Below are 142,138 nucleotides of genomic sequence, written 5' to 3'. Positions count from 1 at the left end.
GCTAGCTGTTCACTGCAGAGCATTAATGTCTTTGGCCCCAGGGACTGGGTCACTGACCTGCTGTGCCATCTCCCAGAGGTGAAAACCTGTTGTGGGGCTCCGTGACATCGCAGGAGGACACAGCGTGTGCTGCTGAGGACACGTGTTGACAGCATCACCACCTCCCACACTTTCAAGTCACACATCGGCTTCAGGATCACACCCAAATGATCTCAACCTTTATTTCTGATGTTCCTCAGAGTCCTGCCTGTTTCCCTCTTACTGACTGGATGATCTTGTTAGCTGTAAAGCAGGTATCTTATCTACAATTACTGACTTTTCAACAGTAAGTAATTCTTTGAGGCAATTTAATAGAAAACAAGAATGCTATACTCATAAACAGAAATTAATCAGTGAGTAATTACATCTTGGTTGTTGCCGGTTGATGTTAGGCTCGAGTGCCCTAAAAATCAGTATCGCTGTCCTCACACAGAAGTCAGCTTCACAGACTCATCGACTCCTTTCACAAAGTTTTACAGCCTCCTGCAGAGTAAATAGACGTGGACAGCTGAGGTAAACAATGGACTGACCACAACACTTGATACAGATAAACAGCGGCCAAAGATGTTTGTCCTGCAGAGGCCACCATAGGCAAAATTACACACCTGAATTGGGAGAATTCAGATATGAGAGAAAACAGAATTCAGTTAACACAATATGCAACCTACTCATATCTAGTGTGAGATTTAACATACTATAGCTATAAATAGCAGTCTAAAGTTGTTGTTTTTTTATCACATAGGAGGAACTAAAACTGCTTCTTTTAAATCCCAAAAACCTGTCTGTTCATCCCGATGTAGCGTTTTCAGTGGGAGAAATGCTTCGTCACTCTTCCAAGTGACTTCTTCGGTCTCAGCTGATTGCAGGTTTCCCCAGTCTTATAAACAGTACCTTTGCACATTGACTGAAACCAGCCCACTGAATGAGCAATGGGCTGTGAGGTCAGTTCCTTGATCTTAAATATACAAATATATTTTTTTGAAGCATGAATCATGATGAGCCAGTCTAGTTTAATCCAAGAATAAAGATATCCATCCATCAGCGTCCCATTGGGTGCTAGAGCCTTTCCCTGGTGTTATAGAGTGAATGAAGCTAAAAATGATCAGTGCCTTTTTAATATTCTAGCAGTGCACGGCTGCTAATTTTAGGTCTTAAGTGCAACATATACATGTTACTTTTAAACCACGACTTCCAGCTTGCTGTTCATATCTGCTTGCTTGATAGCTGGTTCTCTGCACACGTTAGGCCTAGTCCAGTCTACAGATTCAAATTCATGCTGGTCTTAACGACCATACTTAAGCTTAGTCTTTCCTACCCTGGTCATATTGATGGACTTGTACTTAAATAATGCTTTTCTCCTCATTTTCTTACTACAAGTCATTCACCTACTCACACATACATTCAAACAATGTTTACATCCATAAAGTGCTTTTTTATCCTTTGCCTAAGCAGTGGATCCATCGGGGGAATATCAGGGTTCAGTATCTTGTCCATGGATACTTTCACCCACAGCCTGAAGGAATCAGGGGTCAAGCCATGACCTTCCAGTTGGTAGATGACCTGCCTTTCCTCCCGAGCCACAGCTGAATAATTTGCCATTTTTCCTTTGCATTAACTGCGGTGAATCAAGACCGAATAAGAGGAGATTATATCAACACTGAAATAAAACGAAGCACTCTTTTATGGAATTATTAGTTGCAAAAAGTTTTTGCAGAGAAAGACTTCATTAGATAAGAAAATAATTAATGGTTCACACACCGCTGCAGCCATTCTTCTCCAAAAAATGTCAGTATCTGCTGACTGCTAAGTAATGCCTCAGCTTCTGCTTTGCACAGATCTCACACAAAAGACAAAATTCCCAGTAAAATCCTTATCACTGTTTTGGTGTCTTCCATCTAAAATTGTTAAACTTGTCGTACAGTCGATATGTATGGATAACTTTTCCATAACGGTATAAGCTAGGATGCATTTTTACTACGGAAACATCCAAGATTTTGACTTTGACTTTACGACTTTATTTGACTATTAGCTCAGACCTATATGACTAACCGAACTGGCAAATGGCTCACGGAACAGGAATTTTTCCATCTGCACGAGGAATCTCCATCTGGGAATACTTGCTGTCCGATCACCTTGCGTATTCGTTTGCACATGCTGTCAGGCTGTTTATGTGGTCAACACACTCTTTGGGTTTCTGATTAGCTGTGGGTCTAGTTTCCTCACCAGCTCAGCTTCTTTGATCTTTACCTGAATAAATCAGCGTTTTCATTTCAGTACTCCTGGTATCTCAGGTGAAACATATTCCCAAAATTCCAGTGCATCCACTGTGTTATGTTGTGTTTTGCTCTCTAAATGTTTTTCCATCAAAACTTGCAAACTTGCAGTTTTTCCAATTTTGAATGACAGTGCAACCGCAGAGCTATTAGAGCGAGGCAATGTGAGACATCATCTGACAGCAGGTTTTTCACTGTAGACCTTTGGTTCATTTAGAAGTGCTTTATATGACACATCCTACAGGAAGCATGCTGAGGAATTTAAACTTATGTAAAAAAAATATTAAACACCCCTATTCTGAAACAGTTTTTGCAAAACCTGCTGTAAGAACTGCACAAAAGTGTTATTTATTAATTAAAATGAGGCAAATGATCTCAGTGTGTGCGACAGACTGACAAACGCAGCTGTCCCCTCGCCTTACCCAGGGTGCTGTTTTCAATAAGTTGGGGGGGGGGGGGGACAGAGTTGACGTCACTGAAACAGCTCGCTGATATCAAAAACATGATTCACGTTGTCTGCATGCACAGTTAACGACACACAGCAGTGGCCAAGTGGAAAAAGTTGCCCTTGTTTTCCAGATAGAAATAGGAAATCAACTCGCGACCTTTAACAGCGGAGGGAAAGAAAATAAAGACGTGGAGAAGAGGAGCAACACAAATAAACAAAGCAACAACTGTAGTAACAGTAACATGTGATCTCCATGGTGTTACAAAATCACTACAGAGGGTCTGCGTCTATCAGAGGAGCTCGCTCGATTCGCTTTGAGTGTTTAATAGGTGCATGTGGCTCCACTCCAACTTCTAGCTTAACGGTGTAGAGTGAATGAAAACAGCGCTGTGGTAGGGAATATTTTGGCTTTTATTTTGAAAGTTAAATAATAGTCCGAGAATAGCTCGGGCCTATAACACTTTGAGTGTATTTGTCTCCATTTGTCATCCTAATACGCTGTAATGGAGATAATTAGCGGAAAGAAAAGCAAAGGCAGCAGGTTTGATGTGGAAATTGTTTCAATACCAGAGACTGAGTCCTTCACTTTGTTTGAGGAGGAGTTGTTATTTAAATAGAGGATTGAAGATGATGGTATTTGCCGTACAGGCTTTAAAGCACCTTGAGAAGAACTTGTGGTTTGAGCTGTTGGCCTGTAAATCAAACTGATTTGACTTTAAAATCCAAAACAGGTTATTTGATGCTGGTGAATTCAAGATGACACAAACTCTTCCAATACTGGCGGGACCAGAGTCATCGTTGTTTATTCACTGGAGGTCAAAGACCAGGCTCTATCTGTTATTAAAAACCAATCCGCTGGCATTTTTACAAAGGTTTCAGCCCATGGTACATTAACTTAAGACGTTGGCTGGTGGAGTGGATGTGGCATTTGTAGTGCTTCATTTCTGTTTTGTTAAACTTGGCTGATCTGCCGCGGAGAACTTAAATTACAGCTTTGATTAGGCAGAAGCAAATATGTGAACGCTGGCTGAAACATTTCAAATGTCACACTGGATTTTTGGTAACAGAGACACAAAGACTGGTGAGGATTTAAAAAGGAAAAAATCTCTGGCCCAAGTCATTAAACTGTGATATTTGAAACAAAGTTGCCATGGACTGTCATGTTCCTGGGTCTGTTGACCCAGCGTTTTAAGTTTTAGTTTATTTGGATGTTGTTTATGTTTAAGTTCATTAGATTAGCGAAGTTCATTTGGTTATTAGACTCCTTGTGTTTTCTTCCCCTGTATTTAAGTTTCCCTTTGTGTTTCATGCTGCGTGTCTTATGTTATCAAGTTTGTATTATCATGTCTGTCTCATGTTTCCTGTTTTATTTTGAAGGAGTCGTGTGTTCTTTGTTCATTGTATTTAGTTTCACTTCCCTTGTCCTGTCATTAGGCTCATGTCAGTCAGCTGTTCCTCCATGTGTTCCCACTTCCCCTAATCACCTCCTGTGTATTTAAGTCCTCTGTTTTCAGCGTGTCATTGTCAGGTCGTCTGTTGTCCACGCCATGTTTCCCATGCCATGCTTCCAAGTTTCTTGTCTAGGTTTTTCTTATTGTTTGTTTAGATTTCCCAGTTTAGGTTTGTGTTAATTTTGCTTCAGTTTGCCTTGCCCTTTGTTTGTACCTTTTTTTAGTGATGGTGAGATGAAGCCTCATGATGAACTGAAGCTTTCCACCCAATTGGTCGACTCATGGTTCGAAGCATTGTGATGATTCATTTGCTCTACTGCGCCATCAAGTGGACAATTCAAGTGAAGCGGGCTCTCTGATTATAATGATGTGTAAACCTCTAAACTGAATAAATAAATTGTTTTCTTGGTTATTTATCCCGAATATTGTCTCAGTATGTGTGATACAAAAGAGAAAGTGGAAACTATCAGGACAGAGTTTTGGTATGATTGTGTAACTGTTAGCCTCAGACAGTCAGTCAATAGTATAATTCAGATCATAGATCAGTACATTTGCATATTTTTATAACTATAAAAAGAAAGCTGACACTTTCGAGACTTTATCTAATGTGTAAGCATCACAGCAGATGCCTTAGATTAGAATCAGTGAGCTGTCGGCTTTCAGCCCCGACCGTGTCCGTGCTGTCTGGAGAGAAAGGCGACATCTCACTGATTCTGATGCGTCGGCGCTTTGTGTTTACGTCTTTGTGCAGAATCGGTGTACCTGCTCTCATTTACTGTTTTAGCTGTTTGGTGGTGGTTGAAATGTAGTAATATTTATATTAATAATCGATTCAGGATTTTAATGAATCGATATCACGTTATCCAAGCTAGAATCGATTTTAATCGATAATCAAAACCCGCTAGTACCTGTGTAATCATGCTTATGTACATCTGGATAATGACACAAACTAGTATTTGGCGCTTCACTTTTTAATAAACTAAAAGACAGAAATCAGATTATAGGATCTGTAGTGTTGTTTATTTATATTATGGTGCTTATCATTTGTGATATTTATTACTGTGTGCATACTTTATTAGGAGAGATAAAATAAAATAAAAAATCTCTTCCTTCCTGGTTCCATCGAAGAAGAAATGCTCAAGTAACTATGTAACACGTACGTAATCCAATTCCACAACACAGTGTGATGGGAAATCAGCTGTGTTTTTCTGCCCATTTTATTTCGAATCTGGCGCGAACCGGTGAACCAGTCCCTGAATCAGTCACGTGGTACGGACTGCCCGCGAGGCCTCGAACGTCACTGCATACGTAATCAAAGCAAGCCTCGATACGCGCTTCACAGACACGCCCCCGAGATTACCCGACACACGATTCGACGCTTCGACACACAGGACACATCACTACCTTTTTTACCAGCCATATTAAACGGCTTGCCTTTTGTTAACATTTCAAGTTCTGTTCCCTGTTCCTTGGAGTCTGCGTTTTGGGTCCTTTTGTCAACCCCTACAGTTTGCCCTCGCCAGACTGTGACATGGACACATTTAAAGGAAGCAGGTTGGGTATTAGGTTTGATGTAAAGGTGCTTAAAGTCAATGCATTTCATTAAGACTGGAATCAGTCCAGTGCATAACAGGATACATGAAAGTCTGATCGATAAAATAATTTGTTAAATTTCAGTCTGTACCTGAACTTGTTGGCCCATACGAGGTCAGGCTGGACAGTTTGTTTAGTCCAAGAGGAAATAACATTTTGAAAGAGTACAGAAAGCAAAGTGTTAACTGTTCTTACTTAAAGGGGACATGAAAGGCTACACCACTCATAACCTGACATAAATGTAACTCTGTCTGTGAGGCTGGATTTAAAAAATAAGTGCTTAATATTAAAGTTTTAATAACATGTTTAGTGGCGTCTTCTGTCAGTACGAAACGTGACGTCATTTATGTTCGTGAACTAGTGACAGAATCCATAACTAATTCAATTCAATTCAATTTTATTTATATATCGCCAAATCACAACAAAAGTCGCCTCAAGGCGCTTCATAGATACAGAGAAAAACCCAACAATCATATGACCCCCTATGAGCAGCACTTTGGCGACAGTGGGAAGGAAAAACTCCCTTTTAACAGGAAGAAACCTCCAGCAGAACCAGGCTCAGGGAGGGGCGGGGCCATCTGCTGTGATTGGTTGGGGCGAGAGAAGAAAAACAGGATAAAGACATGCTGTGGAAGAGAGACAGAGGTTAATAACAGATATGATCCAATGCACAGAGGTCTGTTAACACATAGTGAGTGAGAAAGGTGACTGGAAAGGAAAAACTCAATGCATCATGGGAATCCCCCGGCAGCCTACATCTATTGCAGCATAACTAAGGGAGGATTCAGGGTCACCTGGTCCAGCCCTAACTATATGCTTTAGCAAAAAGGAAAGTTTGAAGCCTAATCTTGAAAGTAGAGATAGTGTCTGTCTCCCGAATCCAAACTGGAAGCTGGTTCCACAGAAGAGGGGCCTGAAAACTGAAGGCTCTGCCTCCCATTCTACTTTTAAATACTCTAGGAACAACAAGTAGGCCTGCAGAGCGGGAGCGAAGTGCTCTAATAGGGTGATATGGTACTACAAGGTCATTAAGATAAGATGGGGCCTGATTATTTAAGACCTTGTATGTGAGCAGCAGGATTTTGAATTCTGGATTTAACAGGAAGCCAAAACAGGAGAAATATGCTCTCTCTTTCTAGTCCCTGTCAGTACTCTTGCTGCAGCATTTTGGATTAACTGAAGGCTTTTCAGCAAGTTTTTAGAACTTCCTGATAATAATGAATTACAGTCGTCCAGCCTGGAAGTAATAAATGCATGAACTAGTTTTAGAGGAAAATAACGACACTTAAACTAAAAATCAGTTTAAGGGGATCACTCTAGTGCTGCAACAATGAATTTATGTTAAACTAAGGGTTTACTGAGCCAGTTATAGTCAACAAAGCCACAGTTACACTATGTTCTCTGGACATGTCTGTGAAGGTTCTTAGTCTCCAGGTCATTGTAGTCTAAGGAGCAGGGACTTGTTTAACCTCCTAGGACCTGGCGTCCACATATGTGGACATCACATTTTGGGTTGTTTAGACCAAAATACTAAATTTTGCTCTACAAGGGCCTGATATCCACTTACGAGGACATTATACAGCCACTGTTCTATTGAAATTTAAAACAAATGTCCTCTTATGTGGCTCTCATTTTTCTCAGAAACAAAAATGGGGTAAAAAAATTAATTAGGTAATTCTTTTTTTTTACATTCATCAGGTCCCAATCAGCCCAAATAGCAAAGAGAAATTGAAAATGCCATGAATGAGTTTGCGTCTTAGGAGGTTAAGTTGCGTTTCACCTCTCATCCGTGAAGCTTCTTCAGTTGTAACTTCAAGCAACTTAAAGAAGTCCAGACGCTTTTCTTTCCAAGCTCCTTAGACTATGTTCTCTGGAATATTGTAAATATATGTATGAATATTCATAATGCAATGAATACAACTGAATCATTTTTCTCATTCTTGCGTTGACAATATAAATAATTCTTGTTTTTTTAGCATTTTATATGAAAATGACTGTATGTATGACTGTATGACTTATTTTTGGATGATTTATTGCGCAGTTCAAATAAGACTAAAGCTTGACTTTATAAAATTATTTAGCAAATCAGCTTGCAGTGTGTTTCTGAAGAATCACAATAAAAAACTGTTTTATTTCCTCCAGCCAATTAGCAATAACAGAGCTAGTTATAGAGTTGATTCTGGAAAGCTTAAGCTAGTGCCAGCTTCAGTAGCAACGTGTAGTCATAATTCACTTAATCATATTAATTAGAGTACTAGAGTACTCCAGTTAATAAAGATTGCAAAAAAACGGGGGCGGGGGGAATGGGTTAAAATAAAATTTTAGTACATGAAGAAGATGAACAGTCAGCTATTAATTTACTACAATATGTTTGCTTCTGCAAGTTGGATCACACACTTTTTTAAGACTTCCAGTTCAGGAAGTGAACTTCACATTCATTTCCTCCATCGATGTTAGCAGCTACAAGGTGACTGATGATGAAAACATTTGATCTGGATTAAAACAAAAAGCAAAAAAAGGAAAGGGGGAATAATTGCAACATTGCAAGACTGTGGACATAATTACAATGAAGGGATATTCATTCCATATTGCACCACATTATTTCCCCAGAAAATAACTTTTTTCTTTGAAAATATTTTGCGGTTCGTGTTGTGTGTGTGTAGTAATGTATTGTTATCAATGCTGCGCAGTGCTTTGTTCGTGACTGCAGTCACCGCTCTAGCGGTTTGTGAATTTTCTCGCTGAGCTACCTGACACATGCAGCGCCAAACATTTCAATGGTAACACCGACCTCCAACAATCTGTTTCAGTTTAGGATTGTGAGTACAGCACTTCTTTTCCACAATTCTGCAAATAAAACATGTTTTTGTTAAGACGAGGTTGGTGTCATACGGCCTTGTGGTTTCTACAGGGGCGTACCATCATTTCACAATGCCATAGTGCGCAGTGGGTCTAGTTTGGATGGTTAAAACATTATGGTTCGTAATCAAAATCCCAGTGGAGAATACGAGTGGGACTTTTATTTCTGGAGCCGTACTGCTGAGTTTTATAAAGGCTCGATGTAGCCACTGTGATGTCACCCACTGATTTGGGAGTGTGCATTTTGAAGCGTCAACATTTGGCTTGTGTTTTTGGGTTTGTTTTTTCTTGACGGAAGTTACCTTGTATGGAGTCAACGATGGCATGCTAATTTATCACTGAATGTTGTTTGGTTAGCTGGGTTAGCAAACTGCATCCACCAGGACTGGACTGGCCACACAGATTTGATACAAAGTGTCGGAATTTCAGGAGCTGGACCACGCCTCCAAACATGCTCCTTCCGGTTCTCATCTATATATGTTCCCCCACTTCTACAAGCTGTTTGTTCTCATTTACGCACTCCATCCCCCTTTCAATTCTTTAACTTCTTCACTTCTATTTAGTACATGGAGATCTGCCAGGCCTTTGAGGTACCACGTGTCCCCTTTGAGGCCTTCCTCAAACAGCAGCTCAATTCATGTCCAATTATTCAACTTTACCTACTAAAACGCTGTCAAACCTCAAAGGACGTGGGCCCAGTGAGTGAAATGGCTAATAAGTTCTTTAAAAAATAATCAGATACTATCAATTTGTTCATCAAAACAGAATATGTCTGTGAAGGTTCTCAGTCATCCAGGTCATCGTAGTCAAAGGAGCTTGCAAAGAAAAGCGTCTGGACTTCTTTAAGTTGCTTGAAGACGTTTCACCTTCATCCGAGAAGCTTCTTCAGTTCTAAGGTCAAATGGTGGAGAGTCCCAGATATAAACCTAGAGGGAGTTTCCCCCCACAGAGGGACAAAAGGACCCCCTGATGATCCTCTAATCGCCTGAGCCAAGGTGTGAAACTGGGTGTGGGTCCCAATCAGCCAGAAGGACAAACTTCTTAAATGGTCTGTATCAGAAAGTAAGCCATATTAATATTATTATTAAGTAGTTGTGGCTGGATCAGGTGATCCTGAATCCTCCCTTAGTCATGCTGCAATAGGTCTAGGCTGCTGAGTGGTTTCCATGGTGCAATGAGTGCTTTACTCACCTTTTTTTTTTTTTTTGACTCGCTCTGGAAATGGCCAGCCTTCCTGAACTGGTTTTGCTGGACATTTGTTCCTGTTAGAAGGACGCTTTTTCTTCCCACTGTCACCAAAGTGCTTGCTCATAGGGGGCTCACCTGATTGTTGGGGTTTTCTCTGTGTTGTTGTAGGGTCTTTACCTTAGAATATAAGGGGCCTTCAGGCAACTGTTTCTGCTTTTGTGATTTGGCACCATATGGATATAACTGAGATGAACTAAATTGAATTATTAGTCAACTTAAATGTTCCAACAGCATAAACACCAGTTCAGTGTCTCCAGTTAATGGAGGTGACCCCAATAGACACCAGTCAACTCCACTGGCCTCTGTCAATCAAAGCATTACTTTTCCATTATATCCATCCATCCATCAATCAGTCACCTGGGTATTTTAATACAGGACTGACTCACTTTGGTGCGGCCTGTGACCAATAGAGGAAGTGCAGTTTTTGTTTTTCAGTCCCAGAGTTTGTGTTTCTGATGTAACTGACCATGGCTCTCTTCCACAGTGTGTCTTTTGTCCTGTCTCCATCCGATCACCCCCAACCTGTTGTGGTACATGTTGGCTCCTCCCTGAGTCTGGTGTTGCCAGAGGTTTCTTCCTGTTAAAATGAAGTTTATCCTTCCCACTGTCACCAAGCGCTTGCTCAAAATGGGTCGTTGAAGTTTTCGGTTTTCTCTGTGTTACTGTAGGTCTTAGAATGATATGGGTCTCTACCTTAAAAAATAAAGCTCCTTGAGGTGACTGCTGTTGTGATTTAGCACAAACTGAATTGACTGGAAATGAACACTGGAAGAAAAGGGTAAATAATATCACACCTATGTTGTGGTCAAGCACCCTTTGAATGTCTGTTTTGTCTTTCACATTGGAAAGATCTCTGGGTCCGCACAGAGTTACAGCAGCCAGATCACATATTAGATTTATTTAATGATGGGATCAGGATGTGAGGAGACATGATGACTTTTACTCCCAGTAGCTTTGACTCCACATGTTGTTTGGACCTCAAGCTGCAGTCCATGTGGAGCCAGATGTACTTTTGAATCACTGCCATAGTTTTTTAAACGTTTGTCATCAAAACATTTTTCCACTCTCATTGTGGGCACCAGGGTAGCTTTTTTTTTTTTTTTTTTTTTTAATGGTGTATATTTGCTTAGAAATTGTGTTAAATTCTTCACTATAACAGCAGGAATGTGCTTGGACTCTGATCTGATTCAAACTGATTTATTGGAAGTTAGCAATGACTCAGATTTTCCTTCATGTGTGAGAGATCTACAGTGCTTCCTCTGCTGTGGGGTGGTCTTGTGTGTTGTGCAAATCTGTGTGATTGGTGAGAAGGTTCCATGGCATCTGCCCAGATAAACTTGGAATTGGTCCTTTATTTCAACATAATTATGATGATGTAAAGTCCGCTCAGTGGCAACAATGCAAACTGTCAGTGTCCTCAAAATCTCCGGGGATATTCCCCACAACTGATTTGCTCACATGTAAGGGACGCTTCTAGGAAAACATTCAGGGGTGCGAATAAGCGGCAGGTAAATAATTGTCATCCATTTGGAGAAATGCAGATTAGAAGGATGTGACCAGCAGGGCTGTGACTTGACTCGGAGCTCAGCTGTGAGGACAGCGGTCTGTTCAGTCTGGGGAGTGGAGAGAAAAGAAGGTCAGTGCTACGGGCCGAATCCATTTCTCCGGCCCCTCTCTTCAGGGACTGTTGTCAAGCCTCAGGGTAGGCAACTGTATCAACACAGTCTGTGGTCTCATCCAGCCGAACCCCTCTAAACAGTCACCAGAGCTGACCGTGCACGTTGTAAAAACACGGGGAAAAACAGCAGAAGATGAATAACTATCGCCCGCGGGGGTGAAGAATTTATCCGGATGGGGACGGAGTTCAGTATTGACTGGAAAGAATGTTTCAAGGTTGCATAGACACACACAAAAACACACACGTGCAGACCTTGGTGTATGTTGGCAATGGTATAACTACAGACAAAGATAATTAACAGATAATATTGACATACTTGTCAAATTGTTATCATGCAGCTTGTCTCTCAGAGGAAACTGATGGAGAAAATTAGGCTGTGAAACTAAGACACAAAAATGTGACTATAAACAAGGACATTGCAGGTTGTGATGATGCAGAGTCCTTCTAGTAGCTTTTTTGTATTAGTGAGATTGTTGGAAAGAACATAACCCATGCTGTAAGTTGTTATTGGCTAGTATTTTCATGTTTTTTTTTTACTACATATGTTGTCTCGTTTCAGGATTTCCTGAATGCAATGACTAAATTTGTCATCATAGTAATGCAGAATAGCAAAATGTTGCATTTCTTATCCAAACATCAGTTTTCTACTGCTTATCTGGGTCACGGATGTGAGTAGCCAGCCCGTTCTCACTCCCGAAGCGTAACATGCCGACGTTTTGTCACGTCCCGCGGCGTTCCTGAGGAACTGTCAGGGTTCCTGGGTCGGTGACCCAGTGTTTTCAGTTTTGCCACATCAATGTTTTCGCTTCCTGTTTTTTCCCCGTGTCAGCTTGTCTCTCGTGCCATTAGTCAGATTATGTTCAGCTCTGTACTCACCTGTTTCCAATCATTGTCATCATTCAACCTGTGTATTTAAGTTCCTCGGTTTCACCAGTTCTTGGTCGTGTCATTAATGTTGATGTTCGTGTGATGTTGTCCTTCCCGTGTGTTCTCTCAGTTCAGTCAGCCATTCAGTGATCCAGCCAGTCAGTGTCCGTTCACCCTCTGTTCATCCACTCCTTATAATAAACCTTCACCAGTCTTCACCTACCTGTGAGTCCTGCGTTTGGGTTCCTTCTTCCTCGCCTCCACACAACGCCTGACAGGAACGCGAAAGGAGACCTTCGGCGTTCTTATGGTACGTGGCAGGTTATGGCTGAAATCCAGTGCAATAATGGTAATAGACGTTCCAGCCCTGTATTCCAGCCCTAAACCTAACCTTATCCCTAGCCCTAACCATAACCTTTTTCCTGACGTTAACCATGACTTTAATGATGTTAAATAGCGTGTTTCTAAGCGATTTGAAGAAAAAGAGCGAACATGTGTAGATTGAGTCCATACGGTTCTCATATTTCCTCATTTTTTCCGAGGTCGTCATTTAGGAACGTGGTGGGTAGCTGAAAACGTAATATGTTGACGATTTGTCACCTAGCGTAAAATGTTAGCTTTGGGAGTGAGAACGTGTTGGAGTAGCAGTTTCTCAGGTTCCTCTTCGGTGGAACCAGCTCCCATTCACTTTGTTTCCTCCTTAAAGGGAATTTTTTCCTTCCCCATTGTCACCAAGGACTTAGTCATACAGGGTCGTCTGATCGTTCGGGTTTTCTCTGTATTATTGTAGAGTCTTTACACTTGAGGCACTTTAAGGCGACTGTTGTTGGGATTTTGTGCTCTTTAAATAAAGCTTTAATTGGATGCACTTCACATTCATGTCCAATTTAGAATAATCAGTTAACCTAACATGAACTATGTCCTCAGACAGTGGAGGAAGCCAGAGTATTTGGAAGAAACCCACATAGGCATGGGGAACACGGGCCAACTCCAAACAAAAAGGCTACTGTGCTAACCATTCCTCCTTAAATGGGAGTTTCAACCAATGAATTTGAATGAAGATGCCTAAAATTCACACAAAGCAGCAGGAGGAAGTGGCTTGCATCCACTGCATTACATCCACATCCATAAGCCTGCGAAGACACAGATCAAGTCAAAGATGTTTTGACCCCTGAGCAGATGTATTTTCTTTGGAAATATTCCAAAGTATGGTTTTCAAGGAACAAAGAAAGTGTGAGTGTGCTCTTTGTTAAAATCCCGTTCATGTTTTTAATGTCGTTTACACAACACCAGCAGGAGCGGGTTGTTTCTATTCTAAGCCCTTCTGTTGTAGCTCTTTTCTTTCAGAGGAAAGATGCTATGGACAGGATGTTTAAAGATATAGCATGCTGGCCTGTGCTGATATATACACAAAGCGCCCCCCTGTGTTATGGCAACACACACAGATTAACATGCAGCAGTGTTCACCTTGCTTTGCTCTTTTATTTTGGTAACCTTTATTTGATGACTTAAGTTCATGTACAGAGTAGTGCACTCTGGAACGCTTGTGTAAAGCTTGGTTAGTGCAGTTGACGCTCAGCAAGAAGGTCTTTCCACAGTCCCAGAACATGTTAAATGGTAAATGGCCTGTATTTGTATAGCGCTTTACTTAGTCCCTAAGGATCGCAAAGCTTTACACTACATTCAGTCAGCCACCCATTCACACACTGGTGATGGCAGCAACATTGTAGTCACAGCTGCCCTGGTGCACACTGACAGAGGCGAGGCTGCCGGACACTGGCGCCACCAGGCCCTCTAACCACCACCAGTAGGCAACGGGTGAAGTGTCTTGCCCAAGGACACAACGACCGAAACTGGTAATGACAGGGCTCGAACCGGCAACCTTCCGATTACAAGACAAACTGCCAACTCTTGAGCCACGATCACCCCGGGTTAAGTACTTTAGTTTAACTTTTAGGTTAAGTTAATTGGTGATTTTAAATTAGCCATAGGTGTGAATGTGTGTGTGCGTGTGTGTGAATGGTTGTTTATGTGTTAGTGAGAGATTGGTGTGTCCTGTAGCAGCTGGGAGAGACTCCAGCCCCCTGCAACCCTGAATTGGATAAGCAGAAGAAGATGGATGGATGGATGGAGCTAAAGAATGGAATGGATGGAATTTTATTTTTTAAAAGTCAATTTTGCTCCAAGTATACTTAAAAAAGGGGCCTATAAACATAAAACTGGGAGGCTTAAAATGTCACAAAACTATCTGATCCTAATATCCAGCATTGTTCCAATTCAGTGTTTACAAATATTTAAGAAATATGAAATATTCAGTTAAACGTACTGTGTCCATCCTTAACATACAGTCTGTGGTTACATGTTACAACCTACACTGAAAGCTCTGAAAAATTATACATACACATATACATACATGTATATGTATGTGTATATATATATGTGTGTATGTATGTACATATATATATATATATATATATATATATATATATATATATATATATATATATATATATATATATATATATATATATATATATATATATATATATATATACGTGTATATATATATATATATATATATATATATATATATATATATATATACGTGTATATATATATATATATATATATATATATATATACGTGTATATATATATATATATATATATATATATATATATATATATATATATATATATGTATATATATATATATATATATATATATATATATATATATATACGTGTATATATATATATATATATATATATACGTGTATATATATATATATATATATATATATATATATATATATATATATACGTGTATATATATATATATATATATATATATATATATATATATATATATATATATATATATATATATATATATATATATATATATATATATATATATATATATATACGTGTATATATATATATATATATATATATATATATACGTGTATATATATATATATATATATATATATATATACGTGTATATATATATATATATATATATACGTGTATATGTGACTTCCAGACTCTTGTTTGTTGTTTTAGGATTTTACCAGGTCATGTTTTTCTCGGGATGTTTTAGCTTTCAAGTCTAAGGTTATGTAAGTCTGAGTAGTAGTGTCCACGGCAGTAAAGTCTGTGTGTCCAGCTCTCGAGTCCTACAGCTCCACCTCACAGGCTTGGCTGACCTTGGTGTGAGAGTGCTGTTGACTTCCTACTATTCAGACGTCAGGTCACGAATCGGCAGCCGTGATCTTTTCCAGCCTCGGGGATCTGTCATCAGCAGCAGCACTTTTGTAAGAGTGTCTCATGTAAGTCTCAGACCTCCGATGGATCCGCGCCCGTAGGCCTGCCGTGACCCCAGGATGTACAGCAGGACTTGCAGCGGAGGTTTTGGCAGGGCCTCTGGTTCCCGTGCAACTGTTTGCTAATGACCTACACAGCTGTGAGATCAGGAGGACATGTGTTTAATAACGGAGCATGGCAGGCCAAAGACCCAAAACATTTCTCTTCTAAGTATTTTATGTTTTTATGATCTCATTGTCAGACTGAGACTCTTTTTGCCCTTTCAAAGCCTTTCTACATGTAATACATCATCTTCTGTGCTTATTTTATGACTTCCCATTGCCTGTCTTGGACATGACAAGAACCTGGCCAAAAGTCAGCCCTTTTATTTGGCAGCTGTGCACAGACATAACATTTACATGGACTGTAATATTTCCAGTATTAATTTCATTAAAGGCAACACCCTGAATAAGAAACTCATGCAAACAGCATTTTCTGATTATATCGACCTGACAAAGGTTATAACCGAATTAAGGCTTGGAGTATTTCAGCTTTCACATCAATGAGCGGCGGATTAGAAACACAAACACTCTTTAATAAAGCGCTTATGATCTTAATAGCTTTCTGGATCACATAAAGACAAACCACCTGTTGCCAGATTGGTCAATTCACTGAAGAAAAACACAAACAGCGGTATTAGATGAATATCGTGCTGCTTTTATCTGCATTTTGCCATCAGACTGTTTCTCGCATGTACTGTATACGAAGCGGTTTGATCGACTATTTTTATTTTTTTCCATCACAGGGGGAGTTTTAGGACAGGAAACCAAACTGTGAGAAGTGCTGCGGGTCTGCTCTCACGTGAGAGGTCAAACCACAGCGAGCATCACGCTAGCAAAACAGCCTGGAACAAAATACAAATTAAAAATAAAAAGGGCTTTAAGAGGATCAATGGAACATTTTTATATTTTCATGGGGGCTGCACTGCAAAAGCAAGCAAGTTACAGTTCATGTACACAGTATGTGTCGTCTCCATCTAATTGTCTATATTTGCAGGAGTGCTTTCTGGTGCCGTCACTCTTGTATTCTGTGCAACTGGCAACCTCTGGGCTAGGGATGGGTATCGTTTAGGTTTTATCCAATACCGGTGCCAAACCGGTACTTTTGAAACGGTGCCGGTGCTCAAACCGGTGCTTAAAGAATGGAGAACACAAAAACCTCTCATGTTCAGCTGTTGTTTTTTTTTTAAAGATAACAATGTTAGCCTTTTCTGCAGCTATAGGGCATATATGGTATCACTCTGGGCTGGAAGCAGCTTAAACAATGGAAAAAACACAAACTTTGTCCAAAAACCTCTCATGTTTAACTGTTTTCCACTTTTTCTTTGGTCATTTTAGCCTTTTTGGCCAGGGTGAAGGGAGCATCTGCCATCAAACAAGAAGACAGCCGCATGTAGCTATGATGGTGTTTGCTAGTTCACCTTACATGCATTAATGTAATAACGTGGTTAGCCTACTCAACGTAAATTACACACGAACAACATTAAGCTACTCACGCAGAGAAGAACGGCTGCTGCTGCATCATCATCCTCATCATTTCTGCTACACTGGCAGGGCTAGGGGCCAGGACTCTCCTCTTCGGGTTTTTGGGGGATGTTGCAAACTCCGGGTCGATAACAGGCACCACACCCGCAGTAGATGTGCTCGGTGTGAGGTCTCGCAGCAAGCTATCAAATACGGCGCATTTTCCGGCTTTAAAAAAAAACGCTATGCGTCGCCAGGTGTTTCATCAGATTTGAGGTGTTACCTCCTTTGACAGTATCACAGTATCAGCTTAAAGCACTTGTTGCAGCTGCTGAGTTTGCATCTTTTGCTGTGAAGTACAGCCAGATTTTTGACCGCTTCGCCTTGGGCATTTTTAATCTGTAGCTCTGCTCTAAAAGAACGTACGTACCTGGACCCGCCTACTATCCCCGGAAACGTAAAATGATTGGCTAGAATTCAAAGTGTATCACATCTCAGGAAAAAAAAGCACAGAAATGTGCGCTGCTTTTCGGTCTGGTTACTACCGTTTATGTCAGAACCGGTGCCATCATGGCACCAGATACCGGTACCCATCCCTACTCTGGACTAAACGTTAGGCCGGTGTCAGTCACTTGAAGCTGGCCCATTAAAAGTTTAGAACCTGGCACAAAAATACTTTAGTCTCTCTGGATAATTTCCCCCTTTGTAAAAACTGCATTGTGTGTCTGTGCGTGTTATAACTCACCTGTTTGAATTTATTTGTTTATTTACCTGCTTTGAGTCCTGTAAGCTGACACTGGCCGCTGTAGCTAATCGCTGTCTGCTGAGCTGCAGTCCCTGGAATAAACAGACACCTTGACCATGTTTGCAGTGTTGCGTTCAGTTTGTATCACTTGCTATGTGGTCACTTGTAGCTCTGAAAAACCAGTATGCTGGTGGCCAAAATGTAGAGATAAGAGGCCAACAGGTGACATCACACTGGCTACATCTGTCTTTTATATAGTAGTGCAGTTTAAAAATTAAATTATCAGAAGTTTAACAAACAAGGAGCAACAGGTATGGCTGGCATCCTCGAGAGGATCGTCAAGAAAGCTTTCATCATATGAGATGCACAAGTACAATCTGTGGATTTGAGTGACAAAGCATCAAGTTGCCTGCTCCTCTTTTCTCCTGTGAGATCAGTGTTTTTGTGCAGGGCACCGACAAACAAGGAATAAAACTAAGCTAGGAGGAAGAGATCATACGTCACTTTCATCTGTTCCCATCAAGTCTCCAAAGCTGGAAAGCAGCACAATTAAACTCTTTCTAGAAGCAGCTATGCCCTTTGGTTAGTTATTGTGAAGGTCCTGTCTAAGTGAATGCTGAGAATTTATTTCAGCGGTCAAAGGGCATTAACAAGTGAAAAGAAATCTAAAACAATAAACTGTTTTTAAAATTGCTGATTTATGTAGAAAAAAACAATGTTAAGAAGCACGTTCCCCAGGATTGATACTTCTGTCATGCATGTGCACAGTTACATGATATGATGATGTCATCCAACAGCTCCATCCAGCATCTCTGTTCATGTCACCATCTCACTGAAGCCGTCGTCCATAATTCACACCGTCACAGGCTGTTAATTGAATTCTCCCACTTCTCTCTCTTATAACATCTCTCCTGAGATCCAGAAACAGCCCTGTGGTCACATATTTGTAGAGTCGCTCAACAGTCAGATGATAACGTTTATGAAGCAATTTGAGCTGTTGTGCAGAATGTTTTTATTTTGAATGTTTTGTATGTTTATTTCTATATTTGTATGTTTTTATTTATCCCGCTGAACGGATCACTCGGAGAGTAAAAGATGGATCTGAAAGGAATTCTAGCAGCTCTTTATTCCCAGTACGTGATAAATATCTGCAGTCATTCCCAAAAGAAAACAGGCATGAGGAAACCCCTTTTTAACACTTTGTGACTGTTTGTTTCTTGCACCGTGTCAGAGCGCAGACACAGGCTGACTTTTGGTCCTCAGCTTTACACACGATGTCTTTGGATTGTCATGAAATCATTTGAATGCACTTACTAAAAATAAATCAGTTGACTGAAATAAAACCAGGGCAGCACGGTGGTGCTGTGGTTACTGCCGTTGCCTCACAGCTGAGGCCTCTCTGTGTCGAGCCTGCATGTTCTCCCTGTACCTTGATGGCTTCTCTCTGGGTACTTCAGCTTCCTCCCACATGGGTTAATGTAACATGTAACCCATGCATGTAGGTGTGAATGTGAGCGTAAATGGTTTTGACCTCGCTCCAGCCACCTGTGACCCTGAACTGGATTGAAAAGTAGGTAAAATGTTTGGAATGATGAAGTAAAACTAAAACACAAAAACTGATATTGAACACCTACAGTAAAAACATCCTGTTAGTTCCCCCAGGTTTGGCTCGCTGATCTAGTTTGAGGTGGCTTTGGTGCTGCGATGTCAAATATGTGACCCAGGGGCCAAAAGCAGCCTCCCAGAGGATACAGTTGGGCCCTCGTGATGACAAAATAAAAATCTGACACATACTGGCTGAATATCAAAATTGAGCTGTTCTCTTATTTTATATATACAGTTTTATATATAAGGCGATACTTGGGTTGCTGCCTTCTTATCTATGTTCCCTGCTTGTAATGAAACATGCTGGTCGGTATTCTCTTCGTCCGCATGGTTACTTATTGCTTTCTGTTCCATTTGCCCGAACTGAACTTGGTAAAAGAGCTTTTGTCCATTTAGCACCGTCGGCTTGGAACAAACTGCAGAAGGAAAATGACTGAATTTATTTTATTAAGTGCTTTTAAATCTAAACTACAAATCCTTGAGGCCAAGTCCATAACATGCAACTGTTTCAATTAGATTGATTGTTATTTTAACTGATTTTTTTATTTTTATTTGAATTTTATTGAATTTTATTTTATTTTATTTGTATTCTTTCACTTATTGTTGCATGTGTGTTGTTGCTGCCTGTGTTTGAGTAATTTCTGTAACTGTGAGACACCTGCTGCCTCGGCCAGGTCTCCCTTGAAAAAGAGGTTTTTAATCTCAATGGGATTTTCCTGGTTAAATAAAGGTTAATAAATAAATAAATAAAAATATTTATTTTATATTTTGTTTTTATGCAATAACTTTACTGGTCTGACCTGTCTGAGATCCAACTGAGATCTTTCCCCTGGCAAATACCACCAATGCTCAAATAACAATTAACTGAAATAACAACATCAAAAACCTGAAATGTTTTTAAACCATAAAAGCTAAAAAGAGAAATCAAAAAGTAATGAAGAAATTTTTTTAACTAATTGTGGCACGGGGAGTCACAAATGAAAAAATTATGAAAGTCCAGTCTGCAGTCACAAATCTGGCTCTGCTTTTGAAACCGGGGAAAACTACAGGTGTGTGTTTGTGTGTGTTCTGCTTGTGTCACTTTGTCTTCTGTTTTGAGGCTCTTATAAAGGCAGACACTACAGGAGCACACATGATGCTTTGAGGTCAGGCGGCCCTGAAACAGTTAGAGGCATCATTCATCAGCTGGAGCTCCGCTTTTAAGTGCTTTCACATATCTCTCTTTCTCTCTGTGCTCACTCGTGAATCTCCTCTCTGCAGCGATTGCATCTTTAAGGAAGGGAAACCGACCGCCTCACCGTAGGAAGGACATTAAACGCAACAGGAAGACAAAAGGACAACATGGGGTCAGACTGAGATTAGGGCCCAAACCAGGTGTATTACTGCGCTGTTTACTAAACAGTGAGATCTAATCTCTCGGCCCTCACGTTCCGCTGTCTGTTTGAGGGTAAACACCACCATGTGGCTCTACATGGATACAGAAATGACTGAATCAGGACTACTGTAACAACAAACCAACATTAGAGCGCTCATTGGTCGATATGTCCTCACTGGGTCAATCTATCATCGCAGGTCATTATGGAGCAATCCAAACAGTCAGTACCCGATGTTTGGGTGTTTTTACACCACCAATCTTGGACTCACAGATGTGTATGCGCCGAGTTCCCTGGTTGCATGCAAAATGACATAACATCGACAGCACATGCTCTTGTATTGCGCTCGTGTGTTTTTCACTGAAGTCGATTACGCTCATTTTCCATGCTGCTCATCCCTGTGATGTTTTATCCACCTAATTTGCCTGATTATGAAGGCTTGTTTAATGTATTTAATCAGTGACTTAAAATAAGTCTGATTCCACTTTGGGACACTCGTTTGGTAGCTTTGAAGTGAAAAGCTTCTTTCTTTCCTGAGTGCACCTTACCGAACAAGTGCCAGTGGGCAGCGTATTAGAGACATTAGAGAACAAACATGACATAAACACATAATAATGCTCCAAGTGATTTACTGCACCTAGGAAAGAGTGTGCATTTCATTAGGGCTGTTTGCTCATTGCGCTGCTTAAATTTTCCTTTGGTCAAATAGAAAGGGGGTCGTGTGTGGAGTGGCATTAGGATCCTGGACTCCTCTCTGTTGTAACTTTGCTTGGAGGAAAAAATATACTCAGAGCCTCCAGGTGGACAAACATGAGTACAATCTCTTTGTGAAACAGCAGGACCAAGCAGCAGGGTTGGAAAAGGAGGCTCCCGTTTTACCTGACCACCTTGTCGGAATGATTAGCTCTGGAAAGGAAAAAACGGAAAAATGCTGCAATGGAAATTTAAAAAATGTATCTTCTCACAAAGGTTGTTTGTGAAAAGGACAGTGATTGAGCTGCCGTTCGGTTGGGGATGTGCAGCTGGAACATTGTTGTCTTCGTTCAAAAGCTGGGCTTAATTTAGCTGCCGTAACTCGGCTTTATGAGCCGACATTGATGTGAATCCCCGTGCTGGAGTCAGATTAGGATTTCACCGGCATGTGTGCAAACATGGACAATTTACAACTGGGAGAGGAGCAGAAAGCTGTGAGCACAGAACAGAGCAGGCATGAGTGACTACAGATATGACATTTATCAACACCAGTGTTGGTCAAGTTACTTCCCCAAAAAAGTAATCCCGTTACTTTACTGGTTACTTATTTTCAAAAGTAATTAATTACTTAGTTACTTAGTTACTTAGTTACTTTTTAAAAACACGATTTACAGCCTGAATAGGTGATAAAATGATAGATCTTTCAGCCCAATTCTACTTTTTCTACATAATCCATCATACAAAATGTAATCAAATGGAAAAGTCTCTTTTTAAAACTTGTTTTATTAGTTTTAATCTTTTAACTTTATGCATCAAGCAAAAATATAATTATCTGCAACATTCTCTGACTGGAAGAAATTAGTTTAACATTTAAAACTATTTTCTGCACATTCCAGCACATAAAATAAAATATTTTTTTTGTGTTTACACTCAGTCTTTCAAATAGATGCAAGTAAAACACAGCAGAAAATAAATAAAGTCAAAGACTAGCGGTCCTGTTGCTCTATTTTCACCTGTAAAGCAGGAGTGGGGTAGGCGGAGGTTTACCCTGGTGCAGGTGTGCAGCGGTCAGTGGAAGAATCCGCGAGTTTCTCTGTGAGTTTCCCATTACGTCGTAGCTACTCGGTGCTTGCTCGGAAGTTTAGGGGTGTTTTTCGCTGTAAAAAGAAGTTTTCTTCCCACGCACAACGGACACTAATGTTTTTGTCACTTTTTATGGAATCAAACTCAAAGTAAGGTCAGTACTTCCACGCTTTAAACGCTGCACGCTCATACTCTCTCTGCACTCGATATATGATCCATTGTTGATCTGCACACAGCTGTTGTCACGAACGTCGCACTCGCTTACGTCACTGTCATGAGACATTCTCGCAAAAAAATCACGGTTTTAGTAACGCAGTAACGCAGCGTTCCTACAGGAAAGTAACGGTAATCTAATTACTGTTTTTACAATAGTAATCCCTTACTTTACTCGTTACTTGAAAAAAGTAATCAGATTACAGTAATCCCATCTCTGATCAGCACAGAAACAGCAAGAAGAGAAGCGCTGGGGTTGCAAAGTGGCTTCAAAGACCTTTTATTTCTAGGAACATCTGTTCTAAAGTGAAGACTCTCAATATTTGAGAGGAACCAATGATCTCAAATCAATCCATCATCTTCCACTTCTCCAAAGTTGGGTCATAGTGGCAGCTGGCTAAGCAGGGCACTCCAGATGTATTTTTCCCAATCAACATGTTCCAGTTTCTTCTGCGGATTGCAAAAGCCAAACATGGTATAAAATGTTGCTGGAAAACGTCTGAACTTGTTGAAATTCATCGAGCGATAGATCTTTATCAAATCTTTTTAAATATAAACCTTCATGTTAAAAGGCAGATTATAAGCAGGTTCATCAGGTGATAATTAAGAATGAGTAACTTCATCCCAATACTCGTGCTACTGTACGGCTAAAAATCATATTCAAAAATAAAAAATGAAGTTTTAATAAAAGAAATTACAAAAATAAAAAATGTTACCATTAATTTCAAAATGTGATTTTGTCAAACACCATTTACACTTATTCTAAATTAAGAATTATCCAAGTGTTACAGAAATTCATGTCCGGTCTGCTTCTTTAAAGAGCACTTTCTCTTTCCTGTCCCCTATGCCCTGTCTGTTTTCCCTCCACATGTAGGAAATCATGGTGAACAGGTTCTGCAGCAGACTAAGCACAATTAGGGGGGCTTGCATTCCTCTCGTTTTTCTATAAATACCCTGCACATTTCCTCTCTGTGATTCTCATTAAACCAGTGGAAAATCTGCCTGCTTCGCGTGGTACTGAGAGCCTCTTTTAGCTCTCGTGGCCTCTGAAACGGGACATACGGAGTGGCAGTGCCGGTGGGGGCACGCAGCCATGTGGGGAGGATAATTGAGTCCTTATAGGGAGAATTGGAGCTAGTGGAGTGTAAAAGAAAATATAGCTATGTGTTTGACCTGCTGCGTGTGGGCTTTTCACATCAAATAATGATGCTGAATGGCCGGGCTTCGACTTCTGAGTTCACTGAGTCCATGAGCACTGGAAGAGTGTGAAACCAGGGTCCTCTAAAGGCCAGGCCATGTTCGTCAAGTCAAGACAAAAGGTGCCCGTGTTAAAGTGACAAAGCCCTCTAGTGGACACCTTAACTGCTACAAATGCTGAATGCTTGGGTAAAAAAAAAACACTGGCCTTTAAGAAAATATTAAACTTTAGCAAAACATCAGACATTAAATCTGGGGAAAAGGAGGACGCAGGATTCATCAGCCATTGTGCAAATGTACAGTGTATAAGGTTAGGCAAAGTCCACTGGATGAGTGACAAAACTTCCCTCCAGCTAAAAACGCTACAGCCAGCTGGACAGAATCAACCTTTTGTGATTTACTCACCTGGATGATTGAACATGTATTAACAGAACTTTTGGCTTGAACTCGAAAACTGTGCACCAGGCACTTCATGTCATGGGTTTCCACAGTCAAGCAGCACCTATAAGTGTAGTGTAGTGAATCATATGAGACTGAACTGTAAAACTTCAGTATAAAAGTGGGAACCTTTCAACTAAAAAATGACGCCAACCTAAAAGAGACAAAAACTGCAGTTCGTTTAATGGCCACTTGAGGGTGACTCCAAAAGCGAGTAAATTGTGACTGGTTCCCATGATGAAATGTGAAACTTTGCAGCATTAAAAGAAACAGAACCTTATGGTACGCAGATTTTTAATAACTCCTTCTGGAGATACACTATTAACCCTTTAAAGCCGGTCGGAGCAGCACGCTCTGTTTTGCGTAACTATTTTTAAATCCTGGTAGCTCTGCAACCATGTAAGCTAGCGCAATAATTCTTTTTGCATATGAAACCGAAGGAGTTGTACTTACATCTTATGCCATCAGCTTGTCCTCGGTCACAGTTTCCTTCCACATATAGCTTTGCAAAAACTGCATAAAAAGCGCTTGCAGCAACAAAAACATAATATTCCAGAAACACGCTTTGCCGATCCGATCAGCTGTTTGTAACACTTCCTACGTTGGATTAGATGTCAGCGCAAACTTTTGCATGTCCGCCATGACCTGCCCGAAACCGGAAGTGACGTCATTTTTGCGGAAATGTAGTTTTTTACCATCAGTGCCTTATGAGCCTATACTGGTGTTTTTAAAAGTTATCTTTGACTTTATGACTTTCTGTGTGGTTTCTGGGATGCTTAGGACTCATATTGCACTGCTGGAAATAGTTTATTTTGATGCATATGCTGCTTTTTTGCAAATTTGCATTATAATATTTATTTTCGTTTTTCCTGCAGTGTATAAAAATTGGTGTATTTCAAAAATAAAACTATGACGACACTTAAAATAAATTTCCTGTGGTGGGAAACTATTTTGTGCAACTTTTTTGTATTTACAGTTTTGAGGGATAAGCCTCTTAAATTTCTCTAACTAGAAATATATGTTAAAAAAACAAAAACGATTTTCTATTTTTTTGTAGTTTATTGCACTTTTTTGCAATTTATGTAGTTACTATGCACTTAATGCAGACATATTATTAAAATTTAGGCTATAATGGTTGTATTGATGTATAACAATTTGAAATTTTCCCAAAAATGGCTCCACAGCATGTAAAATATAATATAAGCTCTGGGGGACTTGGTTCTATGGTAGGTCTTAAAGGGTTAAGCTAAAGTTAGATACAGAGCCATTATGACCTTCATGTGTCCCAAGACAAAAAGCTCCTAGTATCCAACAAACACTAACCTTGAGCCTCCAAAAACACGGCATGCAAAACCAAAGGGTGACATCATGCGCACCAGTTGGCCCAAAGTGGAAAAGGTAGCACTTCTGCAGAAGGAAATGTAAGGATTGTTTTAGGCCAATTAAACCCAACAGAATGGCATTTCACCCAACCTGATGATCTGTTGGTTTGATCTCAGCAGCTTTAGGGAGTCACTTGAAGGCAGAAATTAACCATGAAAGTGTCCCATTAGGAACCAGACATTAGGTAATGAGGTGAAGTAAAACTAGCGCATTTAAAGCAAAAGGGCAAAGGTGCCGTAACCAAAGGAAGTGATGAGACTACCGGATTTCTTTTCTTAATGGTGCCCTCTGAAGACTGGAGTCCAACTTTATCTGGTAAATGCTGTTGTACGTCTTGTTTTATGAATCCGTACGTAACATTCAGACATAGCAGAACATGCATCATAAAATGTTTCTGGCAAAGACATGATAGTTTCCTTTGTTTAGTTTTCTCTTCTATCAGAACAAAACATAAAATCTGTCGTAAAGTCAGAGGTCCACTCTGTACACTCGGTGCACTGAGTGTGTGAGAGCTCTCTTAAAACACAGTGTTCTCTGTCGCTTTTCAATCAAAAGGTATTCATGAGCTGGAAACAGTTTTATGGTCCAAGCAGCGGAAATGCTTGACTCGAGTCAGTCTCTTCCCTCAATCTGGAGCCATATGGACACAATAATAAATGCATACAAGCAAACACTTGATAGCACATCATCAAACTCAAGTGTATCATAAACCCTTGGACATGAGACGATAATAATGAGATGAGGAGAGGCTGATCGATCCGCCCCGGTGATATGAGGTTCAGCGCATGCTACTCTGACGTCAAAAGAAAACAGAGCTGGGTTTCTGCAGGTCCTGTGGTTTCGGTACTTGAAAGGGATGGTGCAGAGTCCACACGAAATCCCCTCTGAGAAAATGTGCTCCTGCTCCTTCGGTTCTGGCTGTCCTCTGTGTAGCAGTGCTGAACTTTTTCAAACCTGATTCCACACCCATGGGAAGGGTTTTGTTATGATAATAGGCACACAGCACTTGTGTGAATGAAGAGTTTCATGTAGAGGCCTGTGGACCGAGAAAATACCGTACGCACGCTACTTTTGAAAAGACGCTGTGTACGAAAAAGGATGTTTATATTAATTGAATATCTTTTAGAAGATAATTTACTTAAATGAATCGTATAATTAGGACATGATTTTTGGCTCCAAGTTCACGTTATGTCTGCTGAATCTCCTGAACTGTGTCCTACAGTTGTCCAGAGAGGTCTCGTGTTGCTGTGCTGCAGCTGCACACACTGTGGACCGTTTCCTCATCAGGCCCCTTTGGCTTACGTTTCCAAATCTGCCCTTTGAACTCATATTTATCACTTGACCGGCACGCCTCTGTGTGCTGCAGGTGTTGCTAGACCTTTAACTTCTTCAGACTTTCTCCTCACGCCTCAAAAGTAGCTGGACTTGTTCCAGAAGAATCTCTCACGGCTTTCTTTGAACTCAGGTTGCCAAAGGGCTTCCGTGCGGTCACGTTTCTTGAATCAACTCGGCTTCCAAGTGTCCCTTTGCTTCCTGAACCCTCTAAATCAACGAACCCACACACCAGCTCACCTCATAGTGCTGGTAATGGTGGGCACACCTGCGGTCATGTCATAGGAACTTGGAAAGGCTCATTCGCACGACACCATGCACTCCTAGTTCAGTGTTTCTACTCGCTTTTGCCACACACACACACACACACACACACACACACACACACACACACACACACACACACACACACAGCACAGACTTTCGTGAGTTTCTGAGGAGACTTGGCAAAAAGTCCCCGATGTTGTAATTGCACCAAAAGGCAAGGAAACGTAATTCCAGGTGGCCCGAATATCACCCAAAGCTCTACGCCTTAAGATGGGGTGAAGAAAGAAGCGGCATACTGTGGTCGGATGTGTCTGTATTTTTCTTAGTTCTGCAGAGGAAATTCGTGTAGAGTAATGGAGTGCAAAATGAACAAAGACCCACAGTTCTGTTTATGTAAAGAGCAATCATCACTTGATGTCAATGTGTGGCTATTTCTATACATTTATACTGATTAGTGCCAGAAACTTCAAGGTCAAACTGACCATCAGACTTTGAACATGTCGTGTTTTTGTTTTTTGGCAGGCTGCTGATCTACAGTTTACAGGCAATAGTCTACAAAAGAGAAAATACTCAGTGAGCAGCAGTTTTCTGGGTGAAAATGCCTTCTTCATGTCAGAGGTCAAAGGAGAATACACGGGAGTGAGAAGAGCATGTCTGAACACACAACATGTCGGTCCTTGAAGCAGATGGGCTACAGCAGCAGCAGTCCACAAAGAACAGGAAAGTGAAGCTAGAGTTTATGCACTGTCACCAAACTGGAAAACAGAAAATTAAACCCATCTTCTGATGACTGCTTCAAGTAAGGCAAGGCAAGTTTATTTGTATAGCACAATTCAACAACAAGAGGATTTACATCAAAGTGCTTTACAGAGACATTAGAAGCAAAAACAAATAAAAAGCATGATTTAAAATTGATTAAAACAAGCAAACAAACTAACTAATTAACAAACAAACAAACAAACAAACCAGTATATAAAATCAAAACAGATAAAATCAGTAGTTAAATGTAAGTTTTGAAATTTAAGCTTAAAAGTGTGGATTTGGTGTTTTATTCAAATGCAGCTGAGAACAGGTGAGTCTTCAACCTGGATTTAAATAAACTGAGTGTTTCAGCTGATCTGAGGCTTTCTGGGAGTTTGTTCCAGATATAAGGAGCATAAAAGCTGAATGCAGCTTCTCCGTGTCTGGTTCTGACTCTGGGAACTGATAAAAGACCGGATCCAGATGACCTGAGGGATCTGGAAGGTTCAGATCATTTACCATGTCATGAAGGTCAAATCATCTCAAACAGGTTTCTTGAATATGATGAGTTCACTCCACAGTCACCAGATCTCATTTTTGGATGTGCAGCTGACAAATATGAGGAAATTGCTTGATGGTGTCATGGACAACATGGACACAAACTCTGAGGTAAGTTTTGAGGCAGCACAAAGAAGTAAGGCAGTTCTGAAGGTGGCTGTGGAGTTAGGCTGGGCATCTTTTAATCAAAAGGTTGGCAGTTCGATCCCTGGCTGCTTGTCTGCATGCCAACGTATCTTTGGGCAAGATACTAAACTCCACTTGAGGCGCTTATCAGAGGGTGAATGAGACATAAAGCTCTTTGAGTGTTTGAGTAGAAAAGCCTGATGTGAGAAGCAGGCAAATGTGGTTCCAACCCAGTGCTAGCTAGGTGTAACTACCAAAGTGGCTCGGGAGTGTGCTCATGCTTCACTGTGGTGCTAATAATGGAGGATAACCCGAGTCCTCATGAGGTATTTTAGATTTCATGGTCCTCAGATGATATATTAATTGAGAACCGGAAATTTTTGTTCAAATCTAAAGGTTCTTTTATTGTATGAAATGGTAAAGTGACAAAAGTCAGTGAACATTGATGGCAATCCATCCAGCAGTTGTTGTTGGCTTATCCTTGGTGTTCATAAAGGACAGCGGTGCTACTAAATTATAAGAGAGTCCCTCAGAGTTCCTGGTCCTAAAATATTGTAATTTAGGAGGAAAGTTTATTTGTTGTTGTCGTTTTCATTTCATGGAAATCCATCAAGTAGATTTTGAAACTTTTTGCACTATTCTTAAAAAACGAAACCTGCTTGTGATTCACGAGTCTCACATCATCGTTATTACTTGTAACGCGTTACTGTAATCTGATTACTTTTTCAGGTAACGAGTAAAGTAAGGGATTACTATTGCAAAAACGGTAATTAGATTACTGTTACTTTCCTGTAGGAACGCTGCGTTACTGCGTTACTAAAACCATGATTTTTTTGCGAGAATGTCTCATGACAGTGACGTAAGCGAGTGCGACGTTCGTGACAACAGCTGTGTGCAGATCAACAATGGATCATATATCAAGTGCAGAGAGAGTATGAGCGTGCAGCGTTTAAAGCGTGGAAGTACTGACCTTACTTTGAGTTTGATTCCATAAAAAGTGACAAAAACATTAGCGTCCGTTGTGCGTGGGAAGAAAACTTCTTTTTACAGCAAAAAACCCCAAAACTTCCAAACAAGCACCGAGTAGCTACGACGTAATGGGAAACTCACAGAGAAACTCACGGATTCTTCCACTGACCGCTGCACACCTGCACCAGGGTATACCTCCGCCTACCCTAGTCCTGCTTTACAGGTGAAAATAGCAACAGGACCGCTAGTCTTTGACTTTATTTATTTTCTGCTGTGTTTTACTTGCATCTATTTGAAAGAGTGAGTGAAAACACAAAAAATATTTTATTTTATGTGCTGGAATGTGCAGAAAATTAATTAAATATTAAACAAATTTCTTCCAGTCAGAGAATGTTGCATATAATTAAATTTTTTGCTTGATGCATAAAGTTAAAAGGTTAAAACTAATAAAACAAGTTTTAAAAAGAGACTTTTCCATTTGATTACATTTTGCATGATGATTATGTAGAAAAAGTAGAATTGGGCTGAAAGATCTATCGCTTTATCACCTATTCAGGTTGTAAATCGTGTTTTTAAAAAGTAACTAAGTAATTAATTACTTTTGAAAATAAGTAATCAGTAAAGTAACGGGATTACTTTTTTGGGGAAGTAATTGGTAATTAGTTACTGATTACTTTTTTCAAGTAACTTGACCAACACTGCTCCTCACTACTGTGCAGATGTAGGAGCGCTGTTGGTAATGCAGATTCTTGCAGCTGTAGAGCGACTTTATTTTCCAGGTGTGGAGTCGAGCTGCTGAGCGCTTGACACCAGACTGCCCGGCCAGACAGAGTCCATTGGCGGACGAAGCTGCTACCGCTCCTTTTTATGAGTCTCCACCGGCGTCCCGCTCCAGTTTGGCACAATCGGTTTTGGTATAGTGTTACCAACTGTGTGTGTGTGTAACACATGTGTATACTGCAATATGTAAGTAGCAGAAAAGAAAAAGGTCTCTTTTGTCTTACAAATTGCAACTTTTCGCTGAGATGACAGTTGGCTGACTTTAAACACCGTGGGACTCGGAAGTTGAGTCATTTAAATTGTTTTTGAATGATTCCTTCATAATGTGTGGCCCGATGATTGGTTTCTTATTTTTTAGAGACGTTGTTTGCGATCAGTTCAGTCGATGCAGGCCTTGTTTGTGATCCTGGAGACGTTCAAAATGAGAGGAAAAAGTGACATCATGGCTCGTCCCATAAGTCAGTTTGTGGTAAGACATGTTTTTCAGTAGTCACAGAAGCCTGAGTCGCGTGTGCCTGCCTCCTTTGTGAATCATTTGTATTTGACAACGTTCACTTTCTGTTTAACAGTTTTTGTTTTGCTGGAGGATTTTAGTTGATTTTCTTGCAGCGTTTTTTCGGGGGCGGTTTTTTGGTTTTGTTTTGTGTTTTTTCCACTTGTACCAGATCTTGTGGTTTTCGCATGACGAAAGTCCGTGAAGCACATTCTTTTCCGGAACGGGGGGAGCACAATCGGCCAATGGGTCCTTGAGTTTCCACCGCATAACAACAATGTTTCAATTTGTCTAATCGGGGGTATTTAGGCTAAGTAAACTATCACTCTTCAGGATTTTGTCTGTAGCCGCAGCCCAGTCATGCAGACGTCTTATTCAAACCATTTGTGTGCGGTCGAGAGTGGGAGTGGGGAGGGCAGCCAGTGGAGATGACAGGGGGATTGGATAACTCAGGGAGAAAGTCTGGGATGCAGAGAGTGAGAGGTCTTGGCAACAAGCTGCAAACCACACGCAACTTGCGTGATTGTGGTTCTCTCACAGCCTTCTCGGCTTTTCCCTCTTTACTTCCTCTCGCAGCTTTCCGAAGCACCTGCACGCTTTGAACTTTGTGACCTTTGAACTCAACTCGAGTTCTGATCTTATTTAATCCCACCGGAAAAGTGTGTTGTGTGAGTAGGTGGACAGGGATGGATTGTTTGTTTTTTGGCCTTAGCCCAGTATGTTAGAGTTGCAGTAAATGACTGTGAGGGTTGAAGTGACGTCTTTAAGGATGTTTGCAGTCGTATTGTGTGAGTCAAGTAACCTCTTCTGAGTGCACATGGAATAAGAACGAATGATATTATTATACAGACACACAATATTAGCACAATAACAACCCGACCTGAAAGATGACGGGGCCAAAGAGGGGTGATGGGCACTGCAGTTGATGGATTTAACCTAAAGATGCATCAATTCAGCTTCTTTTAAGGCAACACAGTGCCATGGGGGTTGGCACTGTTGCCTCACAGGCCTCTCTGCGTGCAGTTTGCATGCTCTCCTGGTATCTGCATGAGTTTTCTCAGGTACCTCAGCTTCCTCCTACAGTCTGCAAACATGCAGTTAGTGGGGTTAGGTTAATTGGTGATTCTAAATTATCCATCGGTGTGAATGGTTGTCTGCTTCTTAGCCGTACAACAGACTGGCGACCTGTCCAGGGTGTAACCTGTCTTTCATCCCGTATCATCAGGGGTGGGCTCCAGCCTCGCAGCGACACTGAATTGGACAAGCAAGCAAGCATGCCCGTGTCCTGCTCCACTATGTAAATCAATTCAATTCAATTCCATTTTATTTATATAGCGCCAAATCACAACAAAAGTCGCCTCAAGGCGCTTCATAGATACAGAGAAAAACCCAACAATCATATGACCCCCTATGAGCAGCACTTTGGCGACAGTGGGAAGGAAAAACTCCCTTTTAACAGGAAGAAACCTCCGGCAGAACCAGGCTCAGGGAGGGGCGGGGCCATCTGCTGCAACCGGTTGGGGTGAGAGAAGGAAGACAGGATAAAAGACATGCTGTGGAAGAGAGGGTCCAGGTTTAGTCCATTGTTAGGTGGAATGAAAAACATCCAACCTGCGGAGCCTTTGTTGTTGGCTTCCCCAGTGCTATCTTAGCTCTGCTGCTAACTAGAATTCTGTCACAGATACTCTAAAAGATCCAAATATCCGATCGGTGCATCCCTAGTTTTAACCCTTGTAGTGTTGTACTGGATAATAAGGAGTGTTGCATCTTGGACATCCTGAGATGATGAAGATGGAAACATGGAAATCGAGAGTTGTCGAGAGACGATCAGCACTGCCCTCTTACCCACACCTGGTGTTCGTATACCGCTTTCCTGTTTCCTGATATTTTACAGTGCAAGCCATATTTATTGAGTATTACCCACAGACATTCGTTAATAGATGACGCTCTCCTTCTTTCTTCATGACATCACCTGTCTCGTGTCTGACTATAATCATGCAGTTTAGCACACTGGGTGGGTTTTCGTCCAGCTTTTAATGGAATTTTAAAATAATCAAATTCTTTCCAGCTTCCATCCACTGCTGCTTTATAATCTTTGAATCCTGGTTTGTCAAGATGGTGCCGACTCCGCACTGAGGTGGTCAAGAAGAAGAGGTTCCAACGAGACGACGCCCTGTAGCGTGGCGTTTCTTGCGAGTGCAGATTCAAACAGACCCAGCATCCACCATTAAAGCTGCAGAATACAACGCGCGACGGTGCAAATAGCCACACAATCACCAGCTCTACCGTTCCTTCGTGAGGTCATGGCACCGCTTACCTTACCCAACTCCTCCATCTCGGTTTCCTGCATCGATTTGGGATCATAACTGGCCTCATAAAAGTTTGAGAAGGGACGTGAGAGCCAAAATCCCGACTGAGCCAGCAAGTTTTAATGGTACAGGTTTATAATGAAACACTCCTTTAGCCTCTCTCCCAAAGCGCTGACGTTATCCACTGGACACACGCGCGTATTAAAAGCGCACGCTATTTATAAAGTGTGGGACTATCGGCGAGGCAGCTCGGTGTGTGTGTTTTGGTGTGCGTGTGTGTGTGCTCTAAAATGACCATTAGCAGGAGGTTTATCAGCCTCTGTTACTCTGCGGCGTTTTGTCATGAGTGGAGCCCTGTGTTGTTGGAGAGAGCAGATGTTTTGAGGTCACTGCTTCTCGATCCGCCTCGCTGCAAGTGTTGACACTTGTGGGCTGGAGTCGTTCTTAATGAGGGAATCATGATGTGTGGGTTGCGGCCCGCAGGAACACTCAGAACAAGCGCCATGGTCATTCCTGATGAGCTTTAAAACCACCCTGCAGACCCCAAATCAATCCGGTCTCCTAGTTTTAAGCACTCTGGTGACATTTTCGCTTCCTCAGAGGAGTTTCTATAACTCTTTATCCGCTGCAGATGCCCTGCATCAGGTAATGGTGCATTCAGTACGTACATGTTGGTCAGAGCCCATTGCCTCCACCTGCTGCTCCTCTAATGGTTTCTTCTGATTAAAGTTCAAATATTCCCATGTGTGGTCACTACCACTCTGCGGCGTCTGGTCACCAGCCTCGCCCAGCAGGCAGCTTTTTAACATTCCTGCACCGCCCAGCCAATGACCACAGACCAGTGATGTCATTTCCTACCCGGTGGGTTCCTGCTGTTTGGTGGTGGCAGCAGAAAGCGTCGGAAGCATGACTCAGGTTAATCTTGATCTGCCTGAGGGTCACCTCCTGCAAAGAGGACTGAGCAGAAAAGTCGGGGCAAAGCTCCCCAGCTGACTCTCCGGCGTTTCCCAGAGCCTAAAAACACTCGCTGATGAATTATGTTGGATGCACGCAATGCTTCGACAGCTGCGAGTCGGCCCTTCACTCTAATCTTGTGTAATTTCTTACGCTTCATCGGCTTTGACTAAACGCTCTCAGGAGAGCGTCATGCGAAGGCGAGGCCGTCATTCGTCAGTTGTAACTTTTATCACTGCCCAGCAGGACTGACACATGGAAAAGCCGAACGACTTAATGCATCACAGAAGCTTAAAGGGCCCCGGCTTCTGGGGGATGCTGAGATCGGAGTAAATACGAAGCACCATCTGTAACTCCTCCGGTGCAACATCCACTGATGAAATCAGCGAGCGTGTGTGTGCAACAGGCTGCAGCAGCAACCCAGTCACTGCAGCCACTCGAGCTGCTGCTGACATCTGCTGGTGAAGGGGCAAAGTCGGCAGGAGGAGTTCAATAACAGTTCTCAAGTGAGAAAAAGAGCATCAGTAGCATCTCCTCATCTCAGTGATATCTCCTGTTTAAATGTAACTTGTAATGTGATGTCCTGCACACACGCGTGAGTCAGGCAGTAAAGCTGTGTTGCAGTACGAAACTTTTTTATGAGCTTTTTACTTCGTTTTCATTCATATCAGATGTGCTCGTTTCTGTATCTTGATTCTTTGTAGCTACTACAGCATCATTTAAAGTTTAAATTAATCATTTGTCCCTTTAACCGAGCTTTCCTCTCTGTTTAACCCTTAAAAACACTGGGTTGGGTGGGTGCTTACACACAGAGCTGTGAGCTTGAGGATTTGGCTCACAGGGATTACTCGTACATACACTCACCTCATCACAAACATTGGGCATACTTAATAGCAGTGTTGGGGAGTAACGGAATACATGTACCGCCGTTACGTATTTAAAATACAAAATATGAGTAACTGTATTCCGTTACAGTTACCGTTTAAAAAGGTGGTATTTAGAATACAGTTACTTTGTTGAAATAAATGGATTACACGGCGGTACTTCCCTGTTTCATATTGTGGCGGGTCAGGACTGTTTGGGTTTTGTTTGACAGCTACGTTCTGTTGTTCCAGGCGGCAGCGTTGCGGTTGCCATGGTTACAGGGTGACGCTCTCTCTCTGCGTGTTTCCTGGGTGAGAGAGGCCTTTTTGTTGTTGTTGTGCTAAGCTAACAGGCAGAATGCTACCGGTGCTCTAAAGAATGTAGCATCATGGGCAGTGTAGTCCGTGCTGCAGGGAGAATGGACTGTCATACCCGTTATGTGTCTGTGAGCGAGGGAGGGAGAAAAAGGAAAAGTACGAGCTGTCATCGAGCAGAAACGGGAGCTGGAAGCATGTAAATATAATAATAACCACTGCAGCCAAGAAGAGAGCCTGACGAGCCCAGTTGTAAGTAAGCTATTAAGACTCGACTGTACACCGTGTTCGTGTTTTCCTCTGAAACAATAAGTTCTGTTGGAGCAGCCTTTCAACGCCTCTCTCTGTCTCTGCTAGCAAAGTTGACCCAGACAACAAAGTAAAGCTAGTTTTCAGCTACGAGCCAACACAGAACCCACCGTATTAGCCAGAGGTCCCTTTACTACGGTTCGGAGCCGCGGACCTTCAGTAACAGTAATAAATCACAGCAATAGTACATTCATGTAGTTGTAAACAGCATGATAATATATTAAGTAATCCAAAGTATTCAGAATACGTTACTCTCATTGAGTAACGTAACGGAATACGTTACAGAATACATTTTGGGGCATGTAATCTGTAATCTGTAATGGAATACATTTTAAAAGTAACCTTCCCAACACTGCATACACATTCATACTCTGATGCATCGGAGCGCAACCTGGGGTTAGTATCTTGCCCAAGGATATTTGGCACGTAGACTGGAGCAGACTGGGATCGAACCACCAACCTTCCAGTTAGCAGGTGACCTGCTCGACCACCTGAAAAACCGATAATGTGGTCGTCAGATGCAGAGCGACCACATCAACCTCATCCTCTTCTTCTGTTTTTACATATTCAAGTTCGGTAGATACAAAGAGCAGCACGTACGCTTTGTTTGCATGTTGTCCCTGTGATTCACCCTGTGGCAGGAACAAGAAGCTAGATGTTTGCACAGAAGGGATCGCTCATCTCAAGAGCTCAACTTCCTGGTTACAAAAAGAGTGCTTAAAAAAGAAAATAAAAAACAAATGAACTCGTTCCAGCACCAAATAGTACATTTAACCAGGTAACATTTACCATGTTGACCTGGTTGTGGTTACACACGGGTAACATAAACCACTCTGTGTGCTATTTTTTGCCCGTTTGACCTGCTACAGTGGAAAAACCTGAACCCAAATACAGATATGAGTGTTTGTATGTCACTTTCTGTGGAATAACTTGACAGCGTTTGTAGTCAAACTGAAACAGACAAAACTGGTGGCGTAATCCTTTTCCCCTTTATTCACAGCTGCTTGCCAATTAATATATGACGGTAACAAGAAAAGCCCACAATCAAAACATCACATCATCAACCACCGGACGATCTGAAGCGAAACCCTCTGGGGGTTGTTTAGACTGGCGCGACTTCGCTCGCACAGATAACGATGAGATCACGCTCAGGCTTTGTTGAACTTCCTCAAACTTCCAGGATGTTCGACGGTGGACTAACGCAGACTCCCGGAAGAGGAAACAAAAGGCCCGAGGCAGACGCTTCCTCCTGGATACTCCTGGATAAAAAAAGCAAGCACTCTGTTAAATATAGTCAAGTGAGGCTGTTTGCACGTGTGCAGCTGCTGGATGAAGTTACCACGTTCTTTTCTGTAGGTGTGTGTGCTGGTGGGGAAGTATGAGTATGAAAGGCGGTCACAGCGGCGGGGTCCAGTTCAGTCAGCCTGTAGATACATTAGAGCATTAACCTTGAACTGGCCTTAAACTCACTTTTACCTGAAGACCTCCAACTTCTCTGTTTGCTATTTTAGCCAAAGCACTAAGAGTTTTTCCTTCAGTCATGAACATCACAGGAAAAATATTATATTTATACATTAAGGGTCTTAATTTATAGAAAAGTCCTAAAAACATTACTCGGCCCTCAAATCTATCTTTAAAAATCTGTAGACAGGCCAGATGAGATTTATATTTCTGTCTGCAGCGGTTTAAAATCTTCACGAAAAGCTTGAAGACTGATGTTCATTTTAATGATCCCACTCTAGAGGCCCTGAGCAGACAGGAGGATAAATCTGACAACGTAAATGTTCAAACAGCGAGCACGCAGACACTGAGGGATGTCGTTTTTGGGAGTCTATTTTTTTAAAGCTGAATGCAGCAGAGCTAACTCTCTGGAAAATGTTAAAGGCATCCCGTAGCTTTTCATCCCATATGGTAAAAGTCTGAGGTTATCACGAGGCAAACGTTTGTCCCAGTAGCACTTTTAATTGCGACATACTGGACTTATAAACAGATGCTGGGTTGACGAGGAGGATCCTTTTTTCTGTCTTTGCATATATTTGCTGTGTTAGTCACATTAATATCCACCTTAATGCACCACATCTGTGTTTCTTTCTATTATTGTGTAGTTGTAATCTCAGAGGGAATGGGGAACATTTCATTGCTCTATTTGTTTGTTCTTGAAGAAACAATAAATAAATAAATACATATTTTTTTAACTGACTGACTGGAATTGAAATCCATTATTACCGCTGCCAGGGCGTTTGCATGTGAGTGAGTTTCACTCTGTCTGTAAACAGGATGGCTCGAAAAGTTTTGAATGGATTCTGATTAAACTGTAGAGTTCGTCCACCGAGGTCTTCAAAGTCAACTTGATGATTTTATTGGTCAAAAGTTGACAAAAAGTCTCATAACTTAGAAACTTTGAGTGTTACAAGAGTGCTGTGTACTGCCAACATAAAGAAAAGACTGATGGAGCTAAAGGTCAAAGTGATGATATTAAAGCTAAAGAGCGGTTTATTAAAACTGTTCTTACTGCCTTGGTTTGTATTGGCGGCAGAGAAAATGATGCTGTTATTGTGGGATGTTAAATTTGTTTGAAATTCTTTGAATTTCATCTTTATTTAAGAAAAAAAATATGACTATTTTCAAAGTAACCATACAGACTCGATCAGTAACACACGAGCACACACAGCAAAATAAAATATACAAATATTCACGAGGCAAACAGGGGAATATAAAAACAACATTATACGCTTCAGAGCAAATCTTGAGTTCTCAACTCGGGCACTCCAGTGATGTTCAGACAGAACACAGCAGCCTCCAGGACCTTAGATACACTTAATGCGTGCAGACCAATCAAATCCTTATTTGATTTACAGCTGAGTCAGAGAGGAGGGAGCTGCTGATATGAGCTTTAGGGAAGGAGCGCTTTTATTTTTCATATATAAAATCATGGCAGCACAGGGACAAGCTCTAAGAGGCTGTGTAAAGATAACCCTGAGACATCACAGCAGGCAGGGCAAACATGGAAGCTGTCACAGTAGAAACATCTGTGCTGAGTATGGCCTGGAAGTCCTGAGGTCAAAATGGGAAACGCCTCCTAGGCTAGGAGAATGACCGAGCTAAGATCCTGTGGGACTTCCAGATACAGACAGACAAAGTGGTGATGGCTAACCGACCTGACATAGTGGTGGTAGACAAGCAGAGGAAGACGGGCGTAGTGATAGATGTAGTGATACTGAATGACAGCAACATCAGGGAAAAGGAACAGGAGAAGCTGGAGAAGTACCAAGGGCTCAGCTGGAGAGGATGTGGAGGGTGAAGGTAACAGTGGTAATCAGAGCACTACTCGCAGTGACACCCAAGCTGGGCGAGTGGCTCCATCAGATCCCATGAACAACGTCTGAGATCTCTGTCCAGAAGAGCGCAGTCCTAGGAACATCTAAGATACTGCGCAGGACCCTCAAGCTCCCAGGCCTCTGATAGCGGACCTGATCTTGAAGGACAGACCGTCTGCAAATCTTATATTTTATATATCCCCCATTAACGTCACTGCCTTGACAGACAAGCACAAACAGAGTACTGAGAAGGGAAATTCAAACAAAACTTCAAACAGAACAAACACGACTGATAGAAATACGTAAACTTCACTGCAGTGTTTCAGAATTCCCACAGGGGGGCGTGCTGGTCGAATGGTAACAACGCGGAGGTTTTACAGGATCAACAGGTGACCGATCAAGTACAATATTCCAGCAGAAGCAGTGAAAGTATCTCCGGCTGTTCTCTCAGGTGTCAGGAAACCAAATCAGACTTTTGCTCACTGGCTGAATGCGTTTCTTTGTAAAACTCACTGAATTCTCGTGGCTTCTGTTTCTGTGTCGACCCTGTCACACCTGGACAGGTCCCACCTTTCTTGCTCGGTGGTGTGAAAGTGGCGTATGTGTCACTCGGGGTTTGGTAAATGTTTGGGATGCTGAGAGCCCCTCACCCTGGAGCGGGCTTCTGTGTTGCGTCCGTTTCCTGCTGGAGACGTTTGCGCGCAGAGCGGGCGCGCGATCCTCCACGAGCCTCGCCTTTAACGTTGCTGGACACACGCGTGACAGTGTGAACGATGAATGACTCCGTGTCCAATTTCTCCACTTGGAAAGCGGAGTCTGCGCTCGTTTGCGTGGGATTCGCCGTCATCTTCCTGCTCGGCACGGTGGGGAACTCTCTGGTGCTCGCGGTCCTGTTTCGCAGCGGGCAGATGAACACCAAAACCACCAACCTGTTCATCCTCAACCTGGCCATCGCGGATCTGTGCTTCATCGTGTTCTGCGTGCCCTTCCAGGCCACCATCTACACTCTGGATGAGTGGGTGTTCGGACCTGCGGTCTGCAAAGTGGTGCACTTCATCATCTTCCTCACCATGTACGCGAGCATCTTCACCCTGACAGCCGTGTCCCTGGACAGGTGCGCGATCTCTGCAGTTTATGAGAGTTGCTCTGGCCTGTTAGCCGCTTCTGTGGCGTGTCTACTTTCAGATTACTGAAACAAAAACCTAAAACACCCAAATAACTTAACTTCTTTATGTCTTTTTATATATAAAACCTCAGACAGCTTCAACCCGTCGGGATAGGTTTCCTTTGAGCATGAGGGTGACGCATTAAGTCACAATGTCCCGATTTCTAGTGGATTTCGTGCATTTTCTTTATCAATTTATGATGAAAAATGTATTTTATATAAATGGAAATAGACAAATTAGGCAACAGGTGATACTTCAGCATTTAATGGAATATAATCGAGAGCAGCTCAAAAGATTCAGTTCTACTTTTAGATCGTTATTCTCTAGACATTCTCACACAGACATGATTTGCTCTTCCATCTTTGTTGTGTTTGCGTTATTACAGGTTTCAGCCCTGGAGTGTAAAGGTTACACAGTTCTGTCTGATATCAGATTGAGATGGAAAACCATCTTAAATCCTCAAGTCTCACCTGTTTGTCAACCCACTGATTTCTACAGCACGTCTGCGCATGTTTTAAACTTTCTGATATTAAGACGGTGTTGAGGCAAACTTTCAACAATTGTTTCAAAAACTGTGGGTCACAATATTTTTAATTCTTATGCAGGAAAAACTCAAGAAGGTTCTCATTTCTTCTGAAATTCTCAGAAATCTGGTCAGAATAGAGTCTAGATGTTCCCATGGTTACTGTAATTAACTGAAACTGAAGTAAACAATAAAAATATAAACGAGACTCTTAAAAAATGTAAACCAACTGAAAAGATTTGACTGTGGATGTCAGCAAGACTGTGAGTCAACATCTTTACAAAGTTCTGTTTTTATTATAAGGCTTGTGCTGGTTTCCTCTAATGCATGCCATCCAATAATAATAATCAAAATAGACCAAAACCAACATGAAGCTCATAAGAACTCAACTAAAATTAAGCATTTTCAACCAATAGAAATTAAACTGAAACAAACAAATCTGCTCTGGAAACTAAATGAAAAAAAGTCAAAATGAACTAATAATAATAAATAAAAATAGAAAAATACAAAATTCTGTGTCCCAAAAAGGAGCCAATTTTTTAAAAGGGTTAATTAACTGCCATGTTTCTAGTGTAGAGCACTTAAGTTTTATGAATTTAATATACTACATAGAGGAAAAGAACTCTGCTAAACAACTTTTATAACAAATCATTTTGATTTTTTAACAAGGCAAAGATGTGTTTATGTCACAGCCCTCACAGCAAGTTTTATTAACATTTGTATAACAAATCCGAACGTGAGAAGCGACCCGGACTCTTTAATCACCGCAGGAGCCTCAGACAGGACTGGAAACACCAGTGCTGTCAAAAAAAAACTATCTTAAAAATCATAAAACAGAAAAAGACAAGTCAGAGGCGACAGGTGAACCCCGTCAAACCCACAGGCCAGCCCAGGTCTGGGTCTCAGGGACAGATGCAGTGTGATTGGAGTCATCCTGTTTTTAATGATGTCTCCGAGATACAGCGAGACAGATGGCACAGAAGAGAATGTTAATGAGAACATTTGTTTGTTTAAAGTCTCCAACTGAATGAGCAGACAGCTCTGGGTACCAGTGGACAGAGGTGAGGCCGACCCTGGGCCAGACTCAGACACAAACAGACGAAGCACTGATGTGATACATATGTTACAGTCAGAGCTACAGAAGCACATGAATCTGTAATCTCAGACTGCGAACTACCAGCTCAGCTCACAGTTATTCTAATGCTTCTTTTCTTCAAATTAGCGGCACTTTTTCTTCATCACTTTGAAATATCTCTCATTTCAAAAATTCAATTCCTGCAAACAGCACTGTGCACGTTTTTAGGCACTAAAATTAAAAGAAAAACAACATTTTTTGTCTCCTTTTGTCTCCTTTGGACAGAAACATCCATAACCTCTGCACGGCGCTCTATACATCCGCCTACAAAGCACAAAAAGTTTACTTACACTCGTCTTATCATATTAATTTGAGTCTGCACAACATCTGAGGATTACAAATGAAGGGAAATAAAAACTCTGAGCCAAGAAATTGAGTTAGAGTGTGCAGGGAACCAGGGGAGAGCTGATAATGATGACATTTGTCTTCATAAATTTCAGGTAGCACAAACATACAAGCTGCAAGATTTGGTTCATTTCTGTGTTCTGCACTTTGTATGAAGGTAACTGATGGATTAAAAAGTCTTTGTGTCATTATTTTTAGCGGCACGGTGTTCCAGGTGTGGCAGATATGACATAAATTACACCTTCTAGCTTTAATTATGTGGCAAGATCAGAGCCGGGCGAGGTCAAGTTCCAAAAATCAGTGTGCTCAGTAGTCATATTTAGAGTTTCTCTTTTAATAAAGATGTTTCTTAGTGAGTGATGATTATGTAGCTTTGCTAAGTGTTTGAACTGTAGGCCAACCTGGTTAACGTTTGAGGCAACATGTGGTTAACATCTGGCGTAGTTTAGACTCACATCTGGTGCCAGAACCGAAACCCAGCATAGAGCCAGCTGTGGTCACACAGCAAGCTGAAGCATCAAAAAACTGCAGTTCCTATTTCGGCCACTTGAGGGTGGCTTGTTTCTGCGAGTATCAAAACCCCTAAAAATACAATTCAATTCAAACTTTAAAGACCTTTGAACAGCCTCGAGAACTGTTGTTTAAGACCACTTTAAAAAAGACAAGTCTGGATCCTTGGAAGCAAAATATATTTTTAAAAAACAGTTAAAATTGTATAAAAGCTTTGGCTGTTTTTATGATGTTAATGCCGTTATCAGATATGGCTCTACGATTATCATTATTAGGGATGCAACGATACCAATTTTTTCAAACCGATACTTGGATCTGAGTACTTGCCGATACAGAGTACACACACACACACACACACACACACAAATACAATGAATTGGAAGACAGGTTTTATTTTATTCTCTGCCGATAAAAAAATAAAATCTTAATAAAAATGAACACAAAAAAATTTCAAGTGAAAAATAAGCACTTCTGTTAAATTATTGCAGAGTGTCCACATTGTAATTTAACAAAATATCACTGAACTATTGGCACTGTCTCGAGCTTTCAGAATAATAAATAAACACTTCTGTTTGGAATAAAATAAATACAAATTAGGTTTGCGAATAAAATAAACTTTTAAATTGTTGCAGAGTGTCCATATTGTAAACAAACAAACAAAATAACGAAAGTATTTGGCATTGACGAACTCCTCATCTGCCCGTGGATCATCAGTCCACTGCGCCGTTAAACCGAGGACTGACATCGCGCACACACTGCTTGTCTTTACCTCTTCAGAAAGTTTTGGCACCATTATCTCCCTGATGTGTGGGCGGTTGGGAATTTCATATCACAGCTCGAGTATGCTGAGAAGACGGTGCAATCCTATGTTTTCCACGACCGGCATTGGCTGGTCATCCAGAGCGATAAAATGAGTCAGAGCCTCTGTTATTTTAACTGCCTGTGGGTTTTCTCTTGACATTTTTCATCGCTTTTCCAAAACCTGAGTTAAAGTTGGCTGTTCCACACTGCTGACATTTTGCTTAGCCTATACAGCAGCCTCCAGTTTCTCTTTTTTATCTGGAGCTGCCAGTCTCACTCGCCTAACCCTGTGCCTGTTTAGCGTGGGGTGGCCCCCTAGTGGCCAATCTAAAAAACTACAACAGAAATGACCAGCCACCCTCTGATTAATGAAATAAGTTGGTATCGGTTCATGGTATCGGTTAACTTTTACGAGTATGAGTACACACACATTTTACAGTATCGGCCCCGATACCCGATACCAGTATCGGTATCGGGGCATCCCTAATCATTATATAATACAGTAAGGGCTGATCATATATTTATTTATGTTGGTTTGCTTTACTGTTTCTGCTCCATCTTTATTTTTTGAGATTTCATCTTTTTCCAACGTCTTCAATGATGAATACTGTATTTGTAGATCACGTGTCTTCCTCTGCTCCAACAGGTATTTAGCCATTTGCTACCCGCTCCGCTCCCGAGAGATGAGGACGCCAAAGAACGCACTCGCCTCCATCGGCCTCCTCTGGGCCCTGGCCTTGGTTTTCTCTGGACCGTATCTCAGCTACTTCTCACAGATGGACCTGGCTGGCACCGTCGTGTGCATTCCTACATGGGAGTCCAAACCTCGCATCATAATGGATATGTGCACGTTTGTCTTCGGCTACCTCGTTCCCGTGCTGGTGCTCGGCCTCACCTACGCCCGCACCATCCGATACCTGTGGACCAGCGTGGGCCCCTTGAAGGACATGTCCGAGTCGAGGCGGGCCAAGTGGAAAGTCTCCAAGATGATCATCATAGTCGCTGCTCTCTTCTGCCTTTGCTGGCTTCCCCATCACCTGGTAATCCTCTGCATGTGGTTGGGCCGATTCCCGCTCAACTACACCACCTATGTCCTCCGCATCCTCTCGCACTTTGTGGCCTACGCCAACTCCTGTCTCAACCCCATCGTCTACGCCCTCGTGTCGAAGCATTTCCGCAAAGGCTTCAGGAAGGTGTTCAGCTGCTCGCTGAAGAGGAGGGAGGTGAACAAGGTGCATGTTCAGGCAGCGAACATGGTCAGCAGCATCGATGTGTCCAATTAAAGGTAACAGCCTCAGAGGAAGAGCCGGCCATCTACCACATGAGTTCTAAACTAACAACGCTGATCACAGAAGATCAACGAGGTCTTCACAACGGTCTCCCAAACTCCAGGACATTTTTAGCCATCAAAGGCTGGCAGATGGCAACATTGTCTACAAATTCAGTCGAGGAGTCTGTTACACAAGACTGTCTCGCAATCTTTACTTACATGTAAATTAAAATGTCAGATCAGTTAATTAAAGTCAAAATCAGCACAAGAGAAGACGATCTTCACGAAACTATCTTAAGGTTGAGATGTCTCAGCTAATTTAAAAATACATAACAGATACTAACTTTGGATTAAATTGATCAAATAGATGTCTGGGCACCCTCAGTGGTGCTTTCTCAGGCCAGCGCTTGGTGTGATCGCCTGATTGGATCCTGGATTTGATGACGGGCGTTCCTATGAGTGAATTGATGTAGTCTGTTCGATGTGATGTCAAACCTGACTGACACTGGTGTTCCCCACTGGGACTTTTTCTGTCCATGCATTGTCCCAGAAATGATCAGTGTACTTGAATGAGTTGTTGTACATAGAGAATATTCATGGTCCCCATTGGATGAATCAGACCTTCCCTCTATCCCAGCCGGCCGGCAGGTGAAACCTTAGATGTGACCTGTAGTTTCTGTCGCTCTGGAACAAAACAGTTACTGTCTTTAGCTTTTATTTCATGCTGTTTATATGCAGTAGTGTAGAAATCTGTGTATGTAAGGTTGTCTACTGACACAGCCCGGCTCAAAAAGGAAAGACCAGACAAGGCAGGGACTTAGAAAATGATCATTTATTACCCAAACAGGACTAAATCAAAAGAATGTGTTCATCAGGACTGTAAAGCACACGTGGATGTGTGACAAAGTGTGTAGAAAGTAAGGAAAATCCCAGGAATTGTGCTGTAGATAAGACAGTCCGAGTCAGAGTCGGGACAGAGAGCCTTGGAGAAAGGAGGGAGCTTTGCTTCGCTGGGCTCAGGGAGCTAATTATCCCCCCATTAGCTCCTGCAGAATAAAGCACGGCACAAAAACACAAACTAAGACAAGCATTTTCTGACTCATTCTCTGGCGAACACCTTAGTTCACCTCAGGATTACTGCTAATCTCTTAAAAAGCTGTAATTAAATAGATAAATCATTGATTGATCGCACAAGGGAAATTACAGCGTTACAGCAGCAGCATGAAAAATAAACATAGTACAGTTTACAATAAATAAACAACACAAAGTGGCACAGGTGTGCAGTCAGAGCTTTACAGTGAGAGAGTGCAAAAGCACACCGCAGTATGTTTGAGTAAAATGCAACTGAAAAATATAAAATAATTTAAATAATTAACCATTAAGGAAAATGTGCTCAGTATTAACTGAATGTGTAGCAGTCAAGTAGATTTTATTTGAATATATTCCAATAAATTCATTTTTTTTAATGCTTTATTTTAGAAAAAACTTTAATGGAACATTTACAGTTGAAATGGGGCCATTGCGCACATGCTGATGATTTGGGATGCGTAGCTGAATTCAACATTTTGGTTTTCATATTCAAACATTTATTAGTAGTTGGAAAATAAAGGTGTAAAAACAGTTGGAAAAGGCTCAGCCTCCATGCCATCCGCCCGAAATTTGATCGAGACACTGACATTTACATATTTAAACTTGGTGAAATGAAACAATAAAGTCTGACTACGACACTAAATATTTTATTAGCTCCGTGAACTTCTGTTTTATGTTGTGCTTCAGTGTAGCTGCTACATTATTACACGCCAGCTGTGCCTCGTAATGCACGTTGGTGCAGGCAGGAGATCTGTGAACGTTAAAATCATCACAAATCAGCAGATTTTCAAACAGTTTTCAGCGCGTTTGTTTTGGTTTTAGTTGTAACAGAGTTTCAGTCGCCGCATTAAAACAACAAAAAGTGTGTTTAATGCACTCAGTCCTGCTCTGCGTGTTTCTGTAGCTGCTATTCAGCTACATACATATGTTGATTCTTACTGTATGTCATAAAGGGCAAAATATCATGAATCTACTTCTCACGCGTCGAGTGTTTCTCTCTCAGGACTGTAACAGAAGGGGTTCATTTCAGCTCTGTGTCTAAACGACCTGATGCTTTTACTAATATGTAACTCGGGTGCTTTGTGTGCACATGTACTCAGCATGAGGACGCTGCGCAGGAGGTCACGCAACAAGGCCCAGAGTTGTGCTAAAGACACACAAAGAACATTTTAAAGCGCGAGGCCACGTTAGCATTTCTTATTTAGTGACTTAGCTTTAAAAGCACTTTTTAAAAGTGTGTCAGACAATTACAACTAAAAACAGAGGGATGCATATAAACCAAGACAAAGATGAAGCGCTGCTTATTAAATGCTTTTTTGTGGTAATAAACAATAAATAAATAACATTTTTAGATACAGGCAAGCTGTGAATCATAAAGATGTGAAATACAATAAATTGTCATTTTCATGTCAGAGCTGACTAGGGCTGCCACGATTAGTCTACTAGTCACGATTACGTCGACTATCAAAATCATCGACGACTGATAAAATGGTCGACGCGTCGTTTGAAGCTTTGGAAGATCCCAAAAGACGCAGGAATAAGTAGTAGGATTTAAGAGTGTAATAACGGACTGAAACAGAAGATGGCAGCACTGCATGTACAAGGATGCCAGCTGCCCTTAAACCCCGAAGAAGAAGAAGCTGTCCCAGAATTCATAGCGCAGCCCAGCTCAGTTTCCAACAATGGCGGCAGCTAGTTAGTGTTAATATTACTCTTATTATTCTTTCTGGGTCACAAAATAAACGTTTAACATATTTTCAGGCGAGAATGTAGCTGTGTAAACCTCAAATATCTGCTCAGTTTATCAAGACACCACATATTTTCAAAAGCGCTCCGACGTTTTCGGAGACGTCTGTTACCCACTAGCTAGATAGCTAGCCGGGGGCTAGACTCACTAGAGTCGTGAGAACCCCGGACTCCCGGCAAATCGTTTTCAAACCCACTGCTGTCTTTCACTACTCAGGTTAAACATATATAAGTCACTTAGATAACTTCAAAATGTTATTGTTTGGCTTTTTTAGTGTTTTATTTGTTCCTGAGTAATTTGGTTTGGCTGAGATTAAGGTTATAGTTTTTACACAGCTGAATAAACGTCAAGCAGACAGCTGATTATCAGAAGTGTGAGATGCTCCAGAATATCCTCCGGTGTCCTGTTATATTTTAGATAGCAAGGAGTTTATTAAACTTCACCAAAACAATCTGCAAATTTCATTAAAATTCAATAAACTATCATCTTGTCTTTATTTTTAGTTAGCACAGACCTTAAACACTTAAAGCTGTAAGCTAATGATAGTTATATAAGAGCAGATGCTGCTGGTGCAATAAGCTGTAGTTTTACGTCCAATGGATGATGATCTGATTAGTCGACTATCAAAATAATCGTTTGTGGCAGCCCTAGAGCTGACTCACTGAGTCAGACATCTTGTTGAAATCACACTTTTCTTTAATCTCAGGCTGCTCATCAGGTCATTATGAACAGATCGCTCATTAAAATGGCAAAAAATATTTCTGTCAGATGGTTAAAGGTCTGGTGTAAGAGCTTCTTGTTTTAATATATATATGTAGGCTGTCAGTACTTATACTTTTACTGGTCAGCTGCTGTTTGTTGATTGTATGTAGCTGGCAGTGTACCAACAGTGAGGCGTTCCCGGTGTTTTATATGCACGAGTGTTGCTGTGACGTAGAGATCATGGTCAGAGCTGTTAAAATAACACCACTGAGCTGCATCTGAACATGTTGTTTTTGGTGTCTGTGAAAAGAGACACCTGTAAATAACTTTGTTGGTTTAAAGCATTTATTTCTGTCCATTCTGCTACTGTTGTTCAATAAAGCTCCGTGAAATCGTTTTGAGAAAGGAAGAAGCTTCCCCTCGTCTTCACAGCCAGCACTTAAATATAAAAACCACCTCGTGATCCTCGAGCCCGTTCATTTCTTTCTAACTGAGAAAGTAAAGAATTTAGAGCGTGTGGGCCGATGCGTTTGCTGATCTGAAGCTGGACTCGAGTCAAAATGACATCAGCTGTGCTCGTTTTAAAACGTGCTATAAAAATAGACCTGATTCGATTTGTGACATGGGACAGGAAAACAGCACAAGTCAAGGTCAAGGATAAACTTTTTATCACCAAGGAAACCAGACCTGAAGATGCTGAGGTCTGGTTGCTGTGGTGATGAGAAATGTCCTCTTTACCCTGAAGAGGAATGATGGTAACACACACACAGACACACACAGCTTGTTTGTTAGTTTTAAAGACTCCAGGATCTGAGCTGTTCTAACTTTGGCTGACGCTCGTTCTGAAGGTGCCGTCAGGCTGATAAATGTTCGTCTACGCTCAGCACGTGAGAGTACAGCTGTTAGCTGCCCGCTGGAGGAAGAACCGAAAACAAGGAGCTAAAAGATGCTAACATGTTCCAAGAAGCTCTTTAGTCTGAAATCAGCTGTTTCACCTCCTCAGCCATTAACCCAGCTTTCTTCTGATTGGCTGCCTGTCACAAACAGAAGGTGGGTGAGGTTTCTATAAGTGTGAATGTCTGTATCTGTCTGACATCATCACAACAAAGCAGCACGCAGGTTCGCTCAGAGTTCCCTTTTTATTTGTCTGAAATGTTCAGCTGAAGTGGCTAAATTACATAAATACGTAAGTTCACGTCTTTGTACAAAACATTGTTTAGACACTACAAGGCTGAGAGCAGCGCGGGTGGGGGGGTTCAGGCGTAGCAGCCCGTGCTTCTTTGGGGTGGGGAAGCGCGTGGGGAAGAGGAGACTCCTCAGGCGGATGTGTCAAACAGCTTTTCGATCATCTCCTCCACCTCCTCCGGTCGATACTTGTGATACTTCTCGGGGTTCTTGGTGAAGGAAATGTTGGCACATCTGGAAGAAACAATGAAACACGAACAATGAAATATGAGTGTGAAAGAAATCCGAGCAGATCATTTCAGCCTTATGGATTAATTATTATTAGGTCACATTTTCCTCATTCAAGACAAGCACTACATTTAAGTCACTCCGTTAAAATAAATCGGTGCCTAACAGCAGACCTCTCAGAATCAGCTGATTGTTTCTGACAGTCAACAGGTTGAAATTTGGCACCTTTTAATTACTTAATCAGATTCTCGTGCTACAGTGTTGTTTAGTTGTTTGTTGTTAGGTGGTTGCCAGGAAACAATGAAATTTTTGTGGTTATAAATTAAAAGAGAAGGTGGTTTTATGAGGTGTCACATGCATGCATGCTGCTAACATGCGAGGTGACATCTCGAACCTTCAGGGAACTTTCAGGATCCTTTGATGCACCAGTTTTGGCAGCTTCACCCCCCGATCATGCAGGAGGTTTGCAAAAGGAGATTTTTCAGCATGCTCGAGGAAAATCACAGAGGGTGTCGGGATCAACAGAACATCTGAGCACGAGCAGCAGATGAGGGCACTAAATTTCTAAAGTTTAGTAATGTGACTAAAAGGGGGCACGCCATCTTAAGCTATGTAAAAAAGAGGAACGGGCTAAGAGAGCATTCACTGATCCCGAGATGCTCTGTGATTATTTTCTCCATTTCAGAAGGAATAGCAGCAGACACCTTAACAGTTCATCTAAATGGTGTCCAAAAATGGTTTTTCGATTAGGAAACAAAATTCATCTGATGATTTTAAAATCAACCTAGGGAACGAAGAAATAAAGGAGGTCAAAGATTTTAAGTTTTTAGGAATAATCTTAGATTCACATCTTAAATTTGACAAGCATGTAAAGAAGATCTCAAAGACGGTCAAGGCTAATCTGAATTGTTTTAAGTTAATTCTGCACTATATACCCACTTCAGCAGCTCAGTTATTTATGCATTCTATGATATTTTTGCATTTTTCATATTGTATGACAGTTTGGACCCAAGCAGCACCATCTACAATTCAGCCTGTGGTATCCTTGTATAACCAAACCTTAAAAATAATGGATAAAAAATCGGTTCGGTGGCATCATTGTCACATTTTACAGAAATATAACTTAGTTTTAAGAGTTTTAATCATTGGTGTTTTCTTACATTAGTTTTTAAATGTATAAATAGGATGGCCCCAGAGTGTCTCAATAGATACATTCAGAGACAAGACAGTAATCGTGTTACTAGGAGTAAGGGGAACGGCAAATGCAAGATATTATATCGCAGATCTACATTCGGTCAGTCAGCTTTTTCTATAAAGGCCATCTGTGGAACTTCCAACCAATATCAAACTGATCACAGACATTAGATCCTTTACATTGAAGGTTAAAGGGAAACCAAAGTTGTAGTCATTTTATCTGATGATTTTAATTTTATTTTAAATGATTGTCTATCAATTGTAATTGTATTTATGATGTAATTTGGTTTTATGAAAATGTTGTTTTATTGTAATATGTATTTATTTAGATTGTAAGCCCAACAAGGGACAATTGTTGAAAATTAGCAGTAGCTATAAACCTGTGTGCGGTACATCAGTCTCATGTCTTGCACCTGAACTATGTTTAACTGCACTGTCCCTTTAAAATAAATAAATTCAATCACAGCTTAAAGGTGAGATTAGTATTGAAAACAAAAAGAGCCTCCATATTCTTGTTGACCACCCGTCCACGCCACGGGGCGAAACACGTTTAAACAAAATGGACTGTGAAGGTTTTTACAGTGAATCACTAAAAACATCAAATATTCAGAGTAAAAAAGTGAAGGACAAATTTTATATGACTTCATTAAATATACTAAAGTCATGACATAAAATAAAGCTGATTCTGAGGCGGTCGGGTGGGAACTTTAATTTAGCTAAAAACCTGTCCCACACAGAAATCTGATTAATGTTCTTATCAACATCTGCCTCCAGGATATTTGACGAAACGATGTTTTAGGTCAAATCGTCGACTCCGGACTCGTTTGTGTGAGAGCGTCTCTGACCTCTGCAGGAAGGCTCTGTAGGCATCAGACACCACCTTCTTCTGATTGTGCCGGATCAGGTCTCTCTGCTCTTTGTCCGGGATGGCCCAACCCTTCTGGATCTTACACAGCTCCTCCAAACCGTCATTGAAGCCCTGACGAAGAGAGACGGACGTCAGTTTCTTACTCAGTAACAGCCGCGTTTCACTTCCTTTGATTACAGCCTCACCTTGAATTTGTCTTTAACCACTTGTCGCTCTTTATCTTTCAGCTGGAGGAAGACAAAACACACATGTGTATAAGCCAGAAGCTCCAGTTACACAAAACAGACGAGAGGCAGCACCGAGGCTTAGTATAACTATAAGATAAATAAGGCTTATATTGACCGGTGAATCATGCAAAGCTACTCTCATAAAGTCCAAGAATAAAAATAAGGATGAGCAGAACAGGTTTCCATAACAACCATTAGATGCTGGATATATTTGATTGAACGCACTGAGCGCTGCGTTCGTTACTAACATCTCTGCTACGTGTCACAGGAGAAATGCTGACCTTGGTGCCGGGCTGTATGACGGGCATGTTCCTTTCTGTCAGGTGCTCGGTGACTTTCAGCCAACTGAGGCGGAAACAAAACAAGCACGGGCGTGAAGACAAAGACGCAAATCGTGTTCGAGTTTGACGCGCGAAGCTTTTATTCGCTCACCTGCGCTGGTATGTTTCGATCTGCTGAGTCATGAGCTCTTTGTAGGACGTCTCTGCTCGCTTCTGAGTCACCGTCACCAGCTGGATCAGCTCAGACCTGAGGACGCAGGAAAGCAGTTATCCCAGATTAACTTGCTGTCAGTGATCGCTTCATTTATTAGGACATTACACCCCAAAAAATAAAAGCAAAGAAGAAAGTGTGTGTGTTACTCCACTGCACACCCACGCACAGGTCCATGACCACAAACAGTTTCTTTTTTCCTCCATTCGTGACAGTCGGCGCCTTGGCAACCAAAAAACTGAGCTTTAAGAAAAGTAGGAACGATTAAATTTGACCTAAAATCTGATCTTTTCTAACTGGAGAACATTATTAATCTTAACTAATTTACTAGTAGCTTGTTTCCTCCATAGTCTGCAGTCGTTTTTATGCTTGAATGATTCACAGGTCAGTGTGAACGTCAGAGTGTCCTCTGAAAAAGGTTCAGAAACGGGACTGAAAGCGAGTGAAAAAGCAGAAAAACTGAAGTCCTTCTCTTTGGGAACAACACATTTTATATCATTTGATTTATTTAAATGAGAGTTGCTCAAGACTTTAGTTTCTGTTGAATATTTTCAGGAGGTGATGACGTGGCTGACGCGTAGCTTTCTCAGCAGGAGCTACTAAGATGACTGACAGACGGATTTTGGCACAGCCTGCAGGTGTAAATGGTAAATAGACAGGTACTGTTAAAGTACTTTGGATTCAGGAAGCATCAGCTTCTGTACAAGAGAGGACAGGGATCGGTCCACCCAGCTTCTGACTGGAACCTTGGAGTCATTTTTGACCAGGATATGTCCTTCAACGCACATATTAAACAAATATGTAAGACTGCGTTCTTCCATTTGCGCAACATCTCTAAAATTAGAAATATCCTGTCTCAGAGTGACGCTGAAAAACTAGTTCATGCATTTATTACTTCCAGGCTGGACGACTGCAATTCATTATTATCAGGATGTCCAAAAAACTCACTGAAAAGCCTTCAGTTAATCCAAAATGCTGCAGCAAGAGTACTGACAGGGACTAGAAAGAGAGAGCATATTTCTCCTGTTTTGGCTTCCTGTTAAATCCAGAATTGAATTCAAAATCCTGCTCCTCACATACAAGGTCTTAAATAATCAGGCCCCATCTTATCTTAATGACCTTGTAGTACCATATCACCCTATTAGAGCACTTCGCTCCCGCTCTGCAGGCCTACTTGTTGTTCCTAGAGTATTTAAAAGTAGAATGGGAGGCAGAGCCTTCAGTTTTCAGGCCCCTCTTCTGTGGAACCAGCTTCCAGTTTGGATTCAGGAGACAGACACTATCTCTACTTTCAAGATTAGGCTTAAAACTTTCCTTTTTGCTAAAGCATATAGTTAGGGCTGGACCAGGTGACCCTGAATCCTCCCTTAGTTATGCTGCAATAGATGTAGGCTGCCGGGGGATTCCCATGATGCATTGAGTTTTTCCTTTCCAGTCACCTTTCTCACTCACTATGTGTTAACAGACCTCTCTGTATTGAATCATATCTGTTATTAACCTCTGTCTCTCTTCCACAGCATGTCTTTGTCCTGTCTTCCTTCTCTCACCCCAACCAATCACAGCAGATGGCCCCGCCCCTCCCTGAGCCTGGTTCTGCCGGAGGTTTCTTCCTGTTAAAAGGGAGTTTTTCCTTCCCACTGTCGCCAAAGTGCTGCTCATAGGGGGTCATATGATTGTTGGGTTTTTCTCTGTATCTATGAAGCGCCTTGAGGCGACTTTTATTGTGATTTGGCGCTATATAAATAAAATTGAATTGAATTGAATTGGTTGATGACCCGCTCCTCCACTAGAGCCACGGCCACCCCAAATCCAGGCAGCTGACCAACGCACGCATGCTCTCCTGGTCACGAGCATCATATGATGCACGTAAAACCAGACTCAGACGTTATTACTAGCTTTAGTGATCCTGCAACCAAAGTCAGGCCACTTTGAGACTGAAGCTGCTGTTTGCTCTCTGCACAAGACTGGGCGATTATTTTGACACATGCTTACTTTTCCAGCGACTTGAGGATGTAGTTGTAGTTGTTGTGCAGGAAGATGGCACTCAGAGCCGAATCCTCGTACACTTTGGATTTGCTGAGCAGGTTTAGCTGCAAGTTCCCCAAGACCTTACCTGCGAGAACAAAAGAACACAAAATAATGACTTACAGACTAAAACGAGGACTTGTAACACAGAGGCGGTGCACAGCATCTCTGCTTACATATGTAGCTGCTGAGGAGCCTTTTGTTGAAGTCGGAGGTGTAGCTGGTGGCCGAACTCGTCTCTGTAAGAAATACAGAAGATTTTAGCAGCAGAAGCTACAGATGCACTTTTGAAAGAGTGCATGCATGTGACCGCTAATTTCTTATCTTAACCCCCCCCCCCCAAAACAAACTGGAAACATTCAAAGCTGACCTCATGAGGGGCCTACACAGTCTCTCTTTGATGCTTACCTCGGGGGTCTAAAGGTATATTGTAAGTGTCCCCCAGTACTAAAAGGGCCGAGGCAAGGCAGAGGACAAGAGAAAGAGAAAGAGGCACAAGTGCAAAAAGGTTAGAAGAGAATAGTTAGTGCAGAGTAAGCAAACAGTCATCAGCCAGGCAGCGAGGGGTCGAGGGCGCGAAAAGAGCCGGATGCGGAAAAGGAGGCGAAGCGAAGCTGCGATAATCAAAGCACGGGAGGGAGCCACAAACACTCGCCTATAAAAGCCTGAACACATGCTGGATGTGCAGAGGCTCCGTGTGAAAGGAGAGAGATGCAATTAGAAGGGGAAGGAAAAAGGAAGAGGGCTGAAGGTGAAAACAGCCTCAGATAAAGGAGCAGTGGGAAATTGAGTTTGAAGTCTGGTCGCCTCATAAATGAGCGTCGGTTTAAAACGAACCTACGGATCTGGATTCATAACAAACACTTTGCAGTCTGGAGAATCTGGACAACCAGACTGTTGAAAAAAGCTGTAAATAAAAGACGGCTGCAGCCACTGTGATGTCACCCACTGGTGTGAAAAGCCCTGCTTCTGAAGCATTGAGCTGAGTATATTCATCAATACAAGTTTAGTTTTCTGTGAAATGATGTGCTTCGGTATCAGCATGTCAGCCATAACTCCTCGAACTCTTATCCCCTTGGAAAGCTTTTCCGAACTGAGGATTTCTGTCACATTTCAGACGCTTAAGGACTCAAATCACTGGGTTGCATCCAAGGTTATTGATGGTGGTCCCTGAATATGCAGAAACTATTTTAACGGTTGTCAAACTACGTCTTAATAGATTAATACTGACGATACTCATCATTAAGGGCACCGGGGAGGCCATCAAATCTCGTTTTTATGGGTGAAAGAGTTAAAGTAAATACATTTGTGGTTTTATATGAGAGATAAAAGGAAAAAAAAAGCGTGTAACACCATCACAGCCTGGCGAGGCAGCAGGACAGCTATGCTAACGAGAGGCTAACGCCTGCATTGTAGTGACTGCACCTTGTGAGGCCAGCATGGCTCCGGCTGTCTCGTGGAAGTCCAGCAGCTGCTGCAGGAACAGGATGGCCTGCAGAGGAGAGACAGAGGAGGTGAGCTCGGCTCGGATTAATTATTAGACGGAGACGCTCCGCTCTTAGCTATCGGCCGTCCCCACGGAGACGGACGGACAGCAGAGTCCTCGCGGGAAGGTGTTGACTCTAAAGTGTAGCAAGAGCAAATAAATGAGTGGTGTTATTTAACCCGGGAGGTGACGGAGCGTCAGCTTACGTTGCTGGTCAGTTCGTGGACCGTTCCGTCCTTGGGCATGTTGTACTCCTTATCGGGATCGTTCTGCAGTCACAGGAGAAAGAAGTGATGAATTATGAGTTACTGAGCAGTGAGTGGTGACACAGAAATGAGAGCTCCGTGCCTTGATGCTGTCTGCAAACTCCTCCAGAGCTTTGGCTCCGATCGTCTCCATGGAGGTGATGAGGGTGGGCAGCTTGTTCTTGGTGCTCGCCGCCGTGCCCTGCAGACAGCACAACGCATCATTACAGTAATTCATTTCTGTCATACGCAGACGTTTCGGGAGTTTTTTGGGGTGCAGCTCGGACCTGCAGCGTGGTATCAAACTCAGACTTGTTCATCTTCAGGTGTCTGAGGATGGGGAAGATGGTGAGGACAGCTGAGTAGTCGTGTCGCATTATGGCCCGGCGAGCTGCAGCCACGATGTTTTCTCCCTCCAGCATCAGGTTGTCCAGCGCCTCCTGTGGAGGAGCATGAACTATTATCATATATTAGAAGTATATATCTGACCAAAAAACCAAATATTCAATATACAACACAGAAAAGAGATTTCCAGGATCCTGAAGCTGTTATTAAACCAATTTATTTAAAATCTTTGAACCTGTGTAAGCTAATGTCAGGCTCAGATCCAACATTAAACCCTAATCAAACCTTCAAATGCTAAAAATGTCACAGTTTTGTCTCCCGGACCTGAATGAGGGAGTCGAAGGTCTTCTTCTGGTGGTGCTCGGGGATGATCTCCGCCAGGAGCAGATACTCGCTCTGAGCCAGCTTGACGAAGGCGCTGATGCAGTGGATGTAAGAGTCGATCTCGATATCCAGGACGTCGTCCTTTCCTGGGTGGAAGAGCTCAGTCAGCCAGCAAATCAAACCATCCAACATCAGACGTGGAGTCTGAAGCTGAAAGTGAACCTATGTGTTCTGACTGCAACTGGATTTACTGAAAACACAAAGTGCTAAAGCTGCAGTCGGCATGCTTTTATCTACAGGAAAGCCCGCCTCTTTAGATCATCTGTGTTCCTTCTTTTTCCCCACATGGTGCCCTCACTCACCTGTGGCGGCCCCGTGCTTCTCGGTCAGGGCGTCAGAGAGGTGTTTGACCCGCAGGTCGTGATCGTAACCTGGTGGGTGGGGCGGGACAGCGAGGAGACAGGCCAAGTCAAACCACCGGGGGTCGTGACTAGGCCAGAGGGTGAGAGTGTGGGGGGGAGACAAACCTGTACCTGGAGCAGCTGTACCGACCACCAGCAAGCACCAGCCGGGGAGGGGGCGGGGGAAAGAAGCAGGGGACGCCCGCAAGTTTGGGGGGGAGGGGACAAAAGACCCAAAGGGGTTTGCTTTCTGCATCGACTGATGTCTGAATCAGTCAGCATGTTAAAACTACGAGACGGAAATCAGCGTGCACAGAAATCACAACAGCTTTCGACTGATCGCAGTTTTTCAAAGTAAAACCATCCTGACACACTTCCACACGGGTGAGACGCTCCCACACGGGTGAGACGCTCCCACGTTTTAATTACTTAATAAGATTAATGTATAATCTTATTATACGATCTATGGCAAATTATTATCAGCCTAGCAGATTTTATCTGGATATTATGGAGCCCCGCAGGGGACATGGGAGAAAAAAAAAATTAAGATGGACTTTTGCGAGATCTCGCAAAACCAACTCGGGATCTCGCAAAACTTTTGCGAGATCTCGCATACGTTTTAGCCGCATTCTTCGGACGCTGGCTCGAAGCCGACCGGGAGGTCGAGGCACGATGTGCCGGGAAAGCGGTGTTCCTCCCGGCTGTAGTAGGTCTCGACCTCCCGTTAGTTCGAAGCTAACGGGAGGTCTCGACCTCCCGTTAGCTTCGAGCTAAAACTGCGGCTAAAACTTTTGCGAGATCCCGAGTTTGTTTTGCGAGATCTCGCAAAAGTCCGTCTTAAATTTTTTTTCTCCCATGTCCCTTGCGGGGCTCCGTAGGATATTATTAATGTATTTTCTAATTATAAAACTGTTTGTGCAGAAATAAACAAAAATTTCGACATCAAATATTTTTAATGTGCAAACGCTGAAATCATTTGCAGTTTAAATAAAAACACACAAAAAAACAGGTAGTTTGGAAATACTTTAAGGTAATCTTTGCACCACCTTGTGGTACAGAGTGGTATTACATGGGCGCACAGTCTGTCTGTAGTTAAACATCAGTTGACATTTCTACAATAATACATCCGTGTTTCAGGATTAAAATCACAGCGGTGATTCTTTGCATTCAGTTTCCAAACAACAGTTTGAAACCTTGAAGCCAAGTTTCACCTTTAACAGTGAAGAAGTTTATCAGGATGGACGCGCTTGTTCTTAATGTTTGGTTGCATGTCGAAATCAATGAGCTGTAGTATCAGCTGTCTTTATTCCAGACTGATTAGAGATTATTTATGACTCCTTAAACATGCGCAGTGACTAGCTGTTGTGACTGAGGGGACGTTCTGTGTGCCTGAAACAACAGTACACTGTCAGCATAGAGAAGACCGAGGTGCTTTACCTTCCAAAGGAGTGAGGTTAGAACCCCCCTTTTTCCCATCCAGCCCATGCTGTGAGTACTGTTTCAGAAGGTTCTGAGCCTTGCGAATGGTCCCTGGTCCCAGAAACACAGAGACAGAGTCCAGAGGAGGGTAGCGAGGTCCAGACAGCCCAGAAACAGAAACAGGAAGAAGAAGGAGAAGAAAGAGAAGGGAGAGCTAGAAGGTGAGTGATGAAACACAGACACCACATCCCTCCACCACCGAGGCAGCCAGCAGAGGTTTGTACGTGGGGGAGGAGGGGGAGGCACAGCCTAACACCACGAGAGACAAACTACAGCACTACAGGGCACGTGTGCTGAAACACACGCTGCCGGGGTGATGTCAGAGAACAAACAGGTTAGATCAGTTATAAACAGCCATCACAATTAACACAATTAACAGTCATATCTATCATATTATTATTACTATTACGAATAATAAACAGTCTGTCACATGGTTTAGAGATGCAAAAATCTGCAGATTATTCATATTTACAGCATTAAAACACAAACTGTTGGCCTGTTAGTGAGTTAGTAAGCAAGCAGCACAATTAAAGGTGCATTCAGCTTCTTTTTTACATAATTTTTTCTCTGCATGAAAGGTTATTAGTCACGTATTTGTCAAACTCACACAGTTGCAAAGGTTAGCGTGTTAGCAAACACTTTAGATGTGCAGCAATCGCAGAGCAACACTGTCGTCATGTCAGAGTCCAATAAGGCTGTTTGTCGTGGAAGTCGTACCAAAGCCGATTCGTAGCAAAAACTCTGATTTGTTCTGCATGTGCAAAAAAAAACGCTTCTTCCTTTCCTTACCTTTCACACTTAAAGCCCTGAAAACTAAACTTCTGGACTCTTAGAGCAGGAGAGACGTCTCCTGTTAAAGAGCAACTGAATAAAAACAGAAGCAAAAAGTCGAATCTGGAATTTAAAGAAAATCCTGCTTTTGGTTTGACTGCTTCTGCAACAGAACAGTTTATTTTCCTGCTTTCTTATTAAATTATTACTTAGTTATATATTTTTTTCACTGTTTCTCCAGTTATTGAAAATGTAAAAGAAACAAAATAAAATAATCAATTTTTCTTGTCAATGCACATGAGCATCGTCTTTGAAGCTGAATCCAAAAGCTGTCAAAGACATTGCATTAGTTCCACAGCGTAACAGTCAAAACCTTAAGTCTTCATTAAATTACGAGTTTCAATTTAAATTTTGGCTTATAATTAGGGCTGCACGATTAATCGTTAGAAAATCGCGATCTCAATTCATACTTATGTGTGATCTCATTTCCAAATGACAACGATTTAAAAAGAAAAGAAGAAAAAAAGAAAAAAAAGATGACGACGATTGTACCGCATTTTGATCCGGGACGTAATCTGCATGAAAACAAGCGCTCACTCTTCCTGCTCAACAAATGACAAGGGCGGAGCCTTATACCACGTGATACAGAAGCTGTGCCGTGTGATGCTAAAATTAGCAGGAAAAAACAACGGAGAGCACGTCAGGGATGACCAGAAAGTGACAGGAGAAAATCCGTCCCGGTCAACCACCCAAACATCAATAACAGGAACCTTATACAGCGCTTCCCTATACACGTCAAACTCCCGCAGGCACAAAGAAATTACGGAGGCTGTCACTTATCACCTGACCAAAGATATGGCTCCATCAACACTGTGCAAAACGAGGGATTTAGGAAAACGATCAACACCCTAGACAAACGCTACACAGTGCCGTCCCGCAACTATTTTTCTATTGTTGCACTACCTGCTCTATACACGCAGCGTCGAGCAACGGTGGAGACGCAATTTCAAGCAGTACAACATTTTGCGGCAACGACAGAACGTGAGACATTTGTTGTTTTTATGTTTATTTATTGTTTTTATGTTCAGTCTCAACTGTTACGAAGTTGATGTGCAGTTAATAAGCGCAATAAATATTTATACTGGAAAAGAAAATCGTGAGAGAATCGTGATCTCAATTCTAAGCAAAAAAATCGTGATTCTCATTTTATGCAAAATCGTGCAGCCCTACTTATAATCATCATTTAATCCTCACTTTCATTGTTCCAAGATGACTAAAACTGACACTTTTGTTCTTTGGTTTCTTAAAAAGTTCAGTTTCAGTAATATTTGTATCTTGTTAAGTCATCAAGATTAAAGTTATTGTCTAAAACAAACACGTTAATCACGCAGCCCTCACACAGACGCTAGAGAAAACTGTTAAACCAGAACAGTGACAGGAAGTGTGTATTTTTGCACATGCGTCAGATCAGTCAGAGGGTTCACCTGTTTCACCTTTGACCTCAGCTCTTTAACCAGGTGTGTGCAGGTAAAGCAGGTGATCAGCTAGTTACAAACTCCTTGAATCAACACTACGCACAGTTATGTTATAAACCTGTCACACACACACACACACACACACACACACACACTCCAGCCTTTAGTTTCATGGCAGCAGCGAGTGTAAGTAGAACAGATTAAAACTCCATCATCACACTAGAAACACAAAGACGGGTAAACTTTAGGAATGTCCAGTTAGTTATTATCATAAACGCTGTGAATCCATTTCTGCTGCTCTAAAGTCCAAATCAAAGTGACACCAGCTTCCCTGGAGAGGCCTCAATGACACAACCGCCTAAAAGAGCAGAGCAAGTGGTGACTGCAGACTGCTGCTCTCTCCTCCTCCCTCCTGACTCTAGTCTCTTGTCACCGTTGGTGACATGAGACGGTACCTACAGCCCATTCAGGTTCATCCAGCTCCTCCAGGAGGTCTCAGGAGTTACCAGGAGACCGGCTGAGAGCCGGACAGGCCCGTAGGAGGGCATCGGTCCTGCGACAGGTCTGGTATCTGACGTGAACGAGCCTGGAAACATCACAGCATCTGCCGCCTGTGCTCAGCATGAACCTGCTTTCATGTGAGAGGAGAACAGACCTGTCAGTTCTGCTGCTCTCTGGCTGTGATCACAAGCCCCATTTAAGGACGTCAGGATCTCACACAGTCTGCTCTGAAAGTTTGTGCAGAAACATGTACACTAGGAGCCCGCTGAAGGTCACTTTGTAGCGCTCTGCCAGCTCCTCCTCTTCCTCCCTAATTTATGCTTTAATTCTGTTGGGTCGCCTGAGGGTTAAAGTGAGTGAGTGCCTGTTATTAGTGCAGCAGTTTCTCTGTATGCATGCATGTACAGGTGTATTTGTTACCTCTTAGACTCTGATAATGAAGACTTTGTTTCTCCATCACACAACAATACGTTTGTTTGTTTGTTTGTTTGTTTGTTTTAATCAACTAAATTTCAGGAAAATAGACTACAGCTAACCCTTACACATAATGTTATAGAGCCAGTCTCAATCATAAATAATAATTTTTACTCTATGCAATTATAAATTATTCATTTCTAGTAAAATTGTAAAGAAATTTCATCAAGTTTTGTTTATCGGCGGTTTGGTGGCAACCTCCACCTCACTCGTCTCATCACCGAAACGCTCTGCCGTGAAACTAGAGGTTAAAATCTCCACTGGATCACCTACTGCACCATTCAACAGGACAAATAAACCTCTGCTGTCTCAGCTGCTAAGAAAACGACACAAACCATCACGCCGTCTCCGATTTGTGAAACGTGGCATCTGACGTATACAAGCAAGCACGAGGCACACGCTAGAGCTTTGTGTTTACCTGGGATGTAGACTGTCATCACAACACAGGGATTATGAAAGAGGAGAGGATGAAGGATTAGTCAGACCAGGGTGTAACATCACAGAGAAACACAGTGTGTGGTAGAAGTGCGCTACAGCTCGGCGAACTGAGTGATTACAGAGCGATTGTGGAGGACAACCTGAGACAGAAACAGACTGTGGATGTAGTGAAGAGTGTATAATATCCGTCACTATGCGGGATCATGCGTGTTTGTTAGGTTGATCTATGGAAGACGGATTGGACAGCGAGTTGGGATTACAGACTGAAGTGGCGTGATTGTGGATTCGCTCTGAATGAGGCGCATCTGTTGCTGACCTGGTCTCTTCGGGGCCTTTTTAGTTGGCGTGTCCTTGCGCTTGGTTTGGACGGCGGGCGAGTAGAGGACACCGGAGGAGGCGCTGTTCTTGCGGAAATGGTCTTTGAGGCCTTTGATGGAGCGATCGAGCTGGTTGGAGCGGATCTGAAAGTAGACGTTCATGAAGTCTGCAGGAAGAGGAGAGCAAAATTAGACACAATCTTTCCAGTTTCTCTACACCGCCTGCACATTTCAAAGCCAGTTTAATCATTTACATCACCCCAGCTCTGCTGGTAAGATGATTTATAGATTGTAAGGTAGAGGAGCTCCAATATTAGACAGAAAAGCCCAACAATCAGATGATTTTTGCAATTGTGTTAAAGAACTTCCTTTAAACAGGAAGAGACCTCCAACAAACAAACACAGCTGTACCCTGATTACGTCCGTATTCCACCAGCCAGCCGGCGATGCAGATGATGTCCTGGAGCACGGCCTCGGGCAGGTGTTCCAGCATCACATCCTCCTGGACCTCCAGCTCCTCATCCACGCTGATGGCGTCCAGGATGAGGATGGGGGGAACAGGTTTGCTGTAGCGGGTCAGGAGGCTGCGGAATTCGCCCTCCAGCAGCTCCTTCCCCTTTTCAAAGCGTGCTTTCTGCAGAAGAAGATACGGTCATGGAATTAGTGACTCCAACTCGGCACGGCACGGAGACTGAAGCAGTGAGGGAAAAGTGCATGAAATTTACACATAAATGAATGTAGGAATAACAGCATGAGTCATTCAGAGAGCTCCGCAGTGTATAATGTTGTTCAGTCACTAAATACGTTGAGCTAATGGCTCAGATAGCTTTTCCTCTTTCAGACACAAGTGGCTAAAAGGAATATTTTCACTGTAGTACTGTGAAAAGAACCACGACACATTTGGACGCAAACAGGAAATGGTCGAGAATACCGTACAGAAATCTGAACTCTCAGAAAAAGCTGCGATCGGATCATTTTATGTATTTCGCTAGAAAAAACACAAAGACACAGAATCTGTCGGGATTGAAACGTTATGACAGCAGATCGACCTCGTTAGATCTCCAAAAACAGAAAGTCAATCACATCATGGGCACAAATGTGAGTTATTTGGGGCTTTTAATTCTCCAGGGTGGTCCATCTCTTTCCAAGAAGTCCATATAGCCTTAAATATATAAATACAGTCACTTTAAGCTTTTACTAAGCAGTGATGAAGGTCCAATAATGTCTTTTAAATTGATAAGGCCAAAACCTATTACTTTCTCATGATTAACTACGACTGGTAGTTTCTCTTTGCCAGTATATAAAAAGATGTGTTTCACAGAAACCACCAACGTTCAAGCCTGGCATGAACCGGGGTCAGCTGGACACCACATCACTGTCCAGCAAGAAGCGAGTTGTACATCACCATGGACTGAGAAGGTGTCAACCAATGAAGAAGCCCAAATCAACACACCTTGACTGAAATTTGCATCTGCCCGCATGGACGAGCCAAATGCCTCAGAAAGTAGAAAAGTCTGATGCTCTTTGGCCACAATGACAAGAGGTGTGCCTGGAGGACTAAAGGTGACACTTTCTAACCTATTAACACTGTAACACCATGCTTGATAGCCAGTATCAAGCATGGTGGTGTAGCATCATGCTATGGGGCTGCTTTGTTCCCAGTGGTGCTCACATCTGGATGGAATAATGAAAAAGGAGGACTACTTCCAAATTATTACTTCACCTCATATCAACAACTAAACTGTTAAAACTTGGACTTAGTGTTCAGACTGGAAAACACATCAACACTGGTTTTGGAATGGAATTAATAAAAGCCCAAACTTTCCATGACATTCACACCCATGATGAGTGGTTTGTAAACGTTTTCACCACAACTGTAATTTCAGAGAGGCAGATACTTTACCACGGTGTTGAGCTCAGGGCTGTCTGGGTTGTTGTCTTGAAAGTATTCGACAGCTTTCTGAATTCTTGCAATGCAAGCAAGATACTCGTCCAGTCTGCCCGTAGGTCTGAGACAGAAAATGAAAATTAGTATACATACAGTTTGTGTAACCACGAAACATTTGCATACGGAGGTCATCCCCACCCCTCTCTGATGATCCTGTCCGTGTCTTTGGCCACGTGGTAGTAGCTGATGACGTGATCCATGCAAGACAGAGTTTTGTCCACGTTCTCCTGCAGCCGTTGCAGGTTTTCCGTCTGCTTGTGAACCGGGATGATGGAGTTCTCCAGCTGCATCAGGCGGCTCTCGAATGAAGACAGGATGGAGACCTTTTGGGAAAGAAATACAGGTCAAAAACCAGTTGGGCTATAAAAGCAGCTTAAATAATGAGTCATATAAGAGATTCAGCTGAAGTGGGGTGAAAGCTGAAAAATGACATCACAGGCTGCTTTCATCATCTCACTCACTCTTCATGTTCATAATAGAAATGATAGAAACTATAAGTAAATATTTCAATCCAAGTACAAGAATAAGAGGCTTTATTTTTAATTATGGGTTAAAGTACTATCGAATAGAGATCCGTCCACCGCCTTTAATTATGAGAATTATGAGTGTCAGCCTGAGCTGTCCCTGGGTGTGTTTGGACCGTCCTACCATGTTTTTGGTCAGCTGATCGCTCTTTTCCAGGTTCTCCCGGATGAACGACAGCGTCTCCTGCTCCTGTAACAGCAGAAAGAAAACCAACCACTCACTCATTTCACTCTGAAGACATTAAAGACACTCTTTCGGTCAATAAGCATCATTTTAAACGCGGGTGTTGAGCTACACTGGTGGGTTGTAGCTCGAAGGGAAGCTTCCTTCCTCTCAAGCCACCAGCTGTCTGACCTGCTTCAGTTTCTCCTCGATCTCCCGCTTCCTGGCGGACGCATCCTCCGTAGGAATCATCCTGGAGGAAATTTAAAGCAAAGGAGTCTCTTCGGCGGCTAAAACGTGACTAAGTTACCGATTTAGATAATAAAAACAACAACAACGACACCCCTGAGCCGCTGTCATGGATAGCTAAAAGCGGTGAGGTTAAGCTAGTTTGGTTAGCCGTAACAGGGCAAGGGTTTCCGGTTAGGATTTCAAAATAAAATAGCCATCGGCACTAAACTAAAAAGTGGAAAAAAAAAATGCTCATCGATCAGTTTGTACTGAATCAAGATTACGTTTAAGTTTATTTAATATCTTATTCTAACTGCAAATGAAAGTAAACACACAATTCTTCTTCAGTTGTCTTTTATTATGGAGCACAGTAATTTTTCTCTGTATAGTCTTTAACTAAAATTGTGAAGCCTGTGTCGCACACACCTAAAAACCTTTAGAAATGAATGCATTTACTGTTTGTATGACAATAAAATGAACAGAGTAAAGCAGTATGGGGTGCACATCCCACAAAAGTGTTAATTTTATTTTTAAATGTTTAAAAATGTTATATCCTTTAATATAAGATTTGTGTCCCCACATTTATCACAATTAGTAGCCCTTTTTGCTAGACAACGTGTCACCTTTATTATGGAGGTCAAACACACCAACTTCCGGTAAGGGGTGTCTATGTTTTTTAAAAACTTTATTTACAAAAGACAAACGCAGGTAATTGTCTAAGAATGTAAATCAGAAGATTTCTGCGTTTAAAGAAAACTTTTCAACACTGATATTTTGTTATTCAGGCACTTTTAGACAAACGCCTAAATGTTTATGTTATTTGTGAACTGTAATCAAGAGTTCTCAAAGTTTTTGAGAAAAAGAAATGTTGGGAAAGATACTATTACATGCAATGTCGAGAACCAACTCCTAGGGGTCGCTGTGTCATTCAGTACTAAAATAACACATTAAAAGCATGAAGAACACAGTCATAACCATATACAGTCATTGGTCATAACTAATCACATAAATAAATAACAGACTGTGGAATTTGCAGACTAAATGTTTAAACTCAGTTCATTAAGTAATATTTTTATTTTTGAGTCTATAAATTTCTGAAATTAAACAAAACCCTGGAACAGTGTTGGTTAATGGAAACAAATCTTATTTATATCCTTTTTCTCAAATCTCTAACAGGATTCTTTTTATTCGACACTTTTCTTCTCTTAGAGGCTCCCGCATTTTAATAAAAATCCGCATAAATAAACACGAGCACCCAGTTCGGAAAAACGTTACAAATGTATTTGCACAAAAGAAGATGCTTCACACAGTTTGTTCACTTACATATTTACAAATCTCCTGTTACACTTTACACACTTTCATACAAACCAAAATGTCTGTACGACATCTCTCAAAGGTTCTTTAATTACTGTTAATTTATAAAGTTATTAGAGACGATGAAATCTAACTAAAAGAAGAAATCTGAAGGAGCTGTGAGACTACGACACAAACTACAGTCACTCCGACGCGTCAGCTGTTTTACACTCATGCACTTCTCGGTAATCAGAGGATTTATTGCTGGACCTCAGGTAGTGAAAACACACCTCTGACCTCTGTGTGGAAGATAAAGACAACTCTACTGAGTCATTTAAAGAAAGCACATAATTAAAAACTGCCCTTTCCAGTTCTGAGAACGCTTTCCTGCCCATGTCCACTGAGAAAAGGAAGGTTTATATATCAGAGCATTGAGAATAATGCAGATGTGTTAACGCCGCAGAGCTGCACTCTACGATTCCTCTTCCTTAGACAGCGTCTGAGGAGGAAAAACACAACGGACTTCTTAGAAACAGGACAAATACTTTGAATTAAAAGACTATTTATTGTGTGTTTTATTTAAAACTCACCTGTTTGAGGAACTGTCGTCCAAAATAATTGGTAGCCATGTTCTTTAAGCTGGTCTTCCCTCCCACTTTGCACCTCACGTATCCGTACAGGTTGGCGCCTTGCAGCACGACGCCCATGATCACGACGGGCTGTGAGGAAGACGACAGTTTCATCACATTTCATATTTCCCTTATTATCAATAAATCCCACGAAAAGGCTGAAGGTGAACCACGTGTGTCCTCTTCACCGTGAGAACATGCTGAATACACAATAAAGAGATGCACTGATCTTTTTAAGGGAGTAACTCGCAGTCACAGGGAGTTTATGATTGCAGTTGTTGTCGGGGCCAACAGCTGGAACCATCAGAGTGTCTTTTTCTATGATGATTCCTTGCAAAGATTTTGATCTTAGTTTTAATTTTTTAAAAGTTATGACTTCTAACCTTAACTGGGACCTTACTGCATCAGGTCATGTGAACATCAAACGAGCAGGGAAAACACTGGGTGCATGTCTGACACATCACCTCATAACGGTTCAAATCACACTGTGAGCATTTCAGACATGGAGCATTCAGGCTGAAGGAGTCCACTGTGTTCCTGTGTCTGACTTCCAAACAACAACCTCGAGGGATAAAACCTGTAGTTTAAAAGTGGCGTTTCTCTTGGGGCCACTTGGAGGTGTCTCCCAAAGTGAGTCCGTCCACACAGACTCATCTTAAACTCCACAGAGAACTTTTTTTCCCTCTACGGACCGTTTCTTCTTTCTTAGGTGGTTTTAGGTAACGTAGCTGCTAGCCATCTGCTAGCCAAAACAAAAACATTGAGGCTTCAAACTGTGAAGCCCAAAACCACAGGACGGCTACGCCCATCTTTCATATACAGTCTATATGCAAATAAAAGTCCCACAAATGAGCCAACGAGTCTCATCGTCTGTGAGCTGCAAACTGAGAGTGAGAAGTGATTCTTTTTATAACAAATTTCCACAAACCAATTAAGTTACCTTAAAACTTAGAGATATTACTCAGAATGCGTCCCCCCTCGTGCAGCAGGAAAACTTTGAAAGCAAGCTTGAGATGCAGGGTGAGAGCAGGGAAACACTGGCTCATGTTTACCAAGTAATTATTGTCTAATTTTACTTAAGAAAGCACCAAGAACTAATAGGGTTCAGTGGGCTTAGTGGGTTTTATTTTCTCAGTGCTGTGAGAAAAATAAAGGTGTAACTGAGTTTTAATGGGATTTGTTGATAATAAGAAAAACAGCATTTGTCCGATCACTAAAATCTAACAACTTACCATCCATTTAATCCTGAATGAAAACAGGGTGCTAAAGACAAAGATGACCCAGAGGACGGGGCAAACAATCAGTCCGAGCCAGAATATTCTGGACTCTGAATCTGATGCTTGCTGCTTCCCTGTACCCTGAAGAAGGAGGAAACAGGATATCTCTGTTAGACATCTGCGAACACGATGAGGCCTGTTGACAGTAAACATCTGGACGGAGCAACAGGTCAGGGTCATGTTTAGCTAAAGCCCCGTGTCAGAGCCGGAGCAGACTCAGCAGAGATGCATCTCACCTTCCTCGACTCAAACACCCAGTGGCTTCGTCCATCGTCATCCACCTGATTCCACCACCGCAGACCAACCATCAACCTCCCAGTGATGTTCTGCAGATGGAGAGATTTATGGCTTTGTTACGGAGATTCTGGCAAATCTTATTCACAAGGTGCTCGATCTGAATACTGTTTGCTAGGTTTAATTATTTACACAAGTCTTTGTGTAACAGTGTGACTCTGGAAACTGAGTCCAGTTGCACATCTGACTTACAGAGGAAAACCGGAGCTATTATCCAAGGAATTCTACGGCAGATTTAAGCAAGCCTAACAAAAAAAAAAAGGCACTCGATGAGCCAATCGATCGCCCGAACAGAAAAAACATCAACCTGGCCGCCACACGTTCGCACTAAAGGGTCACAACAGCTTCAGCTGTGTGGTAAAAAGCACCACATACTTGATACTGCAGAAAAGATCTTTCATCAGATCGAGCTCCTGATTTTCTATGTGCACTTTTTCTATTCCAGTAAAAGTTTAAATGCTGCTTTCAACTGGCCCTTTGCCCCACGGCGTCACCACAGCACATAGCGCCGCACAGTTGATTGGGCAGTTTCCCACCAGATGATTTCCATTTAACCCCAAAAAGGATTTGCGTCTCCAGCTGGAATCGTACCAGCAACCTGCCAAGCAAGTGTGCTAACCACTATACCAGTGACCACTGAAATTAATCCCATAGCTCTTCAGTCGTTCATTTCTGTTGGTAAGGGATTCAGATTCATTCCAAGGAGGCAGTTTTGTTGTGAGATTTGCTTTTAGAAAGACTAGTTTATGTGGACTTCACTACCGTGAGGCTATTTAAACCGATTCAACGTGAACATCATCAGCACACAAGAACCAGTGAATGACAAACGTCCAGAAAGCAGAGGTCTTTAAATCTCACTGCAGGTAGTGAAGCTACAGTGATCAAATGTCAGACTGGCCTGTAAACTCTGCCTCAACTCATCATGATTATGACTGGATGCCTGCAGTACCGGCTGTAGAGTATCAGGTCTCCAAGTAGGGCTGCACGATTAATCGTTAGAAAACCGCGATCTCATTTCCAAATGACAACGATTTAAAAAATTTTTTTTAAAAAAGACGACGACAATTGTACCGCATTTTGATCCGGGACGTAATCTGCATGAAAACAAGCGCTCACTCTTCCTGCTCAACAAATGACAAGGGCGGAGCCTTATACCACGTGATACAGAAGCTGTGCCGTATGATGCTAAAATTGGCAGAGAAAAAACAACGGAGAGCACGTCAGGGATGACGAGAAAGTGACAGGAGAAAATCCGTCCCGGTCAACCACCCAAACATCAATAACAGGAACCTTATACAGCGCTTCCCTATACACGTCAAACTCCCGCAGGCACAAAGAAATTACGGAGGCTGTTACTTATCACCTGACCAAAGATATGGCTCCATCAACACTGTGCAAAACGAGGGATTTAGGAAAATGATCAACACCCTAGACAAACGCTACGCAGTGCCGTCCCGCAACTATTTTTCTATTGTTGCACTACCTGCTCTATACACGCAGTGTCGAGCAACGGTGGAGACGCAATTTCAAGCAGTACAACATTTTGCGGCAACAACAAAATGTGAGACATTTATTGTTTTTATGTTTATTTATTGTTTTTATGTTCAGTCTCAACTGTTACGAAGTTGATGTGCAGTTAATAAGTGCAATAAATATTTATACTGGAAAAGAAAATCGTGAGAGAATCGTGATCTCAATTCTAAGCCAAAAAATCGTGATTCTCATTTTATGCAAAATCGTGCAGCCCTATCTCCAAGGCTCCGAACTGTCTGTCAAAAAACACGATGGTTGAATCTATGACCAAAACCTTCACCGTGTTTTTCTCACGACTGCTCATCATCTCATTCGAGCACCAACAATTCATTCAAAACTAATAATCAAAAACCAAAAAGTGAGAACAGTTGGCAAACTTTTAGGACAATTTCCAATCTTGCTTTAAGCTCCTGATAAAACTTTTATCTCATCTGCTCCACTCTTCCTCTGAGTTCTGCCTTTAAGAAATGCACAACAAAAAGCAAAAAAGCCCCACCGAGATCATTAATTATAATCAATACAACAACTCCTTCCATCACTACAGTGCAGATATGAAAGTGATAAGAGAAACACCTTTACTGTCCAGAAGTCACATGAGAGCAGAAGGATTATTGTGACCATGCAGGCGATGAAGCTCCCGCCGATGAACTCAGCGAGCAGGTACACGATGATGGCAACGACTCTGAAGAAGAGGTGGAAGAAGGCCGCTACCGGATGCCTGGTGACACATTTTTAACTAATTTAATATGACATAGAATATCCACACAGATCAATAACCAATATTGTGTCATATTAATAACAATTATAATCATTATTAATAAGAACAAATAATAATAACAACATTTAAAAAATCTTCTTGTTTTTTTGCTCAGTGTAAAACTTAAACTTGGGTCTCTGACAACAGCAAAAGTCATTGTAAAATATTGTGTCTAATATTGTCTCTAGCCCACATCAGATGATAGTGATAACGTAGCAGACAGATCAGTGAAGTCCTTGTAAAAGTGTGAAAACATATCAAACAAACCCCACAAACCATTATTATCTTGATATCAAGTAGTGACTTGCACAACAAACAGCAAAACCTTTTCCTTCTCTGCAGAGAAAATGTTAAATCCTTCAGCGATCTGCAAACTTACTTAACGCCTGACTTCTTCGACCTTTTCCCTGCGTCATCCTCGGCATCGAACAGAGACACGTCTTCATCGTTGGTGTCCTGAGGGATCAATAAGGAAGAGGCTTAAACCTCAACATAAAACAATGTGAAAAAAGCCTCGTCTCTCTGTGGTCAGGAATCATCAGAGGAGTAAGAGTGATAACAGTCTGTTTAAAACAGAAATCTGGAGGTTTTGTAATACTAATACACAATTCTGTAACAGGTTGTTTCTGAGCTTTTAAGTCCTCACAGTACAACTTCATATGCCTCCAAACACACTCCTGTTGTTGGGGTAATAATTTTTTTATTCCTATACTATCAAGAGATTCAGTTTACTAACTTAAATGGCAAAATAAATCTTCAAATGCTGACACTTAACAAGTTAGAACCAACAAGAGTACCAAGAAAATAAGCAAACAGTTGTTATTATTATTGAAAACATGCCATTCCTTCATTATTGTTGCACTCTAACAGCTGTCAGCTCAAACACAGAGCAGGCCTAACACTAAGATCTTATTAAGTTGTTTTGAAATGTTAGCAGGATAACTTAAAGTGAATTTGACCTGTAAACTGGAAAAACCAAATACTTACCAGCTGCTTAAAGAACAGCAGCTGATAACAGACTGGAGTGAGGTCACTTTAGCTTCTCTGTGCCAGGAGACAGTTTAAAACTCACACTTTTGTTTGCTCGGATTATAAACAACTCAAACATTGCCACGTTAGCAGGATGTAGCTTCGTTTCACGTTTTGTCACCTTGTTTGCTGATGTTTGTTCAGGCTGATGCTAACTTTAGCAATCGTTAGCTGACACCGCAACACAACAGATGCCCTCTAGCGTAAATTTGCCGTATACAGGTTTAAAGCGAACACTCTGATCGTGGGTTTTTTTCGAGTAGAAAACGTCATCGTTTGATCCGTTTTAAAAACATTATTTTAACGGTAGCTGAGCAGAAATGTTAGCATCTTAACTACTTAGCAATATTAGCACCACAGATGTCCAACCGTGCTGGGAAACATTCTTCAGGTTCATTGAATATTTTAATGACGGTTAATGCTTAAACAATCCCACGTTAGCTGTTAACCACACTAAGACATTGTTTTAAAAAACAGGAAATAAGTGTGCTCTTACTTACGGCTAGCATCTTGAAACTTGGTCAGGCTCTTCCTGCTTACATGCTCAGTTACACGTCACTATAGTCAGGTGACCAAAACGCGCCACGTCACTGAAGTCCACGCGGTTCCTCGATAAAAAAGTGTTTGACGTAATATTTTATTTTTAAAAACAACATTTTTTGGATCATAAAATGATTACCATACACAACATTAAATATATATTTAATAAAAATAATAATAAAATTATGAGTATAAAAATCTTTATACTCATAATTTGCAATAATATGTTTTTTTGCGTTCTATTTTTTTGTTTTATTCAAATTTCTTTTCGTTTTTTAATGTGTTAATTGATTCATTAAATTATGTATTTGTTGTATACTATTACTCAGAAATGACAGGTATAGAAATATTATGTTCATAGTGTCGTATATATAGGTTAATCCATCCAATTCAGGGTTGAAGGGCAGGGGAGAGGGTACACCCCAAAAAGGTCTCCAGGGGTCCTGACACAAAAAGACAGTCAATCACACAAACATTCGCACCTATGGCTAATTTAGAATCGGCAGTCATCCAAACATCTGCATGTCTTTGTACTCTGGGAAGAAGCCAGAGTACCCGAGAGAACTCATGCAGACAAGTGGAGAACATGCAAGCTGCACATAGATAGGCTTGGATTCAAAGCCCAGACCTTCTTGCTGTGAGATTAGGTACAGAATAATCATCAAAGATATTTTAAGTGTACTGATTTTTTTTTTAATCCTAGCACATATGGTTCACATGGATGAAAGAGACCACTGAGCACAGAATAAGACACAAACTACAAACCATGCATGTAATGCTTTGTCTCTCCACCTGTGCACATGTCTGATATTTTGTCTCTGTGTGTGCTCATGTTGCATCTCTTTATTTCGTTAATGTACATATGCAATTTTTTTTTGTCAATGTCTGCTGCATCCTCGATGCATGAAGGAGCGTTTCTGCAGGTCCTTCCTCCCTGCAGCTGTCAGACTGTACAATCTGAACTGCTCCCAACAAACATAGATGTTTACATCAATGCTGTAACTGCAATAAGTTAGTTAATTAACCAATTCGCACTACAACCTGGTTTGCCTCTTACCTGTAATTATTTTTATTTAATTTAATAACTGTACAGTACTCTCTGTTTATAGTAACCATTGTCCTTAATGTAAATATGTAAGAAAAATTGTGTATGTTTCTGTTCCGTGTCCTGTGTACTGTTTGTTTGTATATTTGTCTTTTTGGCTGCTGTTACAACCAAATTTTCCCTTGTGGGACAATTAAAGGATTATTCTATTCTATTCTATTCTATTTGTTTTGCAGCTTTTGTTCACTTTTACATCAGTGAAGAAATGTGCCTTCTTCTCCCTAAGTGACCGAAGCTTGGTGCAGTCATCTTTCTTTTTTACCAGCAAATCTCGAGGTTGATTAATTTGAACAAACCACCATTGTGGCCTCTGCTCTACGGAGAGATACAACAAGGAAGCTTTCAAAAAAAAAGTATTAAACAAGGCTAAGGAATAACCCATGTCTGGAAAAGCTAAAACAAAAATTTTGAATCCTAAATGATCCACTTAGTTTTTGAAATCATATTTATGTGTGCCACAGAAACGTACATTAGCAAATGTTTAAAGGATGCTGTTGATTTGATGACGTGGAGTGTTTCAAACTGTCAAGAAAACCAGGCATTTGTTTTGCAAATGCAGATACGCCTTTTTATTTGCATGCAGAAAATATAGAACATTTTCAGTAACAGTAGTCCCAAAGACACACCGGTGAAGAGCATCAACGTGACGTGATCCCAAATGAGAAACAGATGATTAGTTTTGCAACAAAAATAAATCTCCTGTAAACAAGTTGTAACATTTCAAGAGTTCATCTCTTATTTTCCAGAATCAGTACAATACTCTCTTATACTTAAGTTCTCCAAGAAAAGCGGTTTATGAAGCAATATCTTCTGTTGTAGGTGAGGCGGGAGGAGACGGGGTTTTCGGAGGTAAAGGTTCCCCAGGCGCCACCAAGAGAACATTGTTCTCTTTCTTGGGCAGCCAGACCGCCGGGTACAACGGCTCCAGGAACTCCGTCTGGTACTTGTGGATGAGCGTCATGGTCTCACCCACCCCGTAGAATGCCAGCAGGCCTTGCGTGTAGTCCACATAAACCCCAATACGACTAAACATCTCCACATTCAGGGGAGTTTCCACATCACAGTGCCAGGTGGAGAAGTTACGGCCATTCCACTGAAGGCACCAGGAGAAGCTGTTCCCCGTGATGCAGCTGTTGCTCTCGTTGCCCTTGCGGTCGATGCTCTTGTACGTGAGGCCAACGTGAGTGCTTTCACCTTGGATGTCTGCCTCAAAGTAGTGCCGGCCCATGTAGAAGCTCTCCACAGCCAGAACCTGACGGCAGTTCTCAAAGCGCTCGGGCACATCGGGGTAAGGGTGCTGCCAGGGCGAGGTGTTTGTCACCTTTTTGTTATCCTCCGTTAGGCGGAGGAACTTATGAGCCGTTGCGGGATCAAAGCTCACTTGGGCAGCATCTGCAAAGGATTGTTGAACATGTGAGTTTACTTATGTTACGCAACAAGACAGGCAGGAGAGCAAATAGCTGTCGTCCTCAAGATTACAGTGTAAACACAGATACTTCAAAACTACACTGCAATATGGCTGTTGTGCTATATTAAGTAGTTTTGTGTTAGCTAATTTATAGTTTATGTTTCAGTGGACTCACTGTAGATTTGCAAAGTTGTGACACCATGAGTGCAATGGGTTACCTGGTTGGGATGCTGGGAAACCATGAGGAAAACATAATGCAGTGATCAGAAAACCAAACTTCGAGTAGATTTCAATTCAATTCAATTCAATTCAATTCAATTCAATTCAATTTTATTTATATAGCGCCAAATCACAACAAAAGTCGCCTCAAGGCGCTTCATAGATACAGAGAAAAACCCAACAATCATATGACCCCCTATGAGCAGGCACTTTGGTGACAGTGGGAAGGAAAAACTCCCTTTTAACAGGAAGAAACCTCCGGCAGAACCAGGCTCAGGGAGGGGCGGGGCCATCTGCTGTGATTGGTTGGGGTGAGAGAAGGAAGACAGGATAAAGACATTCCATAAAATGATACTGCATTATGTTTACTGGCTTGTCCTTATTTCCTGCCATATGCATACTACTATAATGGTGGATGTCAATCAGTGCATTAATGTAATTCCATAATTCCCATGAGGGAAATTAAAAAGTTCCAATCCTGCCCTGAACACTCAGTTCTCTTTTATTTCTACTCTTGGCTCTGTATTATGTCAGTGGAAGGGAATATGAAAAGAAGCTCCGCCCATGTTGTTGGTCTATTTGGTATTTTGAACAGTACATTTGTTGTGATAGCTTGGTCGGCATTATCAGCAAAAAGCCAGACTCGTTCTCGGTGGGTGCTGTTCTATGTTCCTACTGCCTGCTGTGGTCACAAGCTCCGAGTAGTGACAGAGAGAATGGATAAAACCTGTGGAAATGAGGGACTTGGTCATTTTGGGAGGGATTCAGAGTAAAGTCTCTATTTCTCTACATCCACAGGACCCACTTGAAAGTGGTTGGGGATCGCTCAGGATGCCTTCTGAACAAGGCCCGACAGCGTCTCTACCACCTCAGACGCTTGAGAGACTTCCGACTGCCCTGCAAGGTGCTCAGGAACTTTTACTCCTGCACCATAGAGAGCATCCTGACGGGAAACATCTCAACCTGGTTCGGGAACAGCACCATGCAGGACAGACGAGCTCTACGGAGGGTTGTGCGATCAGCCGAGCGCACCATCCGCTCCGAGCTCCCTGACCTGCACTCAATCTACAGCAGGCGGTGCTGGACCAAGGCCAGGAAGATCATGAAGGACCTCAGCCATCCCAACAACGGACTGTTCTCTCTGTTGAGGTCAGGAAAGCGATTCTGCTCCCTGAAGACCAACACAGAGAGACTGAGGAGGAGCTTCTCTCCGCAGGCGATACGGCCTCTCAATCACACCACCACACAGTACTGACCCACACATATGGTTCTTACACACACACTGGACATTCTGGACATTTGTTTACACTAGTAACTACACAACTGGACAGTTTACTGGACAGTTTACACAACTACACTGCGTGGTCATCAAATCAAATCACTTTATCACAAGTCACTTAAATAAATCATTTTTAAGCATATTTGCACTGCACAAGACACTTAAATATGTGGATACAACCCTGGACATTACATTTCTTTCATTACCATTTATTACTCGTACAGCTGCTCTTATTGTTCTATATTCTTCATATATTCTTATATATTTTCTATATTGTGTATTTTGTGTATTGTGTAGTTTGTTGTACAGTTATTTTATTTTTAACTTTAATTTTTATATTTTATTTTATTCATTCCTAGTTAAATTTACCCTTTTTAATTTTCATATTTATTTCCTATAGTTGTTTTTATTATTAATATTTATTTATTTATTTTATTTATTTATAAATATTTTTAATTTATTTTATATTATTATTTCCTATAGTTTTTTTATTATTACTATTTATTTATTTATTTTATTTATTTATATTTTTTTTATTATTTATTTTATATTATTATTTCCTATAGTTATTTCCATAGTCTTTTATTTTAGGTCACAAGCAGTTGTCTAAGCATTTCACTGGATATCGTACTGTGTATGACTGTGTATGACTGTTTATGTGACAAATAATATTTGAATTTGAATTTGATTTGAACTCCTAGGTCAGCATGCCTGGGCATTTCCTACTGGAGGGAGAAGCTGGGGTAGACCCAGGACACTGCTGCTTGTGGTCTTCATGAAATTTGCCTCCTTGCCAAAACCCCATATTCATTATAGTTTTAAAATAAAAGACAGACTATAAGCACATTCAAGGTTGTTTTTTGGTTTTGGAAGCACATTGTTTGCTACTCGCAGTTCTCAACTACAGAAATACTTACACTTTAGAAAGTCCGCCCGTGTCACCGGATCTGGAAGAGACTTGATGTGTTTTGCTGCAGCAATAGCCTTTACTGTTGTCTTTATTCCCACTTTGTCTGCAAAAAAAACAAGCCATATTTTAGTGTCTCATAAGACAAAATGTTTAGATTTCTCTTCGTAAATTTTGTTTTTATTATGCACAAAAACGTTCTCCAGGGCAACAGGTATGTGCTGTCGTTTCATTTCTTATGGAGGCATATTAATGACTAGCAAAGCAGTTTCATCATGAATCATACATCCTGCTCTTGCTCAAGCACAGCTAAAAATTCTTTACAAGACTGAACGTGCCCCGGCAGCTACACAACTGTCCGGATCTCAGTGCTCTTGCTGCTGCTGTGTAGTTGCTACTCCAGGCAGTGTTGTCCCCGCTCACTTTCTTACCGCTTTTGCACGTTTCTTTGACTTTGCCTATGTATGAAGACACCAGCATGGCACAGAGCTCCTGCGTGGAGTCAACGATCACACGGCTGAAGTGATTCAGACAGTCCATCAGGCCGATGTAGACACCAGGCAGGGAGATATCAGTGGCTTCTTTTTTCCACTCTGCGTATTCCTAGAAAACAAACACGGTGGCATTCCGGAATGAAAACTGAGGCATTTCTGCTGTCGAATGACTTCCTGTCTCGTTGAGAAATACAGCAAATGGTAAAGGTAAAGGAAAAGGCAAAAAGTGGAAGCATCTCATCATTTGCAAATAAAATAAATAAATAAAAAATTTATATATATATATATATATATATACATATATAATTTTTTTTTTTTTAATAAATTTGAATTTTAACTGAGATTAAATTGTGAACTGAGATGCCTGTTAAACAACAATATAGTTAATTCATAGACTTCATAAAGACTGTCTCACGAGTGCAGGTGTATGTGTCCAGTAGGAGGGGCCAAACATAATGCGAGTAAGCAAAATAGTGTATAAGTAGTGTACACCAGCGGTCCCCAACCCCCGGGCCTCGGCCCGGTACCGGTCCGTGAGTCGTTTGGTACCGGGTCGCGAGAGTTGAGGCTCAGGTGTGAAATGTATAGTTTTCAGGGTTTTTATCGGTTTTCAGCGTTATTTTGTTATCGTTTTTATCGTTTACTCGGTTTTCCTGGGTCTTTTCATGTGTGTTATGAATAAATCTTCTTTTTTTCGGTACCGGTACTAGTTTTATTTTGTTGTATTTATCCACGACACCTTAAAGGCTGGTCCATGAAAATATTGTCGGGCATGAACCGGTCCGTGGCGCAAAAAAGGTTGGAGACCGCTGGTGTACACGATGTGTTTTTAGTTGTCTTTGTGAAGTTTTCTTCCTCTCTGATACACCTGTCCCTCAGTCAGGTGTACAAAGATTTTGTACTATAAGTTTAACTTATAAACTTTGAATTTGAATTTCCAACAGTTCCATTAACATTGTTGCTGTTTTCATCAGGTGACAGGTGACATTCAAAAAGCCCAACTTGTTTCCTTTCACCTTGACATGAAAAGTAGGTCGAATCAAAACAAGCTCTGCTACCTTGAAACAAGCCTAAGGACAGATTGCTACAGCTTTTCTTCCATAGTTATGACACTGCTGTCTTGAATTTGTACCTGCAGGAAATCCACATCATTTTTGTTCTTGGAAATCTTCTCCATCTGCACCTGAGTCTTCTTCAGATCTGTGCACCTCTGCTCCAGGTGAACCCGAATGCCCTCGGCTTGCTGCAGCGCCTGCTTCTCCTCACCCTCCAAGATCTCCGTCACCTCCTTCTTGGCTTTCTCCACCACCGCTTGCAGCTCCTCAAACTGGCTCTCGATCACTGCTCGTACATCCTTCACGGATTGCTGTAAAATACTGCCTTTAGTTTCTCTTAGTGTAAACAGAGGTCACATTCTGACATAATAAGGACTTTAAAAGTTACAGTAAGTAACATGTAGGGAATCTGGCAGAGCCACATAACATTACATAACTGCAGGAATTCTTCATTACTCATTACTACTACATGAAAAATATGGATTTCCTCTCACACCTCAGAGAAACCAGTTTGATTCGGGTGACTCTGAAATATCCAGGATTACAAACTGTTGAGTTCACAGGCCAGAAATAGCTGCAACCGACTCATTTTACTTAATTGCTGTGACACTGTGTGACTCACAATGAATCATTTCTAATGTTGTGTTTACCTCAATGGAGACTGTATTGAGCTGAAGTTTGTTGATGGCATTTTCTGCCGCCGTCATCGTCTTCATCATCTCATTCTGTTTCTCCCTCAGTTCGTTCTGTTAACAGAGCAAGAGTCCGTCAGCTTCCTCATAGAAAACATGTGTAGATGTTAATATCTAGATTGTTTCAGGGAAAACTTTTGCTCTCTGGTTCCTTTTATTCTGAAAGGGTCCGATATCTGACCCTAGGCTTGCACATCTGTGGTTTTCTGTCAAGTCAAATCTAAATTCCTCAGGCAGATCCAGGCAACTCTGAAGCAGAGCAGCTATTCTGATATTAACTCCTACAATTGTAGACCCAGCGGGGAGCGCTACAAGCGTCTCTCTGAGTCAGCATGCAAGTGCAGGTTTGAAATTAATTAAAAAATATATATTTAATTTACTGCCAGGACAGGGATGTCCTACTTCTCATTTTTATATCACTTCCTGAAACACGACACCAAGTTACAAGTGTTAGTTAAGTTTCCAATTATTGTGTCAGGCAGATGATACTTAGTGTTATTAATGCTATTGGTTTATCCAACCAATAGCATTATTGAAAATAATATTTGGGAGCTTTTGTGCCTGTGCACCAGCTTACACGCTCACATGATAACACGTGTGCCCAAATTGTGATGTTACATTACAGGTGGAGGATCATTTCATTCCCAACTCCTAGTCCATGCTGCATTACATTTTTGTCCTATATAATCAACTTGGAAATATTTGTCTCCGTATCATAGTGGCTGTTTTATATTAAAACTAATTAAAATTGATTCACATCAAGGTTCAGAGTCCTCAGCTGAAACTGTCCCTGCTAACTGTTCATTTTAAAATCCCCACTTCAAGCTTGTATTGTTTTACACGTTTTCCTCTGCTGTGTTACTTCTACAATATTTTATATATTTGTTGTCTAGATCATTTATACTAACTATTAACATGACTACTGAGCAAAAATCAGATCCGTGACTGCCTCAAGAGATCATTAATAAGACTTTGATGTGTTATTTGTGACCAATTCAATGCTTTTGATTGTTTTCATTACTCCCCGACCACATCATGTCAAACATGGTGAAACATTATTCTGATGAAGAAGTTAAGCAAAGGTGACCTTTTGTTTGGCACCATGACAAAGTTATTACGCGAAAAACAATCTTTGGAAATACTTCCAGTGGTTTATGTCAGTTCCACTTTGATCCACACAATATTTGCTGAAAAGGTTGTTAAACATCTGAAGAGTCTTTTCCATAATCATTAAACCCACAACTCCTACTGAGTTCTGTAAGACAAGAAAATGTTAAAAATGGTTTCATTGAATCATTTAAACAAAATAATGTTTTAATGCTTTTCTTGTCCTGCTCGCCCACTCCAGGAGGGTGGACAGCAGGATCAGCCTAAACAGAAGTGACTTATATAATAATTCTCTATTGTTCAATGTGGAACGAAAGCTCTGAAAAGGAAGAGGAAGCATTCATCATTCTGTGCTTTCTGTTTTTCTTCTGTCCAGTGTGTGTGTGTGTGTGTGATGATGTTTGTTTTTTCGTTCAAAACTAAATACAGTGGAACCCCGGCTTACAAAGACCCCATTTAACGAAAAATTCAAGTTACAAAGGCACTTAACGGCAATATTTTGGCAAAATGCCAGAGTAACGAAATAGATAAAATAGAAAATAAAAATAAAATAAATTAAATTCCATAATGTTATGTACATGTACACGTACGTATGTATGCATGCATACACATGCTTCAACCTCCGCCACCTCCTCCGCCACCAAGAACTTCATCTTCAGCCAGCATCGCCTCACTCAAAGGTGCTTCGACTTACGAACTTTTTGACTTACGAAAGACTCTCTGGAACGAATTAAATGCGTAAGTCGGGGTTCCACTGTACTTAAAATCACGTTTTGCAGGTGAGCAAATGAAGAATATTTGATGAGCGGTGGTGGGATTTCCGCCTACGCTCCTCCCACCAGTGTTTTCTCTGCAGTTCTAACAAAGAAGGTTTTGTAACGAGAGCTCTTCAAACACCTGGTTTTGACTTCAGGTCTGTGCAGGAATCTAAGCTGGAATGTTTGAGATGGGCTTCAGATTTAACTGCAAAGCCAAACGTGAGCAGATGACCTCCAGAGTGGACGCTGAACCTGAAGCACTGTTGACTGGAGGAAGCATTTAGAGGAACATTTGAGATCAACTGTGCTGCTCCGACCTGCTGACTGACTATTTATGAGCTCAAATTCCTAATTAATGACTCAACTGCTGTCGCAGTAATCTTTTATTTACTCAACACTTTACTCGCCATCTACGGGACCTTTGCCACACATTCAGCAACGCTAAATATGAGATAAGAAATCCTGACAGTAAATTCCTAGAATGGACTTATTTTAATTAATAGCGTCTCTCTTTGACAGTTTAGTTTAAACAAAACTCAGGTATTTATTAAAAATAAAAATAAATGCTGAAAATATGAGTGTTTAATTGCCTCATTCTATCTCCAAAAAGAAAGTGTCTCAGTTCAGAGTTCCCTAAAGCAATGAGAGCAGCTGATTCTCACATGCTGGCATTAAAAGATTTAAGGCAGCAGGAACTCTTAGGAAGGCCCAAAATAAAACTGAAGAATATAAATGTGTGTTTTCAGTTGGGAATTCAGCCTGAAAATTCATATCAGATGTGTTGAGGTCATTCGAAGGAATGTGCACACAGTACAGGGAAACACTTGCCTCGATCTGATTACGAGCGTCCACCACAGACACGGTGTTGTGGCCCTTGTGGTCCTCGTTCACGCAGTCCTGGCAGATGCAGCAGGAGTCGGTGGAGCAGAACAGTTCCAGGGGCCACTTGTGGCTCTCGCAGGTCCGCCTCTCGATGTCCCTGAGCGGGTCCACCAGCCGGTGGTTTTGAAATTTCGGATTTTCCAGGTGAGGCCTGAGATGGGCCTCGCAGTACGACACCAAGCAGGTGAGGCAGGACTTGAGGGCCCTGCGGGGGCTTTCAATGCAAGAGTCACACACCACATCGTCGGGGCCCAAAGGTTCCTCCTTATCCTGGTCCTCTTTTGGTCCTTCTTCTGTCTGTGGTTCTGCTTCCTTTTTGTCCTCTTCAGGCTTCTTGGGGTCCTCGGACTGATTCGGGTCTTTTTGGATCTCCGTCTCCTCCGCTGTCGTTGACTCTTCACTCTGCTTCTCGCTGTTTTTATTTACGTGAGCGTCAGCTGTTCCATTCTGTTTGGGACTGCCAGGCTTGACGGGACACTGTGGACATCCTTTGCTTTTGTCTCCGAGACAGGAACCGCATACGGAGTGACCACAAGCTGCCGGCTCCCCCTCGCTCAGTTTACCTGAGCAGACATGACACAGGTTCTGCTGCTGCTGCTGTGGCTGTTTCGAGAGAGGAGCTACTTCTACAGCTGCTGTATCTGCCATGTCTTCAGCTCTTCTTTGACCGCCTGGCGTCACTTCCACTCTTTAAAGCCGTGTGGAAATAACTGGCTCAGCCACTTCTGTCAGTATCTGATCGCAGTAGAGAAAGCCACACCTAGATGATGTGAGAGACAGTCAGGACTCATAGTTTCAGTCAGGACTCAACCCGCCCCTTCAGCACTCACATGCAAACAGATACACACCCACCTCCACCTCTTTAACACTGAAAGAAGGAGGAGGTGCAGGGTGGAGTCCACAATGCAAACCAGGAACAGAGGGGTTGGATTGCATTCTCCCACATGCACTATGTTTGAATATGCACTGAAACTTATTCTGCTCTCAGTAAGCAACAACTGACCTATCTACTGTCCTTATAGACACACTGATGAGGCCACTCACTGCTTTCCCGCCCTGCTCCAACACTATTAAATTGAAAACTGGTGTGGATAAAACAGAGGTGCAGCCTTTTGCTTACTCACCCTCTTCCTCTTTCACTTTTCTGCAGATAAGCAAGAGGAAAAAGCAAATGCTGATAGGATCAGGTTTCAGCAGCGCCACAAGCAGACGCTGCCACCCAGTGTCCAGAATAATGCTGCAGGTACTGCAAATGTTGGTATCGATCCAATACCATGTACCCAGTAAATACAGGGCCGGTATAGCTGATACTGATACTTCTGACCTATAAACTTATGAGATGCACATCAGTGAGTTCTGAACCCATTTTAATGAGCATTAAATCTCTGTGCTGAATGTAAACGTCCTAAAGCAGTTTGGGTCAGCTTGTGTTTAAATGTGCTTATTGTGCTGCAAATAAAATAAACATGACAGGTTCAAGATATTGTTCCCAGTGTGAGTGTGAGGTATCATTTTTTAATTAAAAAATAATAATAATTTAACACAATGGATGATAGAAACACAGCAGTGATCCCATCTCGACAGTATCGATATCAATATCAGCGCAGGTAACGATTGTATTAATAGTTTTGATCAATCCGCCGGTCAGGGAATAGAAAGTTACGATAGTGAAGAGCAACAGACTGTAGAGGAAGTTCCACAAACACTCACAAACTGTTCGATTTGTTCCTTCTATCGAGAATAAAGTCGCTAAACTGCAGTTTCCTAAAGTTTGTGATGCCCGTTCCTGTTTTTCACACAGATTCGTAGACATGCGCACATGTGACCACGGTCAGCGCACCTTTGTCCGGGTTAAACAAACACCACCTGATCGTAGTTCAAGGTAAAGGTGTAGGTGGTGTTTGAAAGCACCTTAGCTGTAACAGCGCAGCAGCCTTCGTGTCTGACGCTTTTTAAAGTCTTACTAAGATTTACCTTCAGTTAGGTTTGTCGTTCCCGGGCTGAGGGGAGGTGACGGGATTCTCTTCTTACCGGGGGTTTCCTCCTTGGTAACCGATCAACAGGTGAGACAGCACCGCCTACTGACCAATCAAGTGTCCTGAAAACTGCACCGTCACTCCCGGACGATCCCTCAGACCTTAGACTACGATCCTAAAACATCCTGTTTGTACCTGCTGACCTCACCTTTTTTCCTTTTCACCTTTTTTACAAGTTGCTCAGGAACACTATATAACAGAAGTGTTTATGCATCAGTACTGAGAATGTTATATTTTATTGCAGTTTGTATTTATTTTTTATACCATAAGTATTGCTTTTTTATACCAGTTTCAGGCTGGATGTCTGCTGGTTTTTATTACACTACTCTCTATAGGCTTGAAAACTGTTTTGTTCAAAGAATAAAGCTTTTCTGTGTTCACACACTTTGGTTTAGCAAAAGCCACAACCTTCGAAAGGTTCACTACAACATCCAGTAAGTGATTATTTCATGTCATCTCATGGATGCATTTAGCTCACATGTCTCGGATGAATTATGCACTCAAATTAAAAAAAAAAAAAAAAAAAAAACAGCCAAAAAGCATGCTCATATTTTGAATAAGTTCATGACTGTTTTTTGGAAGTTATAATGTTTGATGTCTGGTCGAGCTAAGTATCTATAAGACAGTTTATTCTGCATACTCATACAAATCATTTATATTATTCCTGAGTTAAACTTCATAATAACATACAATTCAAAGAATCCATTGAAACTATATATTCCTCCCTCATTCATTCATTGGTATAATACATGATGACAAAAAGAATAGGTCAACATTTTAAAAAAAACCAATTTGCATTGTAGAGTCGTTTTAAATCTGCAGCTCTTCATACCTATATATCTATATCTATCTATCCTAGGCATATATATATATATATATATATATATATATAGTAATTTCTATGAATTTTTTTACATTGTTTATTAATTGTAGTTGTGTTCATTGTGTATTTTGGTTTCATGTAAATGTATGTTCTAACTTTGTGTATTGTGAATGTAAGGCAAACAAGGGACAATAGGTGGAAATTAGCAAGAGCTCTAAACCTATGTGCAGTGCATCAGCCTCATGTTTCATATTTGGACTATGTTAAACTGCACTGTCCCTTTTAAATAAAGAATTATTATTTAAATCATCATCAGATTCTCCTGTGTCTCGGTGACAGTGCTGTGATATTAACGTGATATTTATCGAAAAGCCTGTCCAAGAAAACACTTTGGCATTCACAATTGTTTTTAATTAAATTAAATAGCATGTAAAGAAAACAAAAATACTGAAAGGAAAGGTAATATTCCAGTATGATTTATCTCATCTTAGATGATTTTATCTTGCATTTAAAACAATTTCTATCATTGCTGGATGAATGTTTATGGCAGTATCCCACAGATGCTGAAGAATCTGTGTCCTGAGTTGACTGCCTCAAGGGCCAATCAGAGTGAGAGGCACTTGCTCATCAGCATCCTGCATCATTTAAACATCGGCTCTTCACATCATGGTGTGACAGGTTTGCTACCAGGTACTGACACGATGGAACCGCATCCCCAGACTCTGACTTGGAGAATGCATGGATTTTAAGGTGGCCTTTAAGAAGCAGCTACAAACTCAACTTTGTATATTTGCTTTTGAGTAACCTCTGAGCCTGGATATTTTAAGATCCCTTTTACCGGCTCTGTATCTACCTAAAAAAAAGCTCTCTATAGTCGCTCGGGGAAGCCTCAGCTACGATAAATAAGCCTTTTAACAGGGCTGTATTGTTACAGCTGTGTGCCCCCTTTCTCCTTTCTTTTTCCTTATTCGTCAGATAATGTTTTATTTATTGCACTAATGGATTTCTGTTGTTCTGTGTACTCGTGTGTCAGCTTCTCTTCTGAGGGCAGCACTCTGGGATGTCCCACATCTCTCATAAAGTTCCAGGCTTTCCCGAACGCTGCTTTGAATAAAATCATTTTCAGTTACCTGCAAATGCTTACCTTATGATCAGAGCGCAGAGATAAAACATGTTCCAGAGCATCTCTGAATAAATGCACATTTTTTAAGAGTTTACTAAAACTGAATATTGGGTTGGCTGATTGCTTCTGCTACACTTTAAGTGTCTCAAACAGTTGCTTAAGGTGTTCTCTGTGTCAGAGTATGAAACAAAGCCTTTATTTGACTATTTAAGTCACATTTTCTCCCCATTTACAGCCTAAGTGTTAAACAGGAGAGCGACAGCAGGGGTGACAGGCAGCTCATTCGTTTACAGGAATAAAAAGCAATAGCATGATTTTTATTTCAGTAACTTCATGTTAGAATTTATTATGTGAAACACACACACACGCACGCACGCACACAATTACATCCCCGACCTCAAGTCCAGGAGCTACAGATGCTCTTTAAAAAATAAAAAATAAAAATAATCATTGTCATTATTTCTGCCATCGGTCAGTGGATGAGATCAGAGGCCTGCCTCATGATGCAGACAGATTATGAATGAATTCCTCCCCTGGCTAAGTTAGTTTATCAAGTTCAGATTTCCCTGCAGTGTCAGGTCAAGTGCTCTGTGAGCAAAACTTTATGGGTTTAAGCACCATTTCTGAACAGCCTGGGTTTAATTCACTGATGTCCTGTAGGTAAAAAGTCTCTTATTCAACAGTTTCTGCTGAACGCTCGTTACAGATTTGACAAAAAGTCTTGATTTATTTGTCCCGAGGCCACTGCACCCAAATGCAACGTAATTACACCTGTCTCCTTTACACCTAATAGAAGTGTACCAGTGAAAGTAGTAAGAGATGAGGCGTTTGCAGTAATCTGTCAATGATTTTGTTCTGACTCTGTCATCCTGTTGCACACAAAGACATTTCCCACAGTATCAGACCACACCTCCACCCTGAGTACGTGGTCATCAGTTTTTTGTGGTTTTATTAAACTGGTTGTTCATGACTTTTTCTTTTGCTTCTGCTCCCCTTGGGGTCTCTTTTACAGCAAGGAGCTGCACACTTGGTTAAATAGCCTAAACATTAGAGTAAATGTGGTGCAGATTAAACCTCAGTTTAAACATTTTATGTTATTTCTTTTTTTTAAAACACAAATGGTCGTCACCCCTCCATTGATGTTCCCAAAAGTAGTATTGTCCTCTATTCTACTTTTGGAAACTTATTTTGGTTATTTCTAGCCAAAGTTCCCGGGTTTTCTCAGATTTTCAAAGCGGGACTCACCATTTCTTCACACAATGCTCACTTTGTTGTATTTGTTCATGAGGCAGGCCCCGGGTCAGATGCACAGCTTTGTTTAATTCAGCTCCCAGTGTCTACAGCCAGGTCAGTGTTTGATTCTCCTTTGTGTTAAATGAGCTCTAAAGGTTTAGGATATTCATTCGGTTGATATGATCGTTAAGACGTGGGGTTAATTTCCTACGATTAGAAACTGCGCATCGATTCAGGACCTATTCCGTGTGTTAGAGGTTCAAACTGCGGCAGCAGAAATACTTGTGCTTTTGAGCGGCTGAGGTCATTAGTCCCAACAGGTTTTTTCTTCTGCTCGCCCTCCCCTCTGTCACTGCACCCCCACCAGCTCTGTGATGGGTGGGGCAAACACCATCAGTTCCTGGTATTTGTGGAAGAACAGGTGCAGGCGGGACAAGTAGGTGTCCTCCTGATATGGCAGCTGCTTTTCAGTCAGGTATTTGGACACAACAGGTTTCACCTGCACAAGAGGAACAAAGTAGCCATAGCGGGAAATACGTAAATACATTTAGCAATTTAATAATCATCCAAAGTTCTGCGATGGTCACTTTTTAAACTGTGTGCTCTCGTTTTGTTTGTGCCCTTTGCTCTGCAGAAGAATCCAAAAGTTCTGCAAACAAGCAGGTAAATATATTCATCTGTGATGTCCCACCTTTAAACACATGTTGTCTGACAGAAAGGGGAAGAGATGGTGCTCCACGTGACAGTTGATTAGCGAGTGTCCAAAAATCCGGTCCAGCAGAGGGTTTCGCGGCAGGTTCAGGACTCCGTGGGTCATCTGGTGAATCCTCTTTGGTCGACGAGTTGGAGAAAACATCGGCAGACCGATATGCTGCAATTAGAAACAGTTTGGCGTCACAAGTTATGTGGCCTATTGTACTCTTGCCAGCCATGTTAATAGGTATACGGGTCAATCCAAATTCCTTTTTCGTCAGTAATAAAAGACCTGGAATTGTAATTGAATTGAAATTTAGGCACGGAGACATATCAGCTAAGAACAGGAAACTGAAGCTGCAAATCACACAAGCTTCCCAACACTGGTCTCATGAGTCTCGATTTCTGCTGCGATATTTGGATGGTAGGGCTCGAATTTGGCACGAACAACACAAAGCATCGATCCATGCACACCCCTACCAGCATTTCAGACTGCTGGTAGGGGTGTGATGGTTGCATTACAACACAAAGTGTTTAGTGTAATTTCTGTGTAGTCTCAAAGATTATTGTCAGACAGGGATCATGGAGTTCAGCAGGGTGGGGGTGGAGGTTAGTGTTGGACGTCGGCCAGCAACACCCCAGGAGAGCTGGGAGGACAGATTTTCAATCCGAACCCCCCAGCAAGAACAAACACTTTCCACTGTTACACTGCCGACTTCTCTTCAAGAACCTGTGTTTTCTAATCCACCTTCACACGCTTTGATCCGAACAATACACAATGACCTGCAGGAATCCATCTGGGAAAATCATGCATGAATTGTTTCTTTTTATCCCTTTAGTTCACTGCCTGCTCCGAGAACACAATGCTGCATTCAAGCTCCTCAAAAGACCCTGTTACAAAAAACACCCTTATGATCATTTCACATGAACCGAGCACACAGAAATCTGTGAGAAGTGACAAATACACAGTGTTGGGGAGTAACGGAATACATGTACCGCCGTTACGTATTTAAAATACAAAATATGAGTAACTGTATTCCGTTACAGTTACCGTTTAAAAAGGTGGTATTTAGAATACAGTTACTTTGTTGAAATAAATGGATTACACGGCGGTACTTCCCTGTTTCATATTGTGGCGGGTCAGGACTGTTTGGTTTTGTTTGACAGCTACGTTCTGTTGTTCGAGGTGGCAGCGTTACGGTTGCCATGGCTACAGGGTGACGCTCTCTCTCTGCGTGTTTCCTGGGTGAGAGAGGCCTTTTTGTTGTTGTTGTGCTAAGCTAATAGGCAGAATGCTACAGGTATAGCTCTAAAGAATGTAGCATCATAGGCAGTGTAGTCCGTGCTGCAGGGAGAATGGACTGCCATACACGTTATGTGTCTGTGAGCGAGGGAGGGAGAAAAAGGAAAAGTACGAGCTGTCATCGAGTAAAAACGGGAGCTGGAAGCATGTAAATATAATAATAACCACTGCAGCCAAGAAGAGAGCCTGACGAGCCCAGTTGTAAGTAAGCTATTAAGACTCGACTGTACACCGTGTTCGTGTTTTCCTCCAAAAACAATAAGTTCTGTTGGAGCAGCCTTTCAACGCCTCTCTCTGTCTCTGCTAGCAAAGTTGACCCAGACAACAAAGTAAAGCTAGTTTTCGGCTACGAGCCCGACACAGAACCCACCGTATTAGCCAGAGGTCCCTTTACTACGGTTCGGAGCCGCGGACCTTCAGTAACAGTAATAAATCACAGCAATAGTACATTCATGTAGTTGTAAACAGCATGATAATATATTAAGTAATCCAAAGTATTCAGAATACGTTACTCTCATTGAGTAACGTAACGGAATACGTTACAGAATACATTTTGGGGCATGTATTCTGTAATCTGTAATTAAATACATTTTAAAAGTAACCTTCCCAACACTGCGGATACATGTGTATAAATCACTTATGTTTTCCCCAATTCAAGACCAAAGAGTATAAAGGTATGTGGTGTGGCTATTAATGGATACTGATGAGATACATGTATCTATTCATAATCATCTAAAGTTCTCTAAAATGTGGCCATTTAGAACACTATTTTTAAAAAAAAGGGAAAAAAAGCATAATTCTTGTTTTATTTTGGATCTAGTGCTTCTATCAGTTATGTTACAAATCCAGAATCTAACTGGAAGTAGGAACATCTGAAATGCCATCAACAAAACCTGGGTAACAGACGTGTGTGCTTTCTTTTTAATGACCACTAGGCAGCAATATTCGACACTAGTGAGGTTTCTCAAACGCACCTTTTTCAACAGTTTTATTACACATTGGGCATGACAGGGCCACCGTTTGTGTGGCAGCAGTTCCTGGAAGCTGGTTGTTGCTAGATTAAGTGGTATTGCTGGTATTCCAGTGGTTGCAAATCTTGAAAAAGTAAAAGCTGCACCTCAGCCAACCGTTTCAAAAGGCACAACTTTTACTTTGAAGGAAAACCTGCATTTTTAGGTTGTTCTCACAGTTTAGCTACTGCAGAGATTACTGGCAGTGTCACTTCAATTCAAATGATCAGCACAGCAATATGCTGTGAAAGCAGTCACAAGGGCATTCTTGACACCCAGATGAGGTATACACTTTTTTCCTGCAGGGGGAAATCGGTCAGGGACTTGGACAATCGCTTAGACATTTTCTTGATGAGATTATGGTCCCAGTCAGCCACTTTGAGTCATTTTTACTGATCTTGATATTCAGAAGGAGGATCATTAAAAGCTTGGCGATTATTTTAATATCTGTCATCTTACTGCTCTCTAAATGTTCAAAGACTTGAAAATGTTATATGAAACTAATTGGAAACTAATTGGACACCAACATAATCCAATTAAAACTACAAACATCAGAGCTTCACAGCTATCTGAATATTTTAGCTACAAAATGACATCATTTTGAGCTGAGTATGAAATACACGACGTCACAAACTAAATTCACTGTAACTGTGTCTTAGGTGTCAGCCGGCTGAATTCTCAGCTACAGATACCGTGTTCTCACCTGGAAGATGTTGACGTGGATATACGGCACGGAGAACATCGCCCTGCACACGAGCATGCACAGCAAGGCCCCGTGAGGCGACGTGAACCCGGAGACATTGATGAGCAGCCAGTACTGTGAATACAGGCCCAGGGTTACCATCAGGATGGTCCTGAGGATGTGGGCCAAAGATTGTCCTTTGAGCTGAGCTGCAAAACCATGAGAGTGTGCATGAGAGTAAACTCGCACTGCAGTGGCACAGACAAGTAAGACAGAGACTCGAGGAGGATCGCAAGGTTTAAAAAGTGTCTCAACTTTATGCTGAGGTTCACATTTAACCTTGAAGCAAACACGGCTCATCTTTGGTCCTCTGGCACCTCTTACCGAGCGCAACAAGCGGAGTGATGATCGGCACGGCCAGGGGGGCTACGAACAGGTAGATGATGCGAGGTAGGAAGGGCACCTTCCACACGCTGGAGTCACCCAGTCCAATGACATTAGTGTGAGCGTGATGCATCTTAATGTGGCCCTGAATGCCGGCTCGTGCCGAGAACGAGCCACAGATCTGAGGGGATGAAGAACAAGTGGAGGTGTTCAATAAACCAGCAACGATGGAGCACATGAAACAGTCGATGGACATTATCAAGCTCCGCTAACAGCTGGAAAGGGCAAAGGTCAGAAGAGATTTGGATATTCTTAGCAATTAATAATCAACCAAAGGTCATTAAAGCTTATTAATCATATCACTTATAATATGCATTGCTTCATTCACTCTTGCAGACGTTGCTGTTTATAGCAGGTTGTAACCTTCGGGGTTGAAGGAATAAACATGCTTTGTGTGCCTAACACAGGAGGTCCAAGACATTTGTGCTCCAATCAGTCTGTTGCTTATTTAATACACTAATAGCAGCTATATGTGTCCGTGCATTGCAGCTGTAGATTGTATTGATGCAGCTTGCTAAATAGGCGTAATAGTGTTAGCTGATAACTTGAAGTTATGACCAAAAGCTCAAAGACTGAGAGAGACCTAGCTAAGGTAGCAGCTGCACAAACTCAGCAAACAGATATTTAGATCCTTTAATAATCCTGCGTCGTTAATGGCATTGCCATGACAGCCTTAATACACACACCACCCCACACCCAATACAGCAAAACAATGTTAATTCCTAATAAAGTTTAAATTAAATACAGAACTAACAACAAATGCAAACCTGTGGTGAAAATCATTAAAAATCATAAAGTCTTACAGCAGCTAGTATAAAGGACCAAATGCACCATCAATCATCATACACTCATGCATATACTGCCTGATAAGCACCCACAACAACAACAACAGCAGCAGTGGGATATTCAGAATAACTGAATATCAACTGCCTGCTTCACCACCTTCATAATGACTTTTATTTAGGTACATGTATACGTGTGTTGCAGTGTTTCCCTGTCAAACCCTGCAGCATGGTAAAAACAGCAGTTTGGGGGAGTTTAGCTTGTAATTAAGTCAGAAGCTACAGCAACATTAATTACACCAGTGGTGTTTCCTGCGATCAGTGATGGCTAACCCGCTAAATCCTACATAAAACAAGGTGTGTGTCCATGTGAAGATGAAGAGTGCACAGAAATACAGACGGGGAGGATATTGGACTCTGCTGCACAGGCACTCAGAGACGTATGCACAACGTGCTGTAAAGACTAGTGAACTATTTATGTTCAAGGTTTTTAAAATGTGTAAAGAAAAACATTTTTTAATGAATTTCACAGAGGCTCTTCAGAATGAAGCCTGTGAAGGTTTTGGCAGCTCTGGTGAAATCAGAGAGCTGCTATCAGCTCAGTGTGTGTATCGTTACATTCATGCAGCCATAAAAGTCCTGGAAAAACAGAGTCATGAAATCCTGATGAATCTGTTGTAAATCACCAAATGAGGAGGGTGTGATTCAGAGCTGTATCCATTTAAAATGATGCAATTATTTACTGTTACATAGTTTCTTGGAATAATACAACCACTTAGAAATTAAGTGGTGATGTTTTCTTCTCATTTCTAGCTCTACATGCAGTAAGAGAAATTATTATTTGATCTACTTCTGAATTTCACTTATCAAGAGATGAAGAGTCTCTAATTTTTATGGTAGTTTCATGTTTAATAGAGAGACGGACAATATTGTAGAGCTGGACGAGGGTGGAACAGCCGACAAGACCATCAGCAAGAAGCTTGGTGAGGAGGTAACAGTCGCTGCTCGTGGGGTGAGGATGATCATGAGAAATGTGTTGGATCAGGTGGAAACGTTATGCTTTAGGGCTGTTTTTCTGCTAAGGGTACAGAGGGATCAAGATGACAGGTGGCAGCCAAGAGGGATTCACACATCAGTGGGCTAAAATCCCTCCTGAGATGTGCACAAACCTGGTGACCAGCATCAACAAAGGTGTCTTCGCCAAGTACTAAGTCATGTTTTGCTCTGAGATCAAATACTTGCGCCGTTCAATGACATGCAAATTGGTGACCCCTTGTCTGGGGATCCTCAGCCCTTCCCATGAAGGTGGCACGGATGCCCCTCCGGTGGTCCTCCTTGGGCTCTTGCACTCTGGGGCCTCTGGATGTCTGGGGCCTGGATCTCCCCCATGCCTGCTTCATGCCCTGGGGGCGGGGCTATGGCTCTCTACATCCTCTTGCAGACCATTACATGGGGAAACCATTTGAATACAAGCGCGCCGACCCACACAGGTGTGCACACGGGTGTTCACTGTTTGTAGACTTAAATCACACCTTTCTTGGCTGCTACTTCAAAGCACATTGTGCGCTGTCTGTCCTGCGTGCTGCACAACAACATTCAATATTTAGTATTTACTGCTGTTTACACTTAGCTAGATTAATGCGATGGTGTTGTGTATAGTATGTTGCTTTGTTTTGTTTTTTTTGCTTGTTTTCTATTCTTTTTCTCTCAACAGGTGATCCCGGAGATATTTTTTTTCCCCCCCTTTCTCACTGTCCCTCTCCCCTTCTGTTTTTCTTTTCCTTCCTCTTTCTTTCTCCCTTTCCTATCCCTCACTCATGTCTGTCCCGTCTGTAACAACTGAAAATAAAATAAAATAAATAATAAAAACAAAGGTCGATCAAATGGACCAATACGGCAATGCCATGATGATCCATTTGGCAAAATAAATCCATTGGGTATCCTTGTTGGTCTTCAGACAACAATTCTGACGGCTAAAGAACCAAATGGGACAGGCAAAGAAAAAAAAAAAAAAAAAAAAAAAAAAGACATGCAAATCACTTAAAACCTTTTATGAAACATGTTTTTATGGATCTTTGGTTGTTGTCAATTCATTATTTCCCACAACTGTATTTATTAGATTCTACTAGAGTAGATTTGCATGATTCAGAATTTAAAATAATCCATTATCTTATACTGGGAGCCTGGTGCAGTACAAGACAGCAGCTGTAGCTTCATATTCGTGATAATGACCCTCAGCGGGGGAAAAACAAATGTCCCAAAATGTCCAACTGCTGCTCTGAGCGCACAGCTACAGAGCTGTGTGTGAGAATACAGAAGCTTTGCCTGCAGCTACTGAATGACAGCCTTTCAAGTTTATTTCTGCACATCTCACCTCGATGAAAAAGACGGCCCAGAACCTTCCCCAGGCCTGCGACTCGCTCAGCGCCCCGTGGCTCGCCAGATGTGTCCCCTTGACGGTGATGACAGCGTGAGCCACGCCCATCAGCAGGACGCCCGCAGAAAACCCCAGAAGCCTCGAGGAGCCCAGCAGCAGGAAGGCTGCAAGACAGAACGCAGGGAATGAAGATGCTACAGATGCTAAAGATGCTGACTCTTTAACCTGGCAGCAGGACACACACTGTATTACTGCTGCATTGACTGTATGCATCTGTTATCGCTCACACACATTCTTTCAGCCTTTGATAGCAGACAGCTGAGGCTCAGTGCCGCTAAGTGTTTGCAGTGAGCAAACATTCTCATAGCCACCATGAACAGGAAGACAGACGACTATTTAAAGATTTACTTTTGTGTTTTCATTGTTGAATAAAGCAGGACAGGTAACCAATAATAAATTGTGATTCTAAAGTTTTCCTTGCTGCCTGTTACGGTTCAGCATGACTGGTTTGGGTTTTCTTCTGCTTTGGTTCATTATTCTCAGGTGGGGTTGACGGCTTGGCTTTGTTGGCTTTTTCCACCCTGGGGCAGAGCCTCTGGGTGTGAGTCACTGCTGCACCTGTTTGCAATGAAGTCATCAGGAGTATATCAACAGGCGGTGTCACAGCACCGTCTCTGTCTGCGTAGTGACATTCAGGCCGCCTTTGTAAAATCTGTGTTTCGTGGTTCACTTGGAAATTCATCCGAACCCTGTTTGTCTACCTTTTTGGAACTGCTTACCAGGACTCCACCTGCCAGAGTCGAATCACTAGAACATAAATTTGATACCTGCCTGTTGGATTACATTCTAATTTATACCTTCTTTGCTGGCACCTGAGACCCTTTTTAAATCGAACCTGCTCAATATTCCCTGCTCTGTCAAGGTTTTACACTTTGGCTCAAGTGGTGAGTCACATGATCAGAGTAAACCTATCAGAATAAATGCGTACATTTACCATGAGTCAAACTATGTAATGTGAAGCCAGCATGATGGGCAGGAAGCTCGGGTGAAAGGATGACAGTCTGGAGGTGGACACTGTTACCACTCTGGCTTCCTTCCACTGTGTTACAGCCTTGGGCCTTGGATAGAGTGAGACTACCCTTTCGTTTATGCAAATCTAAGTGTGCCAGGACTCATGGATGACTGGCTGCTGGGAGTCCTGTGCCAGCCGCCTTTTATGCAGATTACAGTGTGCCAGACCTCACAGACGATTGGCTGCCTGGAGAGCCCATGACCACTCCAAGACCAATTGACTGGCTGATTGGCTGCACCTGGGAGTATAAAAGGCTGAAGATCCTTCACACTAGGGGAAACTGTTGCTCTGAAGTGACATGCAGTGTCCTCCTCGTTGCCTTACACATGAACTTTGTTTGTTGAAACTGTTTGCTGTGTTGCTCTTAGGCTACGTTCACACTGCAGGCGAAAGCGCATCAAATCCGATTTTTTTGACCCTATGCGACCCATATCCGATCATGGTGTGACAGTGTGAACGGCACAAATCCGATATTTTCAAATCCGATCTGGGTCACTTTCGTATGTGGTACCGAATCCGATACATATCTGATGTTTCAGAAAGCTGCTGTTTGATGGTCATGTCGCATTAAATCCGTCTTTTACGTCACTGACACAAGACAGACGCCAATTATCAGCGCCGGAGAAGACATCGCGAACGCTTCCTGGTCATCCGGTGAAACTGTTGGGAAGACAACGTTGGAGAAACGTGAACATTTTATTTGTACTGTATAATCTGCAGATTCTGACAGAAATCTGCAGCTATCCTTTGAAGCAGCGCTCCTCTAAAACAGCAATAAGGATAATTATTAGGTTATCTACATTATTATGTAAATAACAAAATAACTTAAAGCAAAAATTGGGAAACGTAAAGTCCGAAGTCTTTATATTAACGGCCATCAGTCAAACAATACTGTTGCTCTGGGTCTAAACAGAGCGCGTTGTGTGTGACGTCTTCTTTTGCGCATGCGGGCCGCTTTGAGCGTTCACACTAGAGCGCGTTTGCTGTCACATTTTATTTGTAGTGTGAACGAGCAGACAAAAAAATCGGATTTGATCAAAAAATCGGAATTGAGCATCAAGACCTGCAGTGTGAACGTAGCCTTAGTTAACCTTTAGCTTTTACTCTTGACTGTTTGTTCTTTATGTAATAATTGTTTGCCCAGTGGTCCGTTGAACAGCTCTGTCGGTTTTCTGTTCACAGTTTGAAATTAAAACCTTTTTCTTTACTCAGTTTTGTGTTGGGGGCTTGTGTATGTTACTCCTTCCCTGACGCCTAGCAGAGGGGGTCGTAACACACTGTCACTGTGTACTGTTTACTATAGTTTAGTGTCTGCATAAAGTAGAAGCAGGCTGATGATGAACATGAGATGAAGCTTTAAATCCACTAATCAAAGTCAGTTCTGTTTTTGTCACAAATAACAGCGCGGATGGATTACATCTAATTAAACACATGAGACATTGTTGCTGGCTGCCTTTGACAGCAGAGTTTAGGTGACACATTCCCTTTTTAACTCAGTAAAACTGCTAATATGACGCACCTCCTATTTCAAAGCAGCCTATTTCGAGGTGATAAGTCACGAGCTCGGTGCTACACGGCGACGGAAAACCCCTCCGCCTCATTCTGCAACTACATCTACTTGTGAATCATTTCGACATATGAATTATACTGGCAACGATTTATATTTTACAAAGACCTGCTGCTGCTGCAGAACTAATCCGTGGTAATTACTGCCACGTCTACGAGTCTAGAATCAAGCCTGAACCTTAAAGCTGTCAGATCCAATGATCAAGTGACGTGAGTCACAATAGACAGCAGTCCAAAATGAGGTCAGTAGCTGACCACCAGTGACCCACATAAAATGAGACTCCGTGAATGTGCAAAGCCAGACTGAGGGGTGACGGTGAGAAAACGCTACGCTGTGTGTTTCTGGAAAATAAAAAATTAACTAATGAGACAGTTTTAGTTGTAAATATTGAGTCATCATGATATCAATGTGACTTTTGTGATTTACGTCTGTTTGCTGCTATTTTATGACCAGTCTTTTCAAAACTATGACTTTCAAAACAGACAAAATTAAGCAAAACACCTGAACTTTACTATTATGATGACTACTATTTACTATTATGACTCACAACTTTGGAGGAATCATTTCCCACTATTATTAAAATTTATCTAGTCTGTTTTTTCCTTCTTTATGTCATTTTTCACCAAAATATGACAGACGAATTTTTAGGTAAAGCTTCAAAAACTTTATCCGATGTTTATCGCAGACTTGAAAGCAGAGAAACTGCAAAACTGCATTGTTTAGGGAAGTTGTCAAAAAAAGTTAACCAAGTAAAAAACAAGCAGCAACGTCCAGGACTAAAATGTTAAAGCAACATAGAAGTGTCCCCAAAAACTGCAGTACCTGTAATGTCCACTTGAGGCCGGCTCCAAAAGTGATTCAGTCTCCACAAACGCCCCACAGTTAAAATGTCCAACATGTTTACAGGCTGATCTATAAAAAAGTTACGTGTTTTTGTTAACGCTAAGTTTGTAGCAGGCCTACATCCCCGTACAGGTGAATGTAGCTGCTAGCTGTCTGCTAGGCTTCACCCCCTCTCATTCAAGTCAAAAAAATCGAACCTCTAAGCTACTTTGTTTGTTCTGTTAGTTCCTTTTGGAGCATTTTCAGTACAATTACTCTACACGGCTAATGTTACGCCTTGCATTGTCAGAGAGCAAGCCATAAGAGAAAGTCAAAAATTCTTCCCTTGAGGTTGGGTGAGCAAACTTATAGTATTTTAATTGTATGTTAAAATACTATCTCTGTATCTCTGTATGTGTGAGCGCACTTTGCTAACCAGGTAAAATGAAAACTTAGCACTTCTGCTCTCTAAAACAAACAAACAAACAAATTCCAGCATAGCTAAACTGCCCAATTTGAGGGTTTAATGTGAAACTTTACAAACCAATCGGTGACATCACAGCTGCTATGGCCATCTTTTATTTACTGTCTATGACAACAGGCCTCCCAGGCTTTGAGCTTCTGGTCGAGTCGGTTACAGAAACACAAACTGACACAAATAATTGTCTCTTAAATGATAAAACCCTCCAAAACAATAACTCATCTATGCAGGTGCAATCACATCTATGAAGTTGTGCCTCACCAGGTGGCAGACAGAGGAACGCTGCTGCCAGGATACTGCAATCGACCCCCCTCCTCTCCCACCAGCTGCTCTCCTTCACCACCTTCTGAACCAGCCTCGTCAGCTCCATCATGAGAGACTCCTTCTCCACCTCTTCAGCTCCTGCGCCTCCATTCTTAATCTTTGGGTCCCCTCTGGTCTTGATTAACATCTCTTCATCACCTCTTCCTCCTCCTCTTTCCCTCTCCTCCCTCTGCTCATCTTGTACGCTCTGCATCCTGATCGCCGGCTTAGAGTAAAGTCACCATGCAGGTTGTGTCCTCCTGTGAGCGGCTGCTGATAAACCCTGCAGCTTGAGCACACAGTACACAGGTCAAAGTTAGCATTTCCACAGTGTGTATTGTCAGAGAAGCCCAGCCCCCTTCCTGCTGCTTCAAGAGCATTGCGGACCCTCCTTTCCTACCTCCTCCTCCTCATTCCTTTCTTCTTGTTCCACCCTGTCAGCTGACTCCTCGGGCAGTCCAGCAGCAGAAGAATTTCTTGTCCCACGGCCCAAAGATGTAAGGTTGGCCTGCGATAGGATGGATCCAAAAATCCTCCTCACACGCACAGCAACTCAAAACTGCTGCGGCTGCTTACCTCACAGTCAACTCTTGCTCATCTCTGGTTTCTCATATATTCTGCATGTCGCTCACCCCCTGCTCTGTTCCTCTCTCTCTGTGTTAGCTCCTTTCCCTCCTCCCCTCCCATCCCAGTAACCTTGGCAAATGTCCTGGGAAAGCAGAGTGAGAAAGGAGGGCTGATTAACAGGGGCTGTTCAGTTGTTTCGCCACAGCAGAGAGGGGGCGAATGTTCAGAATGAAAAGGAGAAGATGCTGATGTGCGAGAATTTCTTTGGCTAGTTTAAGCGTTGGCAAAGGTGAGAGTAGTCAGTAGTGAGTTATATACATATATCTGGTGTCAGCGCCTCTTTGTCCTCTGGGGAGACGCCTCAGTTCTCAGCTTGAAGCCACGCTGACTGCAGTGTGCTCTTTAAAAGATACAGAGTGAGTAATTTTTAAGAGAGAGGAACCGAAGAGCACCAGGCCGCCTGACAGCTTCACACACATCCTCCCACAGCCTCGGCTTGTTGGTTTTACTCAAGCACTTATCACAGTCAGGCTTTTTATCCATTAACACCACAGAAGGACATATTTTTAAAGGTCCACATGCAAAGGGCTGTCTAGGGATGCAAAATATTGCATTTTTCTGGCTTAAGAGAAACAAAAGAGCCACAGTTTCAAAAAAGAGAGACAAACTAGGAGAAGAATCCTGCGTATAGACAGAAAACACCCACAAAAAGGTGGAAAACAGCAACCAAGCAGCAAAAAACAACTAAAAATACACAGAAACGAACTGCAAAGAGATGAGAGGTAGTTACAAAAGATACAAACACACACAGAGATAATAAAGCAAACTAAGAAATCTAGAAAGTGAGAAAATGAACAGAGGAAAGAAATAAAACTGCAGAGACAGTGAGGTAGTCTCTGCGGTTTTAACAATTGCTACAACTAGACACTGTAGGTACAAAAGGCAGATAAACAGGGAAATAAAACAACCATAGAGATGCTTAAAAAAACAGCTACACAAACCCAGAATAAAACTACATGGAGATGCCAAAATCCATTGAGAGACTAAAACAAGGAGATAAAATATCTCCAAAAAGAGTCAAAACAACTACAAACAGATACTGTAGAGGTTAAACAGCAGTCAAATGGCCTTTATAGAGATAGAAAACAACTATGAATTGGTAGAAAACAATAATAAAGTACCGCAAAACATTCCCAAGAGACCAAAATGACACGAATGGTATACAAAACAATCACAAAGAGATAAATGAGATACAAATTGATGCGTCATTTTCATATGGACTAAACCACCCATCCAAACAGAAAACCATACGCAAAAATCTAAAAAGCAACAAAATCCCCACATCGAGACAGAATGACTACAGAGTGCAAGAAATGGCCACAAGATGCTGAAAAATAACAACAAAGGGACCGTGAACGGTGACAAAAGCTGTAGACAGACAAAGTGGCTACAAACAGGAGGATTCATGTAATAACCTTCACATAAGTGACAAAAAAAACAATGATAAAGTGGCAAAACCAGCTACAAACAGGCTGTAATCAGCTACGGTGAGACAGAAGAAAAAACTATGAAGAGATGTCAACCAGACATAAAAGACACAATAGACAAAAGAGAAATTGATAAAAGGACCACAAGAAATGATACAAAGACTATAAAGCAACACAGGCGGTTAAAGTTACAGACAGGAAGTGACTAAAAAGAGGTGCTGGACAGCTACCAAAGACACAGATTTACAATGAAGAAAGACAGAGGAACTACAAAGACATATCATGAAGATACAGTGCAGACAAAGTGGCTACAAAAAGATAGAAAGCAACCAAAAATGCATAAAGAACAGCAAGAAAGTAGCTCAATGCATCCACAACGATAAGTCATATTATTAAAAATGTTAGTGTTGCAAAGAGACACGAGGCTACAACATAAAGAAACAAAATGACAAACTTCAGCAGAGATGGACTGATAGAGACTTCCTCTATCAGCTGTTTTAACAGAAGTTTTATATGTGCTGCATAATGATCAACCTGACAGAGTTCCTGAGATAATAAACTCATTAACACTGAATAAATTCAAGCACAACGCAATAAGAATTTCCCCTTTATTTTACGAAAAGATAATAACGTTTGTGAGTGCATCGTTACAAAAAGTTCTTTGCCAACATAAAAAGGTACATTCATGCACAGTCGTACTGTGGAGTGCAGCCGGCAGCAGCCGGCAGCAGACCTTCAGCGTAACCAAATAGCTCCTGCAGTAACCTGAGATAGCGGCGTTATCTAGCACCGCTCTGACACCTCATTGTTTTACTGTTGCAACACTGTTTGTCACTCCGTCTGCGGCTACATTCATACATCACAAATATACTGTTCAGTCACCGCTGCATATGTGCCATGAGGTAAAATAACATTTAAATGTAAGAAAAGTGTACAATAAAAAAAACACACATATTAGGGTTGAGGTTTAGGTACATACAGGTGTCGCAGCTTTCCCGTGAAATTGTCACTACTTCACCGACTGTACAGCATCACTGCATATACATCTTCTTATTCAATTACATGAATAATTAGGTAAAATAAAATTATGTATAACTGTAATGTGTAATGCCACCAACTAATATTTCTTACAGGCCCATAGATTTCAATTTTAAATTGATATGATAAGTCACCACTAGATGGTGCTCTTCAGGCATAAAAATGCTGTTTTCTGCTCAGGTTGATCTGGGGTGAAAATATAAAGAAAAATGCACAACTTAGAGAACTGCTATCATTAAAAGCTCGGACATTTTATTAATACTGCACAAAATATTTTCTATATTTCTTTTTGCTATTTTGTATTTCGAGCAGCAAATTCAGCATTCAATTCACAGAGCTGTGGTCCTGATTTCAGACATGTGGGCGATACTGAGCTTCACAGCTCAGTATCTTCAATGGCCTCTGGTTCATCCAGAGTATCCAAACGTCTCTTACAGGCATCCAACAGTTTTTTCCTGGGCCCTAAAGGGATGTGGATACTGGTGAGGTCTGTATCAGAGCATAGCAACAGAGCTTCCAAGTCAATCTTCTCCCTCCTGAATATGGGCATGAACTCACTGAGACTCTGAGAGGCCAGGAAAGTCTCCAGAGGATTGTTCTCCGGCTCCATGTCCTCATCCAGCCCAAGCTCAGTCTCCTCCCAGGGCAGCTCCTGCAGATTTCTTTCTTGCAGGCTCAAAGCGCTGCCGATACTATCCTCATCGAAGCTGGGCAAGTGTCGAGGCAGTTTTCCACGCAGTCGGACGTTAGGCGCTCTCCCCACAGGTTCACTCCCTGCAACGCTTTCCTCTACCCCAATTCCAAACATGCCTCCGCTCATATAGTTCCTCCTGAAAACCATGGTCCCGAGCCCCGGTCGAGTGAACAGCGAGTCACGCCCGGAGTCTGCGCTGACCTCGGAATAAGCCGCCTCGTGGAGGCCTGGGTCGCTCATGGCACGGGAGATGGTGTCAGCATCGTCGTCAATGTCACGGGGAAACATATCGCGGATGTTGAGCCGCGACCGCTCTCTGGGGTTGGTGTAGGTGCCCTGTTTGAGGAACATCACGTCATTGCCTAGCTGCAGGCCAGACAGCGAGCGCACGCTTTTCCTCCCATCTTCGTAGATCTTGAACGTACCGTCGACCTGCTTCTTTTTCTCGAGCTTCTTCTGTATCTTGGCCTTGCCCTTGGCTGTCGAATGCAGGGTGGCCTGAAAGTGACAAATCAGACACTGTGGATCACCCAGGGGTCTTTCAGATGATGTAAATAATTACTGTAAATGTCAAACTCAAACAGAGGCAAAGTCCTGCAATGTTTTCAAGTTTTTTACTACTCGTGTATCTGTATGATCTCACTGTGGTCACCCACCCTCCCGCTGAAATCTCTCTTTACAATTGGCTAGTCAATTGGGGAAAGTTAGCTTTAAAAGTTTTGTTTCTTCTGACAGGGGTTGCATTAAAGCACAGCAAAAGATAAATAAAGGTTGTTTTGAATTGGGATTCACGCAAAGTTACTCTAGAAGAGTATAAAAGTGAAAACATGGAGCTGATAATAGATCTTCTTTTAAAAATAAAAAGCTTAACAGTGCCATTTGGGAAGCTAAGTACGTTGTTTTCAAATGACTAAGACTAAAAGGTTTTGGGGGTTAAAAGGCTGACCATCAACTGCAACTGAGTCCAGGGACAGTTATTGATCTAAGGTAGAGCTTTAAATACTAGCTAAAATGTTTCCTGCTCAGTAAAGCAGAAGCTAATGCTAAATCAGGGCTTTTGAACACAAAACCAACCACCTGCGAGTATGGCATGTTGGAGGTGACAGTGTTGAACTTGCGGCTCAGAGTGCTGCTGCTGGTGTAGCTAGAAAAGCTAATAGCGTCCAAGTTGTCTAAGGCCGCAGACTCCTTCATGAACTTCCTCGACATGCGTTCATGGTGTTTCTTCTGCAGCTTTGCGCACTCTTTGATCCGGCGCTCCGCGGCGCGAAACGCCCGATCCTTGAGCTTGCTGACCAGCTTTGGGTTGATGGTAATCTGCTTGGCGGCGATGGAGTCAAGGTAGCGAACGCAGTCCATGTGGCCCTTGGTGGCAGCCATGTCCAGCGGTGTGTGGTAGTCGTTGTCGAGACACCACACGTTGGCACCGAAAGCCACCAGGAAGGACAGGCAGTTATGGTGGCCGTTGGCAGCTGCCAGGTGGAGCGGCGTGTTCCCCCAAATGTCGCATTTGTCCGGGTCACCTCTAGAAGTCAACAGAGGAGACGCCATGTTGAATTTATACACAAAGTTTACACACTTAGACAGCTTCTAACTTTATTTGGTGCCCACTCTAGAACAGGTTCCATCCATTTCCACCAAAGATGACCATATTACGGATATCACCTCTTTATGACATCATAAAGAGCCATGCGTAAAAAATACAGGCTGAAACCAAGTGTTTAAAGGAGTTTGACTACTCGCATACACCTGGTGTTTTTATGAGCATCCACCAGTGTAACTGTGCATATGGAAGACACATATTTAAGTCTGTACCAGTATTTCACTGGAAAACAGCTGTCATATAGATATTAGTGAAGCATCTGAAAAGCACAACTCTAATGTAGAGCAACAACAACAGCAACTCCACCTCCTGCAGCTGCTGCAACGGTGACTCGTGTTAATCTGCTGTAAACTCTCCTCCTCTTCCTGTTTTCCCTCCTCCCACACGGCCGGGTCCTGATCAATAATTGAAGCGCAGCAGGTTAAACATGACAGAGGCGACTCTGCATTATTCATCTCCCACACCCAGACTCTTTTTTTCACGGACACCCAGCGAGTGTTACCACACACCATGGCAGGGTCACCACCTTTACTGGCACCAACCCTGATTTCAGTTCACGTCTGCGGTGCTGCACCCTGAGAGAACGAGTGTGGACTTGAAATCACGTATATCTGAGACGAACCATGTGGGCGTTTATTTACCTGCCAGAAAGACCAATTACATAACAAAACTGAGAAATCTATATCAGTCAACGCACAGGAAGAATCCCACTTAAGTAACTCAAAATAGCAACTGGACTGTCTGAAGCAGTAAGTCAGAGATGACAACAATGTTTCCTAGAAACAGCCCAGCAAACATGGCTGAAACATGTTTTTATCAACCACTCACGACTGGTTCCTGCTGATGGACAGATGTTGATGTTTCCGTGGACCAGTCAGACCTCTCCTGGTCTCTACTGTTAATAAAAAATACATTTCTTTGTCATCTAATTTGGTAACTAAATGATTGCACACACAGCTGACATAACATCCACTTCTTGTTTCTTTGCATAGATCTATGATGATTGTTTGCTTTGTTAACTTTCTTGTCTGGACCATCACAGTCATCGTCCCTCACTGGTTTCCACATCCCGAAGTCAGGATTTAAAACACATGTTTCTACTTTATCTGAGAATGTTTTAACTTGGTCTGAAAGGACAGGAAAAGACAATTCTGCTACACAAACTTTCCCTTGCTACAAAGTCTAAGGAAGTCCAGCAAATGCTGAAGTTACACCAGCACAGTTTCATTTTAAAACCATGTTTTTTATTAAGTTTAGACAGAAAAGACAACTATACTAAGGTAGAGTCATGTGGACTCCAGCCAATCACATCATATGAGCAAGTGTAAGCACGATGGTGGAGGGGTGATGATTTGAGCTTGTTTGTACCTGGGCACCTCACAGTGCCTGAATCGGCCATTAGCTCCGATCTATACCAACGTATTGTAGAGTCAAATGTGAGTCCATCTATCCAACAGCTAAATCTTGACCCACACCGGGTCATGCAACAAGGCCAACCCAAGCACAGCAGCAAGTTACAGCAGAATCACTAAAAAAAAGAAACGAATGGAGATGCTGCAAAGTCCAGACCTCAACCCCACTGAATGCTGCGGCAGGATCTTAAAAGAGCTGTGCATAAATGAGTGTCTGCATACGTCAATGTACTGAAGCAACAGTGAAAACAAGCACAGGTCAGGTCAGGGTGCCGGTTTTAGTTCATAGTTGAGAAAGTTGACTGCTGCTGCTCCACGTCTTCTCCTTCTCCCAGCTTTTGTCTCCATCTTCACTTAATAATTATCTATCACAGGTGAAAAGCTCAAAAAGTAATAAAAAAGAAGTCCATCCATCCATTCGCCTCCGCTTATCCTTTTCAGGGTCGCGGGGGGCGCTGGAGCCTATCCCAGCTGTTATGGGGCGAGAGGCGGGGTACAAAAAAGAAGTGTGGGCCAGAATTCCTCCACAACAATATCAGAGACTGATAAAGGGTGACGGGGTCAGTCATTTGAGAGAAGCTCAGAGTACAGCTGATACTCCTCTGCATCAAAATGAGCCACTTGAGGAATCTGACAGGGATGCTTCCTGGGTGAGGAGTTCTGGGTATGTCCTACTGGGACAGGGGTTTAGCCTGCAAAGGCGGGAGAGATTATATTCCTTGGCTTGTCTTTTGAAGCAAGTAGTCACAAGTATCAGAAAAGCATAATAGAAAAACCACCCAAATGGGAAAATCCCATAAAGAAGAGTCAGGTTTCATCTCCAAACAGGTACCACTAGTTCAGAACGTAGAACCCATTCACATCCTGGCAGTTAATACAACATGTTTTGTCTTCTTGGTGTCATTTGTCATTGGTGCTCTCACACAGCAGCAGTAATACTGGGAACTGAACAATAACTGTCCCATTTTACAGACAATGACAACTCATGACAATCATTATGGACATTTGGGGCGTGCTGACACCGGCTGCTCTCTGGCAGAAAGCATCATGCCCTTCCTGTGTTTTAAATGCACTTGAGAACAGCATGCAGCAACACCACATATGAGCGGGCAGAGGGAGGTAAGGGGTCTTCACCCCTTCTCTATTCGCCATAGGAGCGGGGAGCTGGGAGGGGAAGTTGGCCGTCTGGTCAGAGTCTGGGATGCAGGGCCTCCCTGCTGCTGCAGGACTGGGGAGGTCTGCTTGTCTCCACCTCAGGGAAAAGGGTAACAGGGTCCAGGGTACCTGGACCTGGAGTATAGAGCATGTTTGGGGAGTGTGAGTACGGTGTCCATCTGTGTTTGTCCCCACATTGGGCGAGTGCCCTGTATTTGTATATGTGTGCATGAGGGTGAGAGTGCATGTTTGTGTCTGTGTGTGTCTGGTTGTCTGTGTCTATTTTTCAGGTCAGGTCTTAGACTCCACCTCTCTGGGAACATCTCCGGCCCCCTCAGGTGTGGTTTGGTGGTTTTTGGTGACCGGGGCTGGGTGCTTAGATATGTACCGTCTCATTCCCGGTGGCTGCTTGGCAGGACCTGGCGCTCGTGCCTCGGCCGGTTTCAACAATGGCAAGTTGACTTCCACCACTACTTAAACGACTGATTTAAATTCTTCATATGCAATGTCTGAAAATCATCACAACCTGCTTAGAGTTTGTCTTAAAGGATTTAAAGGACTCTGAGAGGATGAGGAAAAGCATTTTGAGCTTAACTATTCAGCGTCTGTGTCTGTTGAACAACAGGCTCTACACTTCATCTGCCAACACCATCCTGACAGTAAGGTAAGCCAGTGGTAGCATCCGCAAAAACAGAGACAGGAAACTGGTCAGAACTGAGAGAAGGCCAGGGAAGTGACGGTCCTTGGAAGAAAGCTCTATGTCAGGGTGCAGAGACCTGAGACTGAGAGGATGGTTCACCTTACAGCTGCACAACAACCCAAAGCAAACAGATGAGACAACACTGGAGCAGTACCAGGACAAGTCTCTAAATATCCACACTTCAATCCCACAAACCTCTGTGGAGAGACCTGAACGTGGCACTTCACAGATGCTTCTCATCCATTCTAAGCTTTAACTGATCGGTAAGGAATAAAAGAAGAAAGCGCCCAAATCCGTGTGCAAACCTGCAGCGGCCCAAGAAACAGAAGCACATTCCAAAGGGGCTTTGACATAGTGCTGAATACATAGTGCTAAAAGTGCTAAAGTAGTAGCACTAAAGTGCACTAAAGTAGTGCTAAAGCAGAGAGAGATCCAAGTTAAAAAATACAGTATCATTATCATTTATCAAGTGTAAATATAAAGTGAACAAATTTCTCTGTATTTGTGTAAAATGGCAATGGCAACAAAATAAAGTAAAAAAAATAAATAAAAGCCAAAAGACAATATAACCAAACAAAAATCTGGACTTTCTACAGAAGATATTCTTTCCAGTTCTTTGATTGTAGTGTCTGATTTAGTGAAGAGTCTCTTGGTCTCCGAAGACTCGTCTCAGTCTTTACATATAAAGAAATACATGGAATTAAAAATGTTCCTATCTCAGGTATTCCTGGACAATAAACATAAATGAACCTATAACTCTCAAAGGGGCCTGAGCCCAGGCTTCGTGAGTGAAAGTCCTGTATGTGATTCATGTTATAACCATCTACATGTTTTTGGTTTCTTTATAGAAATGTGTTGCATTTTACAATCAGGAAGGGAGTCCTTGTTCCCTCCCTGATTTCTTCATTTTTTGCATTCCTGAAAAGCTATTTAAATCTACCTGGCCTAATGTGAAAAGGTAATTGCTCCCCAATTCTAATAACTGCTTGTTCCACCCTTGACAGCAAGAAGTGCAATATACTGGTAATGAGTCTTTCTCATTGTCTTCCTTGGCCCACTCTTCTTTTCAGGATTGTTTTAATTAAGGTTCAAGGTTCAAGGTTAATTAAAACAATCCTGAAAAGAAGAGTGGGCCAAGGAAGACAATGAGAAAGACTCATTACCAGTATATTGCACTTCTGAGCACTTCTTGCTGTCAAGGGTGGAACAAGCAGTTAAGTTAAGTCACATTTGATGGATTTCCTGCATGAACGGTCTGTTTGGGGTTATACCAAAGCCTCTCAATCAGATTTAAGTCCGGACTTTGACCAGGTCGCTCCAAAACCTTCATTTGTTTTAGACATTCAGAGCTGCCTGTGCTGGTATGTTTTGGGTCAGCTTTAGATCCCCAAAAGTCTTGAGGGTATTTTTTTATTGGCTTTTGGGTTCTTTCTTTGAAGCAGTGGTTTTCTCCTTGGAACTCTCCCACGGAGGCCACTTGTGCCCACTCTCTTTCTTATGAAGTCTGACCTTAACTGAGGTGAGCGGAGCCTTCAGTTGTTCAGATGTTGTTCTGGGTTCTTTTTTGACCTCCTGGATGAGTCGTCGATGTGTTCTTGGAGTAATTGTGGTAAAACAACTACTCCTGGGAAGGTTCGCCACTCAGATTTTGTCCATTTGTGAATAAGGGCTCACATTGTGAAAGCTTTGGCTTTGTAACCCTTTAAGCCTGGGCGGAGCAGTGAAACTGAACTCAGCTTTCAAAAAATGTAGTTAATCACAGTCAACTCGTGATTTAAGACGAGGGACAATTACTTTTTCACACAGCCCAACATAGGTTTGGATAACTTTTTTCCCCTTAATAAATAAAATCATTATTTAAAAACTACGTGTTGTGTTTACTCCTGTTATAAAAATGTGTTTGTTTGGAACGTTTAAATCTGAAAAATGATGCAAAAACTCACATCTAGGCTTAAATGCTGTTTTAGCTTGAATAGCACAAACTGGGCCAGTCAGGGCAGTACATTCAGGTCTGCGCCTGTAATCGGAGCCATATTTGTTCTTTAAATAATGATTCTGCCCACCTTTAAGTACAGTTCTTTTGTAAGCTCAGTGTCAGTGGGGTTGATGAGTGTAGATTTAGGACCTTTCCTGTTCCTGCTTCTTAAACTCTCTTGTTGTGTTCAGCGTCGCTCTCGTTGTAATGCCCGCTCTGCTGCTCAGCTTTCTTGTCTCTGCTTCGCATGCACTCGATCCATCACTCTGACCTTTGCAGTACCCTGCACTTCACTGCACGCTTTATAAAGCTGCCGCCAGCTGCATGACACACTGCACCTCGCCCTGCTGTTAATATGCTCCTTCTTAGAGAGCAATAAGCAAACAAGCTGCTTTGTTTGGGCCCTAAAGCCTCCACACGGTGCTCTCTGATACTCTACCTTACTCTATCTGTAACTTATCTGCCCTGAATATAGCATTACTCCTAATACCTGTTCGTGATTGTCTCTGTTTTCTCCAAGCTTCCGGTCAGTTTCAGTAACTGAGCTGTGTAAAAATGGCTTGTGTATAATGGCTCAATCAGATTTAAGGCTCTGCTGTGTCACGGATCAGCCCAAGCTTCATCTGTCAGATTTAATATATTGCCACCACACACAAGTGACCTTTGTATGCAATTAGGCAGTTTAAATGTACAGCCTCCATCTCTTGAAGTGCTGATTAGATTAGTGATGGGGGTTGGAGCAGTTTTATTTTCTCAGTTAAACAAAAACTAAAGAACGTTCTACGCGGTTAGATATTTCTGTAAACTGTACAGAAACTAACTCCATTTTGTCCAGTATGATACAGAAATAACTCTAGATTACACTGGAGTTTTGTGGAAGGTTGCAGCACTCTTGTGTAAATATTGAATCGACAGTCACTGTCTTTAATAAAGGTAGAAATCTGTCTGGAATCCACACCTGGAGACCAAGAAGTGATCAGGTAAGGTTTGTTAACTTGTCAAATGAGCAACCCATTTTTAAATATTTACTACCTGATATTTGGGACTATGTCTCCTTCAACTGTTCATATTTTTCTTACAGTAATTTATAGTAATTTCTTACTTTCAGCCACTAGACTGTGGTGTTTTACAGTGAACCTTGGCTAACAGACTTGAAGCAGTAAGATTTACTGCTGAAGCCATTAGGTAATCATTAGCTATTATTAATATCTAACTCTCTTCCACAGTGTGTTTTTTGTTCTGTTTTCCTACCCTCACTCCCGAACGGTCGCCCCTCCCTGAGCCTGCTTCTGCCGGTTTCTTCCTGTTAAAAGGGAGTTTTCCCTTCCCACTGTCGCCAAAGAGCTTGCTCGTAGGGGGTCAGATAATTCTATAGTTTTCACCTTGTTTTGATTTGGAGCTAAATAAATAAAAAAGAGTTACATAATGACCAGAATGAGGATGGAAAAATAGTTCATTTAAGATAGACTGATGGATGATTAGCTGCTGTGCTTCAGCATCAACTCATTGCCATGAGGTAGTTAAAATACAAGAAAGAAAAACATACAATATCCTATAATATTTTGAATTTTATTAAAGTATAAAAATCATATGAAGTATATATATCCATCCACCCATTTTAATTGTGTCGGTTTTTTTAAATTATTTCATTATTTTTAATACTGTAAATCACAATTAAAAATCTTAAATGTGTGACTTCCATATTTCCAAAATACATGAACTAATCTATCTATCTATCTATCTATCTATCTATCTATCACATATATATAATTTTTATACAACTTTTAGAGTACTTTTCTCTATTTTGGTGTGGTTCTGAACTCACCCTCTGCTCACGATGAGCCGGAGCGCCTCCAGGTTGCCGTGGTAAGCGGCCCATAAGGTCGGTGTCATCCCATCCTCGTCCGGGGCGTTCAGATCCTTCCGTGTGGCCTCCTTTAGCACGTCCAGGAAGCCGTCCCGGGCCGCCCGGTGATACCGGTCGTTCATGGCGACACCTCGGCTCAGTCCCAGTCCGGTTCCATGGAAGCCTGGATGTGGAGGTAACTGTCACTCCGGGAGTCCGGACGGCCTGCAACGGGACGTAGCGGCGAACTGACTGGTTGCTGGGAGACGAACACCAGGCGTGCTGGTTGTCAAGCAGGGGGCGTGGCCCAGACGATCCCACACACCGCCTTTCCTCATTGCTCATTACGAGCATAGAATTACTTAAAACTGAAATCTGCGAGAAAATAGTTGCCCCAGAGACGTGGCTTTGGGGCAATTATCAGCAATTTATTTATTTTTTGATCGAATTTTGAATGCTTTTTTTGTTGCCTTTTCAGCTCATTCATCATCCCCCATTCTTAAAATATTTCTCCACATGTGCATCAGAATAAATATTTTTTATTCTTTTATTTATTTAGAGATCAGAAAAGTAATGTATTATTTATTTAATGCGAAATAACAACAATAACTATATATCAGTATTTCAAAAATAATTATTGATACATAAATAATTCAAATGGATTTTACAAAAAAACATAAGCTCTTAATAAAAGCTAATTTATAAAAAAACAATTTAAATGTTAAATTTAGAAACTTACTTTCAAACTCAAAATGGCCATCCCTGCCCTCAATTTCAGTTTTGGGAGTAACTATCGGATTAGCTTCTCCATTTAGCTTTTCCTTGACTATTCTGGTCCTTCGAGAAAAACTAACGCAAATTAGCCACGGTGTGTGATGGAAGGAGCTCTCTGATTGGTTACAGAGACTCAGGCTGGCTACCTGGATTTTGTTAAGGTGCTTTTTTTGTACCGATACTTTTGTATTGCTAAACATACATAAAGGGCATTCAGTCTCGGCTTTTACACTCTGAACAACACGGAGATAAGAAGTATATGACGGGACTCTGCCGAGAAATGGAGTGCCGAAGCTCCGAGTGTGCCCCGGTTGAAGAAGGTAGCATGCTAACATGGCTAACACTAGCATCACCTTAGCTAATGAAAATATTACGTCCCAGCAGTTCTAGATAGGTACGTTTTTAGTAAGCTAATATGCTCTTCACAAATAAAGCTTGACACCGTTCAGAGCAAGCGCTGAGCCCTGTTACATTTATACACATATATAGAGCAATGGCGGCAAACTACAGCCTATAAACTCGTGATTAAAATGCTGTCTGCCCAGATGTTACCACACACCTTTCTGGTAGTTAAAGTTAATAGAACTAAAACATCTGCCAAGGCAAAGAGTAGAGATGACACGCTGCTGAATTAAGTTCATTTGTTTTAATTAGACGAGTGCACACATTCATTCTAAACTGGATATAGATGATCATCAACAGCCAGGTTCACCTAATCCCAGCCTCTCTGACACCGTATGTTAAATGATCGCATTGAATATTCAGTATATTGCAATGACTAACTGCACCTACAGTACCTATATGCAGTCAAAAATACACATGGGGAAACGTAGTTATTAATAAAGTATATTTATATTGAAAACCAAGGCTGAAATTGATTCAGTTTATTCATTTTCTCTGTATGCTCTGTAGGGACTGTCCCAATAAAGGCCCTGAACGTTGAGATCAATACAATAAATGATGTGGAAATAATTTTCGGTCATAAAGTTATTAAATCCCTGCTGATATTTTGGCTGATGTTTACATTTTCAATTGATTTGTGTTTGCAGGTTTGTTTGTTCTTGACAACTTGGACTCCTCTGGGTGAAAAGGACACACCTGCATCTGTTCCATGTCATGTTCATAGAGGATGTTATGGCTTTGACAGCACTTGGTGTTAGCTTTTTGGCATCAGGCACCCACACTGGAAAACCTGCAACCTGGACTTCATGCAGGAGAGACGCCTCAGTCATGTTCTACTCTGCGTCCTCTGCTTTAGCTCCTAATGTCTGTCTGCTTTAACGCACAATTAAAAATCATTCAAAAATTATAACTTGTTTCATGAGTTTTATTTCAGAGGAGTAAAGGTTTTTACATAAATGAATGATTGTTTGTTTTTTTTCCATTTTGCATTAGATCATACATGTGCAGATCGACAGATCACTAGTCATACTGAATTTTAATGTACAGAGCAGGTGAATGTGAATACTAAACTTTAGTTATATTCAGCAGACATCAAAGAACACCGCTATCAAGCTTAACTGGCATTTCTCTTCAGCTTATGTTCTCAAACTCCCAAGAATAATGCCTGGCTGAATAATAATTTCTGTGTGATGATTGGTAGATAGTTTACAGTGTTTGTTTTTCTGCTTGCTAAGGCTGAAAATAATGTCAGAGAAATAAGAAAAAAGAAAAAATGTCTTATTGAAAAAATTAATTTCCATATGCCCAAAAGTTCAGTTCCTCTGGACATTTTGTCTATGGGAGAGATGTTGATGAAATGTTTCTCCCAATAATAACCATTGACTCCAGTAGAATTAAATCAGCTATTTGAGACCAAAGAAAGAGCTGTTGGATGCTGAAATGCTGCCTAAAGCTGTGGGAAAGTTCAGATTCTTGCATGTGTGAAAATCACCGCTTTCACCGATTACAGATCCTCCTAACAGCTAAACCCCGTTTGCTGTTTGTATTTTTAATTTCTGCTACTTGAGATTAGTTGGACCTTGTAAGTATAAGAGCTCGGCATCATCTTTGAGCACAAAGACGTGGTCTCATACGAGGACAATGGGTTTATTTTACAGCATAGTGCAAAGTTGCCATATTGTAATATCCCCATATGATGACACATGGTCTCAGACAAATCACACACGATCCAGCATTTTACAAAGAATGCAAACTTTCTTCCTGTGTGCTGGTCGACCCTGCAAATCTTTACAGCACTTCCTGCTTCGAAAGCATAAATTTTTTATATTCATCAAGATATCAGATTTTGAAGAGGCCAGAAATGTGTGTACTCGTGTCATCTCTGCTCTTTGATTTGGCAGAGGGTTAATATGATCTAATGCATGAGCTAACAGGAAAGGGAAACGCAGTGAGGAAATGGATTTGCAGATGAGGAGTGGACTCACCATTTTTTTGTCACAAATAAATCTTTGATTTTTAAATCCATTTACTTATTTCTCTTTTTTAAATTGTTTTTTAAAGATCTTGAAGGTCTGTATTTTTTTAATGCTTTATGAAATTAGGTATTTGTAGAGAGTTTAATTATTTTTTGTGAAATCCGTTTGTGATTTGAAATATTTATTAATGAGTTAATTAATACATTTGTAATGTCTAAATAAAGAATTAAAAAGTGTATTTAATAATGCATATGCTTTGGCCCTCCATACACAGCAAGCAGACAGCTTTGTGTCATTAAAGAGTGAAAATAAAAATAATCAGCTGATCAGGTTATCGTTCCCACTCAACCATTACTGCAGCTCGAAGCGGCGAAGCGATAAGAATGACGTCACACACGTAAGTCAGGTCCTGTTGCGGCTTGTTTGTAAACTCTGCTACTTGCTGGCAGAGGGCAGCTTCATACATTTCAGTTCTGTAATGCTGTTTACTGACAAACACCACTTGCAAGCCTTTAGATTAGATTGTTAGTTTTTTTAAATTAATAATTCATTAATCTTTCTATTAAGTAAACTTTGTCCGAATTGCTCAGCAGGTGAATAAAGAACCAGTTTGCAAAGTAAATATGATGCATTTCCTGTGTAGGTGTGTTAAAATCATGACCACACCTACAGCCGTGTGGGAGCCGTGGGAAGGCGCATTAGAGGACTGTCGCATGTCTCCTCGCTGAACTTCAGCTGAAAGGAAAGGAAACAAGTGTCTTTTGAAGACAAGAGGAAAAAGCATGAGCACGGATCGTGATGCTGGAGACTTGGAGCTGGATACTGTCTGTGGGACACCTGAAATTCCCACTAGTGATGAACCGCTCCAGAGTTTAGACCATCATCAGACTCATGAAAAGGAGCTGGACCCGGTGCTGCTGTGGGTTCCCAGTGGGAGACGTCTAATCTCTGGTTTGGTGGGTCTCAATGTGGTTCTGCTGGGAACCGCTCTGGTGGTCGGCGAAAACTTCAACCCTGAGTGTCTGAGCCACCAGGAGCCCGAGGTGTTCCTGCTGGTGCTCATGGGGATCAGCCTGATCTGGATGTTCTGGTACCTGCTGTGGGCCAGGAGACATCCGGATATAAGCCCGCACAGAGACCACCACGCCGGGGGGGTCCCTGTCATCCGTAAGTTCCCGGTTTCGCTCTTTAAAGCAGACTGCTCACAGGGTGTGCTTGGATGTTCTAACAGCGCTTTCATGTCACAGTGGCTCTCCTGCTCTTTGCTGCCTTCAGCCTGCTGCTGTTTGTCTTCAGGGTCGGTTATTTGATGAGTACGAGGGAGTGTAAGCCTGCTGCAACGCTCATTTCACCGTTCATGGAGGCTCCTTTTCTCACTCTGCAGGTAAAATCCGAAGGCAGGCTGGAGAACTGGCGCAAGTTGTTACTGAGAGTGCAGGAAGCTAAGTGCTGGAGCTAAACGTGCTTATCTTTTCTACACTTAGACCAATCAGTCATCTCATGAAAATGAATATTTTATTTCATTATCTGATTCAAAGATGTTCAAGTCATTTGATTAGGAGAAACTGAGTAAAAGGATCAAATTTCTAAGACTTTCTCATTTCTGTGGCCAAGGCAGCACAGGTCAGCAGGGATTATTTCACCTGCGCTTCAGCCAATCTTACCTGTTGACTCCAAATCAAGAAAAATGGTGAGATTAGTCATTATATTCCAAATATTGGACGACTGGACAGCATTTAAAAAGCAAGTTTTCTCCAGAAAAAGTAAAGCCAAAATTAAGGAAGGTGTTTCCGTTGGTGCTTAAATCCGTGTCCTTGGCGATGGACAGGGATGGGATATTCACGTTTCGACAACAAGTCGAGTTTGGAAGCGCAGGTGTTTCGAAACACCGCTCCGACGCGTGGGTCAAAACGCCCACGACACGTGACCTTGGAGTTTCGACAGGTGAATCAATGCCGGGGAGGTGCCCAGCACATTCAGGGGGCACAGGAAGTCTGAATATTTAGTCAGATTGTTGAGAAGTGGGAAGAAACGGTGCGCAAACCACAGTTTTCAAGCTCACGATAGGCGGTGAAAAGTGGAGCTCATAAAAAGTGAAATCTTGTGATGCACAGTTCTTCTGCAAAGTGGGAAAAAGTACTCGGACTTTTTACTCAAGTAAACATTAAAATCCCTTTTAAGTAGCGTAGCAGTTCACGGGTTGTATATCGAAAGTGACTGTACTCGTGGAATGACACTTCATGCACGATAGGCAGTTATTGGGCTAATTTATGAATTTATTGATGTGCGTATATCTTTGGTGTTGCAGCTGTGGATTTTTTATTACTTTAATATTGTATTAATTGCACTCAAAATACAAAGTGCATGCAAATGCATAAACGAAGTCTGGATTTTAGGAGGGGAAAGTGATGAGGATATTTACACTGAGTTATTAAGCAATATTTACTGACAGTTGCAGCTTGCTTTCTTTAACAATCTCAACGGTGTTCGTTCCTTGTTTGTTTCTATTACACAAAATAATACATTATACTTATTGATAGTGTGGCATAAGAGAGCTTTTTCTTTTTCCCACATTGTTTCACATTAATAGCGTTATCAAGATTATTTATTCGGATTTTTTTTTTAAAGTCCGGTCAAGAGGGACAGCAGAAACTGAAATGTATGACATCACATTTCTATAAAGATATTTTATATTTGATGTAGGTACAACGATGTAGAATTATAATCGCAAAAACGCATCACTTATTTATTTTCGTCTTTTTTTTGTCTTAGGTTTAACTTTAGAGTAATAATATACTTTATGTGTAATTTACTGTGCAGTCAGCCTGTAGGAGACTGCAGCTGTTCCAGTGAGTGAGCAGACATTGCTAATAACCATCATCTATTTCTGTGACCAGATTTATTCTAGCTCCATATTTTCACTCTTGAACTCTACTAGAGTAGCTTTGCATGAATTTGAGTTCAAAATAATCTTTATTATAAGGAAAGGCTTTTGGGTCCAGCAGGATGCAGCTTTGACAGCTTTGACTAAACTTTTCTCGTTTGTTGCTGTTCACTTTAAGTCCGGTGCTCTTCCTCGGGCTCATCTTTGTCCCTTTCACGTTAAGATTTCAGATCATACGTCGGCTATTTTCTGTTACATAACTTCACCTTTCCTCTCCACCCTCCCTGACTTGAAAACAGGCTTGCCGTCATTTCAGGTGTGTCCTTTTTGAATAACCGAACTTTTGTTCCTTTTGTAGACATATTTACTGTGGGCTCACTCCAAAGACTGCATTCACAGACACAAGATAATCACAAGGTGCGCATGACTAAATTTGCTATATAAATCATGCATTTTTTTTTCATACACCTGTTACTTTGAGAAACAGATTTCTAACTTTAGGTTTGCAGGTCTGGACTGATGATGATCCTCTCCACTGATCTACTGCTGTGGCTGAACGCTGTGACAGAGGACAGCATCCACGTGGAGATCGAGCTGGGAAAACAGAACGGCCTCACTGATGACGACACAATCCCACCTGGTAGGGACAACTCAGACTTAGCAGGTAGTTACTGTAGTTACTCCACATTCACTCAGGATCCTAAGGTTGTATGGTTGAGCTCACTTTATTCAATTGTGACATACGACTTACTAATGTAGCTGCAAGATGGATGCGAAACTAAAAGGAATGTATTTAAAGTTCTCTTCCTTCCTGCAGGGAATTCAACCTGTCAGTGCAACGCGAGCACAGCCTGCCTCGCCTTCAGGAAGGGCTTCGAAATCTTTTTCCCCTTCAACATAGAATACTACCTGATGGCAGGCTGCTTGATCTATGTGATGTGGAAGAACGTGGGCCGCATAACGGGTCCAGATCACCACGTCACTGAGAAGAAGACCCTCTATATTGTGTGCACAGGTGGGATCACATTGGGCCTCGTGTTTGGGGGACTGGTTCTGGCTGCAGGAGCGACTGCCCTCGTTCTCTATCAGGTCTATGTGAGCCAGCCGGAGTTTCGCCTCACCGCCTTCTTCATATTTTATGGCTATCATTTAGTCGTCATGCCCATCATGTCTCTCTGCTGTCTGGTCGGGCTAATAGTCCAAAGGTTAGAGAGGAGGGCGCGCGAAGTGGGGCCTAATCCCTCTCGTAGGCTGGATGTGGTCCTCCTGATGGCGGCGGCCCTGGGCCAGCTCGCTCTGTCCTACTTCTCCGTGGTGGCAGCTTTGGGCATAGGCACCGATGGCCCTCTGGGGGAACTGGATCTGTCCTACTCCCTCTTGAGTCTGCTGGAGCTCATCCTCCAGAACATCTTCATCATCGAAGGCCTCCACAGACACCCACACCTCAGCATCAAGAAGAAGAAGAAGAAGAAGCAGATGAGCAGTATTTTCAAAGTATTCTTTTTCTTCATATAGTAGCTCTGAGGTGTAACTCGGAAGTTTCATTTTTAATATTGTTACATTGCCCTAAATAACCTTTCCTGAAATTGTTTTCTCAAATGTCATCTTAGTTTACATGTATATTGGGGGGGGGGGGGGGGGGGGGGGGGGGGTTGGTTTCCTGTCATGTTTTGGGATTATTTTTGCTGCTTTCTTTTCTGTTTTTTTCTTTTTCTGAAGAATGTGTTCATTCTCACATTTTTCTGAAATCTGATGTTTCCCTTTTTTCCAATTTTTTTTTTTTTTTTTTTTTAAATTAATATGTTCTGAAATTACGGAGCCCCGCAGGGGACATGGGAGAAAAAAAAATTAAGACGGACTTTTGCGAGATCTCGCAAAACAAACTCGGGATCTCGCAAAAGTTTTGCGAGATCTCGCAAAAGTTTTAGCCGCATTCTTCGGCCTTCGACCTCCCGTTAGCTCGAAGCTAACCCGTTAGCTCCCGTTAGCTCGAAGCTAACGGGAGGTCGAGACCTACTACAGCCGGGAGGAACACCGCTTTCCCGGCACATCGTGCCTCGACCTCCCGGTCGGCTTCGAGCCGGCATCCGAAGAATGCGGCTAAAACTTTTGCGAGATCCCGAGTTTGTTTTGCGAGATCTCGCAAAAGTCCGTCTTAATTTTTTTTTCTCCCATGTCCCCTGCGGGGCTCCGTATGAAATGGTTCTTTTTGTGCACCTGTACATTTTACTGATGTGTTGAAAGGCATTAAATTTTTTCATATTTATATTAAAACTCTTTTACAGATGAAGAAAAAAGCACAAGAGAACAAAAAGAAAGATATATCTCTACTGGAGGCCAAAATATCAGCGCCCCCTACTGTCCAGGAGCAGGGGGCAACAAAACCCTGGGCCAAAAGAGTGAGACAAGAGATCTGCGCTTTCCTCATTCTCTCAAATATCATGGTACTGCTGTGTTTTATGAACCTGTTTTGAAAGAATATTTAAAAATGTTCAGTATTTGAATAACACGGAGATGTTCCCTCTTCTTCAGCTGTGGCTGATTCCTGCATTTGGAGTCCACCCGCAGTTCGAGAACGGCCTGGGAAAAGAGTTCTTCGGCTTCACCGCTTGGTTTGTTATGATGAATTTGGGTCAGCCGCTCGGCGTCTTCTACAGGATGCACTCGGTGGCAGCTTTAACGGAGCTGCTCATCTCTGCATGACACGCACAGACTCCATCCCTGTTAGACTGCACGAAGCAAAAACCGGATTTTTAAAATGTTTTAAAACGGATGTTGTTTAAAATATGGAGACGACAGCACCTCGCAGTCTTCTGGCCTGTGTGTCCTGATTTTAAGTTTTTAAAAAAGCATTTTAAAAGTTTTAGGCAGATATATTGGTAGAGCAGCAGATTCAGGACCCCGGGGTCTCTGATGAGATTATTTTAAAGACTTTTACCTTCCTGTCGTCACATCGGAGCAACAAGCACACATATTTTTGGCAAAATAAATAAATGTCCTACAAAACTGCCAGATATTGTCATTTTTCCTTTAATTGGACACATTTACACACCTTCATCTTTACATTATTTGGCATCAAGGATGAGCCGTCCTGATTTTTAATAACAGTTCAGGTGTGAGGAAGATAAACCAGCAGCTCCTCTAAATCCTCTGGATCTCAAACAGCCTGATGTCGGTGTCGTACCAGATCGGAGGGTCAACATTACTGCGGGAAGAAGAAAAACCAAAACGCTAACAGAGGAGTCCACTGAACACATCCCAAAGAACACAGGCAGGTTTATTTACCGTAAGTAGATGACGCCCCAGATGTATGTGCGGAACCACATGGCCGTGCCGGCGTTGGCTTGGTACTTCCTGATGAGGATGGGGTGGGGGACGGGTAGGAGACCCACGAGCGTGCCGTGCTGCAGGAACTTCAGGATTTCCGACTCGTCGGTCAGACCCCTGAGGACGACAATAAACGGCGAGACACTGAGAATAAATCTGACGTCTAAATGTAAAGAATCAATAGTAACTTTTATGTGATAAATCTGTAAAAAGTGCTACTGTTTCAATTTAAGAACATGTTTAATAAACTCATTTATGTGGAGCATCAAAGTGAACCTGATATGCAAAAATAACTGTTTTCAATCAGAAGTGCAACAAATTTCTTTCTTCAAAGAAAAGTGCACGTTCGTGGTATTAAATGTCATACAGACACATAAATGAGGTCATTTATGTTTAATTTATGTTTTCAGAGATCAAATATAGAAGTGAAGCTTACAGAAAGCTTCACGATTCAATAATTACCTCGATGAAGGAGGCTGTGTGTCTGTAAACACGATGGCTCAAAAAGTTCTGAATGAATTCTGTTAAAACTGTAGACGAGCTCATGTTAATCTATTCTAATAACATTCCAGGTCACAGGCAATAACTTTGCATTAAGACAGTTTTGGTTCATCTCTTCCAACCCTGCCTGGTGCTGCTCATTAACTAATACAGGTGTTCATTAGTTATCACATAATGCATCGCTTAGTTTAAAATCTGAGGGATTTCCTACTTGTCGATGCAAATCTTCTCCACCTGAGGAACCAGGACTTGCAGCAACCTCATGATCGTCTGCAGGGGAAGTTTGGCCTTCCACGAGGAGACCTAAATGATGGAGGACGTCACATGACAGAAAACACACCCACGGAAGGTAAATGTGAGCAGATGAAGGATTTGTTCTGACCCAGTCGGAGTTAGCGCTCCACGCAGCCGTTGATGAGACGCTCGACAGTCGACTCCTCGCCGACTCTGACTGCGTGCGGTTAACCTAACACCAAAAAATAAACCACTTTAACTGCAGCAACTAAACTTCTGTGTGTGAGAGAGACGAGCCGTCTGCTCACCTCGTGATCTCTCTCAGATTCGCTGTCGCTGGCTCCGGCTGCGATGCTGCTTTTAGACGTGTGTGAAGAGTCCAAATGTGGCACAGTGATCATCGTTCCATCCTGACTCACCTGAGACTTCTCTGTTATCTTATCGATTCCTACAACACATGATGACACGATGAAGGCCTTTAACCCTTTAAGACCTACCATAGAACCAAGTCCGCCAGAGCTTATATTATATTTTTACATGCTGTGGAGCCATTTTTGGGAGCATTTCAAGTTGCTATACATCAATACAACTGTTACAGCCCAAATTTTAATAATATGCATGCATTAAGTGCATAGTAATTACATAAATTGCAAAAAAGTGCAATAAACTACAAAAAAATTGAAAATCATTTTTGCTTTTTTAACATATATTTCTAGTTAGAGAAATTTAAGAGGCTTATCCCTCAAAACTGTCAATACAAAAAAGTTGCACAAAATAGTTTCCCACCACAGGAAAATTATTTTGAGTGTCTTCATAGTTTTATTTTTGGAATACACCAATTTTTATACACTGCAGGAAAAACAAAAATAAATATTATAATGCAAATTTGCAAAAAAACAGCATATGCATCAAAATAAACTATTTCCAGCAGTGCAATATGAGTCCTAAGCATCCCAGAAACCACACAGAAAGTCATAAAGTCAAACATAACTTTTAAAAACACCAGTATAGGTTTATAAGGTAAAAAACTACATTTCCGCGAAAATGACGTCACTTCCGGTTTCAGGCAGGTAATGGCGGACATGTGATAGTTCACGCTGACGTCTATTCCAACTTAGGAAGTGTTATGAACAGCTGATCGGATCGGCAAAGCGTGGAATATTATGTTTTTGTTGCTGCAAGTGCTTTTTATGCAATTCTTTGGTGTATGTGGAAGGAAACTGTGACCGAGGACAAGCTGATGGCATAAGATGTAAGTACAACTCCTCCGGTTTCATATGCAAAAAAACTATTGCGCTAACTTACGCGGTTCCGGTTCTACAGGGATTTAAAAATAAATATGCAAAACGGAGCGTGCCCGCTTCGACCGGCTTTAAAGGGTTAAAGGAACAGTTCGACGTTTTGGAAACCCCTGATATAGACTAAGTAAAAATCCTCGTTATTTGAAATTCTACTTCTTACTTCCTACCTGGAGTGGCCTCTAAGCTGGCTTTGAGTGTGCCGGGCTCGGCAGGTACAGCAGGTCTGGAGCCCTCCATGGACTCATTCTCTACAGAGTTCGTCCTAGAGATTCCCGTCCTCTTCTTCTTTTGCAGGGCCCTCTGAATAGACGCCGTGTCGGACGGCAGGTTGGCCAGCTGGTGGAAAACGTTTCGCTTACGGATGATGGCGTACACCAGGTTGAAGTTACCTGTGAAAGGAGGGTTCAGATTGTTATTTGGGCAAAAGTGGTGACCTGCAAACCGATGAGCCCGTGTCTGTGTTCTCACCATCAAACTGATACTGGATGATGTTGTTGCAGACCTCCAGCAGGAAGAAGACCAGGTGGTGGTTCTGCGGCGAGGAGAAGAGGAACCAGGGCGTGGAGAAGGCCTCCAGGAGGTGAAGCAGTTTGTTGGCTGCCACCATGGACAGGCTCTTCAGGTAAGGTGAAACTGTGGAAGCACAAAAGGTCACCAAGGCTCAAGCAGCTCTGTTGCTCCTCCACCAGGGGGCAGCGTTTGCACTGTAATACTCACTGTTCACTATGATGGTGAGCAGGCAGTCGAACAGAGGCTGGAGACGCTGGTGTCCGCTGGAGATGATTTTGTGGAAGATCTAAACATGACAAAGTACTTGGAACAAACTCAGTGGAGACTAAAAACACTCAAGCTTCCATCACAAAGTCAAACCACAAAAAATATCCTGTCTGTCCTATAAATACGCAAAAAACTATGATGTCCTGAGATCTTTAGGAGAGCGTTTAATTGAAAATGCAAGACCAGAATGTACATGACATTTAGTTACAATTAAAAAGAGGGAAAACGTTTTATTCCAGGTTTTTTTGTGGTTGTTGCTGCAATTTGTCTTTCTGCGTTAATTAAATACCTGCTGCAGTAACAGGAACCATGCACAGATACTGGTAAAGCTGAGAGTTGGAGGATCGGGCGCTAGCAGGGACCTGGAAGGCCTCAGCTCCATTAACTGGAGCCTCTGAACTCTACGCTGCCAACCCATAAATGCTTTTGGTACTTTGTGTGAATGTTATTATTCTATCACTTATCACCAATTAAATATCTGTAAATGTGCATCGTTAATCACGTTTGCTATCGTTAGCTGATAACTGCATAAGAATCCTGCACACGTCCATCTTTTATATCCAGTCTAGACCACAAGTGTCAAACTCCAGTCGTCTTAATGACCTACTAAAATTAGCAGATCATTAGCAAGACTCTAATAAAGCTGACTGCATGCTCAGGATGCAGTTCAGCCACTTGATTCATGTTACAGACGCTCAGGAGCAGAGATGGGAAGTAACACGTTACTTGTACTGTAATCCGATTACTTTTTTCAAGTAACGAGTAAAATAAGTAAGGATTACTATTGCAAAAACGGTAATTAGATTACCGTTACTTTCCCGTAGGAACGCTGCGTTACTGCGTTACTAAAACCGTGATTTTTTTGCGAGAATGTCTCATGACAGTGACGTAAGCGAGTGCGACGTTCGTGACAACAGCTGTGTGCAGATTAACAATGGATCATATATCGAGTGCAGAGAGAGTATGAGCGTGCAGCGTTTAAAGCGTGGAAGTACTGACCTTACTTTGAGTTTGATTCCATAAAAAGTGACAAAAACATTAGTGTCCGTTGTGCGTGGGAAGAAAACTTCTTTTTACAGCAAAAAACCCCTAAACTTCCAAACAAGCACCGAGTAGCTACGACGTAATGGGAAACTCACAGAGAAACTCACGGATTCTTCCACTGACCGCTGCGGCACACCTGCACCAGGGTAACCCTCCGCCTACCCCACTCCTGCTTTACAGGTGAAAATAGAGCAACAGGACCGCTAGTCTTTGACTTTATTTATTTTCTGCTGTGTTTTACTTGCATCTATTTGAAAGACTGAGTGTAAACACAAAAAATATTTTATTTTATGTGCTGGAATGTGCAGAAAATAGGTTTAAATATTAAACTAATTTCTTCCAGTCAGAGAATGTTGCAGATAATTAAATTTTTGCTTGATGCATAAAGTTAAAAGATTAAAACTAATAAAACAAGTTTTAAAAAGAGACTTTTCCATTTGATTACATTTTGTATGATGATTATGCAGAAAAAGTAGAATTGGGCTGAAAGATCTATCACTTTATCACCTATTCAGGTTGTAAATCGTGTTTTTAAAAAGCAACTAAGTAATTAATTACTTTTGAAAATAAGTAATCAGTAAAGTAACGGGATTACTTTTTGGGGGAAGTAATCAGTAATTAGTTACTGATTACTTTTTTCAAGTAACTTGACCAACACTGCTCAGGAGTGAATGAACATGGTGCAATAAAAGTAGTTTTAGAAGTAAATTTTTACAAACTCTTACATTTATTTAAATGTACTTGAGCAGGGTTGGGTGTTGCCACCTCAGCATGCAGTCAGTTTAATTCAGGTGTGCTGCAGCAGGGACACATGGAAGAGTTTCAGGACACCGGCCCTCAAGCACTGGGGTTTGATACCCTTGGTCCAGACACAAAACAGACCGTGTCTTTCTTGATCTTCTACAGAGGTTAAAACCTTCCTGACTGAAATGTCCAGTTAGTACTTTGTAGTTCTCAGTACTATCCAGAAAGCATATAAAGCTGGGCATGTTTTACCAGGTGACTGATAATTCGCTCCATCCCTCGGTTTCTTTCTGCCAAACGCAGGATTTTCTGCCCTCATTCGTGGATAAATGAAAGAAAGATTCTCTCATTTATTTCACGCCATAACGTCTCACCACTATGAGCAGGTCGGCGTGGGTTCCTGTGAACACAGGAATGTCCATGGGCACACGGAGAGCGTACGGCTTGTTCAGACGGACGCCAAAGTTTCTTTCTCCACTCAGCAGCAGCAGGATGAAGACGCCGATGTGCATGAGGCCGAGCCGGGCTTCAGACGCACACAGGGGACATTGTTTTTAACACAGGGAACGATGACAGTTTATACAGATTTATATTTAATGTTTCACACGCACGCACACGCACGGAGACGTGACTCACACTGATCCGCTCGGGCATCGTTCAGGTAGAAGAGGATGGGAATCAACATGTCCAACACGTCGCTGCTCTTCAGGACAAAGAAGAGGAATTTCTAAAACACAAAAACAACAAAATCAGATTTGCTCCACTTCACTCCATCACACATACAACTTCATCAGCATTCTCAATCTGTCTGCCCCACACACACCTATGAACCAGGATGAAGTCCACATTAAGAAAAACTGAGAAGAATCCAATACTTTGATTATTTTTGTTTATTTTGAGAATAAAGTTTTTTTCACAAAAAAGTGAAATTACGACTTTAATCCAGGATCTTATTTTTTATTACTACTATTGTTAATCTCATTATACTAAAGTCTTCAAGATTAAAGCCGTAACAGCATTTTAGGAAATAAAATGGAAAAAATATTTTCAGTTAATTCTCGAACTACTACTTCAAAATGTATCTTGAAATGAACACCAATCATAAAAAGGAAAAACACAGAACCATGATGTTTTTGTAATCACAGCCTTCACCAGCAGGGGGCAGCATTTTACCACAGACTGTGTTGAAATGTTCTCATGTCTCCTGATTATTTCCTTTTCCCCATTCTGCCATTTAAACGCTATGCTTTGAACGAGGGTTACATGTGAGGGCCACACTTACGCTTGTTTATCCTCTTGGTCGGCACTAAACCAACATTATCCAGAACCAACAGTTTCTCTATTGCTATCGATAACTCACCGGTCTTCGTTTCTTCCTCTGTGAAAAGTTTGGGTGTCATCCTCGACAGTACTCTATCTTTCAATTCACACATTAATAATATTACTCGGTCTGCATATTTTCAATTACGCAACATTAATCGTCTCCGTCCTTTTCTCACCCCACATGCCCTTCTTGTCCACAGCCTTGTTACTTCCCGGATTGATTATTGTAATTCACTTCTTTTTGGTCTTACTCAAAAATCCACCCACAAGCTCCAACGCGTCCAGAACTCTGCTGCCCATATCATCACCAGGACCCCTTCTGCCCACCACATCACTCCTGTCCTGCAGCAGCTTCATTGGTCAAATATCGCATCAATTTCAAAATACTCTTGTACACATTTAAGGCTGTTCATCATCTCTCTCCTCCATATCTCTCTGACCTGGTTAAGATCACTGCCCCATCTCGTTGTCTCAGATCTTCCTCACTCTCCGTCCCTTCCCCCCGTCTTGCAACCATGGGGAGCCGGGCTTTCAGCTGCTCTGCTCCACGACTCTGGAATTCCCGACCTCCTGATTTAAGAAACATCTCTTCCTTCTCTCTCTTTAAGTCCAAACTCAAAACCCACTTGTTCAAAATAGCTTATCCCACATAACCTCTCCACTCTCCTATTTTATTCGTTTATGTCTTATGCTTTTATGATTCTGTAAACTTCTTGCTTTTATGTTGCTTTTAAGTGTACAGCGACCTTGAGTGTTTTGAAAGGCGCTTTCAAATAAAATGTATTATTATTATTATTATTATTTAGCAGTAAGAACTTCAGTCAGCATCAGTCCCATACAAACACACTGTCCAATCCACATTCAGTTCACTAGGACCTGACCACCGCGGTTGCACATGAGCAGCTGTTTTTGTTGATGAAATATTCTCATTTCCTGTGAATCCCTTGGCTTCCTGTTGCATTTCGTGCTCGCACCTTGTTGAAGTCGCAGAATTTCCAGAAGAGGATCAGCAGCTCCTGGTGGAACTGGATCTTCTTGGTGGATCGGGGCAGATAAGTCTGGATGAGAGGGTTGTTGAGCAGCCGAGCCAGACCTTTAAGGACAAAGCTCAAGTCCTGATGAACAAACAAAGAGAACACACACTCATAAACATCCCACGGGATCAGCTGTTAGCTGCTGAACGGCTGGATGTTTCAGTACCTCCTCTCTGTGGATCCTGGAGAGATAATTCACAAACAGGTTGTCGGGTCCACCAGGCTGAAAAATAAATCAACATCAGTGTTTATTTTAAATCATAAACTAAAAAAATATACTTGCATATATGTGGATTAATTACTCACTGTATGTACCTCTTGCTCCTCCTCAGCTGAGGGGCATGTTGAGGGGTCCAGGGCCTGGAGGGCGGCGCTGGCGGCCGAGCCAGCCTCGTGCTCCAGGGTGACGATAAGGATCTGGACCGCCTGCTCCACCAGCTGCTCCCGGTAGTCTGAGAACAGCAGGTGGTTGTACGGGATGCCGTAGCCCACGGGGTCGTAGGCACACACCACATTGAGCAGGGAGGTGAACAGAGGCAGGGCGTGTCTGCGAAAAACAGGTGGAGGTGAGTCTGCACAAGCGTAACGAGGATGAATGAAAGGCTGTAGTGATGTATACCCCTGCTCTGTATGTCAAATATTACTGAACACACCTACAAACACTCTTAAATGAATTCCCTGTTTTTAGTTTTTAAGACGATGAATTCACTGTCACAAAGGTTTTTGGATTTTCTAATAAATTCAACATCAAAACAGAGAAGCAGAGAGTTCAATTCAACAGGAGAGAAGTTATCTCACTCCGTCTGCTGAGCAGAGATGGGCAGTAACGCGTTACTTGTAACGCATTACTTTTCAAGTAAAGAGTAAAGTAAGGGATTACTATTGCAAAAACGGTAATTAGGTTACCGTTACTTTCCCGTAGGAACGCTGCGTTACTGCGTTACTAAAACCGTGATTTTTTTTGCGAGAATGTCTCATGACAGTGACGTAAGCGAGTGCGACGTTCGTGACAACAGCTGTGTGCAGATCAACAATGGATCATATATCGAGTGCAGAGAGAGTATGAGCGTGCAGCGTTTAAAGCGTGGAAGTACTGACCTTACTTTGAGTTTGATTCCATAAAAAGTGACAAAAACATTAGTGTCCGTTGTTCGTGGGAAGAAAACTTCTTTTTACAGCGAAAAAAACCCCTAAACTTCCAAACAAGCACCGAGTAGCTACGACGTGATGGGAAACTCACAGAGAAACTCGCGGATTCTTCCACTGAACCGCTGCACACCTGCACCAGGGTAAACCTCCGCCTACCCCACTCCTGCTTTACAGGTGAAAATAGAGCAACAGGACCGCTAGTCTTTGACTTTATTTATTTTCTGCTGTGTTTTACTTGCATCTATTTGAAAGACTGAGTGTAAACACACAAAATATTTTATTTTATGTGCTGGAATGTGCAGAAAATAGGTTTAAATATTAAACTAATTTCTTCCAGTCAGAGAATGTTGCATATAATTAAATTTTTGCTTGATGCATAAAGTTAAAAGATTAAAACTGATAAAACAAGTTTTAAAAAGAGACTTTTCCATTTGATTACATTTTATATGATGATTATGCAGAAAAAGTAGAATTGGGCTGAAAGATCTATCGCTTTATCACCTATTCAGGTTGTAAATCGTGTTTTTAAAAAGTAACTAAGTAATTAATTACTTTTGAAAATAAGTAATCAGTAAAGTAACGGGATTACTTTTTTGGGGAAGTAATCAGTAATTAGTTACTGATTACTTTTTTCAAGTAACTTGACCAACACTGCTGGTGAGGTGTTGTCAGGTATAACGTCACCTGTTCTCTGTGGAGCAGAAGAAGGAGATCCAGGGGTTGAGGACTTTGTTTTCAGCGGAGGGAGGAAGGTACATGGCTTCAGAGAAGCAGGTGAGGAGTAACTTCAGCAGCTCCGTCCTGGAAAGGGCGTTAGCACAGGATGGAGGGATGTTAGCAGGTGAATTCAGCCTGACACAAACTGAATTCGCGAGATAGCAAAAGAATGATTATAATCAGGAATCTGCAGTGATGTCTAATCTGGGGGTTTCCAATAAGGTTCATCGTTTTAGAAGATTAAATTCAGCAGCACAGCTTTACTTATTACTGCATACAGAAAACAAACATCGTTTCTTCTATTAACGGCAATTAAAAAGAAGCTGGAGCTGTTAGAGAACAAGCAGGAGCGCTCAACACCGATTTGTTGTTCACGTGAGGTTTTTTTCTGGTCACATTCATCTTTTTAATCTTCACTTGTCCTGCTGAAACCAGCAAATCTGGATCGGATGACAAAAACAGAGTATAAAGAGAGAAAAACTTTGACTTGTGCTTTTTCCAAAGCAACGGCCTCTTTGGGGCGAGTGTGGATGCAGAGGTGGAGCTAAGACTGGTTGGATATCGATGTGACTGACTTCAATGAAACAGATTCATCCAAAATTTCAACAAGCCTCCCGCACCGAGACGCTCAGCCCAGGCACATTAATTCTGATTACATTTCTTTTTGCAGTAGTTCCACATGTGCAGGAGCCCAAATCAGTATTGATTACATACATGTACGCTCAGACACGAGCCAACACTGTGATGACCAGCACTGAAAGGATGCTGAAGTCTCACCTGTTCAGGTCGTGGACGTAGTTCAGAGGAGGTGCCTGAGCGAAGCCCACGCCGGCCTCCCAGATGTACTCACAGCTGTCTATGGCTCGTATGTCATCAGCTGTATCCTGCAGCAGGGACAACAGGTAAAACATTCAGTGATCAGAGCCTGATTCACCTCCCGAAGGCCCCCCAGAGCTAAAATTAGGCGAGGTGGGACCACAGAGGTCACTGAAAGGTGGAGCTTGACTCATAGGAATGTACTGTCTGTGTGTTTGTGACGCCAAGAGCTTCTCTGCCCCCCCGCCTCACACCTGGAGGCAGAGGCGGTGTGTGGAGTGTTAGCCTCATTTACTCACAGACGTGGATTCTTGTCCACAGCTAAAGCTGGAGGTCTAAACAGAGCTCCGGGCCAGTGTTCACACTTCTACCATGCAAGTCAACAAACGGACCAAGCTAAGCCCTCCGCTGACAATATCTGCATGCAACACCTCCGCAGAGATAACTACAGCTTTATGAATAGATGTGACAAGGTGCTACCGCTGTAAGTGAACTGACAGCTCCACGTACGCCACACAGCCAAGTTCACTGGTGTCAAACGCCAACCGCAGTGAACTCTGATGTGCTTCTTGAAGCGTGGGATACTCTTTAAAAGCAAAAGCTTTGCATAGCCGTTCAGCAACAGTCACTTTCTTTACGAAAGGAAGTTACTTTAGACCTTTGAAGAAGTGTCCAAACCAAGTATGGGACGGCGACCTACATCAAACATCTGAAGGTGAAACAAAAAGGAAGCAGGTCACTGAATCCTTTTACTGTGGTGAGCATAGGATACGCACAGACTGTATGTGAAAGATGGACATAGCAGCCCTCATGTCACCCACTGATTAGTGTATGCACTGAGAAGCCTCAAGCTGAGCCGAGGGACACTGCACGCTCATTATACCATAATGCAGACCTTCCTGTATTGTCTTCATTTATTCTAAAAAGTAGGGCTGGGCGATATGGCCTAAAATTCATATCGCGATATAATTTGAAGCATGTGCGGTAACGATATATATCGCGATATATTCTTTTCTTCTGTATAACGTATTCTCCACACTATAAGAGACACTTAAAATCCTTTAATTTTCTCAAAAATCGAAAGTTTGCCTTATGTATGAATTCTGGTTGTGCTTACTGACCTCTAACCGATCTTGGCGTGCAGAAATCTGTTAAAAAATGTTTTAGTACAACTTTGGTAAGCCGCACTGCTTGATGGATTGTCAGAGCATTACGGCTGCCGTAGTGAGGAGCTTCACGGAGTAATCTGGGTCCAAAACTCCGTTGATTTCAGGTCACAAAGACAAACGAACACTGAGAGCTAAAAACAGTCTAAATTATTTCATCTTTAATTAAATCATCAGCGTTGCTGCTTTACCAGGTGTAACAATTAAGTTTCTAACTGCATTAAATATTAAATTTAACAGAGTTAGAAGTTAGCAGGAAGTTAGCTCGCTAGCTTCCACCTAAACATGACATACCATGTTCTGACTGAGAGATTTTTTGAAACTAATTCAAACGTACAGCTCTGTTATCACTTCCAACATAAATGAAGACAGAAAACTAAACAGCAGTGGCGTTTGTAGGGTTACTGAAGTTGGACTACCTGGTATATAATGTTGTGCTACGTGATTGCTAGCGACACAGCTATGTTAGCATAACATTAGCACAGTGAAGCTGGAGGATGAACGCCAACTTTTTTTCCACTTGATAAAAGTTAACGTGAGGGATTCTGGTGCTCAGGGACAAATGCAATCGCATAGCAGGATGCTATACACGGACCAAACTTCAATCAGGAGAACAACTGAGATTATTCATCCACAATACGAGGTTAGTTATTAATATACTGCAACAACATGGGAACAGAACAGCTGCGAGAGAATTCAACATTAATGAATCAATGTTACCGAAGTGGAGGAAGCGCAGTTTTTGGCTTTCCCCATATTTCAACAGTGCTTCATCTCTTTGCTATGACTGTTGCTCGCCATAATTTGCAGATGATAATGGTTTTAGCCGCTGCGATGCTTTCGACCAAAACAGGCGCAGCTTGATGACGTCATCAACATGCGCTATCGCGATAGAGCGGTATAGTCAAAATCTCTGTCGTTGGCCAAATTTATATCATTTCTATCGTATATCGTTTATATCGCCCACCCCTACTAAAAAGAACCACGATAAAAAAACATTAACTTCTAATAAATAAAGCTTAAAACTCATAATGGACCATAAACTCATTAGGGAAGTGTTTACTTAGGTCACAAGACAAGCAAGCTTTCTGCACGAGTACATTTATTTACGCGCTGTGCAGTGTTGAGATTTTATGTTTTAGCCGCTCGTGTCACACGGGAGGGTCTGTGGAGGCAAGCAGGGGCTTTTGACCTCTGCATCACTAAATCTGTACCAGGAAGTGAAAGCTGAAATTCAAGGCCCAAATGAGGTTTCCCTCCAGCCATGTGTTTCTTTGTGCACATGCCTGCGTCACGCCTCAGAGGTCACTGGGGCAGGTGGGAACAAACAGCAGCTGCTGGCTATTTTCCACATTCTCCTGCACAACTTCCTTGATTTTAACATTTCCTCGTGAGGTAGCAAGGAGTAAGGAGTCATCCAATGAGATCGCCTCCCAGTCTCTCAAACGTCTGAATGTTTGCTGAGCACAATAAAGACGTTTCCACCCTTTCCAAACATGGCCCCTCTCCTCGCGTCCCACAGAGTCACTCATTAACTTGAGCTACCGCCCGAGAAGGTTGTGTTAAGAGATAACGGCGCTAAGAGGTGCTGCCACAGGAGCAAATAACAGGCTTACTTCTTTTATATGAGCTGTAAAGTGCTGACATGGCTGACAATTCAGAGCTAAAACAAAGCAAACAAACCATGTTAAGACCCTAAAAGCCCAGAAATTAAATATTTCAAACCCAACAATCCCAACAATCAAACAACCTCCTGTGAGCGAGTACTCGCTGACAGTGGGAAGGAAAAACACCCTTTTAACAGGGAGAAACACGGGCAGAACCAGGCTTAGGGAGGAGCAGCTGTGACCAGTTACATAATGAGTAAGGCTACTTTTCCATGATCAGTGATGCGGGGGGGTTGCCAGACTCACCGGGCTGTTCTTCTTGTGGCTCTGGATGGTGAAATCTGGACAGAAGAGCAGGTCAGCAATGGCCAGCAGCAGGGACTCAGCCAGAGGCCGACCTTCGTCATCAGCATCGTGGTCCAAGTGCTGGAGGGAGAAGAGCTGAGGCTGTGACTCATATGGTACTTTTACTGTATCGTTGCTGGTAAGTCAATTTGTTGTCTTTGTGCTGCTCTGGATCCATTTCAGAGTTGGTTTTTATGTCACTTAAGTCCCAATTAGTTGCTTTAAATCACAGACTGTATATAGAAAGTAACATGTAGCGTAAAGCCAATGGCCCATCAACTTAAAGTTGATTCTTTATTATGGCCAGCAGGGGGCGACTACTCCGATCAAATCTAGTTCTATAGAAATCTTTGGGAAAATTACCCTCATTTCCTTTGCTATATCAACTCAGCGATATTATTTCTGATGACATTATAGGGTTAATTGCTTGCTTTACATTTTATTGACTACAGCATAGTGATTATCTTTGAAATTATGGTCCCCATAAGAACAGGACAGTAAAGCTTTTCTGTGTGACAGACAGCTCATCAGCCCGTGAGTGTAGTGTGTCAAAAAAGATCTAATTCTTTTGTTTATTTGGTGGACCAGCTTCCGAAAATGTGCTTTTTTTCTGTCATGTCTTGAGTTAAAAGATGAGTACTGCTATTGGTTAACTGGTTGGTTCACTGGCTGACTCAGCAGGATCCCTGAACATGGAGGAAATGCGTGGAGTGTAGCTGCTGTCCCTCCAAAAAGCATGCATAATGGACATAACCCTACGGAGCCCCGCAGGGGACATGGGAGATCTCGCAAAACAAACTCGGGATCTCGCAAACGTTTTAGCCGCATTCTTCGGACGCTGGCTCGAAGCCGACCGGGAGGTCGAGGCACGATGTGCCGGGAAAGCGGTGTTCCTCCCGGCTGTAGTAGGTCTCGACCTCCCGTTAGCTCGAAGCTAACGGGAAGAATGCGGCTAAAACTTTTGCGAGATCTCGCAAAACTTTTGCGAGATCCCGAGTGTCACTACCCGATCCGTACCGGAAACCCGATCGGTACCCCGCATGCGCAAATCTTACGTCACTTCCTCTCTTTGCCAACATTGCGACATTCAATATATTTGAATGATACGGTTAGCGCCCAGTTTCTCAACAGCTCTGCCTCCTTTTCGACTGCCCGGGACATTTAAACAATGGATAATCCGTATACAAACAAAGTCATGCTTTTCTCCTCAACAGAGAGCGTTCCCCGATTGAAAAACAGCGCCGTAAAATAAGAAGAATGGTGCCTAATTACAGACTTAATAATATTGATTTAGCAATGTGTCACGTGAAGATTCATCAGCCAGATTAAGTGTTTACTGACAATTGACAGTGATAGCGGACATCATCATCACTATTCCAGTCAATCCTCTCCTCACAGACAAGCATAAACACACTCGACTATCACTAAATCAAATTTAACACACGTTTGTAATGACGCCAATTCATTTTACAATGGGGTTCATTCGCTCGGTCAGCAGGTGGCAGTATCCTCGTACACTGGGGAGTAAACTGCCATTAAATGAACAGAAGAAGAAGAAAACATCTGCACATGCGCGGTACGGATCGGGTAGACCCGATTTGTACGGTCCGACTTTGCACATGCGCAGTAAGGATCGGGGAGTCCCGATCCGCAACTATCTTTTTATTTTTCGTTTTTGTCTACATTGTACTGAAATGCTTCATTATTGCAAACATTTTAAGATATACTTATTATTCTTAACATCTTAACCGATACTCTGACCCATAACTATCGTAAAACGCTACGACCGGAAGTAGACACCTTTCGCGCATGCGGGGTACCGATCGGGTTTCCGGTACGGATCGGGTAGCGACACCGAGTTAGTTTTGCGAGATCTCGCAAAAGTCCGTCTTAATTTTTTTTTCTCCCATGTCCCCTGCGGGGCTCCGTATAACCCAAATAAACCAAAAGTCATTCTTATTACGTCTAACTTTGTGTCCTGGAAAGATCAATTATGAGTTAAACTGACATTTTACGCTATACTTTATTCAAGGCTAAGCTACCTAGCTGCTAGTTTTAGCTTCATGTTGAACAAACAGACAAGAAAATGATGGATGTGTCATCACATTTAACTCTAAACCACATATACAGGTTTTTCCAAACTGTCCACTTGTATCTTTCCGCAGCATAAATCCATAATCAAATATAAGAGTTCAACCATCCGTTAGCCACACAGAGTCGTTTCATTCATACAATACTGAGTAATCAGCCTGCTCCAACCTGCAGCTGCTCTGCACTTTATTTCAGTCTCCCACTTTCATTAAGAGACATTCAATCCCTTCTAAATTCAACCGCTGGCCAGAAAGAGCAGGAGACACAATATGGGCAGTGTTTGGACGCAGTCCCCTGCCGACCGGGTAACCAGAGACCCAGCAGCCCTAGGTGGGAAACGGGGGGAAGGCAGGGAGAGGAGGGATTTGGACAGACACGTCAAAGCATCAGCGATCTCATCTCACACTGCAGAGTCTGTTCTGAGAATCAGATGGAACCATCGCTTTGAACCGGCGCAGATTATTAAAGGTGGAGACATCAGAGAGGCTCAAGTCCTCAGATATCCGCAGAGCCGACAGATTAAACCTAACAAACTGAAAGATTTCCTCCAAATGCTTTTTCTGAGACGTGGCAGGAGTTCTTAAATAACTTTCTCCCTTTTTCCCCTCTTCCTCTTCTTCTTCTTCTTCTTCTTTTGCAAAGATCAGTTTATATGCAGTTACTAAAAGCATTTAATCAGCTACCAAACTAATACCTGCAAAATATATAAATATCATCATTTCATATGTGACAATAAAGCTGCAAATATTTGGTGTTTTTACTTGGAATAAATGAAATGAAATGGCCAGTATAGACTAAAAACAGCCACGTAGATGAATACATTAAAAGATGTCAGCGCCGTACCCCCGCTCTGCCGGGGATGGTGGACCAGAAGAAGCCCCTCCAGTCGGCGTCCTCGAAGATGTAGGGCAGGATGCGGGTGAGCAGGCGGGTGCAGTTCAACACGGTCTGGCGCTCCTTCTCCGAGGGGCAGCCGGAGTCTGCTCCCCGGACCAGCCTCTCCACCGCCTGGGAAAAAACCAACACAAGTATGAGATGAAATAACCAAGACAGAAAAAAGTCTACTCTTATTTATTCACCTGTCAATCATCATCTTATTTAAAGGCCACAAAAAGTGTTGGAAAATTCTCTTTTCACCAGGCGACTGAAGCATCAAGCTTCTGATTGGTGAGTGGACTCATTAGTTTGAGCTTGTTTTGATTACAGCGACTCATTCTTCTAAACTCTACGTGACTTCATCGTACTTGTAGGTGTAAAACTATGTCAGCAAATTGGGTTTGGACCCCAATCAGTGTGACCATCATGCATGACAAATAAATGCATAAAATCTTCAATAGCATATCTTCTGACCAGCTAGCCTTTGTAGCTGCACTAAAACACATTAACACTTGCAGCTGTTTCTGTCCAGCAGCTGCTTCTTTCAGCTTATAGTGAAAAACATGGGTCGTTCCACATGAACCAAATAAAACCTCAGGAGTTTTTAAAAGCACATCTTTTTGTCACATGACCTTCATCCAGTCACCAAAGCAGCTCTCTGCCCTTTAAAACCTTAAACTACCAAATGATCTTCAGACTTAGTTTCTCTGTTTTTCTGCATTTCTATAAATGACGTTTGACCTTTGCCATCAACTGTGGGAACAACAAACAGCTGCATTCCTTTGTCTCCGACTGTATCCAGGATGGACAAAAGCTGCTCTAAAGCAACATACAGACGTCCTCGCAGCTGGTGGCAACAAAGATCAGACAGAAGACGTCCTAAGAAGCCTTAAACATGTGAGAGAGAGCCGACACAGGGCAGAGTGTTTATACAGCAGTTTGAGACTGAAAGTAAGTCTGCGCAAAAAACTCTAAACTGACTCAGAAACAAAACGATTACACCCTCAGTCCTGATACTGAGTCAGTCCTGAATATGTCAGGTTACCTTGTAGCAGAGGGTTGCCAGGTTTGACGGAGACTCCTCTCTGACGGCTCTGATCTCTGCCGCAGGAACCAGAGCGAAAACATCCTGAACCGTGGTGGAGGAGTCCACCCAGAACTGATCCCAGAACACGTCGTCGGAGGCTTCGACGGGCTGCAGGAGAGGAAACGCACACTAACATCAGTGTGTGTGTGTGTGTGTGTGTGTGTGTGGCTCATCTGCTGCTAAATACATTGTGTTGATGAGGAGGTGCGATCTTTCCCTTTTGCTTCATGGCCGACAGAAAACATAACCAAGGATCAACAAGTTTATCCAAATTATTCACATACAGTAACACATTTAATTCTCTGTCAATCAACTGAATGAATTAACATCATTTACATTATTGATAACTTAGTGATTTTATTTTCCCATTAACTAACTAATAAAAAAAAGCTGGACATAAAAAGATCTCAAACATTTTGAGTCACCCTTCATTTCTTCATAATTTCCACAGGAAATAGGAGCAGTGACCTATGGAAACATCTGCAAACATGTTATAAGAGGCAAAAACAGAGTTTGACAGTAAATATTTGGAGTTACTGACTTTATTCCTCAGCACAGCTTGAACTCTCTGAGGCAGCTTTCTGTAATTTATTTCAGGAACAGTTCTCTAAGCCTTGCATCCCAACAACTCTTCTTTTGCTCCATCCTCTGTCAAGTTTTCCAAGTTTTCCAAGCTCTGGGGAGGCTACTCCATCACTGATAGTCTAGCCAATCAGAATGTACTTTTCTCAGTGTACAACACCACAGAGGGATGTAACTGATGAGCTGTAGCATGAAGATATGGGACAGAGTTGTTGAAGCTAGGTTAAGAAGAGAGGTGACGATCAGTGAGCAGCAGTGATGCAGAGAAAGAGCCCGGCAGAGTGCGCTTCGAGAGTATTGATGGAGAAGTAAAGAGAAGGATAAGCGAGGAACTGTGGTGCTGAATGAGGAAGTCATGTGAGACAGCGGTGAGGTGTGCTGAAGGAGCCAGAGATGGGATCGAGGTGGGATGACATCACGGATGAGCTCTGAGCCTCAGGCTGACAGACGAGGTCAGGCAGGAGTGTCCGTGGACTCTGATGTCTAAGCAAACAGTCGATTAATCAGACAAAGTTAAAGATCTCCTTCAGTCTGACAAACACTGAAAAATAAAGACGATGCAGGATAAATATACTTGATTGATTCTGATTTGTCTATTTTAGCTAATCAACCAATCACTTCTGCTTCGAACACAAGAGTCCATATGAGCCCATAAACACCCAGATTCCAGCAGCTGACCTAACATCTGTTTCACGCTACAGCAAACTACCACCCACACACCACCTGGAGCAGTTTCGATCACTCGATCAATCGATTAAAGTTGCAGCTGTCCCGTGCAGCCCTGCTACCTTTAAACACAACTGTCAGCCAGAGAAACAACTGCTGGCCCCAAACTGACGCAATCTTTAATATTCCCATCTGCACATTAAAGCCGTTTAAGGATCACGTCACAGACAAAGTCCAGAATGACTGTTTGGAGTCCCTCAGACTGCATAAGAATAATAAAAAATCCGTATTCTGAGAGGCAAGCTTGCTTTCTGTTTAAAATCCTCGTTTATGAAATAACTCCAATGATTTTTTCAGGTTTTTCTCTCCACTTTGTGTGACGTACGCTGCCATCTGGCACTGCAACTTTATCTCCACATCTCCACTAACGCTAAAAGCCAAACGCTCAGCGGAACTTTCCTCATGTCACCTTTTAAAGAAAACAAACCCCGACCTGAGTTTTGGTTGTCAGCTGGACCACCGCTTTCCTGAAGTGAAGTTTGCTGTCTGCGTTTCCCATATTTCTGTCTCCAGCCACCTGCTGCCTGCCTGCCTGGATCCACAGGGAGGATAATCTGCCTCATCCACAGCGCTGTGCGGCCGCTGCGTTCAGGTGCAGCTCGGAAAACTCACGCTCATGCTGCTTCCAGCGTAACAACTCTCACGTCGCGATTGTGTTTAATTCAAACACACATTTCCTTATTTGTTTGTACTAAAAACAAGTATGAATATTTGTGAAAGTAAATGAAGCATAAATCAGTAAAAATCAGCCTGTGCAAAACTGGCAGGAAGCTAAAGCCACGTATAAAGCCCCCTCAAAGAAACCCAAGCACAATAAAGTGTGTACCTACACTTCAACTTAAATCTTAAATAAAGAAGCTAAGCTGCTTTATGAAGAAACAGGGAGATGTTGTAATATCCGTGTATGCATTTTCGTAGGAATATTGCAATATGGATTTTTTAAATTTATAATTTCATGGAAAATTCCCAAACATTTAGTAAACCTCCCAAAAAGAAGAGTTTTTGTAGGACAGACACAAGAAGACAAACTCTTTTATAAGCCGTTTCATAGCAAACTGAACAAATGAATAAAATTTAAAAAGTTATTTTAAAAAATGAATAAAATAATAATGAAAAGTTTTGTGGTTAAACACTGAGAGAATTGGAAATGGGAAACATGGAAATTATCCGAATATCTACGAATGCATTACAAGCACGTTAGCTAAAAAATGCAACAAAACAAGTAAACAAACAAATAAATAAATTCAGTATTAACGAATTAAAGGCACATTAATAATACCAAATAAACAATAAAACAATAAGGGTTTTATATGCTAACAAATATAAATATAAATATATGTAGATAAAATAAGAGAAAACCAACCGAATATCACAAAGTAAAATAAAAGATATTCAACATTCAACGGATAAAACATGTTAAACCATTCTGGAAAAAATACACATTTAATACGGTATCAATCAAATTATTGTTTATTATTGCGATATGTAATTAAAATCAGGATTTTCCTAAATTAATAGGATCTTTAATTAGCTCCTCTGTCTCAATAAGAGTTGTAGCGGTTACCTCGAGTCCCTGAAGGCAACATCAGCCCAACAGGATCCAAACGAGGCGACTTCCGGGATCCTAATGTACATATTTGCCTTCGTGCTTTTCTCATTCTTCTTCAGTTTGCTTTCGTTTACATACGAGGAACATTCAAGAGATCACTGAAAACACGTCATCGTGACGCCGCAGTCACCTGCATCTTCACGTCACCTGAAGGCAGGAAAGTGATGCTCGTTAACGTGCACCGTTAGCGCGCACAGAGCCCCTTCAGGTCCAGTCAGGATAAATGAGCTCTGGCGTTTATGGACCAACAGCGACATCCAGTGACTTCACTGCAAAAACAGGCCAATCACTTACTTACAATTAATGTCAGTACTGTTTATATATATATCGAGTTATTTTAACTTAAAGTTTAAAAGCAAATTATTACATTTAATAGCAAAAATGCGTATATATTTATTTGTTATAAATTAGCTTCTGCACAAATACATATGTTATTTTAACTTATATACTTTAAGGAAGCTGTGACATTGAAGTCAATACTGTAAATGACTCAATGACAAACTAGCTCAAGGCCACTTTAGTTGTGTATGATCCAGTTTTGCAGCTTGGTACAGAGCTGCAAAACTTTTTTGTAAATCACT

General features: G+C 41.9%; 8 protein-coding genes across 17 annotated transcripts; 2 read left to right on the top strand and 6 right to left on the bottom strand.

Annotated features, from left to right (window-relative positions):
- Positions 1–40,123: 40,123 nt before the first annotated feature.
- LOC102785499 (galanin receptor 2a) lies at positions 40,124–45,113 on the top strand. Its single transcript, XM_035908772.2, has 2 exons — positions 40,124–40,464; positions 44,477–45,113. Exons 1-2 carry the CDS (start codon positions 40,124–40,126, stop codon positions 45,111–45,113), a joined length of 978 nt encoding a protein of 325 aa, XP_035764665.2.
- A 4,654-nt stretch (positions 45,114–49,767) lies between these two features.
- Positions 49,768–66,173, bottom strand: exoc7 (exocyst complex component 7). 6 transcript variants are annotated; one of them, XM_035908843.2, is made up of 22 exons: positions 65,941–66,173; positions 65,710–65,775; positions 65,200–65,384; positions 65,017–65,122; positions 63,525–63,747; positions 63,113–63,280; positions 62,777–62,788; positions 59,096–59,188; positions 57,620–57,688; positions 57,258–57,403; positions 56,876–57,028; positions 56,692–56,790; positions 56,550–56,612; positions 56,283–56,349; positions 55,266–55,304; positions 55,034–55,096; positions 54,825–54,945; positions 52,773–52,868; positions 52,622–52,685; positions 52,299–52,340; positions 52,091–52,224; positions 49,768–50,057 (listed from the first exon to the last, which is right to left on the bottom strand). In XM_035908843.2, the coding sequence occupies exons 1-22, from the start codon at positions 65,998–66,000 to the stop codon at positions 49,955–49,957; spliced, it is 2,172 nt and encodes a 723-aa protein (XP_035764736.1). In that variant the 5' UTR covers positions 66,001–66,173; the 3' UTR covers positions 49,768–49,954. The 6 variants fall into 6 exon arrangements, with proteins under 6 accessions (XP_035764736.1, XP_035764733.1, XP_035764734.1 ...); XM_035908840.2 differs by lacking the exon at positions 57,620–57,688 and having other exon boundaries at positions 65,941–66,172; XM_035908841.2 differs by lacking the exons at positions 59,096–59,188; positions 62,777–62,788 and having other exon boundaries at positions 65,941–66,172.
- Positions 66,174–67,238: 1,065 nt separating this feature from the next.
- On the bottom strand, positions 67,239–73,387 carry tvp23b (trans-golgi network vesicle protein 23 homolog B (S. cerevisiae)). The gene is made up of 7 exons (XM_087844940.1): positions 73,292–73,387; positions 72,142–72,218; positions 71,579–71,723; positions 69,415–69,504; positions 69,134–69,259; positions 67,863–67,991; positions 67,239–67,771 (listed from the first exon to the last, which is right to left on the bottom strand). Exons 1-7 carry the CDS (start codon positions 73,298–73,300, stop codon positions 67,745–67,747), a joined length of 603 nt encoding a protein of 200 aa, XP_087701066.1. The 5' UTR covers positions 73,301–73,387; the 3' UTR covers positions 67,239–67,744.
- A 1,617-nt stretch (positions 73,388–75,004) lies between these two features.
- trim16 (tripartite motif containing 16) lies at positions 75,005–83,992 on the bottom strand. Its single transcript, XM_087845149.1, has 6 exons — positions 83,184–83,992; positions 80,449–80,544; positions 79,876–80,109; positions 78,681–78,852; positions 78,260–78,355; positions 75,005–75,828 (listed from the first exon to the last, which is right to left on the bottom strand). The coding sequence occupies exons 1-6, from the start codon at positions 83,883–83,885 to the stop codon at positions 75,230–75,232; spliced, it is 1,899 nt and encodes a 632-aa protein (XP_087701275.1). The 5' UTR covers positions 83,886–83,992; the 3' UTR covers positions 75,005–75,229.
- A 3,634-nt stretch (positions 83,993–87,626) lies between these two features.
- On the bottom strand, positions 87,627–100,629 carry fads6 (fatty acid desaturase 6). 2 transcript variants are annotated; one of them, XM_006793235.2, is made up of 7 exons: positions 100,389–100,629; positions 99,947–100,277; positions 95,741–95,907; positions 92,525–92,705; positions 92,162–92,349; positions 89,144–89,323; positions 87,627–88,951 (listed from the first exon to the last, which is right to left on the bottom strand). In XM_006793235.2, the coding sequence occupies exons 2-7, from the start codon at positions 100,200–100,202 to the stop codon at positions 88,802–88,804; spliced, it is 1,122 nt and encodes a 373-aa protein (XP_006793298.1). In that variant the 5' UTR covers positions 100,203–100,277; positions 100,389–100,629; the 3' UTR covers positions 87,627–88,801. The 2 variants fall into 2 exon arrangements, with proteins under 2 accessions (XP_006793298.1, XP_087701065.1); XM_087844939.1 differs by lacking the exon at positions 100,389–100,629 and having other exon boundaries at positions 99,947–100,378.
- Positions 100,630–103,310: 2,681 nt separating this feature from the next.
- On the bottom strand, positions 103,311–112,698 carry ush1gb (Usher syndrome 1Gb (autosomal recessive)). 2 transcript variants are annotated; one of them, XM_035908854.2, is made up of 3 exons: positions 112,445–112,698; positions 104,849–105,299; positions 103,311–104,272 (listed from the first exon to the last, which is right to left on the bottom strand). In XM_035908854.2, the coding sequence occupies exons 1-3, from the start codon at positions 112,606–112,608 to the stop codon at positions 103,457–103,459; spliced, it is 1,431 nt and encodes a 476-aa protein (XP_035764747.1). In that variant the 5' UTR covers positions 112,609–112,698; the 3' UTR covers positions 103,311–103,456. The 2 variants fall into 2 exon arrangements, with proteins under 2 accessions (XP_035764747.1, XP_006793297.1); XM_006793234.3 differs by having other exon boundaries at positions 104,852–105,299.
- Positions 112,699–116,399: 3,701 nt separating this feature from the next.
- On the top strand, positions 116,400–121,595 carry LOC102784644 (proton channel OTOP3-like). Its single transcript, XM_087845148.1, has 7 exons — positions 116,400–116,784; positions 116,865–117,001; positions 118,860–118,918; positions 119,011–119,165; positions 119,319–119,995; positions 120,787–120,945; positions 121,034–121,595. The coding sequence occupies exons 1-7, from the start codon at positions 116,400–116,402 to the stop codon at positions 121,202–121,204; spliced, it is 1,743 nt and encodes a 580-aa protein (XP_087701274.1). The 3' UTR covers positions 121,205–121,595.
- Positions 121,516–140,507, bottom strand: hid1b (HID1 domain containing b). 3 transcript variants are annotated; one of them, XM_087845145.1, is made up of 19 exons: positions 140,382–140,507; positions 138,599–138,748; positions 137,521–137,685; positions 134,548–134,667; positions 131,430–131,536; positions 130,620–130,736; positions 129,093–129,333; positions 128,953–129,009; positions 128,727–128,867; positions 127,066–127,156; positions 126,804–126,955; positions 124,582–124,660; positions 124,333–124,497; positions 124,032–124,253; positions 122,872–123,011; positions 122,712–122,795; positions 122,541–122,632; positions 121,787–121,945; positions 121,516–121,706 (listed from the first exon to the last, which is right to left on the bottom strand). In XM_087845145.1, the coding sequence occupies exons 1-19, from the start codon at positions 140,445–140,447 to the stop codon at positions 121,643–121,645; spliced, it is 2,412 nt and encodes an 803-aa protein (XP_087701271.1). In that variant the 5' UTR covers positions 140,448–140,507; the 3' UTR covers positions 121,516–121,642. The 3 variants fall into 3 exon arrangements, with proteins under 3 accessions (XP_087701271.1, XP_087701272.1, XP_087701273.1); XM_087845146.1 differs by having other exon boundaries at positions 129,102–129,333; XM_087845147.1 differs by lacking the exons at positions 134,548–134,667; positions 137,521–137,685; positions 138,599–138,748; positions 140,382–140,507 and adding an exon at positions 133,355–133,443.
- Positions 140,508–142,138: the final 1,631 nt, after the last annotated feature.

This window comes from Neolamprologus brichardi, chromosome 8, assembly GCF_056152115.1.
Source record: "Neolamprologus brichardi isolate AB-2024 chromosome 8, ASM5615211v1, whole genome shotgun sequence".
NCBI lineage: Eukaryota > Metazoa > Chordata > Actinopteri > Cichliformes > Cichlidae > Neolamprologus > Neolamprologus brichardi.
Note: the sequence above shows the minus strand (reverse complement) of the source record. Positions and strands in the feature narration are given on the sequence as shown.

What these genes read in the sequence shown, in the direction of transcription:
- LOC102784644 (XM_087845148.1), top strand. Translation starts at nt 116,400, where the DNA reads ATGAGCACGGATCGTGATGCTGGAGACTTGGAGCTGGATACTGTCTGT. An exon ending in GGACAACTCAGACTTAGCAG is followed by an intron (nt 119,166 to 119,318) that starts GTAGTTACTGTA and finishes TCCTTCCTGCAG; the next exon opens with GGAATTCAACCTGTCAGTGC. An exon ending in AGATGAGCAGTATTTTCAAA is followed by an intron (nt 119,996 to 120,786) that starts GTATTCTTTTTC and finishes ACTCTTTTACAG; the next exon opens with ATGAAGAAAAAAGCACAAGA.
- hid1b (XM_087845145.1), bottom strand. Translation starts at nt 140,447, where the DNA reads ATGGGAAACGCAGACAGCAAACTTCACTTCAGGAAAGCGGTGGTCCAG. An exon ending in CCATCCCCGGCAGAGCGGGG is followed by an intron (nt 134,668 to 137,520) that starts GTACGGCGCTGA and finishes TTCTCCCTCCAG; the next exon opens with CACTTGGACCACGATGCTGA. An exon ending in GCTCACCATCATAGTGAACA is followed by an intron (nt 124,498 to 124,581) that starts GTGAGTATTACA and finishes GTGCTTCCACAG; the next exon opens with TTTCACCTTACCTGAAGAGC.
- exoc7 (XM_035908843.2), bottom strand. Translation starts at nt 66,000, where the DNA reads ATGATTCCTACGGAGGATGCGTCCGCCAGGAAGCGGGAGATCGAGGAG. An exon ending in GAAGCACGGGGCCGCCACAG is followed by an intron (nt 57,404 to 57,619) that starts GTGAGTGAGGGC and finishes TCTTCCACCCAG; the next exon opens with GAAAGGACGACGTCCTGGAT. An exon ending in TCATACAGCCCGGCACCAAG is followed by an intron (nt 52,341 to 52,621) that starts GTCAGCATTTCT and finishes GTCTTCCTCCAG; the next exon opens with CTGAAAGATAAAGAGCGACA.
- fads6 (XM_006793235.2), bottom strand. Translation starts at nt 100,202, where the DNA reads ATGCAGAGCGTACAAGATGAGCAGAGGGAGGAGAGGGAAAGAGGAGGA. An exon ending in GGGCCGTCTTTTTCATCGAG is followed by an intron (nt 92,706 to 95,740) that starts GTGAGATGTGCA and finishes TCATCCCCTCAG; the next exon opens with ATCTGTGGCTCGTTCTCGGC. An exon ending in TCCACGTCAACATCTTCCAG is followed by an intron (nt 89,324 to 92,161) that starts GTGAGAACACGG and finishes TTCTAATTGCAG; the next exon opens with CATATCGGTCTGCCGATGTT.
- trim16 (XM_087845149.1), bottom strand. Translation starts at nt 83,885, where the DNA reads ATGGCAGATACAGCAGCTGTAGAAGTAGCTCCTCTCTCGAAACAGCCA. An exon ending in ACGCTCGTAATCAGATCGAG is followed by an intron (nt 80,545 to 83,183) that starts GCAAGTGTTTCC and finishes CTCTGTTAACAG; the next exon opens with AACGAACTGAGGGAGAAACA. An exon ending in ACGGGCGGACTTTCTAAAGT is followed by an intron (nt 75,829 to 78,259) that starts GTAAGTATTTCT and finishes AATCCTTTGCAG; the next exon opens with ATGCTGCCCAAGTGAGCTTT.
- LOC102785499 (XM_035908772.2), top strand. Translation starts at nt 40,124, where the DNA reads ATGAATGACTCCGTGTCCAATTTCTCCACTTGGAAAGCGGAGTCTGCG. An exon ending in ACAGCCGTGTCCCTGGACAG is followed by an intron (nt 40,465 to 44,476) that starts GTGCGCGATCTC and finishes CTGCTCCAACAG; the next exon opens with GTATTTAGCCATTTGCTACC.
- ush1gb (XM_035908854.2), bottom strand. Translation starts at nt 112,608, where the DNA reads ATGAACGACCGGTATCACCGGGCGGCCCGGGACGGCTTCCTGGACGTG. An exon ending in CGGCTCATCGTGAGCAGAGG is followed by an intron (nt 105,300 to 112,444) that starts GTGAGTTCAGAA and finishes GTTGACTTCTAG; the next exon opens with AGGTGACCCGGACAAATGCG. An exon ending in ACATGCCATACTCGCAGGTG is followed by an intron (nt 104,273 to 104,848) that starts GTTGGTTTTGTG and finishes TGTCACTTTCAG; the next exon opens with GCCACCCTGCATTCGACAGC.
- tvp23b (XM_087844940.1), bottom strand. An exon ending in GGGTGTTTGAGTCGAGGAAG is followed by an intron (nt 69,260 to 69,414) that starts GTGAGATGCATC and finishes CTCCTTCTTCAG; the next exon opens with GGTACAGGGAAGCAGCAAGC. An exon ending in GACGACAGTTCCTCAAACAG is followed by an intron (nt 67,772 to 67,862) that starts GTGAGTTTTAAA and finishes TTTCCTCCTCAG; the next exon opens with ACGCTGTCTAAGGAAGAGGA.